The 144,179-nt window shown below is 35.8% G+C and overlaps 8 protein-coding genes and 1 pseudogene across 8 annotated transcripts in view; 2 read left to right on the top strand and 7 right to left on the bottom strand.

Annotated features, from left to right (window-relative positions):
- The first annotated feature begins 3,576 nt into the window (after positions 1-3,576).
- On the top strand, positions 3,577-3,695 carry LOC124917331 (annotated as a pseudogene).
- An 18,475-nt stretch (positions 3,696-22,170) lies between these two features.
- LOC124917325 (glutamic acid-rich protein-like) lies at positions 22,171-25,822 on the bottom strand. The gene is made up of 3 exons (XM_047457781.1): positions 25,748-25,822; positions 25,116-25,637; positions 22,171-22,224 (listed from the first exon to the last, which is right to left on the bottom strand). Exons 1-3 carry the CDS (start codon positions 25,820-25,822, stop codon positions 22,171-22,173), a joined length of 651 nt encoding a protein of 216 aa, XP_047313737.1.
- A 14,207-nt stretch (positions 25,823-40,029) lies between these two features.
- Positions 40,030-43,414, bottom strand: LOC124917320 (pentatricopeptide repeat-containing protein At5g64320, mitochondrial-like). The gene is made up of 2 exons (XM_047457776.1): positions 40,837-43,414; positions 40,030-40,385 (listed from the first exon to the last, which is right to left on the bottom strand). The coding sequence occupies exons 1-2, from the start codon at positions 42,996-42,998 to the stop codon at positions 40,370-40,372; spliced, it is 2,178 nt and encodes a 725-aa protein (XP_047313732.1). The 5' UTR covers positions 42,999-43,414; the 3' UTR covers positions 40,030-40,369.
- Positions 43,415-49,615: 6,201 nt separating this feature from the next.
- LOC124917326 (secreted RxLR effector protein 161-like) lies at positions 49,616-50,326 on the bottom strand. The gene has a single exon (XM_047457782.1). It carries the CDS (start codon positions 50,324-50,326, stop codon positions 49,616-49,618), a length of 711 nt encoding a protein of 236 aa, XP_047313738.1.
- Positions 50,327-61,702: 11,376 nt separating this feature from the next.
- Positions 61,703-66,728, bottom strand: LOC124917327 (U-box domain-containing protein 35-like). The gene is made up of 9 exons (XM_047457783.1): positions 66,452-66,728; positions 66,282-66,352; positions 65,260-65,381; positions 63,973-64,190; positions 63,825-63,879; positions 63,431-63,710; positions 63,188-63,289; positions 62,666-63,094; positions 61,703-62,571 (listed from the first exon to the last, which is right to left on the bottom strand). Exons 1-9 carry the CDS (start codon positions 66,606-66,608, stop codon positions 61,705-61,707), a joined length of 2,301 nt encoding a protein of 766 aa, XP_047313739.1. The 5' UTR covers positions 66,609-66,728; the 3' UTR covers positions 61,703-61,704.
- An 895-nt stretch (positions 66,729-67,623) lies between these two features.
- On the bottom strand, positions 67,624-70,185 carry LOC124917323 (4-coumarate--CoA ligase-like 1). The gene is made up of 6 exons (XM_047457778.1): positions 69,689-70,185; positions 68,941-69,525; positions 68,653-68,842; positions 68,417-68,562; positions 68,091-68,158; positions 67,624-67,977 (listed from the first exon to the last, which is right to left on the bottom strand). Exons 1-6 carry the CDS (start codon positions 70,088-70,090, stop codon positions 67,746-67,748), a joined length of 1,623 nt encoding a protein of 540 aa, XP_047313734.1. The 5' UTR covers positions 70,091-70,185; the 3' UTR covers positions 67,624-67,745.
- Positions 70,186-104,692: 34,507 nt separating this feature from the next.
- LOC124917328 lies at positions 104,693-105,810 on the bottom strand. Its single transcript, XM_047457784.1, has 2 exons — positions 105,563-105,810; positions 104,693-105,410 (listed from the first exon to the last, which is right to left on the bottom strand). Exons 1-2 carry the CDS (start codon positions 105,808-105,810, stop codon positions 104,693-104,695), a joined length of 966 nt encoding a protein of 321 aa, XP_047313740.1.
- Positions 105,811-133,138: 27,328 nt separating this feature from the next.
- Positions 133,139-133,738, top strand: LOC124917329 (uncharacterized mitochondrial protein AtMg00810-like). Its single transcript, XM_047457785.1, has 2 exons — positions 133,139-133,527; positions 133,657-133,738. Exons 1-2 carry the CDS (start codon positions 133,139-133,141, stop codon positions 133,736-133,738), a joined length of 471 nt encoding a protein of 156 aa, XP_047313741.1.
- Positions 133,739-141,632: 7,894 nt separating this feature from the next.
- Positions 141,633-144,179, bottom strand: part of LOC124917330 — a 7,477-nt gene continuing 4,930 nt past the window's right edge. Inside the window, exons 7-11 of the mRNA XM_047457787.1 lie at positions 143,570-144,179; positions 143,275-143,485; positions 143,124-143,196; positions 142,329-142,459; positions 141,633-141,976 (exon numbers count right to left, since the gene is read on the bottom strand). The exon at positions 143,570-144,179 is cut by the window's right edge and continues 1,072 nt beyond it. Of these exons, the coding sequence (XP_047313743.1) occupies positions 141,633-141,976; positions 142,329-142,459; positions 143,124-143,196; positions 143,275-143,485; positions 143,570-144,179 (1,369 nt within the window). The remainder of the gene's footprint in view (positions 141,977-142,328; positions 142,460-143,123; positions 143,197-143,274; positions 143,486-143,569) is intronic.

Raw genomic sequence — 144,179 nt, forward strand, 5'->3', positions numbered from 1 at the left:
AATTTTGAAATATTTATTTATCACAAATATTTATAATCTTTTATATTAATTAAATATATTTTTTATCTTTTATTTTTTTTAATTTTTATTAAATGAGTGCTAAAGATTAAATTTATAATATGATAAACTAATTATAAAAAAAATAAGATATTTATTTTATTATTATTATATAGAGAATTAATCACTCATCTATTCGTTATAAGTAAAATGAACGGTAGTTTAAAACAATTATAGAAAAATGCTACGGAAACGAAAATAAAATTACTAATCCGATGTGACCTCCATATGTGTAGGAGAGAGAAAAAGAAAAGAAAAAAAATAATGAAAAAAATTTAATTCATTTCTAATACGTTTTTGTCATTTCATCTCTCTCAACACTCTCCAACAAAAATCGTTTTCAAACTCAAACCCCTAGATCTATTCATTGTGTGAACACGATAATTTTTTTTGTTTTTTTATCTTGTATAGATAACGTTTTTTTCGGCTTTAATGTTCAGGAATGCAACATAGACAACGTCGAAGAAGGTAAAACATTACACAAATCGTCTATTGAACCCAAAAGATATCGAACAATGCCATGTTTTAGTTGAGAACATGGACTTGTAAAAACAACAATAAGACCATGTTCTTGTAATTTTTAATTTTAAAAAGAGGAGTGATAGAGAGAGGGAATTTGAGGAGGGAATGGGGGAGAGAATGATGTGTCACTACATCACTAGTTGGAAAAAGGATAAAATGTGATGAGAGAGAGAAGAGAGAGAAATTTCGTTATTTTTTTGGCTAATCAAATTACGCCACATCATTCCATCCCTCAAATTACATCCCTCAAATTCCATCTCCCAATCATTTCTCTTTTAAAAAATTGTATTTTTTTTCTAAAAATTTCATGTTTGGGAAGTGAAGTTAAAATCAAAATACACAATATGAAGTGATGTTGGTGATAGTTAAATTAATATGTATTTGAAGAACATTCTCATGTTTTTATAAGGCCGTGTTCTTTTAACTTTTCAAGTTTTTTTTTAAATTAATTTCATATTCATCTCCTTACAACTCCATGTTCAGCGCCTATGAACTCCATGTTAAACGCCTTTTTTAATTAAAAAAACTTAGTTTTTTTCAGACCAATTTCATGTTCAGCGCCTTATAACTTCATGTTTAGCGCATGTGAACTCAGTGTTTAACGCCTTTTTCTGTAAAAAAAACTTAGATTTTTTTCAAACCAATTGCATTTTCAACGCCTTACAACTCCATGTTTAACTCCTATGAACTCAATGTTCAGCGCCTACCAACGCCATGTTCTTTTAACTTTCCAGTTAAAAAAAAAATCTTTTTTTCTAAGCAATTTGATGGCCATATTTTTACAACCATGTTCTTTTAACTTTTCAGTTTAAAAAACCTTATATTTTCTACACAAGTTCATGTTCTTTTTGGAATGACATTTTCGCAGTAAAATTCCAATGTTGGAATGATCTTTTCCTCTGAAGAAGAACTTTGTGAATTATATTCATCATATGCCCAATTAATTTGATTTGGCATTTATAAAGTAGGGACCAAAATGATGAAAATGGTAAGCAAAAATACTCCATCATTATTTATGTCAAAAGTAAGTCCAATGAATGTTTTACAATCTAGACCTACAACTAAGACAAATTGAAAGCTAAAATTAAGGAGAATTTGTGATAACAAGCGTATGTCTTGAGCATAACCATACATTAAGTCCTAGGAAGACATGACATATTAGATCCTACAAAGTAATAGACACACATGCAAATAGGAGATTGCAATTAAACGATGAAGTTGGAATAACTTTGTCCAAAAGTTTTCAATCATTTGTAGTGGAAGCTACAGGGTATCATAACATATCTTTTGATGGGAGAACATGTAGAAATTTCATTATAAAAACTCGAAGGTTGAGGTTAGGGAGTGAGGATGCTGAAGTACTTAATAATTATTTCTTAAGAATGCAGAGTAGAAACTATAATTTTTCTACTTGCTTGATTTGGATGAGGAATCCCGAATTATAAACGTGTTTTGGGAAAATGGAAGGTGTAGGACTGCCTATGAGTATTTCTCTGATGTTATCACTTTTGATACAACCTATTTGACTAATCGTTATGACATGGCCTTTTCTCCATTTGTTGGGATCAATCATCATGGTCAATCTATTTTACTTGGTTGTGGCTTATTTTCAAGTGAAAATTCAGAGTCTTTCACTTAGTTGTTCATAACTTGGTTAACATGTAAATGTTTCGTTGAAAATAAAAACTTTTTTCGAAAGCGATGACTTATGCCCATCTTTCTTAGGGCGTTTAAAGAGCATGACTCTACCGCTTAGTTAAAAAAAGAGCCCATAGTCAAGTTAGTCAAAATCCATCACTATACTAATCTACAAATTCGGATCAATTCAAGCAGAAGAGGAGACGCTCAGATTGGACCAACCTTAAAGCTTTTGGATCTGATAGGAATAATAGAGAAGTAGGAAAACTTTGGCGATTCATAATGGGGTATAGCGAATATTTATGTTCCAGGACATAAAATATAAATAATGAAAGATGAGGAAGACGCTAGTCTTCTGTGACATAGCAGGAAAGGAACCAAAACCCGTTCAGTTGCTGAAAGAGATAAGCTTGATAAATGAGATTGAGTTTCACCATAAATATCCATTTTATAAAATAGATGAATAGAAAGGGCGGAGCCATTAAGCTGAAGGAAGAGCACTCGACCTTTATTTCAAACTAAAGCAAGAAAGAATCAAGTTTACTTTTCGAAAGAAGGGCCATCTTTTTTTACTAGTTTCTTAGTAAAGATGCGTTAACATTTCCCCAAATGCCATAATCACATAACAATATCGATCTTTGACAATTGCAATTGAGCATGTATTTCCTAAAGCTTGTCATCGTTTTTGTTTGTGGCATATCATGAAGAAACTTTCTATAAAATTAAGAAGTCATGAATACAAACTAATAAAGAAAAAGATGAAAAACATTGTATAAAACTCCATTACTATTCAACAATGCAAAGAGAATTAAAATAACATACAAAATATCATAAAAACATATCAATTTGAAATCTTTTTATAGTTGTTACAAAAAAAAACACAAAAAAAAAACGTGAAAACATACGATTTAAAATAAAACATGTTAATTTTGAATGTTTTAATTGTTTTTTGATGTTTTTACGAAAAAAACAAAAAATAAAAGCGTGAAAACGTACGATTTATAAAAACACGTTAATTTCGAACATTTAAATTTGGTTTTGATGTTTTTACAAAAAACAATATACAAAATATCATAAAATGGATCAATTTTAAGTTTTTTTAATGTTTTATGAAAAAAAATAGAAAATAAAAACGTGAGAATGTATGATTTTAAAAAAACGTTAATTTCGAACATATTGATTATTTTTTGATGTTTTTACGGAAAAAAAATAAAAGCGTGAAAATGGATCGATTTGAAAAAACGAGGTCGTAAAAGGCCTTCGGCTGTTTAAAACTCGTCCATTTCGAATTTCGTGAAAAAATAATTTGTTTTAATTGAATGATGATATATAAAATAAATACATTGTTCATCTTATAACGGGTGCGATCATAACATCACTAATACGCAAGATTCCAATAGAACTCCGCAGCTAAGCGTGATTGGACGAGAGTAGTACTAGGATGGGTTAACCCCTCGAAAGTCCTCGTGTCACACTATGTTGGGTCAAATTATTTTGACTAAGGGTCAAATTACTTTGACTATCGTAATTTTGATGATGATTTTGTATAAAACATAAACTAAGTCATCTAATTGTTTTTGGTGCAGGTGTATCGAAAACATGATATATTATACTAAGTATGAATGGGGTTCATTAGACTTATTGGCTATTAGACGCATTGAGTTAGACATGCAGTCTAACAAACGTAGTTAGACGTGCAGTCTAACAGACGTTGTTAGACGTGTAGTCTAATGGATACGTAGTTAGACGTGCAGTCTAACATATACATAATTAGACGTGCAATCTAACAAATACGTAGTTAGACGTGCAGTCTAACAGATACGTAGTTATACGTGCAGTCTAATAGATACGTAGTTAGACGTGTAGTCTAATAGATACGTAGTTAGACGTGTAGTCTAATAAACGTAGTTAGACGTGCAGTCTAACAGACGTAGTTAGACATGCAGTCTAACGGATACATAGTTAGACGTGCAAGTCTAACAGGCGTAGTTAGACGTGTCGTCTAATAGATGATAGTTAGATGTGTAGTCTAACTCCTTCAGATTAGTCTGAAGGGAAACGTAGTTAGACGTGCAGTCTAACAGACGAAGTTAGACGTGTAGTCTAACAGATACGTAGTTAGACGTGCAAGTCTAACAAGCATAGTTAGACGTGTTGTCTAATTAATGAGAGTTAGACGTGCAGTCTAAATCCTTCAGATTAGTCTGAAGGGAAACGTAGTTAGACGTGCAGTCTAACATACGTAGTTAGACGTGCAGTTTAACGGATACGTAGTTAGACGTGCATATCTAACAGACGTAGTTAGACGTGTCGTCTAACAGATGAGAGTTAGACGTGTAGTCTAACTCCTTCAAATTAGTCTGAAGGGAAGCATAGCTTATATATTAATAATTTATCCAAATAATTAACATCAAATAAAATAAACTCCTTCAGTTCTATTTCAGCCATAATTTATAACTAATTAATGAAAATATTGTAGAATTGGATTATAAGCATGTCCACACCAACAAAAAGAATGAGTTTCATTTTACAAAATTTTAGAAAAATTGTTAGGTGGTACAAGTAAATTCATAAACAATGGATACTTTATTTTTATTATTATTATTATTAACTTTATTATTTTTTTTGTCATATTGTAACTTTAATGTTATATTGTTGGTTCTTCAATATCTACTTTATTTTGGTATTTTGAATGTGTAGAACCACGAAATCCTTATCAGATGATGATTTCAATCGTGTTTATTAATCTTTGTTATTTAATTTGGATAAGTTTTGATTGAATCGATACTATGAATAAGAGTTTTGTTTGATATTTATAGTCTCAAATTGGTAGGACTTTTAAATGATATTTATAGTTATAAATTTTGAGAAATTAGAACTTCTGATTCATCGTGTTGTGTCTAATTACGATCTTTACAACCTTAAAAAAAATGTAGTAAATTTTTTTGTCCAATTATCGATATTCATTCCACTTATTATTTCATCTTATATTTTTTTTTATGTTTACAACTTAGACTAATTATTATAATATCTGTTGATATTATAATCTCTAAGAATAACACAAAAGAATCCATTTGAATGGTAGATTTAAGTAGCGTGGACAACTACAAGAATTTAGTGGTTTATTAAGATGGAAAAAATATAAGATTTAATTTTTCTTTTTTGATTTTCATTTTTTGTGTTAACTTACATATTCGTGCAAACGCACGGACTTTTTGCTAGGTTATATATAATATTGTTTTATAATCCTTTAATATGAGTTTGTAAATTTGTATCTTATTTTTAAATTTGATGAAAAAATATGTGTTAATTTTTGTATATATATATATTTTTCATGAGTGTAATTAAAACTCATAAATAATAAAGTTTATATCTACATCTTTAGCTAAATCATGTTTAATATAGAGGGTCAAATAATCGACATAAAAATTATCATATTTTTTATTGCAAAATTCTGTCTATATTTTCTTCATTGCTGAAAATGTTCCTTCAATTGTAGAAGTAAAAATAGGTAATATTAAAACAAGATAATCAATCTAGTTCATTTAATTATATTATTTGTCCTAAAGGTTAATAATTAATTTACTGAATTGCATAACTCTTTTGATGGTAAACATTTAATAATTAGAAAATTTTATTATGTGAATAATTAATTTATTCAAAAATATATTGATTATTTGTCATCTCTTATTATTAATGTTTGATTATCATAACAAAATATTATTGTCTAAAAAAATAATATTAATGTTGCATTAGGTATTTTGAGATTGAATAAATCACTATTTGAATTTAGTTTTTACTTAAATTTATAAATGTGAGCAACCATTTTATTGGATGTTATGAGCGATTAAAAGGCAATAAATTTTATGATGTAAAGATAGTTTTTTTAGACGCGGCAATAATTTTTTTTAGGATATTGAGTTTGAGGGAAAAAATGATTGTCTTTGAAGATAATTTAGATTTAATAATTTCTATTGAGGAAGACCTTGTTCATATCCCAAGTTCATTTAGCATTGATATGGATTTTATTCTTATTGATGATCAAGTTCAAAATTAAGAGCAACAATATATTTGATCAAGAAATTATTCACTATAAAGGAGAACTGATATATCGAATGACTATATAGTTTTTCTTTACAAGAATGATGTTAGTGGTGGCATAATGGAAGATTGCGCTATAAGATTCCAACATGTTATGAAGGATACTAATTTTGAAAAATGAATTCGTACAATGAACGAAAAGTATAAGTCAATGCATGACAATAAAATTTGGGGAACTTGTCACATTACCAAAAGAAAAAAAAATATGTTGGTTGTAAATGAATTTTTTAAACTAATTGAAATTTAAAGGGTAATATTGACAAATATAAGATTTGTTTTGTAGCAAAAGATTATTCTCGAAAGAAATTATTTAACTTTAAAGAGAGACATTTTAATTATCTAGTTTTATTGAAGGACTTTTTAAATACAATCATGAGACTTGTTTCATATTTTGATATGGAGCTTCACCAAATTGATGTTAAGACAACATTTTCAATGGATACATTGAAAAAATAGTCTATATGGTGCAATCATAAAACTTTATGTCGGGAGACCCAATTTATATGGTTTGCATATTAAAATAAAAAAAATTTATGGACTTAAACAAACATTTAGTGAGTGGTACCATAAATTTCACGAAATAATTCTCTTATTTGGTTTTTGAGATGAATTTAATTATTGATTGTGTGTATCAAAAGTTTAGTTGGAGTAAACACATTTTATAATTTTATATGTGGATGGAATTTTGTTTACCATAAAATTTTTTGACATTAAGTAGCCAAAAAGTTATGAGATACTTGAAAATAACTAAAAATTAAATGCTCACGTATAGAAGGTGAGATAGTCTTGAGATCATTAATTATTCTAACTCGATCTTGTGGAATGCCAAGACAATATGAAATCCACTTCGGGTTACATTTTCATGCGAGTTGAAGTTATTTCTTGTGTCAAACAAACACTTACGACTTCATCCACTATGGCAATGAAATTTATGAAATTTTATGATGCGTCAAATTAGATGATATTGATGAAGAAAATAAATTGTCATTGGTCTGTATACACAGGACGGGGATTGACGACCCTCTGAATTATTTTCTAATAATAAATCAGTTATATTATATTTTAACAATAACAACAATAACATGAGCTTGATGAAGTCAAGTATATTGACATGAAGTTCCTTGTTGTAAAACAAATGATAGAGAGTGGGCAAATTTTGTTAAAATATTTAGGTAATATATGTACAAACTCTATGATAGTGGAACACTTGACAAAGAGTTTTACGTCTAGTGTCTTTCATGAGCATACTACTCATATGGTTGTCATAGAGATCGGTCATCTATATTTTAAGCGAGTTTGTAGTTTGATTGTCTTCTAGTTTAGTTGATTTATAGATGTTTATGAAGTTTTATTTTAATAAGAAATTTAGTATTATATAGTTTATTACACTTTGTATAATTATGTTTAAAGTATGATCTCAATAAAGTCAAATATGACTAGTTAAAATTGACATAAAAAGATCACCGTGCATGATATGCTTTTTAGTCCTACATTGATATAATTAATTGATAATTTTTTATACAATATATGATTGTGATGAGACAAAGTTTTAAGTGCATTAAGATTGACACATTTATTTTTGTACATAAATGACTTAAGGGAGATTTATGAAATTTATGGGTTATTTGTATAATAAGTAATTGAGTAGATGTCATCTATTATATAAGCCAAAATAATGTAATCTAATGTGAAACCAAATTTATGGTTTATGAGTATATTTTTTATAAATATAAAGTGAGTATACCATAAGTGATATTTCTAATTTTATGAAGTGTTAAATTAGAAATAACAAAATCAAATTAACTAACATTGTATTGATTATTTTGTAACGGTAATGGTCCCAAAATTAAAATACAGTCATTTTTTCTCTACTTCCTCCTCGTCAATAAAGAGAGAAAGTTAATTGATGTACTCATTAATTGGGAAATTTGACGAAATGACCCTGATAATGGGTCAAATTCGAAAAATAACCCACGCTTAATAAACTTTGCGAAAATGACACTTTTGGCCTGCGAAATGTCCGTTTTCCCCCCGAGACACCCCTTACCGCTCATTACCGTGTATTACATAATGCGCGTATTGTGTAATACGTGTATAATGAAATACGCATATTACATAATATGCGCATTATGTAATATACGTATTTCATAATGCGTTTTTTACATTGTACGTGTATTTGTAATATGTGTATAATGAAATATGCATATTACATAACACGCATAAAATGTAAAATGCGTATTTAATAGTATATGAAGCTTAATTGCCCTCATTTAAAAAAAAAGTGTTTCAAATCACGACTATCTTTCTCCAACTCTAAAAACCATATCCCTCCCTCCCGCTCCCTTTGCTACAACCACGACTAGCAACTGAAGATCATGACCACGACCTCTCTGTTCATTCAAGATTAGCAACTGAAGACCCACGACTCTTCGTTCTCAAATGGGTATGTTTATTTTATGTTATTTGATTTGATGATTACTTAGTTAGTGATTATGAACACTATGTTATAGTATAAATGGGTTATATTCTTAGTTATTGATTCGATAACTCCTAAATTTAAATGAATATGCGAATAATATATTATGAACAAAGACAGATTTCACTCACACGTATTGTTGCTCACTCAGGCGTATTGTTGTTCACGCGTATTGCTCATTAAGGAGGAGATTCCTACTAGGTTTCATGGAAATACAATGTGGCAAGAATCGCCCACAAGTTTACTTTAATGGACATATTGGATATGGGGCTTCTATCCATTAGATCTATTGCAGCAAACTTACGGGAAAGTTGCTGCATTGGATTTCCATGAAATTACTAGAAGGAAACTCCTCCTCAGTTATGGTTGACGCCATCTTCAAAAACCAACAATAGAAGTAAGTAAGAACATTACAATATGCGTATAATTTTCAATTGCAGCTCAAGTAATTGTTTACTTTGATGGAGAGTGGAAAATTACGGATGGTTTTCTCAGTTTGTTCTAAAGTCAACTAGAGGTTTGAATGTTCCTCTAAATTATACATATGGCGAATTAGTTGATATGATCTATTCTACTACTAATCTTAATATATCTATATATGATTTATTGCTTCAAACTAAGTATAATACTCCGGTATGGATGTCAAAATTTCTTATATAAATAATATCAAACGAGATATGGATATGAACTTCTTTTTACATGAAGCAATGTAAATCCACTACACATTGCACTATGTGTATCTTTAGTAGAGAATTCACTACCTAGAAACACAATAAACCCAACTCAAGAAAGTGTAGTGGCTCAAGAAATTGATGATCCTGACGTATACCCGAAGTTTCAGTAGAAGGAGGTTGTCTTTGAAACTCAAAATATCATAGAAGAAGACCCATGTTTACGTCTGAATGAGGGGGTTGGTGATTGGGTTGCTAGTAACTCATGTTTGCGTCTGAATGAGGGGGTTGATGATTGGGTTCCTAGCACCCAACCAAGCAGTGCTTGGGTTTCTAGTACCAAACCAAGTAGTGCTTGGGTTGCTAGTACCAAACCAAGTAGTGCTTGGGTTGCTAGTTCCCAACCAAGCTGTAGTGATTAGGTTGCTAGTAACATATCAAGAAGTGAAAATCTGATACATAAGGCATTAACTTGCGAAATCAGATTGACAGTACGTTGTTTGAGAATAAAAAAGAGCTTCAATTGAGGTTACATAAATATACGATGGTTAATCATTTTGAATTCAAGGTGGAGAAGTCAAAAAAAGAACTTTGGTATGTGAAATGTTTGGATCAGAATTGCAAGTGGAGATTGCGTGCTGTGAAAGAAAAATCCTCGGAGATGTTTGAGATTTGGAAATTTGTAAAAGATCATACATGTTCAATTGTGAAGAGGTATGAGAATGAAAGGCAAGCACCATCGTGGATTATGAGGGAATGCATGAAGAGCAAGTACATGGACCATCACCATGACCACATGCCTAAGAAAATAATGGAAGACATGCAGAGAAGTTATAGAATAAAGATGTATAATAAGACTTGGAGGTCCAAGGAAAAGGCTCTAATGGTGGTGTGAGGAACTATAGAGGATTCCTGGTAAATTTCTATCATACCTGTACATGTTGAAGATGAATAATCTGGGTACCATAACAGACATCCATACGGATGAGCTTGGCCATTTCAGGTATATGTCCGTGTCCCTAAGCGTCTCAATTAGGAGTTTAATAAGTTGTTGTCGTCCTGTATTGTGCATTCAGTTTTCTTAAGCACATGGTTGGAGGTCAACTATTTGTGGCTATAACATTGGATGCAAACGAGCAATTATATCCTGTTGCTTTTGGCATTGTTGATTCAAATAATAATAACTCATGTACATATTTTATGCAAAAACTAAGAGAAGTTATTGAGTTAGTCTCGAATCTCGTCTTTGTATCCGATAGACACCCAATAATTGTCAATTCCTTGTGCTTAGTTTTTCCAGAAGCATGTCACGGTGCATGCACATACCACATTAAGATGAATATTATGGTCAAATTTAAAACTAATCACTGCCACACAGAGTTTGATTTGGCTTCTCGTACATATACCGTCCTGAAATTAATGATGTTGAATAATTGTTTTGTATTAAATATGTGTTAATTTTTGTAGATTTTGATGCAACATAATGTTTTAAGTGTACTTCAGACAGTGTCTTGAAAAACACTTATAATCCACATCAAATTGTGGCTCTTAGTGTTGAAAGGTTGGATTGAAATGACTTCAGCATGGCTATTCAAATTATAGTGTTAATTTTTGTACTGTCAAGAACTATAGAAGTGACATGCTTTACACATATGTATCTTAGTTTCTGTCAAGAACTATAAAAGTGACATGACAATATGCATGAGTTATTGTAATATGTGTAACTCATGCATATGACAATATGCGTGAGTTTTTGTAATATGTGTATTACAACAATAACTCATGTATTGCATCAATAACTCACACATATTACAACAATATTTCATGCATATGACAATATGCGTGAGTTATTGTAATATGTGTTTTATAATAATAACTCGCGCATATTGTAATATGCATGAGTTATTGTTGTAATACCCGTATTACATCAATAACTCATGCATATTACAATAATAACTCACGTATATGACAATATGCGTAATTTATTGTAATATGCGTATTACAACAATAACTCATGTGTGTTATCATATTCGTGAGTTATTGTTGTAATACACGTATTACAATAACTCACACATATTACAATAACTTACGCGTATTGTAATATTCGTGAGTTATTGTTGTAATATGCGTATCATCAACTCACATAAATTACAATAACCCTCAGTTCTATACTAACCCTATGTTACATTAACTCACGCATATTACAATAACCCTTCATTCTATAATATTTTCACACATCATTACCAGCTCCAACAAACCTTGATATCAAGATTTCGTATCGAATAGTTCGTTGGTAGCTGGTAATGATGTATAAAAGTCTTATAGAACATAAAAATGACATTTAAAGAAGATCTCACGTGTATTTTAATAACTCACACATATTGCAATAACTCACGCATATTTCCTCTCTATAATATTTTCACACATTTGAACCAAGTCCAACAAACCATGACATCAAACCTTGATTTTGTATCGTATGGTCCGTTGGGAGCTAATCCAAATGTGTAAAAGTCTTATAGATCGTAAAAAGAAGAATATATTGTTTCAATAATTTTAAAACTTTACCTCTCTATAAGACTTTTACACATCTGTACTAGCTCCAACAAACCTTGATATCAAGATGTCGTCTTGAATGGTTTGTTGGGAGCTGGTCCAGATGTGTAGAAGTTTTATAGAGAATTCATTTTGAACCTCCATTCTCAAACTTTTCCTTCATATATAAAAGTATAAAGGACATAAAAAGAAGTGTTTCAATAATGTGAATATACTTTTTCAATAATGTCAATATATTGTTTCAATCATTACAACAACTCACGCGTATTATAACAACACACGCTTATTATAGCAACTCATGCGTATTACAACAACTCAGAAGACTATCACATACAAGAATAAGAATTCATGGGTCTATAATTTGGTTGAACTACATGACTGTCCATTTTTGTCTAAAAAATCATGTTATCTGATACCACATCTTCTAGACCAAGTTTAGTAGTCATGTACTCTATATACATTAATACAAATACACCACAGTCCCCACTTGATTTTTCTTTTGGGACTTTTGGGTGTGGGATTCTATGAAATGTGAAACTGTCCTTAGTCATTTTAGGATAGTTGGCAATTTCCACTTCAGACATTGCTTGTTTAAGAAAGTACGGAAGCATTTCACAGAGGGGTTGCATGAATTGAGCAAATTTTTCGCCCTTGAAAATTGATTTATCACAATCATACACGCCAATTCGTCATTCTCTATGTCGCACCACACATAGTACCAGTGCACAAAATCGAGGTTGAGTGGGACAAAAATGTCATCAACCGTGCTCCACATTAGCATATGTCTTTCCTTTGCGCCCCAATAGTACTCCATAAAGTTTATATCAAAAGAAAAGTCTTTTGGATCATCATCAAACTTTTTATATTGTGCTGACAACATATTAGTTAGATGAACATCCGCGATTGTTAAATCCTTAGTGTAAGTCTTAGGGTAAATGGGTGCTCTTTTTCTTAGTAGAAAACATGCAGCATTGATCTCCTGCACAATATGCGTGAATTATACAATAAGAATGATGGCACAATACACGTGAATTATATAAAAAGCGTGAATACTCTATAATGAAGAATACCTCATCAATGAGCCACTTAGATTTCCTTAGCATTGTATAGAAGAACTTATAGCGTGTAGAGCTAGTATTGACATCCACCATTTTAAATTTATTTTTTTTCGGCAACTTTTTCAGCAGTTCTGAATCAAATTTCACCAAAGGATCGACCTTGATTGGATTTTTGACCCTCATTTTTTTTCCAGAAGGGCCAGTGTAGGGAGTAAGTAGTCTCGACCTCAACCTCTTTCTCTTTTATTGGACTGCAGCAGTATCCTTTACTTCCACCACATCCTCCTCCCCTTTATGCTTGTCCTTCTTCTCCAAATCCTTCTTCTTGTCCTCCTTCTCTTCCACCTTGTTTTCCTTCTTCTTTTCCACCTTCTCCACAAACATATCCTCCTTCTCCTTATCTACCTTCTTCTCCACCATCTTCTTATCAAAATCCTTCTACTCCACCTTCTCCACAAACACATCATCCTCCTCATTGTCTTCCTTCTTCTCCACCTTCTTCTGAACATTCTTCTTGTCCACCTTTTTTTTCTTGTCCACCTTTTTCTTGTTCACCTTCTTCTTGTCCTCCTTATCTGCAAACACATCATCATCCTTCAGCACCACATCCTCAATCTTCTCATTCACCCGATCCTCTTCAATCTTCTAATTCACCACATCTTCCTCAATCTTCTCATTCACATTTTCCACATCTTCCTCAATATTCTCATTCACCTTTTCCACATCATCAATCTTATTCAACAGATCCTCAATCTTGCCCTGCACATTGGAATAAATTAGACAAAATGCATAAACCAATACAAAAAGCATGAATGTGAATTTTGTTAGGTCAAATTATTTTGATTAAATATTGAAATAATTTACCCTCTGATATTTTGATGATGAAATAACTTTTGAGTGTTGATACAGGTGTATTGAGACAATACGTTATTAAACTTGGATCTAATGAGGGTCACTAGACCAATTTTGATTTTCATTTGCATAAAATTAGACGCACAGTCAAACTCATCGGAGTTAGACGTGTAGTCTAATAGATGTAAAGAATTAGACGGAAGTCTAATGAATACACGGAATTAGACGTAAGTCTAATAGAATTAGACGTACAGTCTAACTCGTCGGAGTTAGACGTGTAGTCTAATAGATGTAAAGAATTAGACGGATGGTCTAATAAATACACGGAATTAGACGTAAGTCTAATAGAATTAAACGTACAGTCTAACTCATCGGAGTTAGACGTGTCGTCTAATAGATGTAAAGAATTAGACGGAAGGTCTAATGAATACACGGAATTAGACGTAAGTCAAATAGAATTAGACGTACAGTCTAACTTATCGGAGTTAGACGTGTAGTCTAATAGATGTAAAGAATTAGACGGATGGTCTAATGAATACACGGAATTAGACGTAAGTCTAATATATTTGTAATTAGACGTACAGTCTAAATCATCGGAGTTAGACGTGTAGTCTAATATTTTTTTGTAATTAGACGGGCAGTCTAATTGATATGAAAGTTAGACGTGAGTCTAACTCCTTCAGACAAGTCTGAGGTAGAACCAGAATTAGACGTGCCAGTCTAACTCAGCGGAGTTAGACGTGCCAGTCTAATGGTTACTGAATAATTAGACGGGTTGTCTAATTAGTGAAAGTTAGACGTGCGTCTAACTCCTTCAGACAAGTCTGAGGTAGAACAGGAATTAGACGTGCAGTCTAACTTAGTGGAGTTAGATGTGCCAGTCTAATGGTTACTGAATAATTAAACGGGTAGTCTAATTAGTGAAAGTTAGACGTGCGTCTAACTCCTTCAGACAAGTCTGAGGTAGAACTAGAATTAGACGTGCAGTCTAACTCAGTGGAGTTAGACGTGTCAGTCTAATGGTTATTGAATAATTAGATGGGTAGTCTAATTAGTGAAAGTTAGACGTGCGTCTAACTCCTTCAGACACGTCTGAGGTAGAACCGGAATTAGACGTGTAGTCTAACTTAGTGGAGTTAGACGTGCCCGTCTAATGGTTATTGAATAATTAGACGGGTAGTCTAATTGATATGAAAGTTAGACGTGCGTCTAACTCCTTCAGACAAGTCTGAGGTAGAACCAGAATTAGACGTGCAGTCTAACTCAGTGGAGTTAGATGTGCCCGTCTAATGGTTATTGAATAATTAAACGGGTAGTCTAATTGATATTAAAGTTAGACGTGAGTCTAACTCCTTCAGACAAGTCTGAGGTAGAACCGGAATTAGACGTGTAGTCTAACTCAGTGGAGTTAGACGTACCGGTCTAATGGTTATTGTAATTAGACACGAGTCTAATTCTATTAGACCAGGCGGTCTAATAGACGTTTTCTGTTAAAAGGAGATGACTTATTTCATTAGACAGATTTTCACAATCCGTCTAACTGAAATACGTCTAATGCTCAGTTTAAGCAGTACGCTTGAATCTAGCATTTCTCCTACCCACGTGCTATAGTTGTATCCTACTCCTGCTCCATTTTCCAGTGAAGATTAGTACAACAGCTATATGCATCCAATCAAGGAATGCCACGTAAGAGAATTTTCCTCACATTACCCGTTTTACAGGTACATCCCTGATGGAATATTCGACGCACTACCAGTTCTATACGGCCACGATCCTTGTGCTTAAAACCTGCTGTGTACAATGGAGGCTTTCCAATGGAAGAGTGCCACGTATCATTCTTGAAGATTCGACCGTTAGCTCCTGCTATGTATTTAACCAATCTTAAGGACAACGGATGAAGGACTGGATCTTACCTTGAACTTTTGCCTTACACTAACGAACAAGCAGTCTGATTTTGCAGAGAGAGAAACTACTCAATCATCTTGCTTACTGAACTTATTCTGTGAAGCTTCTTTTTGATTGTACTCTGTGTGAATCGAGAGAGAGAGCTAGAATCAAAACACCTTTAGCTGAGTGATATTCTTCATCTTGTAATTGAACAGAAAGTGTTCAGTTCAATAGTGAGCTAAGTGTGTGTGTAAACTGTATTTGATTCTTATCATCTTATAGTGAATCATTTCGGTGGTTGGAAGAAGGGGTGACGTAGGAGAGTTTCTCCGAACATCTATAAACAAACTGTTGTGTTCTTCATTTCTGTCATCTTTTCATATTTCATCTTGTGCTTCAAACCCAAGTAAACAATTCCGCCTTAAATCTGTTTCAAGTGTTTACACAAGTTTACGTAGAATAGAAAGTGAATTAAATCCCTAACAGGATTTCTTTCAAACTGTTTTTCATAAGTCTTCATCCTTAGTCAGACCCCCGTCTCTATCGATAAAGCCGATCCTATCAATTGGTATCAGAGCCATGTTTCTATTCTCAAGCCTTTCCTGAAATATGTCGAACATACCCAAAGATGCCAGTGCTACAGCCATTCCAACCTTCTCTCGTGAAAACTACATTGTTTGGAAGAAAAGAGTTCGTGCTCATCTCTCTTCTCTCCATGATGAGATGTGGAGTGTTGTCACAGAAGGTCCTATCAAGATTGATAAGTTGAAGGCCGACTGGACTGCTGATGAAAAGAGGCAGAATAACCTCAACAACATGGCTCTTGATGTTCTATACAGATCTCTCAATGACAGTATGTTCAACTACATCATCGAATGTGACATTGCTAAAGAGGTCTTGGACAGACTCACTCAACTGTGTGAGGGCACTGAGCAAACCAAGGAAAACAAGATCATGGTTGCTACTCAACAGTTCGACAGCTTCAAAATGCGTCCTGGTGAAACAATGAACGATTTAGACACTAGATTCAGCAAGATCGTCTCCTCTCTATCCATCCTAGGCAAGACTTATAGCAACCGGGAGCTTGCTATCAAAGTCATGCGTGCTCTTCCAAGAGAATGGGACATAAAGACTATGGCGATAAGAGAATCCAAAGATCTTAACAAGATCTCTATCTTTGATCTCTTTGCTAACCTGAAGGCCTATGAGTTCGAGCTGAACTGTAGGATGGAAGAAGATCAACCCACGTTCGTTATTATTGCCAAGGCGTTGGTGATTACTGAAGAGCCACCAACTGCTCCGGACGTGAAGATAGCAGCTCAACAGTTGAGCAGCGATGCCATGTCTTTCTTTGTGAAGAAGTTTGGCGACTTCATGAAAAAGAGAAACTCTAACTCAAACTCTTCAAATTCTAATGATAATAGAAAATCTAAAGCTAATGTTACCTGTTTTAACTGTGGTATTAAAGGTCATTATGCATCGGAATGTCGGAAGCCAAAGCGTGAAGACGCAAAGGATGATGGAAAATAGCTGAAGGCTCTTATGGCTGGTGATAGAAAGAACAGAGGAAGCAGTCGTGGCTCGTACTTCTCATCCAGTGAAAGTGATGAAGAAGACGTGGCTTGCTTCATGGCCAGAGAAGATGAAGAAGGAACTCAGGAGACTGAGGTATTTGATTTCGCTTCCGAAAGGTTTTCAAGGGAACAACTGGTAGCTGCACTAGATGACATGATCATCGAGTACAGAAAACTAGCAGAATCTCTAAATAAAACTAAATCTTCATCAGATTTAAATGAACCAAATCTGTCTAAAGAGAAAGAGTCACATGTTTTTGAAAAGAAGATGAAGAGATCTCATCTGAGAATGAGATGCTCAAGAAACAGATTCAAACTCTTTTATCTGAAAACAAAAGGCTTAACTACATTGTCTGTGCATGGACAAGGTCTGGTGATGCTGTCAAATATCAGATCAGCATGTTGAAACCTGCTGGATCTAGATCCGGATTGGGATTTGATAGAAATGATCCTAACCTGTCCTGCAAAAAGTCAAAGCCAAATGACAAACTTAAGCCAATAAGTTTTGTCAAAGGAAGTATGACTGACATTGAATCTGATCCTATTCATGAAGAAGTTGCTTTCAAAAATGAAATAGATTATGTTCCACCAACTTTTAGCTGGCTCAAGAATAAGCTAGAAAAAGCTAATAAGTCTGGTAATTTAAAACCTGACTTTAAGTCAAGGAGTTTTAAAAGAAAATCTTCTTCAAAAGTCAAAGGATCAGTGGCTAGCAGGAAGTCATCTGCTAAGTCAAAATCTTATGCATTAATTACAACACAAAATGGGAAGTCCATTAGAATAACTCAAATATGGATTCCTAAGGAACTAATTGATTGAGGGCCCAATTAAGTATGGGTACCAAAATGTGTAAATAGTTTATTTTGTAGGTGATGCAGGAGGATAACAGGAAGGAAGCTAGAAGAGTACTCCTCTAAGTACACAGCTTGAAAGATCAACCATGGCACTTGCCATTCTGGAAGAATACATGTTTTTATCTGTTAAAAATGTTTTTGGTCTTCGGACCACAAAAAGTGTTTATAAAACTCTAATGTCCATATTCATTATGAGAAGAAAAATTTCTGTGGAATTAAAGATATTCTCTAGACGAATATCCTTAATCAGTCCAACTAGACAAGGGTGTCTAAAAGAAATAGTATGTACTTAGACGTATTTTTGCTCACAATCCATACATCTAAGTCTATATGTTGAAGTTTTATACCTACGCAATTAGACGGACACGTCTAATAGACGTTAGACGTTTTTACGTCTTGAGCAAAAGGATGCTCACGTCTAATAAACACACGTCTAACACGTGGTGTTTATGCGGAATTAGATGTACACGTCTAATAAACATTAGACGAATTTGTTATAAACACGGAATTAGACGTATGCGTCTAATACACTCATCGGTCTAATAGACGCTGTGTTATATTGGATTTGTGGAGTAAGAAAAACGTCTAACTACGTGCCGATTAGACTGATCAAGGACCGTTGTCCCACGCCGAGAGCTATCTGATTTTCCCGCTCAACATATCGAACAATCATCTCTTAATAACATGAAGACACATGTCTATCAAGTTAGAGAAAATGACTGATATACCCTCATTTTTAATGATGATTTCTTGAAAAAGGACGTCTAACATTTATTAATGGGCCATACCCCTAGAATAAACGGTTACTCTGTATTTCTCTCTTTCATCTATATAAGGACATTTCTGCATGATTTTGAAAACTTTTAATCTCTCGAAATTTCTAAGAACCATAGCTTTTTTGCATTTCTCTCACTAAATCTCTCTGAAATATCTTGTCGATTCACATTCTATCAAAAATGGTGAAGAAAATCACTCTCGGTCATTGTACTTTGTAGGTGGACTTTCCATCGGTGTATTCTTTTGATCAACCGGAGGTGGTGAAGATGTTCTAAACCCTAGAATATTTTGGGTTAAGGAAGTATCTTGGCAGACCGTTCATCTTCTATGAAGACGAAGTTCGCGAGTTCTTCAAGACGGCAATTATGGTGGATGATTCCATCGTAGGAACCGTCAACAGAACGGAGATTTCTTTTGACGAAGCAGTATATGCAGAGTTCTTTGAACTTCCTATGGAGGGTCATCTGTTCGATTTGGTGCTCTCTTCAGAAATCATGGAGGAAATGAAGACAACTTTCTCTGCATACGGCTTTAAGATCCATGTGAATGGATACAAGAAGGTATTCAAACCACAATTCATTCTTCTAAACGACGTGGTGGCAAAGGCGTTGCAAGGGAAGGCTGGTTCCTTCCATCTCTATAGTCAAGACCGTTTTGACTATATGTGTGCCATTTCGAAAAGGATCCAGGTAAACTGGGCTCATACCCTTTTTCAGAATCTGTGTTACTCTATCAGCCAGACGAACAAGGAGAGTATAACGTATGCGGCTCAACTGAGCCACTTGTTGAAGCACTTGGGGGTTCCTGTTGGTGATCCGACGCAGATGAACTCTCCAAGAGTTTTTACTGCTCTTACGGTGGCTAGCACTCTAACGAGGTTGAAGAGCAACCTTGAATCTGCATCTGGTGCTTCTAGTTACCAGACCGGTGGAAAGCCTTCCACCCGATCAAAGCCTTCTACTTCTGTTCTGTCAACAGGGACAAAGAGAACCAAAACTGTGATCGAATCGGAGGCTAGTTCCTCCAGTATGAAAAGCCCAAATCAGAAGGACTCAGAATCTGTTGATTCAAGGGTAAAGCAAGGTCTAGGCGTACTTGTTGTAACCTCGATGTCATCGTTATCCACTCCCTCAACCTATTTGAGGAAACCTTCGAGGTCTTATGCCTCAAAGGAGAAGAAGACAAAGGCGCCATGCGCGTCTAAATCTGCTAAGGTAATGTCTTCTAAATCTTTGGCTGATGTGCCAAAATTTGATGTTCCCGTAGTGGAACAAGCTGAATCTGTTTTCTCTCCTTTGAGAGAATCTGTTGAAGGGCCTGCTGTTGAGTCAGCCGGTCCAAATGATGAAACTGTTGACAGGGCTGAGTCTCCTGTTATGCAATATAATCATGTAGTCGCCGGTGCTACAGAGTCGTCGCAACCAGAACAAGGTACTGTTCTTACCCTTGTTGATGGTGAACCCAATATTCCTGCTCCCAAAGATTCCTTGGTGGTCGGAAAAATTGTTTGTAGAGAGCTTCCTGCTGAGCTCTGTATGAAACCTCAATCTGCCTTCGAACTGTTGCGGTCCAGAAAAGGGACAAGAGGAATTGTGATTGGTGAACCTAGACCAGCTCCAAAACGCGTAGAGGTTGTTGGAAAAGGAAAATCCATTGCAACTCAAGCTCCTGAGAAGGTATCTGAAGCAAGAGGTATCGTTGATCTTATTCTGGATCAAGTTAAAGCTCTTTCTGCTGAGAAATTGGAAATCTATTATTCCTGGTCCATGGAGAGGCTGTCCTCCAAGTTCATAGACTCTCTGTCTAACGCTGCCATAACAAAAGAATGGAAGAAGAGGGTGGCAAACGAAAAGAAAGTCTTGAAATAGGCTAGAACTTCAGATGTGGGTGAAGCTCTGAATAAAAGAGAACTGGTGGAAGCTTGTATTCTTGGAAAAGCTCTCTTTCCAATTTATAAAGCAAGGAAAGCTAACTTCAACCCTGATGCAAAAGGAGCTGATGTTGAAGCAAAAGTATTGAAAAAGTTGAATGATATCCTGGAAAGTTATGTCACTGCTGCTTCTAGACACATTCATGGCGCCGATTGCTCTGGCGTAGAACCTCTCAACGGAGAAGAAGCTATGGACATTCAAGACGCTGATAATGATGCTGATGAACTAGATGCTGCTCTCCTGATTGAATTCGGGAATCTTTCTGCCGAAGAGAGACGCATTCTAGATCATCCTGTCCAAGAACTTCCGAATGAAGAAAAAGGAGATGTGAATGTTCAAGAGCCTGAACGAGCTCTTGAGACAAATAATGAAGAAGTCATCATAGAAGACGTGACTGAGGAGGCTTTGAAAGCTCCTATTGAAGATGAAGTGATTTTAACCCCTGTTGCGACAGAGGTTGTTCAAGAAAAACTGGCCGAGGTCACTCAGCCAGAAACTGCAAGAACTGAGGGGGAACCCTCCAAAGAGAAATACAATGAAGAAGGGAGTTCCTCATCTGAGGAGGAACAGGAACAACAACCAACATTTGTGAAGCCCCGCTTATTTCCCGATGGCGTTGTGGGAAGTGTTCACGAAAACATCAACATTCCCCGTCACTACTCTGTAAAATTGCTTGAAAGATTTGAGAGAGCAGAAAAAGAAATTGAAGAAGAAAAACTAGACAAAGCTGCTAAGAATGCTGAAATGAATCAACCGGAGCAATCCTTGCAGGTTCATACAAACTTTGAGCCTATTCAAAGTATGGCAGTAGAATCTGAAGAAGTGTCGTCTCACGAAGAGTCATCCGCTGGAGGAAATAAAGTGCTAAGATCTATGAGGTCTATGCTCTCCTAAATTCAGAAGACTATGTGTCAGACAATGAATTCAAGGGAATAAGAAAGGGAGAACTTTCACAATATTTTCAAGGTCCTCAATGTACTGGATAACACCTTGAAGAAGAACACATATGAGACTCATATCGCGAACGTGAACTTCTCAAAGTTTAAAAAACAACTTGTCAATCGTCAAACCGAGTTATTTGATATTGAAATGCAAATCAACGATGAACGCCACAAGGAAACTTTGGAAGAATTCAGTTTGGTGAAGAATCAGATGGTTGAAATCCAGGGTTGCATGAGAAGGAATGACAATGAACGCCAAGAATTTGCTGACTCCATTGCTAGAAGATTTCAAGCAAAGGAGGATGCAAGGGGCAGTGCTGAAGGTGCTCTACCTAGACCAGTTCAAGGTGAGTATAGCAGAAGGAATGATGGTGTGTCAACCGAGACAAGATCCAGGCGAGCTCCAAATTCTGATGACAATCCTAGGCCAACCAAAAGAGGTGGTGGTCGAAGTGGTGCTGAGCGTGGAGGTCGAAGTGGTGGTGACCGGAGCAGGCTAACCAATGCCGATCAAGGTGGACGTGCCAGTGAAGGTGAACGTGGTGGAAGATCAAATGCAGGCGACCGTGGTGGTCGCGGCTATCCTTCTTTCTTCAACATGCCTCCAAGCCAAGAGATGAGTCCAACCGATCCTCGAGTTAAAAGGGAAGAACAATGATCTCTCTTCTTTTACTCTATTTTAACTTTATTGAACTTGGTTTCTTGATGGTTTCTCGAATACTGGTTTTTGGGTAAATGATATAAGTGAACAAGGTGTTTGTTTATTTATTTGATGAATGCATGTTTTGATATAGGTATGCATGTCTGCAATTTCTTCATCAAAAATGGGGAAATTGTTGGGTCAAATTATTTTGATTAAATATTGAAATAATTTACCCTCTAATGATATTTTGATGATGAAATAACTTTTGAGTGTTGATACAGGTGTATTGAGACAATACGTTATTAGACTTGGATCTAATGAAGGTCACTAGACCGATTTTGATTTTCATTTGAATAAAATTAGACGCACAGTCTAACTCATCAGAGTTAGACGTGTAGTCTAATAGATGTAAAGAATTAGACGCAAGTCTAATGAATACACAGAATTAGACGTAAGTCTAATAGAATTAGACGTACAGTCTAACTCAACGGAGTTAGACGTGTAGTCTAATAGATGTAAAGAATTAGACGGATGGTCTAATGAATACACGGAATTAGACGTAAGTCTAATAGAATTAGACGTACAGTCTAACTCATCGGAGTTAGACGTGTAGTCTAATAGATGTAAAGAATTAGACGGATGGTCTAATGAATACACGAAATTAGACGTAAGTCTAATATATTCGGAATTAGACGTACAGTCTAACTCATCGGAGTTAGACGTGTAGTCTAATACTTTTTTGTAATTAGACGGGCAGTCTAATTGATATGAAAGTTAGACGTGAGTCTAACTCCTTCAGACAAGTCTGAGGTAGAACCGGAATTAGACGTGCCAGTCTAACTCAGCGGAGTTAGACGTGCCAGTCTAATGGTTACTGAATAATTAGACGGGTAGTCTAATTAGTGAAAGTTAGACGTGCGTCTAACTCCTTCAGACAAGTCTGAGGTAGAACCGGAATTAGACATGCAGTCTAACTTAGTGGAGTTAGACGTGCCAGTTTAATGGTTACTGAATAATTAGACGGGTAGTCTAATTAGTGAAAGTTAGACGTGCGTCTAACTCCTTTAGACAAGTCTGAGGTAGAACTGGAATTAGACGTGCAGTCTAACTCAGTGGAGTTAGACGTGCCAGTCTAATGGTTATTGAATAATTAGACGGGTAGTCTAATTAGTGAAAGTTAGACGTGCGTCTAACTCCTTCAGACAAGTCTGAGGTAGAACCGGAATTAGACGTGTAGTCTAACTCAGTGGAGTTAGACGTGCCCGTCTAATGGTTATTGAATAATTAGACGGGTAGTCTAATTGATATGAAAGTTAGACGTGTGTCTAACTCCTTCAGACAAGTCTGAGGTAGAACCGGAATTAGACGTGCAGTCTAACTGAGTGGAGTTAGACGTGCCCGTCAAATGGTTATTGAATAATTAGACGGGTAGTCTAATTGATATGAAAGTTAGATGTGAGTCTAACTCCTTCAGAAAAGTCTGAGGTAGAACCGGAATTAGACGTGTAGTCTAACTCAGTGGAGTTAGACGTACCGGTCTAATGGTTATTGTAATTAGACGTGAGTCTAATTCTATTAGACCAGGCGGTCTAATAGACGTTTTTCTGTTAAAAGGAGATGACTTATTTCATTAGACAGATTTTCACAATCCGTCTAACTAAAATACGTCTAATGCTCAGTTTAAGCAGTATGCTTGAATCTAGAATTTCTCCTACCCATGTGCTATAGCTGTACCCTACTCCTGCTCCACTTTCCAGTGGATATTAGTACAACAACTATATGCATCCAATCAAGGAATGCCACGTAAGAAAATTTTCCTCACATTACCCGTTTTGCAGGTACATCCCTGATGGACTATTCTGTGCACTACCAGTTCTGTACGTCCATGATCCTTGTGCTCAGAACCTGCTGTGTACAATGGAGGCTTTCCAATGGAAGAGTGCCACGTATAATTCTTGAAGATTCGACCGTTAGCTCCTGCATTGTATTAAACCAATCTTAAGGACAACGGACGAAGGACTGGATCTTACCTTAAACTTTTGCCTTACACGAACGAACAAGCAGTCTGATTTTGCAGAGAGAGAAACTACTCAATCATCTTTCTTACTGAACTTATTCTGTGAAGCTTCTTTCTGATTGTACTGTGTGTGAATCGAGAGAGAGAGCTAGAATCAAAACACCTTTAGCTGAGTGATATTCTTCATCTTGTAATTGAACAGAAAGTGTTATGTTCAATAGTGAGCTAAGTGTGTATGTAAACTGTACTTGATTCTTATCATCTTATAGTGAATCCTTCCGGTGGTTGGAAGAAGGGGTGACGTAGGAGAGTTTCTCCGAACATCCATAAACAAACTGTTGTATTCTTCATTTCTGTCATCTTTTCATATTTCATCTTGTGCTTCAAACCCAAGTAAATAATTCCGCCTTGAATCTGTTTCAAGTGTTTACACAAGTTTGCGTAGAATAGAAAGCTAATTAAATCCCTAACAGGATTTCTTTCAAACTGTTTTTCATAAGCCTTCATCCTTAGCCAGACCCCCGTCTCTATCGATAAAGTCGATCCTATCAAATTTTACATACCTCATCCTTCTCCACAAATAGATCCACATCCTTGTCTTTGTTAATCTTCTTATTCACCACATCTTCCTCAATCTTCTCATTCACCTTCTCCACATCCTCAATCTTCTTCACCAGATCTTCAATCAACACATTCACCTTCGTTAAATCTTCCTCATTCACAAGCTCCTCATCCTTATCCTCCAACACATTCACCTCCTCCAAATCTTCCTCATTCACTAGATCCTCATCCTTCTCCTCAAACACATTCACCTTCTCTACATATTCCTCCTTCACCAGATCCTCATCCTTCTCCTCCAACACATTCACCTTCTCCACATCTTCTTCATTCACAAGATCCTCATCCTTCTCCTCCAATAGATCATCATCCTTGTCTTCCTCATTCAGCTTCTCCACATCCTCATCATTGTCTTCCTCAATCTTCTTTTTGTCATCCTCATCCTTCTCCACCACCACATCCAAGATCTCCACCATCTTCTTATTTTCATTCTTCTTCTTCTTTTCCACTTTCACGTTCTTTTTCTTCTTCTCGACAACACATCCACATCTTCATCCTCAATCTTGTCATGCACATTAGAAAAAATTAGACAAAAGCTTGAACCTATATAAATAACGTGAAATTGAATTGTATATACCTCATCCTTGTCTTCCCCCTTGTCTTCCTCCTTCACCTCAACATTCTCATCCTTCTTCTCCTTCTTTTCCTTCATCTCCTTCAATCTTCTCCTGCTCTATTTTTCCTCTAGTGTGGCTAATAATATTTCAAACTGTTCTTGTAGTTTGTTCAACATCTCTTTTATGAGATTTATTTTAGTTTTTAGTTTATTTAACTCCTTCGTCAGTTAATCCAATCTACATCCATCCTGGGGAGTTGTTGATGTTGGAGTCATTTGAGGGTCATCATCATCCTGGGGATCTGTTGATGTTGGAGTCATTTGAGAGCCATCATCATCTACTTGAGTCCTGGTAGCGCTCTCAATAGAATGAGAGGTGATAGGGTTGGGGTAGGGATGCAGGTTCTTCTCCTCGTGGAAGGTTTGGCAAGAACAAAATGAGATGTGTTAGGGTGAGTAATTTGTCTTCTCTTCCTCATGGAAGGTTTGGAAGGAACTACATCTTCAATATCTTCATGTTTTCTCTTTCTGGAATCAAATTCAAATTATGAATCATACAAATTACCTCCCGTATCTTCAAACTCCTCCCCACTATATAAGATCTTCTCCTCTTCAGACACTTCCATCCTTTGATAACCTTTCCTTATATGGTAGTGTGAAGATCAAAGGTGGTACTCTTCCTGCTGGATTTGTACTATATTATCCTTGGGTAGACAAGGCTCATGCGCTTGCAGCATCCTCTAGGCAAGTTTAGGGGAAAACGTTTTCATAACCTCATAGGTCCACATTTTGGAAGGCTAGTGCGAACCCAAATACGGTATAAGAAATATCGACCTTCTTGTCTTCCTTCTTCCCCATAGATTTCTTCTTATCCAGATATACTGACCTGAAGTGTTCCAGGTCCTGTTCAAAACCTTCAACCCCAACTTTCATGCATTTTCTTTATCAAAGCAGGACACATATTTTGAGTGAAGGTCTCATGTTCTAACAACTTTTAAAATATTTTACCACCAAAGGTGGACATTCTTCAACTTGATTGAAAATGGTTTCCACCAAAAGGAATCTCCCAAATTTGAGGTATGTGACCAAGGTATACTCCTTCATCCCAAAGAATAGCTCCTCTCCATTCACGAGGAACTTCATCTGTTTAAAATTTGAGTTGTTATTCCTGAGGAGTATTTGATGAGTTATCGTTCCTAAGAACCGCAGTGACGGGCTCCTTTGAATAAAACTTGGAACTGGGTTTGCTCTACCCTTTCCATTATATCCATTGTAGCAAACTTAGTGACAATGTTTGACAGATTGGCTTTCCATGATACCCTAGAAGCAAACTCAGGAATTATGGTTGACTCCATCTTCAGAAAAGGAACAACAAGTAGTAAAAAATAAACAATATAGGAGTGAGCATAACAACTCAAGTAAGAAACATCAGACAATACGCGTACATTGGATAAACCATAACCAACTTAAGTAAGAAACATCAGACAATACGTAGACAATTCAATATAGACATGATAGGATCGGTGTAATCGATAGAGACGGGGGTCTGGCTATTGATGACGGCTTCGGATAAACGACTTGATAGAAATCATGTTAGGGATTTAAATCACATTCTATTCTTCACAAACCCTTGCAAACTCTTAAACGATTCAAGTGCGGAAACGTTTACTCAAGTTTGAAACTAAGAACTAAAGAATGAGAAGATGACAGAATGTAAATGACACAGCAGTTTGTTTATGGATGTTCGGAACAAAACTCTCCTACGTCACCCCTTCTTCCAACCACCGGAAGGATTCACTATACGTTTCTTAGAATCAAATACAGTTGCATGACTAGCTCACTGTTGAACAGAACTGACTCTGTTCAACTTAAAGTATATTGAAGAATATCACTCAACTAGACAATACTTTGATTCTAACACTCTCTTGATGCACACACAGTAAAAGCAAGAAAGTAGTTCGTTCGATTATAAGTTCAGAAGTTCGTTCGTATGCGTATTTCTTAGTGTCATCGATCGACTCTTCTTCCGTTGTCCTTGAACATCTTTAAATAGAGAGCATGAACCAATGGTCGAATCTTCTATAATTACATGTGGCGAACTTCCATTGGGACGCCTCCATAGTACACAGGTACAGCAAACTCTAAGCACAAGGATCGTGGTCTTACCAATCTGGTAGTGCGCCAAATATTCTTCTAGGATATTCCAACAAGAAACAAGTAATGGGAAGAATATTTGCATGACATTAGTTAATTGGTTGCAACTGGTTGTCGTACTGATGTGCACTAAAAAGTGGAGCAAGAGTAGCATACAGCTAGTTGATCGTGGGTAGACGGATGCTAGCTTCAAGCAACTGCTTAAGCATGGCATTAGACGTTATTCACTTAGACTAACAAGTCTAATGAAATTAGACGCCCCCGTCTAATAGCAGGATCCATTAGACCACCTGGTCTAATGGGATTAGACGACACGTCTAATTACGGTTCCCTTCAGACTAATCTGAAGGAGTTAGACTGCACGTCTAACTTTCATCTCTGTTAGACGGAACGTCTAAAAACGCATCAGTTAGACTGCACTCCTAACTACGTATCCGTTAGACTGTACGTCTAACTACGTATCCGTTAGAATGCATGTCTAACTACGTATCTGTTAGACTGCACGTATAACTACGTATCTGTTAGACTGTACATCTCACTATGTATCCCTTCAGACTAATCTGAAGGAGTTAGACTACACGTCTAACTTTCATCTTTGTTAGACGGAACGTCTAACTACGTATCCCTTCAGACTAATCTGAAGGAGTTAGACTGCGCATCTAACTCTCATCTGTTAGACATCACGTCTAACTACGTATCTGTTAGACTTCACGTCTAACTACGTATCTGTTAGACTTCACGTCTAACCACGTATCTATTAGACTGCACGTCTAACTACGTATCTGTTAGACTGCACGTCTAACTACGTATCTGTTAGACAACACGTCTAACTACGTATCTGTTAGACTACACATATAACTACGTATCTGTTAGACTGCACGTCTAACTACGTATCTGTTAGACTACACGTCTAACTACGTATCTGTTAGACTACACGTCTAACTACGTATCTGTTAGACTACACGTCTAACTACGTATCTGTTAGACTACACGTCTAACTACGTATCTGTTAGACTACACGTTTAACTACGTATCTGTTAGACTGCACATCTAACTCAATACGTCTAATAGTTAATTAGTCTAATGAACCTCATTCAGACTTAGTCTAATATAGTATATTTTCGATACACCTGTACCAAAAACAATTAGATGGATTAGTTTAAGTTTTATACCAACTCATCATCAAAATTCCATTAGTCAAAGTACATTGACCCTTAGTCAAAATAATTTGACCCAACAATTTCCCCCTTTTTGATGATGATGTTAAAACTTTGTACAATTTAAGAGATAAACATCCATCCAATAGAAGAAAGAGTCAAATTTGTTCATCAGTCTTACAGAAATAAGTTCCAAAAACCAATATTCAGAAACCAAGTTTAAATAACCAAGTTCAAAACTAATAGAAGATAATTTAGGAGAAAAGAGATTATTGATCTTCCCTTTTCACGAGTGGGTCGATTGGGTAGCGAGATCCTTGACAGCTGAATTCTTCACTAGTTAGAAGGTTTCGATACGGAGGGAGAGAACGACCACCACGTCCATTTCCACCACTTCTGCCACCACGATCACCTCCACTGCTTCTATCAACACGAACACCGCTACGACCACCGCCTCTTTTGATTGGCCTATCGTTATCATCACCGGTTGGCTTTTGCTTTGATCTGGTTCCTGTTGAAACACCACCACCTCTTCTGTCCCTATTGTCATCGCCTTGAGTAATGAGATTCTTATCTTTCTCGGTAGCAGCTTTAGCATCTTCTTCAGCCTGAATCTTCCTTACAAAGGAATCAGCCTATTCTAACCGCTCAGCATCATCTCTGCTCATATTGCCTTGAATTTCCACCATCTGATTTCGAAGCAAGCTAATTCCATCCATAACTTCATTATGGAGTTCAACGGCATTCTCTCTTTCACAGTCGATCAACTCGCTTTGTCGTCTGAAGAAGTTCTTTTCAAATTTGGTGTATGTCTTGTTGAGGGTATTAATCTTGTACGTGTTCCTCTTCAGTATCTGCTCCATCTCATTATGGGTTTTAAGAAGATCGGCAAATTCCTTCTTGTTTGCTTTTTGAGTCTTCATAATCTTTACCATATTGAATTCCATTACAGCCATATTCTTCTAAAGAGTTTTCATTAATGCTTTCATGGACTTCATAAGCTTTGTACCACCAGCAGATGATCCTTCATTAGATGAAATCTCTTGAGAATCTGCTAGAGCGGTCTGAATTGGACTGATATGGGTATGAACTTGCATGGATTGCTCGGGTCCATCCTTCTCTAAATCACTTTCAAACTTTCCTTGTTCTTCATCATCAACAAAATTTTCACGTACTTTGTGAACCAGGCCGGGCGACCCGTCTGAATGATGAGGAAGGTTGACAATATCATCATGAATATTCGCAGCATTGATATCAGGAAACGATCGAGGCCTGGGTGATCCTGGAATAAAACATTGAGACAACGGAAGCCCTTTTGATGATTCATCATTTTTAGCTTGTTCCCCCTCACATGAGGAACTCTTCTCTGATTCCTTGTCTTTTGAGGGTTCCCCCTCAGATCTAGCTTCATTAGGCTGACTTACTTCAGCCTCCTTTTCTGGAAATGCCTCTACTTCGAGAATAGGGGACTCCAACACTTCCTCTTCCTGGGTAATAAGAGCTTGAGCGGGTTCCTTAACAACTTCTTCTTTTTCAATAATGGGATTGGATTGAATGGGTTCCACACTTTTCTCAATTCTGGGTTGAGCCATTAGACGTTTTTCTTCAGCCAAAAAACTTCCCAATTCTACAAGAAGAGCAGCAGCTTGCTCATCTTCAGCAACATCACGATCATCGGACAGATCCATAAGTTCATCTTCATTTGAGGAATTTCCAAATGGACTAGCCCTTGAGCAATTTGCTCCATGAACGTACCTAACAACGGTAGAAATGTAATCTTGCATAATTTTGTCTAGTCTTTTTAGAGCTTTCTCCTCTACCTTAGCATTCCTCTCAAGAGGATTGAAATTGGCTCTTCTGGCTTAAAGAATCAGAAAGAGAGCTCTTCCTCTCAAATTTGCTTCAACTAGCTCTTTTCTCTTAAGAGCTTCATAAAATTCTGATGTCTTAGCCCATTTCAGGACTCTCTTTTCAGTACTAACTAGCTTCAACCATTAAATGCTTATGCCTTTACCCTTGATGACCTCATCATACTTAATAGACATTTTGTTCAAGACCCAAGTATCAAAGATCTCGATCTTTTTAGCAGCATATATATTGGGCGCCTAATCCATAATAAGGTTGACAATGCAGGTTGTTTCAGAAACCTCCTCATTAGAATCGGTTGCAACACCCTTCCCTTTTCTAATAACCTCAACAGGCTTTGGAGTAGGCCTTGGTTCCCTAAACGTGATTCCAGTAGCCTTTCTTGTAGAAGGCATTAACTCATGAGCAGAAAGGGGTCTAGCAAAGAGTCCTGGCGTGGGTTCTAACTGAACAAGCTTTCCAATCACTAAGGACTTTGTTGGGACAGGATTGGAAATATGGAGTTCTTCGACTGGCATAGAAAGGGCCTTTTCAGATGCATCACCAGTAGCAATGGTAAGAACTGCACGTTGATCTAGTTCAAAAGACACTGTAGCATCAGCAGCTACAAGATCGAATTGACGGACAAGAGACGAAGTCATGTTAAGATTATCAATGTTTGGACCAAATGGCTCAACAGTTGGCCCGACAGCAGGTTCCACAACAGGAACAAAAACAGATTTATCTTGTTCCATCATAGGAACATTAAATTTAGCCACTTCGGCCTGAGATTGCGATGGGGTTACCTTAGACGATACTTTCACAGACTTAGACGCCCTGGGCGCCTTTGATTTATCTCCTCTTGAAGCGAAAGACTTAGCAGGTTTTCTTAACTAACTCGCGGCTAGAGACAGGGGAGACTTTGGAATAGCAGCAAGTTCGACTGGACCTTACTTAACTCGGGAATCGACTATTCCAAAGTCCTTATTCGAAGAGCTTTTCAGACTAGTGGAACTAGCCTCTGATTCATTGATTGTTCTCGTTCTCTTAGCTCCTGTCGAAAGAATAGAAGTCGTTGGTTGCTTGGAATGAGTAACAGACCTTCCTCATGTTTGTTGGCTTGATACTCCAGACAACGATTCCTTGTTGTTCTTCATTCGGACAATGGTGTTGGCAACAATGAACACGTTATACACTCGGGTAGAGTTGATCGGCTCAGAATCCCCCATAGGGATTCTCAAATGTTTCAGCAGACGGCTAAGTTGAGCAGTAAAACTCACACTTTCCTTGTTCTCTTGATTAATCATTGCGCACAGGTTTATGAACAAGGTGGAGGACCAGTTGACCTGAATCCCTTTAGAAATAGCCGTCATATAATCAAAACGATCTTGAGTATAAAGATGGAAAGAACCCGCCTTCCCTTGAAGCGCTTTAGAAACCACATCATTCAACAAAATAAAGTGGGGTTTGAGAACTTTCTTACTCCCGTTTAATCGAATCTCCGAGTCGTCGGCTGAGAAAACCGTCTTCATTTCTTCCGTGACTTCAGATGGCAGAGAAAGGTTGAATGTGTGCCCCTTCGATGGAAGTTCGAAGAACTCATTGAAAGATATTTCATTATCATTCACCGTTGCAGTAATGGAATCGCCGTCCATCGTCGCCAATTTGAAAAACTCCTTGACTTCTTTTTGGTGGAATATGAACAGCCCTCCGAGGTACTTTCCGAGACCGGAATATTCAATGGATCTGAACATGTCGACCACATCTTGCTGATCGAACGTATAGACGGAAGGGAAATCGACCTGCAAAGTACAATGACCAAGTGTGATTCTCTTGTTGCCCATTTTGAAAGAATACGAACAGACACAAGATGAACAAGGGTTTCTTAGATAGAAAATAGAACAAATCTAGGGTTTTTAAGAGATTTTAAGAGAGAAAAAGCTTTTTCAATCTCATGCAGAATGTCCTTATATAGACTCCCAAGAGTCGCATGAGAAAACTGTCATATTTTCCTAGGGGTAGGACCCATTCATTAAAATTCGACATCCTTTCCAAATAGTCATCATTATTATAAGGGTATATTAGTCATTCACTCTTAACTTGAAAGATACGTGTCTTCATGTTATTCGGAGATGACTATGTTTATGTTTGAGCGGGAAAAATTAGACATCATAGCACGTGGGACAGTTGTCCTTGATTAGTCTAATACACACGTAGTTAGACGTTTTTCTTACTACACAAATCTATGAAAATTAAACGTTTATTAGACGCATGGGTCTATTAGACGCAAAGGTCTAATTACGTGTCTCATAAGCGTCTAACGTCTATTAGACGTCGACGTCTAATTACGCATGAACATCACGTATTAGACGTGTGTTTAGTTAGACGTGAGCATCCACTTGCTCTTGTCATAAAAAAGTATAACGTCTATTAGACGTATACGTCTAACTGCGCAGGTTAGTAACCAAGACACATAGACTTAGATGCATAGAGTGTGAGTAAAAATACATCTAAGTACATGCTATTTCTCTTAGATGACCTCGTCTAATAGATCGATTAAGGCATTTTGTCTGCGTGTGTCCTTATTTTCATAATAAATTTTCCCTCTTATTTTGTGCAAGAACAAAATGAATAAACAAATGTTTTGAGGTCCTTAAGACCAAAAAATATTTTTTAAACATAAAAACACTTAGTCCTCTAGAATGGAAAGTGCCATTGTTGGCTCCTAAAATGTATACTCAGAAGAGTATGTTCCATGCTTCCTTCCTGCAGCTCTCCTGTATCACCTACACAAGAAAATATTTACAAACTTTGGTACTCACATTCAATTGGGTCCTCGATCAATCAATCCCTTAGGAATCCATATTTGAGATATTTTGATGGATTTTCCATTTTGTGTTGTGATTAATGCGTATGATTATGACTTAGCAGACATATTCCTGCTAGCCACTAATCCTTTAGCTTTTGAAGATGATTTTCTTTTAAAACTCATTGATTTTGAGTCAGGTTTTAGATTGCTAGACTTTCTGGCTGCATTTAACTTATTTTTCAGCCAGCTAACAGTCGGCGGAACATAAGTTATTTCATTCTTCAACGCTACCTCTTCATGAATCGGATTAGATTCAGTATCAGTCACACTCCCTTTGACAAAACTTATTGGCTTAAGCTTGTCAGTTGTTGAGTTTGACTTTTTGCAGGACTGGTTTGGATCATTGCTATCAAATCCTAAACCAGATCTAGATCCAGTAGGTTTCAACAGACTAATCTGATATTTGACAACTTCTCTAGACCTCGTCCAAGCACTAACAACATAGTTTAACCTTTTGTTTTCAGAAAAAAGAGTTTGAATATTTTCCTTGAGCATCTCATTCTCGGATGAGATCTCTATTACTTTCTTTTCAAAAACATTTGATTCTTGAGTTTGAGATAAAATCGGTTGAGACACCTTAGATGAAGATTTTGTTTCATTTAGGGATTCTGCTAGCTTTCTGTACTCTATGACCATGTCATCTAGTGCAGCTACTAGTTGTTCCCTTGAAAACTTTTCAGAGGAGAAGTCAAATACCTCGGTTTCATGGATATCTTCTTCTTCTCTTTCCATGAAGCAAGCCACCTCGTCTTCATCATTATCGTTGGATGAGAAGTAAGAATCGCGATGGTTTCGTCTGTTCTTCCCGTCCCCTGCCATAAGAGCCTTTAGTTCATTTTCATTGTCATTTTTCTTCTCTTCACACTTAGGCTTCCGACATTCTGATTGGTAATGACCTAAAATGCCATAGTTATAACACTTAACATTAGCTTTGGATTTCTTATTATCATTAGAATTTGAAGAGCTTGAGTTAGAGTTGTTCTTCTTTATGAAGTCGCCAAACTTATTCACAAAGAGAGACATAGCATAGATGCTAAGCTGCTGAGCTGTTGTTTGCACATCAGGAGCGGCAAGAAGATCTTCAGCGCTCACCAACGATTTGGCAATGATAATGGATGTGGATTGATCTTCTTCAATCCTTGAGTTCAACTCAAACTCATAGGCCTTGAGATCAGCAAACAAATCAAATAGCAAGATCTTGTTGAGGTCTTTGGATTCCCTCATGGCCATCGTCTTTATGTCCCACTCCCTTGGAAGAGCATGCATGACCTTGATAGCAATATCCCTATTGCTATAGGTCTTGCCGAGAATAGATAGAGTGGAGATAACTTGGCTGAACCTTGTGTCAAACTCGTTCATCCTTTCTCCAGGACGCATTTTTAAGTTGTCGAACTGTTGAGTGTCAACCATAATCTTATTCTCCTTTGTTTGCTCATTGCCCTCACACAGTTGGGTAAGTCTGTCTCAGGTCTCCTTGACAGTATCATACTCGATGATGTAGTTGAACATACTGTCATTAAGAGATCTGTACAAGACATCTAAAGCCATGTTGTTGAGATTGTTCTTTCTCTTGTCTTCACTGGTCCATTTGGATTTCTCCTTATCGATCTTGATGGGACCATCTGTGATAACACTCCACATATCGTCATGAAGAGAAGAAAGATGAGCACGAACTCTCTTTTTCCACACGATATAGTTTTCTCTTGAGAATGTGGGGATTGCGGTAGCACTAGCATTTTTGGTTATGGTTGACATTCTTAGTGAAAGCTTGAGAATATAAACAGAGCTCTGATACCAATTGATAGGATCGATGTAATCGATAGAGATGGGGGTATGGCTATTGATGACGGCTTCGGATAAACGACTTGATAGAAATCATGTTAGGGATTTAAATCACTTTCTATTCTTCACAAACCCTTGCAAACTCTTGAACAATTTAAGTGCGGAAATGTTTGCTCAAGTTTGAAGCTAAGAACCAAAGAATGAGAAGATGACAGAATGTAAATGACACAACAGTTTGTTTATGGATGTTCGGAGCAAAACTCTCTTACGTCACCCCTTCTTCCAACCACCGGAAGGATTCACTATACGTTTCTTAAAATTTAATACAGTTGCACAACTAGCTCACTGTTGAACAAAACATACTCTGTTCAACTTACAGTATATTGAAGAATATCATTAAGCTAGACAATACTTTGATTATAACACTATCTTGATGTACACACAGTAAAAGCAAGAAAGCAGTTCGTTCGATTGTAAGTTCAGCAGTTCGTTCGTATGCGTATTTCTTAGTGTCAGCGATCGACTCTTCTTCCGTTGTCCTTGAAGATCTTTAAATAGAGAGCAGGCACCAACGGTCGAATCTTCTATAATGACACGTGACGAACTTCTATTGGAACGCCTCCATAGTACACAAGTACACGGATACGTCTGTTAGACTGCACGTCTAACTACGTATCCGTTAGACTACACGTCTAACTACGTATCTGTTAGACTGCACGTCTCACTATGTATCCCTTCAGACTAATCTGAAGGAGTTAGACTACACGTCTAACTTTCATCTTTGTTAGACGGTACGTCTAACTACGTATCCCTTTAGACTAATTTGAAGGAGTTAGACTGCACGTCTAACTCTCATCTGTTAGACGTCACGTCTAACTACGTATCTATTAGACGACACGTCTAACTACGCATCTGTTAGACTACACGTCTAACTACGTATTCGTTAGACTGCACGTCTAACTACGTATTTGTTAGACTGCATATCTAACTACGTATCTGTTAGACTGCACGTCTAACTACGTATCTGTTAGATTGCACGTCTAAATACGTATCCCTTCAGACTAATCTGAAGGAGTTAGACTGCACGTCTAACTTTCATCTCTGTTAGACGGCACGTCTAACTACGTATCCCTTCATACTAATCTAAAGGAGTTAGACTGCATGTCTAACTCTCATCTATTAGACGGCACGTCTAACTACGTATATGTTAGATTGTACGTCTAACTACGTATCTGTTAGACTGCACGTCTAACGACGTATCTGTTAGATTGCACGTCTAACTACGTATCTGTTAGACTGCACGTCTAACTACGTATCTGTTAGACTGCATGTTTAACTACGTATCTGTTAGACTACACGTCTAACTACGTATATGTTAGACTACACGTCTAACTATGTATCTATTAAATTGCACGTCTAACTACGTACATGTTAGACTACACGTCTAACTACGTATCTGTTAGACTGCACGTCTAACTCAATACGTCTAATAGCCAATCAGTCTAATGAACCTCGTTCAGACTTAGTCTAATATAGCATGTTTTCGATACACCTGCACCAAAAACAATTAGACGGCTTAGTTTAAGTTTTATATCAACTCATCATCAAAATTCCATTAGTCAAAGTACTTTGACCCTTAGTCAAAATAATTTAACCCAACAAAACATATGTACAATGCTCGTGAAGTAGCAATACGCGGATATTATATTATATAAATCCTAAACCATGCATGCATGCAGAATAAGAATATTACAATCCACTATGTAATACGCATGAGTGAGGAACATTGGATAAGCAACATCAAAATATACACACATAAACCCTAAAAGCTAAGGATTATCCATCAATATACACATACATTAGAGTATTACACATAAACGCCTGAATAATTAGAACATTACACATAAATCCTAAACTCACCTGAGTATAGGAACGACGAGACAGATGAACGATGATGAGAGTTGAGCGATGATGATGTTGAACTGATGTTGAACGAAATTGAACTGATGTTGAAGGAAGTTGGAGAGTCGTGGAAATTGGAGAGTAGAGTCGTGGGTTGGAGAGAGAAAGTCGTGAGTTGAAACGTTTTTTTTTTTAAATGAGGGCAAATTAAGTTTTATATACTATGAAATACGCGTTTTACATTATACGCGTATTATGTAATATGTGTATTTCATTATACGCATATTACATGTAAAACACATGTATAATGTAAAACGCGCATTATGAAATACGCATATTACATAATACGCATATTATATAATATGCATATTTCATTATACGCGTATTACATAATACGCGCATTATGTAATACGTGGTAATGAGCGGTAATGGGGCATATCGGGAGCAAGACGGCCATTTTGCATGCTGAAAGTGTTATTTTGCAAATTTTATCAAGTGTGGGTCGTTTTTTGAATTTGACCCATTATCAGGATCATTTCGTCAAAATTACCCATTAATTGAAATAATCATTCCATATTTAAGAAAGAAAATATTGAAAGATTATCAATTCCGTATTAATTTAATTTTTCATAATTTAAATTATTATCAGTTTAGAAAATTCTAACCCAATTAAGTTTATTTTTTTTAATCCTTGTATGGAATAAATGAAAGAAAAATTGTTATGAACACTTGAATTTGAAATCATTCTACTAGGTACATTTCTCAATGACTAAGAACTTTTAATCAACCCAAGATATCAACTAGCAATCATAATTTTTTAGGTATTAATGTCTCATCCCATGCATAGTAGCTCGTTCTCAATTGTTTTGATACATTGTTCCATTTCCAGATCCCACTTTGAGTAATAACACTTGAATCTCATTCCATAACTCTTCATCGATTCTAGTTTTGGATCCAAAGATTATTTAATTTCTTTCCTTCTAAATTCCGTAGACACAAGCTGCAATTAAACATTTGTATAAAAATCCATTCTTTAACATTGTTCCAATACTTAGGAGAATAGTTGATCCTCATAGTGTAAGAACATTTGTCTCCTTTCATTCTAGACTGAGATATTATAGTTACAAATTGTGGATGCAGCTTAAGAGGGTCTTCATCAAGCCAAGGATCTTGCCAAAATCAAGTGTCTTTTCCATTACCAATTTTAAATTCTACCAGCTTCCGACACACACTTCCCTCATTGAATATATTCCTGATGAACTAAACGTCTTTGTAGTCATTGAATGTCCATATGTTACATCTCTTAATGAAGTTGGAATGGATTCAATAACTCAAATGAAATCTATTTTCTTTGCAATTGCTCAAAAGTGTTTGATTCGCTACACTTTATTCGATTCTTCACTTGTAAATCTTTTCCTAAGCAAGTAATGTTTCTGAGTTATAATATTCCACCTGTCAATCAATTTCACTTCCAAGAATTATCCATGTGTAATTTATTTTGGCTGTCAATCAGAAGTGAATGCAAACATACATGCATAACCATGAATAAAAACTTATTTTCATGTTTATTTTCTTCTTTTAATAAGATGGGTATAGTGTGCAGGGAGCATCTTTTGCGGAGGTCATACAAATGACTGATATCTTTGAGGGTAATGTAATCCGGTTTGTCAGAAGACTGGATGAGTTTCAGAAATCAGGTTCAAACTTATCTTTTTGGCTCCCTTCAGTTGTTTTTATCTGAATTGTTTGAAGAATATGGTTGAGTTCAATTTGGGATACTAACTCACTCAAAGCTGCAATTCTCTCAATAAATAGGCTGATAGATGATGTTGTTTGAATCCAGATTCATCTTATTGTTTTGATGAACCAACAAATCTCTACACTGATTTGGATTTCTAATTTTCTGTTGCACATGAATGTTTTGGATTCTTCTAAACAGTTATGTTTTGAATATAAAAATATTCTGTACATATTTTACTTCACATATCATCCGAGCCATTTGTATACATTAATATGTTTGTTTGATTAGGCTTATTCCGTCTAATTCACTATGTAATTTTTTCTCCATGGTCATAAATACAAATTTTAATCATAACATTCATTTGACATTGGAATTTCTTCTTCAAGATTATTTGATTGATTGTGTTCTTAAAAGAAAATTAATATTGCATATAAATTTTTAGAAGAGAAAATACCTTTTTAAAATTGTACATAACTGATGGCATTGATACATGTTCAAACCTATGATAGTATATAAAACTATAACTGATGGCTTGATACCAAATTGTATGATACATGTTCAAACCTTTGATATGATAATCATCCCTATTTCTCATTCTCTCGGATTGCTTTTTTTAAATAAACATTATGTCTAATATTACTCTCTATTTTTCTGATATTACTCTCCTAACTAATTTAAAAAATTTATAAAAGTTGATCAATAATTCATAAAAAAAAAACAGGGTAGAGATAGGAGGAATGATCAAATTCTGAACGAAGAAACAACTTTTGTTAGAAATTTTTTTTAATTTAACCATAATCAAACATTAATTCATCATTCATTAAAATACTAAAAAATTATCATCATATATTAATTCTGCTAGCCCAAACAATATATTAGAAACCTACATGAGCTAGATGGACCGCATGCTCAGAGTAATTATGGCGGCAAGAATGATGATAAGTGAATTGGAAAGAACAATATCACGTTACTCTTCTCAATCTCGCTGGTTAACAATCCGCATGGATCATCATCGTCGATGTAAAATAAGCCAACAATTTTATCTTCTGGGCAACAGTGGTTCGCCCTTGTGAGGTCTTAATCACTCAGATTACCATCTGATAGCGTTTTCTACTGTGAAAGACTCCCGGGATAAAGCAGACTTGATTGCTCTTGAAGCAAACAATGATCTTTCCTTCAGCTATAAACCACTACTAGCATAGCACGTTCCTGCAATTTTTTAAAGTGAAGAAGAAGCTTATAATAATATATATTATATATACAACAAACAGTACTATCATCATCAAGAAGAAGTGAAATCATCATTATTGGTTCCATTTGGAAGATGATTTGATCATAAATAAATGTACTGAGTCTCTTTACACTTCTCCTCTGTTTGCTTTGAATTAGATTCTCAGCAGAAAGAATTCATTTATGAATGTGTATGGTGTACATTGAAAGCATCTAAATTGAAAGGTGGGTTTCATAAATTCTATTGAATTGGATATATAAGGAAGAATATCAACTATCATAATAAATAGAAGAATATATATAAAGACTTCTACAAAAATAGCATTTGAAGAAGTTGGAAGAACTCAGACAAAGAGTTTTCAATAACCAATTCAAAAGCCTTAGCAACCATTTTTAGATCAGAAATAGCAATTCGGACTACAAAACTTACTTGCATTCTTTTACAAAATTCTTCACCAATATAAACCATGTAACATCGTTTGGTATAAACCCATTATTCACGCCTCTACAAAGAATTACACGAGCTTCTTCCAACATCCCTAACTTACAATGACAACTTATCAATGTGTTGTAAGTGATAGCATCCGGAGATATTCCTTCTGACCTTAACTTATCAAGCAAATTCATAGCTTCTTCAATACGTCCCATAATGCATAATCCATTAATTAAGGTATTATAAGTAGCAATATCCGGTGTCAATCCTCGATGCACCATATCCCTCAAAAACTCGAGCGCACTTTGTACATTTGAAGTCCTACAAAACCCGTTAATCAAAATGTTGCAAGAAACAACACTCAACTTCATTCCCTTTCCAATCATTTCCTCAAAGAATCCCATCGCCTTATCAACCGCTCCGTCGTTACAAAGTGCCCTAATAACTCCATTACAAGTGATTTCGTCGAGTGGGCATCCTCTAAATAGCATGTCATTTACAAGCTTAAGTGCATCTTCCGTTAAACCATTCCTTAAGAAACCGTTAATCATTGTGTTGTACGTTATCGTGTTCGCGATAACCCCATCTAGAACCATATCGCGAAACATTATCGAGGCTTCTTCCAATCGATCGACTCTGCACAATCCGAATATCAATGAGTTATACGTGAATACATTCGGTTTGCATCCTTTGTTTGACATGTTGTTTAGCATTTGTAAAGCCTCATCGATCTTACTGTGTTTGCACAAAGAGGAAATCAAGCAATTATATCCAACTTCATTAAGGGATATCCCCTTGAATGACATCTCTTCCATTATATAACCAACTTCCTTTAATTTCCCCCTCTTGCAAAAGGAATCAATCAAAATTGTATAAGTATAAACATTAGGCTCACAACCCTTTGATTCCATCTCTTTGACCATATCACAAGCCAAACTTAAAGAACCCATTTTGCAATAACCATGGACAAGCATAGTGTAAGTGTAGACATTCGCCTCACAACCATTTCTAGGGATATCATCGTTCATGACAGCTGTCGCCTCGTCAAGCCTCCCATCGCTAACATATCCAGAGATCAACGTGTTGAACAAGACTATACATGGATTAGGTACTTTCTCCAATAAGGCACACGCTTGGTCTACTCTCTTCATCTTGCATAAACCGCGCATCAAAACCTCGTAGGTTATCTGATTTGGAGAGAACCCTCTTGTGATCATACGATCAACCATTCTCGCGGCCTCTGGCACTCTGTTGCTCCTGCAGAGTCCAAGGATTACGTCATTGAATGTCTCAACATCGGGAGTGCATCCCATTAGGAACATCTCTTCTAGAAGTTTGGAAGACTCGTTTACTCTATTGGACTTAGAGAGCGCGTGTATTAGGGTTTGGTAAATAACCGAATTGGGTACACAACCGTATTTCATCATGTCCTTTTGGAGCGAACAAGCTGTATCTACGTCGTTAATGGAGCACAAAGCTTTCATTACTAAACCGAAAGAATAGACATTAGGAGATATACCCTTATTCAACATCTGATAAAACACATTTGGGGCAACTTCAGGACAATTTCCTTCCACAAGTATATGCAAAACAACATTGTAGGATTTAAAAGTTGGTTCACAAGAGAATGAAGTCATCATATCTAAAAGAACCCTAGTGGCTTGCCCAGGCAAACCAGCTCTACCATAATGCTTCATAATCATGATAAAGATGGATTCCTTAAAAGTTATATCTTCTTCCTTCATTATCAACAATAACTTATCTATCATCTTAAATTCCATGGCAACTCCAAGTTTATCAATCAATGAGTAGTATACATCAAATGAATGGCAATAACCCTTTTGTTTACCAGCCCAATGAAATATCTCCATAGAAGTTGGGACGTCAATTGGGAGTTCAAGTAACTTGCACAGACGAAACGGGGTAATCCATGGAAGCGATTTTCGGAGCTCTTCGAGATCAAAAGGCTTGAGCAATCTTTCCCAATTGGTTTCCAAATCTGATTCATGGGTTTTACTGATATTTGGGGCACTGTCAGTGTAACTTACATCTCCAGAACTGTAAAAAGAAAATCCCAGGTTTCTGCTCATATGTTGTTGCATATGACCGACATGTTTCAATCTTTTTAGCATAACTGTAGATTTTCTGCTATCTCTCATTTGCTAAGATTTTGTTGATCATCTTGTTACAAGATAATCTCAACTCAGGCGAGATGTAACAATTGGTATCGGAACATACCAGAGGCCATGTGATTACTGTTCTGCACTAATTGCCTCTTCTACACAGAGAACCGAAGGAAAGAGAATACCAAACTGCTCTGCACTAAGTTCCTCTTCCACACAGCCTTGTAGTTAATGTTCTGCACTAATTTCCTCTTCCACAGAGAACTGAAGGAAAGAGAACACCCAACTGCTGTTAAAAGAAGTAACAAGTAGGGTTAAACTATAACTTCCTTAAGGATAATGGAAAGCAACTCTTGTGGAAGGGTATCGACGCTACAGATCCGATGGTCGCCGCCGCTGTCTTTGGAGTCACCGACCGGCAGTCTTGGGTTCTCTTCTTTCGATTTGAAGAAGAAGACGTCCTCTACCATTTTTTTTTTTTTTTAGGTTTATGTTTTTTATTTGATTTTTTTCTCTCAGGTTATTTACAAAATTAGAAAAGTCTGACTAGTTTTAGAACAATTTTTTTTAATAGCTTTTTCCGTATATTTATATTTTTATAGGAGTTAATAGTAGATTACAATTCAATTTTTATTTTTAAAAAAATTATAAATTTGTAATTTGGATTGAATAAATTAATTAGATAAATTGTAAATTAAAATTGCAAATACAATTGAGAAATTCTTTAATCACTAATTAAAAAAATAATAATAATTCTTACCAAATAAAATATTTACAAAAATATTGGAATTTGTGTATTGAGTTAAATGGATTCTTCTTTATTATAATCATATCAATTTCTTCACATTAATTACTTTTATCTCTATTTATATATACAATCATAATAGATTAATTAATCTACAACGTACTATTTTTTTATGCACCCAAAACATCACAATTATCCTGGTTTTTGTAAAATTTTATTTTATATTTAATAAACACTCTTTTTTACATTATAATTATAATTATAATTTTGAAAATAACTCCGAGTCAATGAATTATTTCATAAAATATTTCTATGCGAACTCTGTGCGGACTTAAAATAAATAATTAATTTAAAGACGATATTTTTTGAGTCGAATTACAAAATAATTAAATTCCGAATAATTTTAATAAGATTAAAAAAAATAGTACAAATGTTTGAATGGATAAAAATGGGCTAAATGAATTATATCTTTTAAGAAAGAAAAATATTGAGACAAGAGGCATCTTACCAAGTCGGCAAGAGGCCTCGTCCATGGGGAGGGGATCATCTCAAGGTCAACACGCCAGGCTTTGGCCTTGGTCCACGAACGCAGGCTTAACGACCACCTAGACATAACCAACCCTTGAACAATGCACTCCATTCCCTCTTCTTCTTCACCTATCTATTTTCTCTTCCTCGATGAGGATCAAATAGAGTCGACCAAGGCTTCTTTGGGAAAATAAATCTAATAAGTCATTAGACCAAATCAACCACTTGCACAATGCACTCCATTCCCTCTTCTTCTTCACCTATCTATTTTCTCTTCATCGATGAGGATCAAATAGAGTCGACCAAGGCTTCTTTGGGAAAATAAATCTAATGAATCATTAGACCAAATCAACCGAGACAAAATGTCAAATGATAAATGGGATGTGAGGATCAGGAGGCCATAGAGTGTAGTGTCTCCCAATGACTAAATCCTTTGATTCAACGCTGCAATAAAAGAAGACAAAAATGGCGAAACCCTACATCCGTCACCCAGGCTCAAGCCCACAAAAAGGCTCAATATAGAATTCCCATGTATCAAATGGGAAGTGTGGTAGCTAAACTTTCTAACCGAATAATCGATTGATGTCAAAAAAAGAAGACGAGATGTCATTCCCTTACAATGAAAATCATGATGACTAAAAACGACTCATGGGGGCTCATGTTTGATAGGTCCTTGTGAAAACAAAAGCATGGAATCAGAATCCTTCTCATATATCCGGTTAGAACATACAACCCGACTGTAAAACTCAAGTACTTGATCACCAATAATGAAGTCGTATGAAGAATGACTTTCGGGAATGAAACTCGCATATGAGAAGGGGCAAGAAATTGGATGTAATCGGAGATTCAAATTTGGTCATATACCAAGCAAATCTTGAATGACAAGTGAAACAAGAGAACCTAAAACCCTATCACAAATATTTAATGAGACTAATTGACAAGTTTGAACAAGTCACTTTCACTCTTGCCCCCAAGATTCCAAAATTGTTTTGTTCCTTGGTAACGATTGCCACCATGACCTAAATTTCCAAAGGCATCAATATCGAGCCTCTCAAAATCCGCCAAGATTTGAAGAGGGCATTTGTACGCGTTTAATTTGTCCCCCACGTCTTAAGAAATTGTTTTCTTCTTGTACACGAGGCTTTCTCTTTTCTTAAGCGTCTATCAATTTTAGAGTTCACCTAACGTCTTGTATTTTAGGGCGTGAAAGATCTAATCCTAAGAGTGATTTATCCATTCGATTGCTCTATCCTTAAGAGCGTTTTGTGCGATCGGAAGTTGGTCAATCTCATGCCTTACCTATCCTTTCGAGTGCTCCGTCCATGGAAGGGATGCATCAAAGGACTTAAATGGTAAACACGACCCGTGTACTTTTTAGAAAATAGTTTGTTCTATAAAAGCTATGTTATAGAACCCCGTGGCTTACATTTCTCTCGAATCTCACAAAAAGTAGATATGAGAACTATCCATATAGGATGTTGTCCTATCTGTTTGAGATGATGAACCAAAATGGAGTTCTATATCATAGATATTTCCATGTTTGGTCCATACATGTTCTAGATTAGTACGTGTTCAAAACGTAATAATTCAGTTGACTTTAAGAGTCGCCACTTTAGTTACTTCACAAAGAAATTTAAAAAAAAAAATAGAGTATTCACGGATTAAGGGTTCGGTGCTTGGTTACGCATGAGGAAAGGGTCGCAACAACTATGTCATATGTGCCTATCCCTTGGATAGTCTCTACTCCGATGTAGTTGGCCATTGTTTGTGAAGGTACATTACAAAATTACATTTTGAGTTCATAATTCTTGTATTTGTGAATGCACTAATCTTGTCTCTAATCCAGAAGGAGTAATTTTAGCTCTGATTAGATTTCAATAAAGGTTGTAAAGTGACCTAGTTCGGTGTTTTATTAATTAACAACGCCGATAAAAAAAATATCGCTAAAACTATCGCTATTACTCTCTTAAAAGTAGTTTAAAATAATATATATATATATATATATAATTTAAATGATTTTGAATCTTCAAACCAATCATGGAAAGAAATTGATTGTCATGATTTTATTTAATTTTAACCATAATCAACCAATTACCAAAATCACATCATTTTTAACTTTTCCATTATTAGTTACATTAAAACTAGTTACAAAAATATATTGTAATTAATTTCAAGAATTTTATTCAATGTTATGATATTCTTATACTTACTTTTATTTAATTTTAAACATATGAAACATATAGTACCGTGTATATTCTTTAAATTATTGTAATTCTATTTGAACTAGTATGGTATAAAAATTATATTGTAAATGATTTTAAACAATTTATTAAATTTCAATACTATGTAACATTTTTAGCAACTATTTTCATTCATGTGTTTCAAACTATGTTATAAATACATTAGTTGAAATAACATTTTTAGTTTATATAAGAAAACTAAAGCATCACCAACATATTTTGTAATTCAAAAGTGTAACACTCTTTGTTGCACATTTATTTGTTCCTATTGAAGAGTAGAAAATTACATGAAAATCAAAATATTAAAATTATTAGTTGCAAGTGATTGAGTGATGTAAAGAGTTTAATAAAAAAAAAAAGGTGATATTGCAATGTTTTAATTTTTAAAAAAAGAATTGTACTTTAATATTATAAAAAATGTAATATTTTATTACTTTTGCAACTATATAATTTAAAACTATATTACATTTTGAGTTGCAATATTTATAGTTGTAAAAGGGAGAGCAAATTATCAACTATTATTTTGGGAAGAATGTCAATTTTATCATTAAACTATAACGGAATATTCACGTATATTACTGAACTAATTTTTGTTCGTTTATATCACTGTAGTTGTACTTAATGTTCATCTATATCACTATTTAACAAAATCATTAAAGTTCGTTAAGTTTTTCGTTAAATGATAACAAATGTGATTGAAATGTCATTTTTAAAAAATTAATATATATATATATATATATATATATTATATTTTTATTTTTATTCATAATTTCTAAATAATAAAACTTTTATATTTTCATAGACATTAACCAAACAATATAGACATTTTGAGAGACTAACAATAATTTACTTTTTTTTTAATTAATATTTTTTCAATATTTATTTTTATTATCGGATTTTATTATTTAGAAATGTTAATAAAATTAAATATTAAAAATATATTAATTATAAAAAAGTGAATTATTGTTAAGGTTTCTCAAAACGTATAATTTATTTGATTAATGCCTTTGAAAATATAAATTAAGTTTATTATTTAGAAATAGTGAATAAAAATAAATATATAATATATATTAATTTTATAAAAATGATATGTCAATCACTAGTGTCATCATTTAACGAAAAACTTAACGGATTTGAATGTTTTTTGTGCAGCAGTGACATAAATGAACATTAAACTCAATTACAGTAATATGAACAAACAAAAATTAGTTCAGTAATGCATGAATATTCCGTTATACCGTTATAGTTAAATGATAAAATTGACACTTTTCCCTTATTATTTTCTTACTACTCTCCTTGTACCCTCTCACATGAGATGGGCAAAAACGTAATAAATAAAATAAAATAATTACAATTTTGTACCACCCCTATAAGTGAAGAATAGGAAGAAAATAATATTAGATGATCTGAATTGTGCAAAAGGGGTTGCACTCTAATTTTGCATTTTTTTAAAATCATTACACATCAATTATTTTCAAGTACTGTATTTTGCACTTATTTTTAAGGAATTTATTTTTCAATTCATTTTAGAATAGTTTCATTTAGTTGTAATATATTATGTAACTTGTAATAGTTATGAATTTGAATTTATTTTGGTTGCAATGTCAGAATTATTAAATTCCTTTCATTTTTATTTTCCTTTAAGCGGCTTCTTACCTAATGCAGTCTTCCTTTAGTACTTCATTATTATATTCATTATTATAGTGGGTACTCGATTGTTGAATTCAATTCAGATATTTTAAATCAAATTTGAGAATGAAAAAGATATTCATTCAGTTCTGAGGTGTAACTATACTAATATTAAAAAATATTTATATATTCTTTATTTATTGTGACAATAAAATTTACGTTCTTAAGTGTTAATGTGACATTTCACATCTCATCATTTACCTCATTTATATATATCTAATGACGCTTAATTTTGAAATGTTGGAGGTATACATCACGCTCTTTCTAAAATGATCTACATCATCCTAGATAATTTTATAAGTTAGATATATATATTTCTCTCTCTTCATTTATCTTTATTAATTAATTTTTTTATTTCCCTTACCATATATATATTTTCTCACTAATAATATAAAATATATATTTTTTCATCAATTCTATTAACTAAGTTTCATAATTATCTATGTCCGTTACTCTTTTATATATATATATATATATATATATATATTAATATTTTTTATTAATTGAATTTAACATTAATATTAATTATAAAAAATTGCAAAAATAATAAGAGTTTCAGTTATTATATTATATTTATTATAAAATTATTTTATTTATATTAATTCAGTTTAGCATTAAATATTAAATATAAAAATATATAAAAATAAAAAATTTCAATTATTATATTATAATTAATGAAAATATGTAAAAAAAAAAAATTCAGTTATCATATTATAATTATTAAAAATATGTAAAAATAAAAAATTTCAGTTATCATATTAGAATTATCTATTAATTAAATTTAGCAATAAATATTGATTATATCAACTAGCAATAAATATTGATTATATCAACGTATATAACTACAATTAAACCAATATATTACTCTATCTAAATATTTTATTCTTATAAATAATCTTAGATCAACGAGGTTCAATTGAAGAGAGAAGAGTGATATCTTCATATATAGAGTGTTATAACGGATGCAAGAACAATGATAATAATAGTAAAAGACAGAATGAAAGCGACACCCGATTTAACGTGGTATCCAGCAAAAGTGCTGACTAATCCACGGGCAGAGCCACTGAAAATATTCCACTATAATCGTTAACACGAATTACAGATACTGATAGTGCAAGAAAAAACTAACACACAAGGCCTTTATTTATAGGGCCAGGTCAAGACATTTTTCTTACTCACTTCCTATGTGGGACAAACACCAAAAAAGAATATTCTAGGCAAAGAAACCAACAAATCTCCACCTTGACTTGAATATTTCCCAGATAGCCAGATGCACCAGATGTACATTAAGTACCAGATGTGCCAGATGCATTACACTGAATGCCCAGATAAAAAACAGATGCATTACACCGAATGCCCAGATGTGACCTGCTCTACCTCAGGCCTTGCCCCTTCAAGGGCAATCAACAGCTTCTAACATTGAGCAAGTTCAAACAGTGTTGAAACTTGCTCTACGGAACTGGCTTGGTAAACATATCAGATGGATTGTCTGCAGTCCCCACTTTGTTTACCTTGATCCTCTTCTCACTTCTCAGAAAATGGTACCTCACATCAATGTGTTTTGTTCTTTCATGGTGAACTTGATCATTGGTTAAGCATATTGCACTCAAACTGTCGCAGTACACTGAAGCCTGATCGTGGTGTAGACCCAAGTCACTAACCAATCTTTTTAACCAGATTCCTTCCTTAGCAGTTTCTGTCAAGGCCATATATTCTGCCTCTGTAGTAGACAAGGTTACTGTCGGCTGCAGAGTAGCCTTCCAACTCACAACAGAACCACCAAGTGTGAATACATAACCGGTCATCGATCTTCTACTGTCTACATCTCCAGCATAGTCAGAATCTGAGTAACCAGATACTAGACACTGACTATCACCACCATAACTGAGACCAATATCAGATGTACCCCTGAGATAGCGGAAAATCCTCTTCACTGTTTGCCAGTGTTCCTTACCAGGGTCTCCCATGAACCTACTGACAACACTAACAGCATGTGCAAGATCCGGTCTAGTGCAGACCATAGCATACATCAAGCTTCTCACTGCACTAGCATAAGGAACATGTGACATGTATTCCTTCTCCTGAGATGATTTAGGTACAAATGCTACAGACAAATGTGCATTTGAAGCACTAGGAGTATCAATGGGCTTAGCAGTAGCCATTCCAAATCTCGATAGAACTTTCTGAATATATCCCTTCTATGACAAGAATAGCTTCTTATGACTTCTATCTCTGTAGATCTCCATTCCCAAAATTTTCTTAGCAGCACACAAATCCTTCATTTCGAATTCTATATTGAGTAGCCCCTTCAACTTTTGAATGTCAGACTTCTTCTCAGCAGCTAGCAACATATCATCTACATACAATACCAAATAGATGAAGGAACCATCTTTGAGCTTGTTGTAGTAGACACAATTGTCATACGGACTCCTTGAATAGCCAATCTCAAACATGTAGCTATCGAACCGCTTATACCACTGCTTCGGAGACTGTTTCAATCCATATAAGGACTTCTTCAACTTGCAAACATAGTCCTCTTTTCCAGGTTCCTGAAACCATCTGGCTGAGTCATGTATATCTCTTCTTCCAACTCTCCATGTAAGAAAGCTGTCTTCACGTCTAGCTGTTCGAGTTCCAGGTCCTGATGTGCAACTATAGCAAGTAGCACCCTGATGGAAGTATGTCTGACTACTGGTGAGAATATCTCATTATAGTCCACTCCCTCTTTCTGACTGAACCCTCTAGCAACTAACCTGGCTTTATACTTGACTCCCTCAGCTGGTGACAACCCTTCCTTCTTCTTGAACAACCATTTACAAGTGACAACATTTCTCTCTGGTGGTCTTCTAGCTAATTCCCAAGTCTGATTCTTTTGAAGTGACGCCATCTCATCTCCCATGGCAGCAAGCCATTGGACAGACTCAGTACCTGTAACAGCTTCCTTGTAGGTGGATGGCTCATGAGGATCCACTTCCTCTACAACCTGTAAAGCATAGGCAACCATGTCCTCATAGCCATACATTATAGGAGGTACTCCAAAATTAGCTCTTCTAGGGCGATTAAGAGCTAGATTATGATGTTCTACAGATGATGATGGAGCAACTGGAAAATCTGCCTCTGAAAGTGGTTGAGAAAAACTCTCATCTGCTTCACAACTAGCCTCAGTCTTTTCCTGCTCCACCTGTTTCTTGACACCACAATCTACCGGAATGGTGAACTTCACATTTGGGTTAACCATGGAATTTTCATCAAAGACAACATTCTTACTCAGAATAACCCTCCTCTCAGAAGGGGACCAGATCCTATATCCTTTCACACCATCCCCATAGCCTACAAATACTCCCTTCTTTGCTCTTGGCTCCAACTTCCCCTCATTGACATGATAGTAGACCGTGCAACCAAAAGTTCTCAAATTAGAGTAATCAGCAAGCTTCCCAGACCATAGTTCATAAGGAGTTTTCAAATTTATACATGTGTGAGGTCCACGGATAGTCAGGCTGTTGGGCTAGTAGCAAACTAACAGAATCAAGGCAGCATCCTCATCATCTATCTTAATATCAATATTACGCAGATCTAATAATATTGCATTTAATTGATCTAGATGGTCTCTAAGAGGTGTACCTTCCTGCATACGCAGACTGAACAGACGTTGCTTCAAAAGCAACTTGTTGGTTAAGCTCTTCTTCATGTATAAAGTCTCCAGCTTAGACCACAAACCAGCAGCGGTTTCCTCCTCAGCCACCTCAGTAATGATATCGTCTTCCAGAGCCAAGAGCAATGTCGAGTGTGTCTTCTCTTCCAAAGACTCCATATCAGCAGGTGGTGGGACAGGTGCAGGCTTCATCAAGGGAGCCCATAGGCCGTGTTGTTTCAACAATGCCCGAACCTTGATCTGCCACAGACTGAAGCTATTCCTCCCAGTAAACTTGTCGGCTTTCAAACTTTTACTTCCAACCATCGTTCTTGCCTGAGCAGATCTGAACAACCAAGCTCTGATACCAGTTTGTTATAACGGATGCAAGAACAATGATAATAATAGTAAAATACAGAATGAAAGCGACACCCGATTTAACGTGGTATCCAGCAAAAGTGCTGACTAATCCACGGGCAGAGCCACTGAAAATATTCCACTATAATCGTTAACACGAATTACAGATACTGATAGTGCAAGAAAAAACTAACACACAAGGCCTTTATTTATAGGGCCAGGTCAAGACATTTTTCTTACTCACTTCCTATGTGGGACAAACACCAAAAAAGAATATTCTAGGCAAAGAAACCAACACAGAGTATTTTATTTCGTGGATCTCCTTTTGTCGTGTGCTATCTCTATTCATAATCTTCTCAATTTCTCTATCAATATAATGTTTTCAATAATTGAATTTGCATTATGTTATGTTTCAACAATCCGTTTTCACTGATTTGTATTTTTTTTCCAGGAATTTGATCATTTCAGGCAGCTGCAAAAACATCATCGGCCTCCTTTTGTAGCTTCTAACTCTACAATCATTCACAAAATTCAGGTAATTTTTCTTTCCTAATTTATTTATCTTACTTATTTTCTCTCTCATAATATAATATCATCTCCAACCCACCAACAAACAACTCCATTATAGGTCACTCAACTGCATTTTAAGTTTTCCTACAAAATCTTTCTCCTCCAAACCCAAATATGCAGGGACATTTTTCACATACTCAAAAGATTTTCAAAACTTTCATTTCAGTCATTTTAGTTTGTTTTTAATTAATTTATATAACTTATTTATATTTTAATTTGTGTACATATTTTATTTATTTATATTTTAATTTATTTATATGCTTAATTCATGATAATTTTAATAAGGTTTGTTTTGTTGTATTTTTTTTTGTTTGTGAGATGTAATTTGTGTTTATGTAATAATGTTTAATTTATTTTATGTAATTGTATAAATAATTGAATGAGAATTTTAAAAGAATTAATAAGTTGTTGTAAAATTATGGGTTCAATTTGTAATTTTAGATAAATATATAGATAATATTGAAAAAATTAAAATTTATTATAAAAATGAATATTATGAGAATATTCTTTTGAGTTTGAGTTTTTGGGTTGGAGATAAATTACTGAGATGTTTACTGCATTTTAAGTATGAGAATATGTATTTAAATTAGAGATGTATAAATTTCTTTCATAATATATATATATATTTTTTCTTAATCTAATTATTAAGTATTTTTTTTCTAGTTACTGTATAAATTTTTATATACTTCACACTAATAATATAAAATATTTTTTTTATTAATATTTTTACATAAAGATATATAATATTACATCACATATTTATTTATATATATATATATAATAATAATATATATAATAATAATGTTTAATAGATAAATATGAAGGTTTATACACAAATTATTAACTCTATAAATTACTCACTTTCTAAATTAATTTCTTTATATATTTTACATCTCTTTCTTAATCTAATTATTAAATATTTTTTTCATACTTTCACTATATAAATATTTATATTTTTTCATACTAATAATATAAAATATTTTTTATATTAAAATATATAATATTACATAACATATTTATTTTTATATATAATAACAATATATATATAATAATGGATGAATATGAAAGTTTATACACAAATTCATTATGATTTCTATCTCATTTCATAATTTCTCTCTATTAATTAACTCTATGTAATTATTTACTTTCTAAATTAATTTCTTTATTTTATATTCAAGAATTTTTTCATTTCATAATTTATCTTTCTAATTAATTCTTAATATTACTCTTTTTTCTAATTTTTTTTCACTTTCATAATATATAAAAATTTAAAATTATATTAATATATATATATATATTAGGTAAGTTATGACTATTTATTTTAAATAGGTGGTTATATATAAATAAATATTTTAATAACAATATTAAATATTTCTCTCAACTAAAATCTATATATATTAATTTCGTATTTAATTTATATATATATATATATATATATGATAATTTTAATAAGATTTGTTTTGTTGTATTTTTTTATGAGATATAATTTGTGTTTATGTAATAATGTTTAATTTATTTTATGCAGTTGTATAAATAATTGAATGAGAATTTAAAAGTAATTAATAAGTTGTTATAAAATTATGAGTTTAATTTGTAATTTTAGATAAATATATAGATAATATTGAAAAAAATAAAATTTATCATAAAAATAAATATTCTAAGAATATTTTTTGAGTTTGAGTTTTTGGGTTGAGATAAATGACTGAGATGTTTACTGCATTTTAAGTATTTTAAGTATGAGTATAAATATCTTTCATAATATATATATTTCTCTTTCTTAATCTAATTATTAAGTATTTTTTTTATTTACTATATAAATTTTTATATTTTTTCACACTAATAATATAAAATATTGTTTTATTAATATTTTTTATATAAAGATATATAATATTACATAATATATTTATTTATATATATAATAATAATATATATAATAATTTTTAATAGATGAATATGAAGGTTTATACACAAATTATTTTTATCTCAATTCATAATTTCTCTTTCTTAATTAACTCTATAAATTACTCTACTTTTTAAATTATTTTTTTTTATATATTTTGACTCTCTTTTTTAATCTAATTATTAAGTATTTTTTTTCTTACTCTTACTATATAAATATTTATATTTTTTCACACTAATAATATAAAATATTTTTTATATTAAAATATATAATATTACATAACATATTTATTTATATATATATAATAACAATATATAATAATGTTTAATAGATGAATAGGAAGGTTTATACACAAATTCTTTATGATTTCTATCTCAATTCATTATTTTATATTCAAGAATTTTTTCATTTCATAATTTATCTTTCTAATTAATTCCTAATATTACTCCTTTTTCTAATTAAATTTTTTTTCACTTTCTACTTATCATAATATATAAAAATTTAAAATTATATATATATTAAGTAAGTTAAGACTATTTATTTTAAATAGGTGGTTATATATAAATAAATATTTTAAATAACAATATTAAATATTTCTCTCAACTAAAATCTATATATATTAATTTCGTACCTAATTTTTTTTATCTCTAATCTTTATATATATATATATATTTATTTATTTATTGCTTAAGAGAATTTTTTTAATTTGGTTGTTCAAGAAATCATTTATTTGTGAACAATATTATTTTTTTATATCACAGTTTTTATTATTTGGTAATTTTCTGTCTTTTTCTTAAATGTTATGGTGATCACTCTACTAAAGCGTGGTTTCATCTCCAAAATGACCGAGTGTGATGTAAACTTTTTAATAAAGTTCTATCTCTAAAATATTCTTATTTTTATCTTGATTCTGGTATATCTACACTATCTCACTTTATTAAAAATATAAAGGTTTAAAGAGAATTTGATTGAGCAAACTTATTTTTTCTTTAAATAATATTATTATTTTAGTTTGAATTGTTTTAAGAGAATTTTCTTAATTTGGTTGTTCAAGAAACTATTTATTTGGGACAATATATATTTTTTATATCACATCTTTTATTATTTAGTAATTTTCTGCATTTTTTTTAATGTTATTACATTGAACGAGTGTGATTTAAACTTTCAAACAAAGTTTTATCTCTAAAATATTTTTTTTTTGTCCTGACTCTTGTATATCAATACTATCTCACTTTATAAAAAATACAAAGGTCCAATTTATTTTTTCTTTAAATAATACTATTTTTTAGTTTGAATTTTTGTAAGAGAATTTTCTTAATTTGGTTGGTCAAGAAATTATTTATTTGTAGACAATATTTATTTATTACAGTTTTTTATTATTTGATAAATTTTCTGCATTTTTCTTGAATGTTATCAATACTGGTATTTACCCTACTACAACGTAGTTTCATCTTCACCGTGACCGAGTGTGATCTATCTCTAAAATATTTTTTTTTGTCTTGACTCTTGTATATCTACACTTTTTAACTTTATGAAAAATACAAATGTCTCAACAATTCTTTTACTAAATTTATTGAAACTGTTAGATAAAATCAGACCGGTTCAAATAAACCTAACTTAAATAAACTTTCCATGCAGGAACAAGGAACCGAACCGGAACCGGCTAAAGAAAACTAACCGGTCAGGCTAGTAAACCGACCAAGAGTATTCGGAACGTGACCGCACAAAGAAAGGATCGGCCAAAACTTAAAACCGGAATCATCAAACAGCCGATCATCCACAAGGCAGAGGAAAAACCGGAAGAAGTCCGGTTACATCACTCATACCAAAAGCCATTCGGTTAAGACAAATGGCCGACCAGAACAAGAAGACAATTCGGGTATCTGTTGAGAACGATACCAAAGGAACAGACTGAACACTTCCATATTCATGCAAGTCTGAGGAAAGACTGTAGACTGCAGAAGACAATACTACCGGATCTTTCCACTTCGGGATAAGTCAGAAAGGAAATCTTCCAAGTACAGACAACTGTCCAACAGACAATGCCTACATCAAGTAAAAGACAAACCCGGCAGGCTTGTCTTACATACCGGAAGAACAGACCGGCAGGTCTGAGACAGAATACCAGGTCTGAGGTTGACCATCAGGTCTGAGGAAACGACCGCAGGTCTGAATCTCTGAAACACTGAATCACTGCACCTCTGCTCAGCCAATCAGATTCAAGGCAGTGAAATATGACCGTTGGCATATTTCACCTATAAAAGGGGCAGTTGAAGAAGAGTAAATGCGGGACATACATTGGGATAACGAGCGCTAAGAGCATTTACTACAAGTGATAAGATTGTGCTGTTTTAGAAAGCCTAAGTGTTAAAAGTTAAAGTGTGTTTTACAATTTCGGTGTAAACTGTAAGAGTGTTATCGAGCAGGAAATAAGTCTCGATCGGTTTGTACTTGTATTCCTTAGTGAATATCCTTCTCGCAGTTTCGAGAGGAAGGGGTGACGTAGGAGTTTTATCTCCGAACATCCATAAAATCTGTCTTGTTATTTACTGTCTGCCGGTTTCATTACTTAACCGATCTATACCACTATAACCGACTTAATCCTATCCAAGCCGAATTTCCAGGTTACTAAAGCCGACCCATCAAACTTCAAACCTCCATTATACAATACCGTTTCTGCCTATCATACAAGCGTGCCGCTTCAACTTGAAAGCAAACCTCTTCCGCGCTTGAACCTAGTTCAAGGGTTTGTGACAGGTTGTGTAGTATTGAAACCCCGGTGTTAATCTCTAACTAGATTAACCACCACCCTTCGAGTGAGAACCGCTAACCGGTCCAACCCCCAGTCCTCTAGCGGCGATCTAGATCCTAACAGAAACTCATTGCAAAAAATTGATGCAGTCAACTTTAACAATTAAAAATAATTAATATACATATGATCGAAACATATTTTATATTATATAAACATATATATTATTTTTAAGTTAATATTATTATTAGAATTAAGTTACTATTAGTAGTGATATATTTTTTATTGAACAAAATATATTAATACTCACTTAATCTTTGATTATAAATATAGAATTTGTATCATTTAGTTAATCTTCTTTTTTACAAGATACTATTTAAGAATTTTTTTTTTATAATTTAGTGAAGGAGTTTTATTAATCTAAATTTTCTATGACCTACTTTCAAATTTTTTGGATTAGGTTGGTCTTAGAAAAAAAAGATTTTTTGAAAATTGGTTATAAATACTTATTTAAATGCTGAACTATAATATCAAACTATATCAATGATAGGTAAAATGTGTTATATACTATTATATCATTCATCCCGTATGAGTTTATCCCCTCTCTTATCTTCGAGTAAATTACTTCGTTTCTTTTGTGATGAAAAATTTTCTAACAAAAATTAGCCTTCTAAAAAAAAGATTCTAATTTTTTAATTATATTTAAAAATATATAAAAATAAAAAATATATTTAATAAAATATTTTAGAAATCTAATAAAATTCTCTTTTTTCAAACATTATTCAAAAGATAAAATAAATTTTAAGCCAATATAATTTATTTATATTTATTCATTTTTTAAGTTAAAATCGGGTATTGACTATGGAATTATGTTAGTTTTTTTTTATAAAATGAATTCTAATTTCGTTTTTTATGAAGTTCGTAAAATGAAGAGTAATGTTATCTTCATTTAATTATGAATTTGTTCTTATTATTGTATAACAATAATTCATAAAATAATATTTTTTTAAAAACAATCAACAAAATTATATAAAAATTCAAAGGATTCGCATAACACTTTGACACAAGAAATTAAGACAAAAATAAAATGTAACTAAAAATTAGAGTCAATAATCTCATATTTAAGAATTAAGAACCACCCAGTAAATCTACAAATGTCTGTATATTAAATTAGAGTTAAGAGATTTAATTTAATATAAGAAAAATAATAATATATACTTTATTTACCCTACATCAAAAAAAAAAGATTAATTATTTTTTTAGAGTGAGATTTAATTTTTTATGTTTTTGTTAATAGTACATTTTTATATGGGTATAATAACTTTTATAATTAAAATTACAAATTTATAAAATATTTTTTATTTAAAAAATTTATATAATGTAAAAAAACGATATGAAATGATATAACCTTTATTTATATAATAATAATAATAATGTAATTTTAAATTTTATCTTTCTTTTTCAATCAAATTTTCTCAATTTTTATTTTAAGTTTAAATAACTTAAATAAAAATAAATTATTTTTAAAATTATAGTTATAAACTCATAATATTATTTATTTATTTAATTATATATATATATATATTAAATTTAAATGTTATTATCTCATATAAAATAATATTTAATATAAAAAAATCAAAAAATTTATATGATTTAAAAAAATGACATAAGATAATATAACTTTTATTTGATTATATCTAAATTAAGTTTAAATATTTTCAAACATTTATTATATAATAATAATAATAATAATGTAATTTTAAATTTGATGTACCAAATTTGTATTTTTTTTATTTTTATCAAAATTTCTTAAATATTATTTTAGTTTAATTTATTTTTTTTTATTCATTTTTTGTTTTCTATCTTATAATTTAATTGTATTTTTTGATTTATTATGTAAATAAATATATAAATATATGAATTATATTTTTTCTTTTATTATTTTTCTTGAATTTGGAATTGAATAATAAATAGGTAGATAATGAATCTAAAATAAATATCATATCATTAAAAGTTAATTAGAAAATTACATTAATTTTGAAATTTTTATAACTTTATTTTATTTTTCTAAAAATATTTAGATTAACCTTTTAAAAGAACTTATTTTTTTTCAAATAGTTTGACAATGTAGTTTGTATTTTTTAAGCAAAACTTATTAGTTAATTTTTATTGTTTTATTTTTTTTATATAAAAAAGGGCCTAAAGATCATATTTTTTTTATAACTATGAAAATATATTATAATCTTTGATTTAAGATATTTAAAAATATATTTTTATTTTTTTTATAATAAAAACAATGCAAATATTTTCACATTTTATAGTTCGACAAATTATTCTAAGGATAAGAAGTAATTGTGAAGCTAAATTTTAGCTCCTAAAAGTTGAGTAATATAATATAATGGTTATTTAAATTTTATATTAATTTTTTTTATTAATTCAAAAATTTGTTTGATAAATATATTTATTTATTATAATATGTTAAATTATAATATTTTAGGTCAATAATAAAGTTTTTATATCTGAAATTGATCCAGATAATGAGGTGGACCGATTAAATATAAAAAAACGGATAAGCAAGAGAGAAAAGGCCAGAAAAAACTTGGATATATTCTTATGAATTACATTAGGAACTGGACCAATCTATCTTGAAAGGCTCTCATGTCACGCTAACCTTCTAAAATGTAAGGTCATAAAAATAGCTCATAGATAGTAAAAGTTGGGTCTCACATAATCGGAGCGACTCCATGTGCTCTCCTCTCCTTTAATTATGTAATTGTTATTTGTTTATTTTATTTATAAGATTTTTTTATTATATTGTTAAAAATTTTTTATTATTTATTAATGATTAATTTCCGTTAAATTTTTTGTTAAACATTTTCTATATCTATAATTTGTCATATTTAAAGGTATTATATGAGTCTTCTCTTAAAAGTTTAAAATAAGATCTATTTATCTTTTAAAGTACTTAATATTATAAAAATGAGAAGAAATATTTAAAATATAATTTATTAGTATAAAAAATTTTGTTAATAATATTCATGAATGGTGGTGTGATTTATATAATATTATAATTTTAACGTTATAATGTAATTAATTTACACTTATCTTTTATCTTATTCTAAATTGTAATCAACAATATTTATCTTTAAAAAATTGTTTATCAGGTATAAAATGACCCCTACAACGTAGGGAAATAACTCTAGTTTATTTAATTTTACCTACACAAAAATAAAATATTCTAATAACAAAAAATATTATTTATCCTTCATCACTTTTATCTTAATCTTTAATTAGCACAATATTATTTTTCTCTCATCAATTTTAATCTCCAATCCTTAATTTATTTTTCAACATTTACTCTATATTTTCTTCTTCAATTATAATGACAACAAAACTTGTTTATTTTTCAACATCTACAACCTACTTATATAGATAAATAATACTCTAAAAGAATTAAAATTTGTGTCTTCAATCTTACTTTGTAACTTCATTTTAATAAAAATATATAACTTTGCACTCTATCAAATAATGAGGTACCTGTCGAAGATCGAATACCCGACATATCGAAGATGAGAATATAAATAAAGATACTTGTTGGGTTCGGGTAATAAAATAAAAATTTGGTTCACAGACAGATACCCGTTGTCATCCCTACTTCATCACCCTAAAAAACAACTTATTTAATATCATATAAGCCCTTAAAGTAATTTTACTAGCATGCATTCCCAATCATCCCAAACTTGATCTTCAAACTTCAAAGGATCACCAAGTTGCTTGAGATATATATCTTGATAAACAAACATAGCCTTAAATATATATTTATATATCTTGGGGGCAAAAAAGAACATGGATATTTATACATTTGCCAAAACTAGTACAATGTCTTTATTACAACATACTCATCCTTCATTCTAACTCCAATGACTCCAATGAAAATTCCTTCCCTCCTTCAATTAAAATTGATATGCACACTTTTAAGTGTCAAGCCTGCAAAAGAATACAAAATTTGAAAATGAGAATCAAATACTCTTTTTGACCTTTACAACACATGATCATAATAATAAAAATGCCCCATTAGAAAACACTTATCATTCATATAATCAAATTCAATTGAAAGGGAAAAAATTATCAATAAATTCCTGAATTTGTCTAATCAATCCTAAGTTTAGTTTCAAAAGACTTGTGACGATTTATGTTTATGGATTCGTATCCACAGCCAAAATATCATCATCCAAATAGGTTTCAGGATCCAAGATTTTTGTATGTTTCAAAGATGTTTCCAAATACCTAAAAAAAAATTGTAAAAATAAAAAAAAAGAAGGGAATTTTCCAACTATACAAGATTATCTCCAGCCGAAGCATACGAAGAAGGGTTTGATCGAATCTGTGAGGTACGTGTTTCATAACCAGGTTGATTCATACTCGAGGCACTCATCGGACCAGTACCAGACCCACAACCAGACATCATCGTCCTCGTGGTCATCCTATTATATCCAGACATCGAATCCTCCTGCTCCTCAGCCAAAGCTCTCAACCTATTAACTTCAGGCAAAATAACGGTCTTCAAATCAGGCCTATCTCTCCTCCTCAATTCTGCGCACTTGAGAGACAATTTTGCAAAACTCAAGGCTTCTTCTACCGGCCAATCATTAATAGACTGATCAAGCATCTCAGCGAAAGTGCCTCTTTCAATAGACCTCTCAACATGATGGGTCAATCCCATAGGAGGTTTTGCGGTTATCAGCTGGAGAAGCATAATTCCAAGTGAGTAAATATCGGATTTCGTCCCAAGCATCCCCGTTTGTTGGTATTCAGGGTCTATGTAACAGAATGTTCCGGCGGTTGATGTCATGTGGTACTGTGTTACGCTGTCTGCAACTGACGGTGGGACCAAACGAGCTAAACCCACATCGCTTATTTTGCTTACGAAGTTTCGATCGAGGAGAATGTTTGCGGGTTTTAGGTCGCGATGGACAAGTGGCTCTGGTTTTGCTTGGTGGAGGAAAAGAAGTCCGGTGGCTATTTCAGCTGCTATGCGGAATCTCATTTGCCATGAAAGTGGGGGTGTTTTGTCGTTTCTGAGAAGGCGATCTTCTAAACTACCGTTTGCCATATATTCGTAGACTAGGCAACCATAGTCGGGGCAAGCACCGAGGAGGAGAACCATGTTTGGATGCCTTATGCAGCTCAACACTTCAACCTGCATGCATGCATGTTATTTGAATTTAATTAATCTTAAATATCTCATTGTCCCAACATCAATTCCCTTAAGATTAAATTGAGGATGAGCAAACCTCTTGCTGAAACTGCGATCTTCCTTGAGCTGCATCAGGACGAAGGACTTTTACAGCAACAGGAGTATGATCTAGGAAGCACTTGTACACGGGTCCATAACCTCCTTCTCCTACTTTCTGAGAATCGGAGAATTTACCAGTTGCAGCCTCAATTTCCTCTATTGTGTATTTGCGGTACCTGACATCGTTTTGGGCTAATGTATCTAACACTTTCTTCTTTTCCTCTGATTCTTTAAGGGCTTTTGTTTCTGCTTCCATTCTCTTCCGGGCTTCAAGTTCAGCAATCCTCTGTGCTGCTTCTGCAGCTTCCAGGGCTGCTCTAGTTTTTGCTCTCTCTTTCTCTGCAAGTGCAAGTGCAGCTTCCTCTGCTAACCGTGCCTCTTCTAGCCTTTGTTCCTCTTCCAGTTTCCATCGATGAAGTTCCTTGGCCTGTCAGATTATATTTTCATGTGGATGAGCTTGATGGAATTAATATTAGTTTCAAATGCAATGTTTTGTAGGAATATGAGTTTTTATTAATACCTTCTGTTTTGCGGAGAGTGCTTCTTTGCAGGCTGTACTGTACATGTCCATAGTCTGTTTCAGCTCTTGCCTAAGACGCCTCATCTCAGCTTCAACATCTTCCTAAAATTTTCAAAAAACTTTCAATTAGAGCAGACTCAGACTGTATATTAAGTTTTCTAAATATATATGCAAATTCCCATTTATCAATTAAGTAAGTAAATAAATGTTTTGCATTCCAATTAATTAAAGATAAGATTATACCATGTTCTGTGTGCCTGAATAAGGCATGCTAGTGTCTGACAAGCCTTGATTGGAAGCTAAATCAGATAACTTATACCCTGATGGAAGAGGCGAGCCAAAACTGTTTCTTTGGTCTGTGTCTGAGCTATATGAAAGCCGAGGGAGATTGATTGATTCTTGGCTCTCAAAGGACATTCCTGGTAGACGGTCCATGCTTGGCCTGCCACCAATAAATGATATGTCCGACGTAGGGAAGTCGTCATATGATTGGGTCGACATTCTGTTTCTGTCAAACGGAGATCTGCTATATATATATTTAATTAGGTTGCCACAAACAAACAAACAGTAATAATTTAGAGAGTAAAATCTTTTGGATTGCATGGAAACTTATAGAAGCGCGCCTATCACACTTCACCTGATCTCATCTTCGAAGGATTGTCTTGGAGCAAAGTGATTTCTCTCCGGTGCGCCTGAAAATGCAAGTAATAACAAAAAATGAAAACGCAAAAAAGATTTTGAAGAACCAAAAGAAAGAAAGAAGAATAAAATGAGAATGATCATACTTTTGCTTAAAAAGTTTTGTTGTGCATCTGAGGTAGTGGGAACCATGATGTTCTGACTGGACGAAGAAGGACGAGGGGGAGGATTGGGAACAGGAACAGTAGCTGATCGGACGGACGCGACCTTTGCTTTCGAGATGATGTACACCGTGCAGAACTCTGGCGCCGTCTTCGAAACCACGGTCGGAATATCACTCTTGAATCTGTCATCAAACGGACAATATTATTTTTTTAGATATTGGTTAGCCCTTTAATTTACTGATCGTTCACTTTTAGCCCTCAAACTAATTTTTGAAACAAATCGTCCTTCAATTTTTAAAAAGGTCACCAAGATCTCTTACATCATTTTTTTTTTTTTTTGTTAAACGGCTTATTTTTTAAAATATTAATTTCTTTATATATTATTTTTAATATTATTTTTTATATTTATATATATAATTATTTAATCGCTTATATATATTTTTATTATTATTTTTTATATTTATATAATTATTAAATTATTAAAATTTTTATATAATATATATAAATATTATTTTTTTTTATTTATATCTATATAAAACAAAAATTTAAAATAATTTATATAATATATATATATATATATTATCTTTACTCATTAATTTATATATAATATTTATATAATATATATTTTAAAAAATAATTTAAAGTTTAAAAGTAATTGAGTATATTATATATAGTTGGAATTTAACCTTCATATTATTTTTTAAAATATATATTATATAAATATATAAATATATATATATATATATAATTAATAATTAAAGATATATATATATTATTTTTAAACTTTATTTTATAGATATAGAAATATATATATATATATATAAATAATATATATATAAAAAAAGAGATTTAAAAATTATATAAATATAAAAATTAATGAATATATATATATATATATATAAATATAAGCGATTTAATAATTATATATATAAATATAAAAAATATAATTAAAGATAATGTATAAAAAATAATATTTTAAGCTTAAGCCATTATATTTATTTAAAAATTTGACGGAAATGATATTGGTGATTTTTTTAAAGTTGAAAGAGTGATTTGTTTTAAAAATTAATTTGAGGACTAAAAGTGAGCGATTGAAGTAATTAGAGGACCTCCTTAGTAATTTGCCCTTTATATTTTTAATTTGAAATATATTCATATTTATAAAAAATATTTTATAAATTATTATATGTTATTTATGTATATGTAAGTATAAACATTAGTTTTTATATTATCTAAAAGAAAAATGATATAGAGATGGCAGAGAAATACCTAACAAAAGAATTTTTGGAGGGTGCGCCCATAACCAACATACCAATAAAGTTTTGCTTCACGTACTCACATAGAGCTTTTGCAATGTCTATATCTTCTATTATAATCTCATTTGATTTGATCTGCCCACATTACAAAAATATATTAATAGTGAAAATTCAAAATATGAACATTGAAATAAATAAATAAAGTTTTCATGCAAAACAATATTATTCTAACTTTTAACTTTTTTTTGATTATAAATCTAGTATAAATTATATATATTTTATGAAAGGATAAACCCACTTATAAATTATATTTATTTTTTAAAGGATAAAATTATCTATAAATAAATTAAAAAATGTATTTTTATTCTATATTCAACTAACTAACTATATATATATATATATATATATATATATATATATATATATATATATATATATATATATATATATATATCAAAAAAAGTAAATTCTCAACAAGAAAAAAAAAATATTAAAGAACCATAGAAATAATCCACTTTGATAGTGGAGTAAAATGTTGTAAACTATATGAGAAATAAGGGCATTTAAATACTTAAAAGGCTTGGATTTTTTGAGAATTTAGACCTCATAAACTAGTACCATTTGATTAATTTGGATTTATTTTTGGATGTATTGCCTTTTTCTTTTATATATATCCTTGTTAATGTTTGTTATTTGGAACATCCAAGCATGCATATTAAAATAGATATTTTGTTCCTAATTGTGATCTATATATATATGTTGTCTCTCTTTCACATATTAATATTAATATGTTGGAAATTAGAAACAGTTAGGATTTAATAAATGTATTTGGTTTATTTTCCAGAAAAAAAACACAAGTTGTTTAACGCTTTCTTTTTTCTTCTCATCGGACAGACTTGCCATGGTAAGGAAGAAGAGGAACAAGCACACTTGGAGAGCGCAGTATAACGGAGAGTTGTATGCTGCTTTCGAGAAGGATGAATCACTTCCGAAAAGGAAGACATAAAAACAAGAAAAGGGATAGATGAAACTCACATCCTTGCGTGTACAAAAGGCTCGGTATGGCAAAAAGAGCTCCTTGGCTAGTTGGTTGTCACTTTGGGTAACTACACGTTCGTTCGAGAAACAAAGAAATTAATATAACTCATGAGTCATGAGATCGAGAAAAAGAGATAGATAGATAGAGAGATTATATATATATATACTTGTGGAAGAACGGTTTTTGACGTGAAGGAGTGTAATAGTTTGGCCGCGGGTAAGAACATGATCGATAGCCCATTTGAGGCCATATTGGCTTCCTTTATCCTTGTCAATTGCAACCGCTACATGCTGCTCGGTTCTGTTATTCATATTTCCGTTCATACTCCCAACTCTAGCTATGATCTTTTCTGTCTCAAACAAAACAAAACAAAATTCTCCCAACTCCTCCTTAACCTAACCAACCAACCAAAATGTTGGAAGGTTTCAAAGAGGGTATGGTTTTATCTTTCAGCTCCCTCAATCTCTCAATGCACTAATTTGTACCTATTAAACTTAATTAGATTTTTCATTCATAGAAGGAGGAGGATGGACGTCAAAAGAGATTCAACTTCATTCAACCTAATTCTCTCCTTCTCTCAATTATGATAAAGATAGAAGAGGTACGTAAGTAGAGAAGAATGAGAGGAGATCAGGAGAGGAGAGGAGAGAGAGAGACAAAGAGAGAAAGATGGGTTCTTCTCTATACTTAAATTTGTTAGATGAGTAACTAACTCTATATTTAAAACACTAATCCTCCTCCCTATCATTTGGGGATTAAATTAGCCCCACTATATAAACTTATGATAAATATTTAAAAATGGCTTCAAGACATCATCGATGCATTTATTTATTAGTAAAATAATTAGTTCAAACAAATATTCTTAACTTAGAGATATTTGGGTTATCAAAATCATTTGAACCCTCCCATTTTCTTCAAATTATAGTTTGTACCCTTAATCGCCCTCTACATCCTACACTCTAACCTAGTCATTACTTTGATAATATATATATTTGTGTCTAGCTATGAAATATATTAAAACATCATTTTGATGAAATTATTTAATTTGTATATAATATCCAAATTACCGTGTAATCTTTTGTTCATTTAGACATCGATGAGATCACTTTTGGATCATGACATGCATGACTTTTGTTTGACAAAACAACCAAACAGTCCATTTTAGGCAAAATATGGAATTATTTATTATTATTATTAATAATTTATTATTTGAGTCTCATGCACAGTCCATAAGTAGTTTTCTCACTTGACTGAGCATACTAGCTAGGAATCATACATACATTTATATTATTGAGTGAATAAGTCATAAATCTTAAAACAAGTACACTTGCTGAGCCTATTTTAATTACTTGAGCTCTCTTGTTGTAAATTAACATGTATCCACTAGCATGCAGGAGACGAGTGTTGTTATTTTTTAGGCATTTTGTAGACTGACAAGGCATGCAACAGGATTATTAAAATCAGTTTATCCGGTTAATCTTTTTAAGCATATCATCTTTAAGGATCCGTCTGAGTATTTTTCCTGATGCTGACCTAGGAATATTATCAACGAAGTGAACCACCCTCACTTTCTCGTAGGTTGATACATGAGCAGCCACATACTCGATCACATCCTCCTCTCTTGTCTCTTTGGCATTTAATTTCACCACCACACAAGCTGCTGGTATCTCCCCTGCTTCTTCATCTGGCAACCTATCAAAATGCGCGCCTTAAATTCTTTCTTATCTTCTTAAATCATGGTCTATATGTTTTAGGCTTTATTATTTGATCTAGGATTAGAATGCCTAAGAAAGAAAGAAGCTTACGGCACAACAGCGGCATCTTCAATGGATGGATGGGTTAGAAGGACAGCCTCTAAGTGAGCTGGTGCAACCTGCATGGAACGTGGTGTCATGTGAAGCACCGCCATAGAGTGATCGATGCAAACTATGCATTTGCATAGGGCTACCCTAAATTAGACTTATATAGAAGTTAAGTACTAACAATCACTTATTTGTTACAAAATATTAAAAAGTAAAAGCTGAATAGACCCTATAGATATCCAACAACATTTTGGGTGACTCGAGTGTGTACATTCTTTTGGTATAATAGAAATTCAAAATAAAATGTGTAAAGTGATATATTTATTTACTTGGAAGCCTTTGTATTTGATGAGCTCTTTAATGCGATCAACAATGAAGACATTTCCATCATCATCAATATACCCAATATCCCCTGTATGAAGCCATCCATTTTCATCTATGGTCTCAGCAGTTGCTTCTTCATTCCTATAGTATCCTGCGAATCCAATATATATTATTATGGAACCAAAATAGGCCTTAATTAAAGGTCAAACAAAAATACCCTTGGTACAGGGTACGTACGTACCTTGCATAACACACTTGCTTCTTACACATAGTTCACCATTGGTATTCTTGGTAAGGGAAGTACCTGTGGTGGGATTGACAAACTTCACCTGTAGATTTGGCAGGATAAATCCAACCGAACCCTTCTTTGCTTTAATGCCATCGATCCCATGCGTGAGTGTAATGCAGCTGTGCTCTGTCATTCCATAGGCCTGGCAATGGCATCATTATGTACATAACATTGCATGCATGCATGTCAACAACATATCTATATTTAATTAATTTAATTATAATTTCAAGAACAGCTCACTTCTTGGACTTCAATAAGAGGAAACCTTCGCTTAAACGAAGAGAGCACTTCTGGTGCTAGAGGAGCGGCTGCTGTCATGATAGATCGGAGCTTCACCAACTTCCCAACTTCCTCAAAAATCTGATTCTTGGCCATATCGGCGACAATGGCTGGCACCACGGGAGCAAAAGTCACGTCATGTTCAACCAAACACTTAAGAAAAGTGTCGGCTCTATACCTTCCCATTACCACAACTTTCCCTTTGTTCCTTATTGTTGCGCAACAAATTCCAGTCAAACCATAAATGTGGAAAAATGGCATTAACCCTAGAATAGTGATTTGCCCAATGAGTTGTTGATCGATGCCAAAGAGGGTGGAGCATAGATTGGCTACAAGGTTGCCATGGGTTAACATTACACCTTTGGCCATTCCTGTCGTCCCAGAGGAGAAAGGCAGGGCGCATAGGTCGTTCTGGTGGACTGGTTCTTGGTTCGATAGACACGCACTTCCGGTTCTATCAGATGCTTCAAGGAGTTCTTCCCAGTAAATCGTGTTTTCCACTCGTTGCTCCCCTAGAATGATGACCGGCATCTCCAAAGCTTTCACCTGTTCACTTTCAAGTATTTTATAATAAAAAGCAACTTTAGTTAATTAAAGTTTGTAGTGTGAAGATTTATAACTTAGTAATAAAGTTTGAAAATTTATATTCTCATCATGGTCATGACTCATGAGTTGGAGAAAAAGAAAAAAGAGAGTAGTAGTTTCTCGCCTTTTCATGGTGAGCGGCGTCTGTAACTATAAGCTTGGCATCTGCAACCTCCACTTGATTTTTAATCTCAGTTTCATGTGCTGAAGGATTGGCTCCAGAAAATACACCTCCCGCTTCCATAATTCCTAGCGCCACAATTGCATACTCAGGCACATTAGGAAGAACAACCACTACCACTTGGCCTTTCCTCAACCCCACTGATTTAAGGGCCTTGGTGAACCTCTTGGTTTCTCTCAAAACATCCCCATGAGTATAACTCTTTCCATTTTCGACATCCACAAATGCGACATTGTTTGCATATAGCTCCGACCCTTGAAGAACAAATTCCGGTAAGGTGAGATCAGACACTGGTACCGTCGGATAACAACTTGTGAAAATGTATTCTTCATTCTCTTGCGCCATGTTTATCTAATATTGATTCTTATGGTATGGAAAAATGATAATTTATATAAGGGAATTGGTGAATTCAATGCCTTCATGTTTTCAGCATGAGATAAGAGAGTAATTGATTGGTGGTTTACAAACAGAGAAATAAAGGAGAGTAGGGTGATGATAGGTATGAAGAAGAAGAAGATAGAACGATTTTGTCATGGTTTGACTTATGGGTAAAAGCTTGTTGAATCATCTTTATTGTGTTTTCATAATTTAATGTTTAAATGTATTAATATCTTTATAATTAAATTTTATATAACAATTATTGTGTTTTTTATTTTATTTTTTATTTTATATATATTTCAAATCTTACATTTATTCATAAAAGAATGGTATATTAGAAAAGACTAGGAATGATAAAAGATGGAAAATATATTGAAAAAAATTGTATGAAATGACATGTCATTTTGATTGGATGAAAATCAAAGAAAAGAGAAATTTTCATATTTTTTCAATACAATTAAAGGATAATAGATTTTTTCATATACTTTGTTGTCAATATATTTATGGTGATAAGTTGAAAAAATTGTTTAGAGATAAAAACTAATAATTTAAAAAAAAAAACCAGTTTAGAAAATTTCAATTCACAAATTTATAGATATTTTTATCAAATAAATATATTATATAGAAGATAATTTATCATTAAAAATAATTAAAAAAAACATCCAATTAAATATTTTAAAGGGACATTATTTAAGCTCCTTAATAAATCATTTTTCTCTCACAATCATCAAATGTGGGAAATTTGATGAAATGACTCTCAAAAGAGGATAAATTTTAAAAATAACTTAGCCCAATATTCTTTGCAAAATAACTAATTGTTTTTAATAAATTATCTTTTTTTTTTCCATTTGTTCCCCTACCTTTCTTCCTTTCAATTTCTCTCTTTGTTAGGATCGAGATCGCCAAAGGAGATTGTGGTCTCACAAAGGTGAACGCTTACACACACACCGATTGATAATAACCCTGTTAGAGGTTAATATCGATCTCTATTCTTCGCAAGTTGTTACAAACTCTTGAACCGAGTTCAAGTGCAAAAATGTTTGTTTCAACTTGAAGTAGAAGTGTTAGGATTTGTATCTCCCAAATCCGACCTGTTTGAAAACAATCTGTAAAAACACAAGAAAGAAGAACACAAGAACACACAGATTTATAGTGGTTCACTCAAATTGAGCTACATCCACTTCAGCCACCACCAGATTTACTATGAAGAAGAAGAAGGAATACAGAGTTTTTGCCTCTCACTTTATCTCTCTCGAATTCTGTCTCACAATGTAAACCCTTAATAGTCACATATTTATAGGGTAAACATTCAGGTAATAAACCTAAATAACTTTGGTCAGGCCCAAGCCCAAAACCAAAAAAAGAAAACCCAATAAACACTAATTAACAATTTAGAATTTATTATAAGTGTAGGCTTCATAAATCAACAATCTCCCACTTGGAGACTAACTTCATCATCTCTCGATCGGTAGTGGTTTTCCATTCGGTGTCTTAACGAAGAAGACCAACTGAAGTTGCACACAACTTCAGTTTCTCATTTGTCACAGCTTTCGTCAACATATCAGTTGGATTCTCTCTCCCGGGAATCTTCTCAAGAGCTAATACTCCATCTTCTAAAGCTGACCGGATGAAATGATAACGAACCTGTATATGCTTCGTCCTGTCATGATAAACAGAATTCTTTGCCAAATGAATGGCACTCTGACTGTCGCATCGCAACACACTTCCCTCGTAGTCTTGACCCAATTCTCGCAAAAAGGGTTGTAACCACATCATCTCCTTAGCAGCTTCTGTCACAGCAACATACTCTGCTTCACAACTAGAAAGAGCAACAATCTTCTGCAATTTTGATACCCAACTGATTGCAGTACCTCCCAGAGTATAAATGTACCCTGTTGTGCTCTTCCTACTATCAACATCACCACCATTGTCAGCATCAACATATCCTTCTAAACCCATATTAGACTTTCGAAAACACAAAGCGAGACCCATACTTCCTCTTAAGTATCGTAGTATCCACTTTACTGCTTCCAATGTTGTCTACCCGGGTTGCTCATGAACCTGCTAACAACTCCCACTGCATGTGCTATGTCTAGTCTTGTGCAAACTATCGCATACATAATACAACCAATGGCAGAGACATACAGAACAGTGGCCATGTAATTTTTCTCCTCCTCTGTTGAAGGCGACTGATCTTTAGATAGTCTGAAGTGACTAGCTAAGGGGGTAGTAACTAGTTTTGCATCATACAAGTTAAACCTGCTAAGAACTTTCTTCACATATTCTTCTTGTGAAATTTTGATAACTTTTTCATCCCTGAAAATTCTCATCCCAAGGATTTGTTTAGCAGCACCTAAATCCTTCATTGCAAACTTTTCAGACAACTCTTTCTTGAGTTTGTTAATCTCATACAAGCTTGCTCCAGCAATCAACATGTCATCAACGTAGAGGAGCAGAATAATGTACGATTTATCAAATCTCTTGATATAGCAACAATGATCAGCTTCACACCTTAGAAAATTGTTACTTTTCATGAAGCTATCGAACTTCTTGTACTATTGCCTTGGAGCCTGTTTCAAACCATACAAACTCTTCTGAAGCTTACACACAAGCTCATCTTTTCCTTTGATTTCAAATCCTTCTGGTTGTCGCATATAAATCTCTTCATCTAAATCACCATGAAGAAAAGCAGTTTTGACATTCATTTGTTGAAGATGAAGATCTTCTTTCACAACCAAACTCAAAATAGTTCTGATTGTCATCAATTTAACTACTGGAGAGAAAATTTTATTGTAGTCAATACTTTCTTTCTGTTGAAATCCTTTCACAACCAACCTTGCCTTGTACCTCATGGTTTTATCATATTCTTCTTTAATCCTGAAGATCCATTTGTTGTGAAGTGCTTTTTTTCCCTTTGGTAACTCAGTGAGCTCCCAAGTCTGATTCAACATTAAAGAATTTATCTCATCTTTCATAGCTGACTCCCACTTAATCGATTCATCAGATTGTATTGCTTCCTCATAACATTCAGGTTCACCTCTATCTGTCAACAAGATATAGTTCAGAGATGGAGACCACCTCTCAACTGGTTTTCGATTCCTTGATGATCTTCTCAACTGTATAACCGGTGTTTGCTGATTTACCTCTGGGGCCACGTTCTCAACGATTTCATCTTCAACAACACATTGTTCTTCTTCGACAACCGGTATATATTCAACTGAAAATTGTCTCAAATCGACTGTACCAGTCTCTTCCAACTTGGAATCACCATCTGATGTCTTCCCAACACAATCTTTGTAGAGAACCTGTTCATTGAAGATAACATTTCTGCTATGAATGATCTTCCGATTTTGATTATCCCAAAAACGATAACCAAACTCGATATCACCATAACCAATGAAAAAACATTTATTAGACTTTGGATCAAACTTGCTCCTATCACATTCATTAATATGAACATATGATAAACAACCAAACACTTTCAAATAAGAAAGATTTACCTTTTTATTGCTCCAAGCTTCTTCAGGAATTCTGAATTCAAGAGGAACAGAGGGTCCCCTGTTTATCAAATAGGCAGCAGTATTAATAGCTTCTGCCCAGAAGGTTTTAGGCAGCCCTGCATGCAATCTCATGCTTCTAGCACGCTCGTTCAATGTTCGATTCATTCGTTCAGCTACTCCATTCTCTTGAGGCGTTCGGGGAACAGTCTTCACCATACTGATCCCATTCACAGCACAATATTCTTTGAAATCTAAATTGATATATTCACCTCCATTGTCGAATCTCAAGCACTTAACTTTCTGATTTGTTTCATTTTCAACCAAAGCCTTCCACTTCTTGAAAATAGCAAATACTTTAGACTTGTGCTTCATAAAGTAAACCCATACTTTTCTTGTTGAATCATCTATAAAAGTCACATAGTAGTATGATCCGCCAATAGAAGAAACATGTGTAGGTCCCCACACATCAGTGTGTACCAACTCTAGTCTTTCTTTCTTGAGCTCCTTCCCAATCTTTAAGAAACTCACCCGTTTCTGTTTTCCAAGAATGCAGTTTTCACATAACTGATGTTCAACAGACTTCAGTTCTGGAATCTACCCATTCTTCAAAAGAATTTTCATCCCTTTTTCGCTCATATGGCCCAACCTGCAATGCCACAGCTCACTATTCTTCGACTCATCAACTACAGCAGCAACTGATTCTCTGCAAGTTGAAGTCGTGTATAACGTTCCGGTTTTGTGATCTCGAGCAACAATTATTGCTCCTTTAGTCACCTTCCACGCACCATTTCCACAACTGAAATTGTGACCTTCTTCATCAAGTTGTGTAACAGAGATCAAATTGCGCATTAAACCCGGAATGTGTCTCACCTTATTAATCTTCCAAACAGAACCATTTGTCATCTTCAATTTGACGTCCCCCATGCCAACAATATCTAGTGGCTCACCATCTCCGAGATAAACATTCCCACAATTTCCAGCCACATAATTCTCCATTAATTCTTTGTGGGCAGTGGTGTGGAAAGACGCTCCTGAGTCCAAAACCCATGAATCTATCGGGCTATCAACAGACAGAAGTAACACATCAGTGACAGATTCTGTAACAACGTTGGCTGCATTATTTTTATTATCACCATTTTTCTTCGGTGCTTTGCAGTTCCTCTTTAAATGACCCTGTTTACCACAATTCCAGCACTCAAATGTCCTCCCAGACTTGGACTGACTCCTCCTGCTCCTTGACATAGATATTCTCTTACCTCGGTTGAAAGTTCTGTCATTACCTCTTCCCCTGTTTTCCACATTCAGAGCAGAACCTTTAAATGTTTAACCATAATTAATTTTACGAACCTCTTCAGCAAGAATACGATCTCTAACTTCAACAAATTTTAGTTTAGCATTTCCAACTGAATTACTAATTGCTGCCCTCATAGGTTCCCAACTATTTGGTAGAGATGCTAACAAAATCAGGGCACTAACTTCATCCCCAAAATCAATCTCAACAGATAGCAATTGATTCACAATTGCATTGAATTCATTCAAATGAGTAGTGACAGAAGTACCATCAACCATTCTTAAGTAAAATAGTCTTTTCATTAAGTGTACCTTATTGTTAGTAGATGGTTTCTCATACATATCAGAAAGAGCTTTCATCAGACCCATGGTGGTTTTCTCCTTTGCTACATTGTGAGCAACTGTCTTGGCTAGCGTCAATCGGATAACTCCCAAAACCTGTCTATCAAGGAGTTTCCATTCAGCTTCATCCATCTTCTCTGGTTTCTCACTCAAAGGAACATGAAGCTTCTTTCCATAGAGATAATCTTCAATCTGCATTCTCCAGAAGACATAATCTGTCCCATCAAATCTTCCAATCCCATGTCCTATACCGTTCTCATTTGCCATTGTTTCAAATACTCAGATCTAGCCTAGCTGCTCTGATACCAGTTGTTAGGATTTGTATCTCCCAAATCCGACCTGCTTGAAAACAATCTGTAAAAACACAAGAAAGAAGAACACAAGAACACACAAATTTATAGTGGTTCACTCAAATTGAGCTACATCCACTTCAGCCACCACCAGATTTACTATGAAGAAGAAGAAGGAATACAGAGTTTTTGCCTCACACTTTATCTCTCTCGAATTCTGTCTCACAATGTAAACCCTTAATAATCACATATTTTTAGGGTAAACATTCAGGTAATAAACCTAAATAACTTTGGTCAGGCCCAAACCCAAAACCAAAAAAAGAAAACCCAATAAACTCTAATTAACAATGTAGAATTTATTACAAGTGTAGGCTCCATAACTCAACAAGAAGATGGTCGGTTTAGAAGATATTAAAGGAAAGAAAACACAACACAATATTTATGGATGTTCGGAGATAAACTCCTACGTCACCCCTTTTTCTCAAACCTTTGAGAAGAATATATATATTCACTAGAATATTTGATCTGTTTACAACACGTACACAGACTTAGTCAAACAACTAAGGCTTAATTACCACTTGTTTTCGACCTTTTAATAAACTCACTCTGTTGAACAGAAACAAATTCTGTCAACTTACAATGCTCACCACTCACACATAATAGGCAATATTGTGATACACTTGAGTTTCTAAAACACTCTTTGAGAACTTGTATGTTTCGAAAGCTTGAGCGATTTGATAGTAAAGATTCAAGATGTCGGAAAAAGCTTGTTGAAAGGCTTGGTCAAAGGTAAGGTACATAAGCAGATGACTTCTGTCTTCTTAAGTAAGCAAATATATCAACAAATATATTTTTGACTTTAATGGCTATGTCTGTTTCAAGAAACCACTGTTCTTCTCTTTGATTGGTTGAAGTCTAGAATAGTACAACATAGAAGACATTCTTTGATCTTGCCTGTACTTTGATTATAATAAGTTAAGATGACATTAATTGGATTATCATTTCCTAGGAGCATAAATCAAGGATAATTTGTCTTCTAATATTCTTGACAGTCTGAACTTTGTTGGCAGACACTACTATCAAAAGGTCTTCCTCAGACTTGCACCAAAATGGAAATAAAAAGGCTGAGGTAGTATAAAGCTGATTTCTGCAATTACCGAATATGTTTATAATAATGTTGAGATACATACTACCGGCTCCTCTTTAGAGAACTGATTAGGATACTACCGGGTGCACTTTGGAAAGAACCGATTGAGATATTACCGGTTATGCCTCTTTATAATGCCGATCTTGAGATACTACCGATTTCGAGATATTACTGGTTTTGAGATACTACTGGCTATACATAGACAAAAATGATATATAGATACTACCGGCTACGCTTAGATAAAGTCGATATAGAGATACTACCGGCTATGCATAGACAAAACCGATATGGAGATACTTCCAACTACACTTAGATAAAACTGATATGGAGATACTACCGACTAAGCTTAGATAAAACCGATACGGAGATACTACCGGCTACGCTTTAGATAATACCAAACATACTATCGGTTACGTCTTGACATAATATCAAACATACTACCAGTTACGCCTAGACATAATACTGGACATACTACCGGTTTTGATATATTACTGATTTTATATTGAGCCGATTATATGTCTGTATAATACCGATTCTGCAGCTGACCTAAAAGAAACCCGATCAACTTTACTTCTGATTTTCTGTAACCTGCATGAGATTTAACTTGATTAAGTTTTTTATTAATAGTTAAAACTAATAATTAATTACCTATTTTATCTAACAATTTCTCCCTTTTTGATTATTTAATTTAAATATTCAAAACCTTGTAATTTTGTAATCGTTGGATGCTTATGCTAGATTAATGTTTTATTTTTAATTTAACAATTTCTCCCTCTTTGATTGTTTAGAATAAATTATCAAAGCCAGTTAGATTTATCGAAAATAGTGATTTAGTTCCTTGCAATTTCTCCCTTTTTGATTGGTTTAACCTAAAACTATCAAAACTAACCATAAATAGCAGAATAATTATGTTAGGATCGGGATCGCCGATAGGGGACCGGGGTCCGGCTAAAGGTAGATTGCTTACACAACAACACACAACAACACACTGGTACTAATCTAGTTAAAGATTAGAACCGCTCTTAACACTACACAGATTGTCACAGACTCTTGAACCGAGTTCAAGGGAGGAAATGTCTGTTTCAATCTGAAGCAACTCACACAATTTAGTTTGGAAAGTATTAGGAGAAGTCGGTTAAGGTGGAGAGAAAGCCTGTTCGTTTGGATGAATAGTGTTTCGGTTCGGTTAGAGTAAGTAAGCCGAAAAATAAAATGAAGAATACAAGACAAATTTTTATGGATGTTCGGAGTTGAATCTCCTACGTCACCCCTTCTTCTCAAACAGTGAGAAGAATATTCACTAACTGGAATATTCAACAGACACACTCCGATCGAGTCTTATTTACTGCTCGTTGGTTACACCACTCACACAATGATGTAATACTTTTACACAAGGTAAATATACAAAGTTTCTCAAAGTTAGATTTCAAATCATTTCAAGGATTTCAATCAATATTCAGAGTCGCGTGTAAAATTCGTCTGGTTGTGAATCTATAGAAATCTTTGTGTTCTTCGTTGCCTTGGGCTTCTATTTATATGAGAAATATGACAACGGTCATATTTTTCTCTCTCCAGGGGATTGGTCATCTGAAGCCGTGCCGGTTCAGATAAGGTGGCGTGCAGGCCTTACCATTTTAGACACAAGGCAGACATGCACTAGGCAACTGCCTGTTTCAGGAGATTTATTGTGATCTTGGGTAAGGTCAGGTAATCATTATCCTGCCCCATGCATGGTTTCTTCTTTTACATATTCCAAAGGAATATTTTGTTTGTCTTAGCACGTTATCTTCAATATATTCATATCTTTTGAATAATCTGCCCGTTGAAGATGTACGTTCGCTCTTAGGATTTTCGATGGGTTGAATTAGCCGGACACTTTCGGTTTGTAACTCAATCGGTCCTGAACTTGAACCGTTCCAGATTTCTACACAAAGGTTGAACCTGTCCGGATTTCATCTCAAACCTGAGAATACTGAAGGTATTTATTAGCCGGAAATGAGGGCAATTAAATGAACGGAGCTTATTTAATCAACCAGACTCATTCATGACCGGAGCAGTTCATTTAATAATCGAAGCTTGACATCATTTAATCAACCGGAGCTCATTTATGAACCGAAGCTCATTTATGACCGAAACTCATTTATGACCTGCCATGCTTCATTAAGTGCTTGACCAAGCTGGTTTGACCGATCTCCATTTCTGAACCGAAGTCGGACTACTAGTCAATCTACCGATCCGATATCATCTGCCGAGCCGATCTCGCCTATAGGTAAATTTCGGATTTTGCTCAGCTTCCCTGAAATAGAAAAACTTTAAATATTATTTGCAGTCGGTGAGATTTTATCACTAGTCACCTGTGTGACAAGCAATAGTGTTTACCACTACACTACATCATATTTTTATTATATTTAAACCAATTAATATACTTGATACGACTTAGCGGTTTAACATATTTATTTGAACTTAATTTATCGATTCATTAAACTTTTCATAAGTTCTAACAATTATTTTCTAACAATTTCTCTCTTTTTGATTATTTAGAATAAATATTCAAAACTTGTAATCGTTGGGCGGTTTAAAATTAACTTACTTAATTTTTCTAACAATTTCTCCCTTCTTGATTATTTAGAATAAATATTCAAAATTTGTAATCGTTGGCCGGTTTAAAATTAACTTACTTAATTTTTCTAACAATTTCTCCCTTTTTGATTATTTAGAATAAATATTCAAAACTTGTAATCGTTGGCCGGTTTTAAAATTTAAATCAGTTTAGAAATTATTGTAATCTAACAATCCTAAAATATTTCTTAGAGAAGAAAACTTAGACTCGAGAAGTGGCTTTGTGAGGATGTTAGCCACTTCATGTTTGTTCCCTTCATGTGATGTGTCCGTCATCAGTCGGCTGTCTGGATGCAATGTTGTCTCTTCCAAGCTTTTGTCTTGATTTACCTCAATCCAGATCTTCTGCTACCGATTGCCGTGTTCCCCTGTTGCGGACCAATCAGATTGCAGCATTATTATTTTATTAATAAATCAATCTGGGTAGGAGACGGAGGGAGGGAGATCCGGAATCCGGGTTTCATTACGGGTTCACACCAGACGCCGTTAACGGCAGCGCCGGTTAACGGCAGCAATTAATATAATAATCATATGATACCCAGATAAGATATCTTCGCTCAGGGCACCGTGTCAGAGGGAAGGGTGAGATGCGATTGGAGCGAAGATTTCCACGCCCGTTGCCCTGTCCCTCATGTAAACCCCCCATACCCAGCCATGAGAAGACCATTTGATTTTCATGAAAATACACTTACACGTCTATGTAAAGACCAAAATGACCGGGATTTTATATTTCCGTTTATTAAATATTAATTTAATGTATTAAAAATCACATGCAGCGATCTAATATTCGCTTCAATTAATTCATTCTTATTATTTTTTTTATTAATTTTACATTTCCTTTTATTAAATATTAATTCAATTAATTAAAAATGACATGCAGGAGACGAACAAATATTCGCTTTAATTACTTCACTCTTATTTTTTTTTCGAGGAGACGATTGAAAGCGAAGATTTCTTCGTTTCAATTATTTTTAGCCTGACGTTAATGTAAACCCCCCAACCCACCCATGAAAAGACCGCTTGCCTGTCATGGAAATTCACATACCCTCATATGTAAAGACCAAAATTAACATTATTTTTCTATTTTCATTCTTTAAATATTAATTCAATTTATTAAAAATAACATGCAGCAACCGAACAAATCTTCGCTTCAATTACTTCACTATTTTTTTTTTATATTTATTTAATTTTTTTTTGCGGGGAGAGGCTCAGTAGCGAAGACTTATTCGCTTCAATTAATTGATTTTCATATAGAATACCCCTTCGCCCAGATTCAATTGAATGAATAGACGCCTTGTGAGAGAGAGAATATTTGTTCGCCAAGACCATGTTTCATGTAAAACGGATTGAACAGTCGTTTTTTCGAGAGAAGAATTATTTGCCCCTGTTCCAGGTGTCTTGTGAAATGGAATGAATAGTCGCTTTTCGAAAGAAGACATGTTCGCCCTGGTTCCATGAATATATACACCCTAATATGATTATTTTATAATCATTTCCGCCCGATTCATCTCTCTCTTCCTGCCTCCTTTCACGGCGATTCGCAACCGGCTCCCCGTCGACCAAACCAGAAGCAACATCTTCACGTCTCCACAATGGTACGTACTCCTGAATAGTAACTTTTCATATTTAGGATTATGAAACCACTAAACTAGATTATGTTATGTGATGTCGTTGTGTAGTTAATCTTTATGAAACCCTACTCTCAAAATGTCACGTTCAATGAAAATCCATCGTATTTAGGAAAACTTACCTAGTGCCAGGGTTTAGGATATTATTTCCATGAAACCCTAGTAAAAACTAACAAAGACCGTTTTTTTCATGCATGTGCAGGCAACCGCCACAGCATCCATTCCAAACTTTGGCAAAGACTGGATTTTATGCCCAAATCAATTAACAAGTGAAGAGATAGTACTATTCTTGACATATCTCCCTTTTTTTCCATATTGTTTAAGTTTTCATCCTGTTTATCTGAAATATTTATGATTGTTCTTAAACAGCACCTGATGCAACAATATGCTAACACATGTGGTGCCACAGTGACAATGAGGTGGAGAGACGATGTGACCCACGTCATAGCATCCACCGATTCTAATGGTGGATGCGGTCGCACTATCAAAGTATTGAAGGCAATATTGAACGGGAGTTGGGTCCTTACCATTGATTGTGAGACTCTGTTATTCTTAACACTTTACTCTTAACTCAATATTCATTTTCACATATATGAAACTAAAAACACCTATTGCTTTTGTACAGGGATAAAATCATCAATCAGATTTAACTGTTACGTGGACGAGGAACCGTACGAGGTGAATCGAGATAATCATGGGACTGTGGGCGGTCCAAGAGCTGGCAGAATGCGGTATTTGAACAATGTAAGTTTTGTCTTATTCCTACTCCTCCTCCATATGATAATCAATTCTCCATGATTACTAAAAATGTTTTGTATTTTCTTACAGCTGCCGAAACTGTTCGACAGTTACACCTTTATATTTGCAGGGAAATTCATCCCGACTTACAAACTGGATCTTATGGGGTTTGTAATTGCTGGAGGAGGTACGACTAAAGAAATGGAGAATCCATTTGTCGAGCCCGAGGACGACAAAACTATAGTTGTATACGACAAGTCTCGGCACGATGTTAATGAACTTGTTTGGGTATTTGAGGCAGAGAATCGTTTGACGACATATTTGGATGTATTTGGTGTTCCTCACACAAGCTTGCTTGAATCCATTGCTGCTTGTTATTTGCAGCCTTTGTTGTTGTAATAGACATGTGTTGGTTTGTTACTGAATATTTGAACATTTGGCATTCTTGCATTTGTTAATGTTATTTTTCATTTCAGATTTCTCTTTTTGTTCTTAGAATTGTATTTTTTTAAACAACATCATTATATTAAACGAAATCTTGAAACATGAAATAATGTATAACTTAAATTTTTATTCATTTATTAATACATAGCAATCTATGTCACTTAAGCGCCCGTAATGTGATAAATATAATTATATATGTTTTATAACAATTGTCAAAATAAAAATTTTAAAACAATTGTCAAAATAAGATTTTAAAGCAATCTTCGCTTTCTGATTGATTGATTTATTAATATTAATTCATAATAATTTTAGTCATTTAATTATTAAACTGAAATATTTTCTTTATCAAGTCACCTCACCGCCACCTAACACCTGCCACCTTTTCATTAAATGCTGCATGGAAGCAAGCCATGCTGCTGCTAATCTAGACAAAGTTTGTACTGTTTTCTCTCTCACCTGTACGACCATTTCTTCGCCGGAGTGATACTCCATTGTCTACTATCGACCTCTCCTTCGCCGGAGAGTTCATTATAATATCAATCCATCTTCCTAAAGTAAAATGGTATGTTTTTGAATGTCATCTACCTTCCTTACTTTTCGTCCCAGCCTTTTTTATGTTTTTTGAATACTCGACATGAAATGTTCTGTTCTTGTTGATTATCAGGAAGGAACACATATGAGCGAGAATGATATGAACGGGAATGATATTAATGATTTAAGGTATATTGTTTGACTTCCCTAATTTTTTCCGTTCATATGTAAGCGAAGATCTCTTCACTAAGAACATTTTTGATAATAGCTTATAAAGCGAAACTCTCTTCGCCTAATATTGCAATGTGATTAATGTTGAAGTGAAGCGCTCTTCGCTTATATTGCCTTCATTTTACAATCATCTACAAGTTTTGGTTAGCTGAAGCTTTATTTTCCACGTGTTCTCAAATTGTACAGCGAATCTGCTAGTTGTCGTCGTCAATTGAATTTCGATGGAAACGGCCAACCTTTGGAGGACATCGAAGCCAACTTAATTCCACATTTAGGTTGGGAATTTGAGAGTGAAGAAGAAAGCTACGTATTCTACTTAGCGTACGCTAAACTAATAGGATTTTGTATAAGGCGCAGTTCAAAACATGTTGACAACGATGGTAAAATACTGGATAGAGTTTTTTGTTGTAGTGCACAGGGTGAACGGGTAAAAGACAAACGTGATATCTATGTGAGACGTAGCCGTTCTTTGACGAGGTTCGGTTGTGAAGCTAAATTGAGGATAAAGAGGTCAGACAATGGAAAGATACAAGTGGTAAATTTTATTAGTGAGCATAGTCATCCTCTTGCAAGTCCAAAGAAAACTCACCTGTATAGATGCCATAGGAATATTTCGGCAGTTGCAGGCTTACATATCGAGATGGCCACTAACGTGGGAATTCCTCCTAAGTTATCACATGCTCTAATGTCTAAACAAATCGGTGGAAGGGAGAATCTAGGTTTTCTTCCTGAGGATTACAAAAATTACCTGCGAACGAAAAGAACCAGAGAGTGTAATTTTGGGGAAACAGGGGGTGTATTAGAGTATTTGCAGAAAAAACAATCAAATGATCCTGGTTTTTATAATGCTTTTCAACTTGATTCGGACGATTTGATAACGAATATTTTTTGGTGTTATTCCAACATGCGGTCCGATTATTCATACTTCGGAGACGTTGTCAGTTTTGACACCACCTACAAGAAGAATAAGGAAGGTCGTCCAGTTGCGCTTTTTGTAGGTGTGAATCATCACAAACAATCAATTATTTTTGGTGCAGCTCTATTATACGATGAAACGACGATGACTTTTGAATGGTTGTTTGAGACTTTCACCAAAGCTATGCGTGGTAAAAAACCAAAAACAATTCTTACAGATCAACACGCAGCCATGGCTAAGGCCTTGTCGTCTACATGGCCCGAAACAAATTATCGTCTATGTATTTGACACATATTTCAAAATGCAGCCATAAATCTTAGCTCCGTGTTCCATAATTTCAGAGAATTTTCGAAGGATTTTTCTTCGTGTATATATGATTTTGAAGAAGAGATAGAGTTTGTTGAAGCTTGGAATCAAATGTTGACAAACTACGGGCTTGAAAACAACGACTGGTTGAAACGCATGTTTAGCATTAGGCGAAAGTGGGCATTAGTCTATGAACGACAAATGTTTTGTGCTGATATGACGACAACACAGAGAAGTGAGAGTATGAACAGTTTGTTGAAAAGGTACTGCTCCTACAAACACAAGTTTTTAGAATTTTTCAAACACTTTGAAAGACTAATCAATGAAAGAAGATATGATGTGTTGAAGGCTGATTTCAAATCAATTACCAGCCAACCAAGTCTTAACTATCCAGTTTTGATCTTAAAGGATGCCTACAAAGTTTACACCCCAGAGGTATTTAAGTGCTTTGAACAACAATGGTTTATGTCGCATGATTGTGGTGTAGAAATGTTAGAGGATGTCGACACACACAGAAAATATAAGGTAACATCCCACACTAGGAGATGCTCTCATACAGTTACAGTTCATAAGAATGATGATAAGAATATCGAGTGTAGCTGCTGTAAATTTGAATTTGGAGGGATTTTGTGTGCTCACATCCTAAAGATTTTCACTACGATTGACGTGTTGAAGATTCCTCCTGCGTTGATATTGAAGAGGTAGACAAGAACAGCCAAAGATGGAATATTTGGAACTGATCCAATCGTGGACAGTAGTAATGTTGATCTGAGTGAGCTTCATAACATAAGATACAGAGATTTGTGTGGCTTGTCCATGCATTTATTTACCCAGGCAGCCGAAAGAGATGACACATATTAGCATGTCAAAGAAATTATGCTTAGCCAGTGTACGTTTGTGGATAAAAAATTACAAGAGAGTATAAATATGCAAACTCCACCAACCGGTGTATCATGTTCTGCCGAGGGTGCCCATGTTCAAGCGAAAGGAATCAAAACTAAGAAGCCAACAAAGTCTGGTAAGAGAAGGAAAGGTGGACTAGAGAAGAACTCAAGAAAAAGAAAATCAACAAGAATAACTAGCGAATCACAGATTCCGGTATGAATTTGCTGACTTAACTTCTTTACTAATAATTGGGTTATTATTATTAATTTATTAACATACTTTTAAATAAATTGATATACCTTTCCAGCCATCAAATGCAATGCCAACGACCACTCCCCAGTTCTCAACTCCTCAACAATGGGACGAAAGTTTCAGCATGGACGCCAATACTCCGTTCACTGTTCTTTTGTCATCTCAACTATCGAATTCCAGTTTCATGTGAAATCTGATATGTATTGTATGTATATTGGATTTGAAACCAAGAAGAAGGTAATGCATGCGATGTTTTATGTAATACCAAATGAATGACAACAATAATTAATACCTAAAAATAAAACACCTAAATCAATCGAATATTTATTCGCCCCCAGTCGACTCCTATTAAGTATATCTTTTAATTAGAAAATTGAGAATTTAGAACCTATAACTGAAGCGAATATTTATTCGCTTCAATGAAAACAAGTATTTGAGGCGAATATTTATTCTCTTCACATTTCTTTCATGAAATTGATATTTTTGTAGAATTTGGTATTCACATGTTAGGGTAAGTGTAATGACATGACAAGTAATCCGGCTTCTCATGGGAGGGGTGGGGGTTTTACAAGAACATTTATTTGAGGCGAATATTTATTCGCTACAAGAAAAAGTAGTATTTGAGGCGAATACTTATGCGCCTCATATTTCAACATGAAATTGCTGTTTTTGTGGAATTTGGTATTCACATGTTAGGGTAAGTGTAATCCGGCTTCTCATGGTTGGCGTGGGGGTTTTACATCAAAGTCAGATTGAAAATAACTTGAAGCTAATAATTCTTCGCTCGAATTAGATTACTTTAAATTAAAAGTTTCACATAATAATTATTCGCTACTACTCGACTCCTCACATATAAATTTCGATCATAATTTATGAAATAAACAAAAATTGTTTGAAGCGAATATTTGTGCGCTTCATGCTTCTTTCAATTATTTTATTCACTTAATACATAAATGAACAAGTATGCTGGTAAATAAATTTTCATTAAAAACAATCTGTATATATACATCTTCATTATTGTCAAAATGTGAATTGTAATGTTTTGAAAATTTAAATTACACAACATATTCATTATTGTACAAATGTATACATTTCCAAATTTATTGGCTAATCCATTTACTGCAGGAATTGTAGACCTTGCTCCTGGATTTGTTGAGCTCCGAGCCAATGACACTCCAACAATATTCCATCCTCAAGGTCTTTATTTGGTCCCTTACATTTTTATAACGCCGAAGCCACTTTTCCAACCCTTCACCTGACCTTCATACGTCTCCATGTGTCTCATACAAAAAATGCCGCAGTTCATGTAATTCCGGGAATCCTGCCATGACAATTTTAAACATGTCTTTTCCAAACTGCGATATTTTTCAGCAAGAACGGGGTCTACGGCGTTCATATATTGTTGCATGTAGTCATCCTGATACATCATTACAAACAACATGATGTAATGTAATTTAGTGCTACTAGAATTCAATCATTGAACATGTTGAAAATCATATTGTAGTGTCATACCAAGATTTGTGCATTCTTATATCTTCTTTCGAAGGGCGCCTGCATGGGTGACTCTCTGTTGTCAATAACTTGAAATTGCCTTTGTATGAAGTTATAGCAAACCAAGTAGAAATGTCTTTCATCAATGATTGGGAAAAACATCTGTGGTTAGAATTAAAACAAATTAGATTTCAACTGAGTTGTACATGCTATTATAAGATATCATAGCGAGAGATGTACTTACGAGGTTCACATCCAAGAGGTCCCTTTTCGAAATGTTGAAAGCCCGACCTTCACGACAGAACCTTTCATTGAATTGGTCTAGGTTAGTTATCCCACCTTAAGGAAAATATGTTTACAGCATAGTCTTTAATCTCACACGAATAACATAATTGATAAACAACAGTGCTAGTACAACTTACGGTGATCGCGGTTGTGAAAAAAATCTTATTGTAACGACGTTTTACATTTCTCCTACAAAGGTCGTTCAACATGTACGACCAAATGTCAATAATCATACTGTCTACCCAGGTTTTATCTGCCATTGTAAGCATGTCCCCGCGCGTCACGTGCAGACTTAGTTTATCCCCAAAAAATAACATTTCACTGCATAAAACAATGAAAACATGTTTTAGAATGGGCTACGAATTATATTTTTAATGGATAAGTAAGTATGTCCAGGAAACATTACCTTGGATCAAGTCCCGTAGCAAATATGAAACCCACAAAAATCTTCTGAATGTTTGTAATTTGTTTGACATCCTTAAACATTTTATTGAAATATGGGGTTTTCAAAACTGGAGGCAATTCCACTGCTTTAAGCCATTCATTCAATTGCATTTGTGGACGAGAAGAGGCAGTCTGAAGTGGCGGTGGTAGACTAGAGATGCATTCTTCCTGTTCAATTTTTACTATCGCCAAAGAAGGGGAGTTGTTGTTGGTTTCGGTGTTGATGACATCGGTTAACCAATCCGTTTTCAAATTTCGGGGGACTTTACTTCTAACATTTAATGCCTTTGATGGTCCAACTTCTTCTGTTTTTTGTATAATTTGGGTAGGAGGCAAGGCTGGGGTTGTTGGAGTGCTGGTGTTTGTGTTGGTTTCTGTTTTGTGAGGAATGGGGTGGGCTATGGGTTTGGCAGTTGGAGTGCTGGTGTTTGTGTGGGTTTCAGTTTTGGGAGGAATGGGGTGGGCTATGGCTTGGTCGGTTGGATTGGTTGTTGCTTTGGTGTTGGTTTCTGTTTTTGGAGGAATGGTGTTGGCTTTGGCTTGTGCCATTGGAGGGGTTGGGGTTGTGTTTAGAGGAATATGGTGGGCTTTGGCTTGTGCCATTGGAGGGGTTGGGGTTGTGTTTAAAGGAATATGGTGGGCTTTGGCTTGTGCCATTGGAGGGGTTTGGGTTTTGTTTAGAGGAATAGGGTTGGCTTTGGCTTATGCCATTTGAGGGGTTGGGGTTTTGTTTACAGGAATGGGGTGGGCTTTGGCTTGTGCCATTAGAGGGGTTGGTGTTGTGGTTAGAGGAATGGGGTTGGCTTTGGCTTGTGCCATTGGAGGGGTTGGGGTTGTGGTTTTGGTTTCTGTTTTGAGTGGAATGGGGTTCTTGTGGGATTGGTCCGTTGTAGTGAGGGTGGTCTGTGTGTTGTCTTGGGTGTTTAGAGGAAGGGTGTTGGCTTTTGCTTGGTGGTTGGCTTTGGTGTTTTTTTCGTTGTTGGGAGAAAGGGTGCTCTTGTTCGCCTGGGCTGTTGGAGTGGTGTTGGCTTTGGTGTTGGTTTCGTTGTTGGGAGGAAGGGTGCTCTTTTTGGGTTGGGCTGTTGGAGTGGTGTTGGCTTTGGTGTTGGCATGGGTGTTGGGAGGAAGGGTGCTCTTGTTGGCTGGGGCTGTTGGAGTGGTGTTGGGAGTAAGGGTGCTCTTGTTGGCGGGGGCTGTTGGAGTGGTGTTGGCTTTGGTGTTGGCATGGATGTTGGGAGGAAGGATGTCGACTTTCGCTTGGGTGGTGGTTTCTGTGTTGGGGTTAATGCCACTTCCTCTTGGCTGCTGATGTTTTGTTTTGTCCAAGCTCCGTTGTAACCCTTCCCTCAGGATTGAATGAGAGTTTAGTACAGTGGCCAATGGCTCAAATGCAGACTGTACAAGTTCCATGGCGTTTATCTGGTGGATCTCATTCAGATATTTAGCCCCTTGTGCCAATTCGTCTGCAGCGGCCGCAACCTTCCTCAAACATGATGCCAGGTTTTGTGGAATTGGAGCAGTAAGATTGTCATCCCCAGATTGTGGTGGTGTTGGCTCCACATTTTGTTGAATCGGTGGTTGCTCATTCGGAATGGCTATGCGAGCAACTACCCTATCATGTCCAAACCCCCCCTGTGCAGCCTCATACTCAACCCTTTCGTACATCTTCTTCTCGTCCCAGCATCCCAAGATAGGAAAATTCCTTGAGATCTGACTGTTTACCTTGAACTCAACCACACGGTCCAAGTAGCACAACTGATACATTAGCATAAACAAATATATGTTACGTTCAAATTCATGAAAAATTATGAAGGTTCAACCGACAGCAAATAGATTTCTACACTCACCAAAAGAAAAGTTAATGGTCCATGGAAATAGGATGTCTTTTTTTCTTTCCACTTATAAACACTGTCGACTAGTCCGTCTAACATGAACTTGTACCAGTTGTAGTCTTTGATTTTAGATACATCCTGGAGGGATTTCAGTACTTTGAATCTGTACATAAAAAAGGAGTGACTCAAACCAGTTAAAATAACATTGAAGTTCTAAATGAAATTACAGAATTAATGCTAGGTTATTTGGGTATACCTGCACTGTCCACAAAAAACTGGATACAACAAACACCACAAAGTCCATCTTGAAGTTACTGTCTCCTACTGTGTTCTGTAGAATTTTGTCAGGCATTTGGTAGGTTGAAGGAGCTCCACTGTTCTCGAATCCCCATCTCCTTCTCCACGCCGTGAGATGGTCCTTGTACACCTTGTCGTCCGTGTGATTTCCTAAACACTCTGCCACTTCTAATTCCCCTCTGGGTATGTTCAATACACATTGAACATCCTCTTCATCAATCTGCATCTCCTCTCCACTGTGTAGGACGATGCTCCTCCTTCTGGGATTGAATAGACTCACAATGCACTGTGAGAATTGAAGTGGGCATTTTGATATGCCAAGTGAAAGAAGGGAACCAAATCCTATCTCCCTCACAACCTGCTTCTGTTCTTCGGATAACCTGTTAATCAGGTTATGAAGGCCCGATGGAGAGGTTCTGCTCTTGAAATCAACATCAGGGTCACGAGTCCTTCTTCTTTTCTTCTTAACCTGGTTCTCAGTAAGTGCTTCATTAGCCGCGTCGGCCAGAATATCCAGTGGTGTCGTGGGCGTGCCTGATGCCTCGAGTTTTCTTTTCCTTTTTTGAACACTACATTAACATTAGCAAATTCGATGACATCCATAATCCCAAAATAGGCAAATTTGTACATTTTCTAACATTAGCGTAATTACCTTAGTGTGTTAACTTCCGTCGTGGATTCAGTATATGGAACTATTTGCATATCGGAATCCTGATTCTGAGATGATAGAGTTACATTTAGATTCAAACGAACTCAAATAAGAAAACGAAAAAGACCCACGCATGCAACCGTAAACACTTCTTACTATTTTTGCAGCAGCAGAAGATACTAACCGGAAGAGAAATGGATTCGTAGTCGAAAGGCCAGAGACAACAGCGCTAGGTCAATTAGTAGAATAACCTTGGTGTATGACGGCCGGAGTCGGGCTTGAGATATTTTAGTTTCTAAAGTGCTCTATTAGTGTGAATGTATTTTCATGAGGCCGTATCGGTTTTTACAAACATGAATAAGGAGTTTTTCATGAACTTCATATGAGTCGAACCGATATTCGCTCATGGAATGTGACATGTAATTCTGCATTATGAAAAGAAAACATACTAGAATAGGCGAGTATGTATTCGTGTCGAATGCCGGATTGTACGAATATATCTTCTCTTAGGACATGTATTACAAGATTCAACATTATTGAAAAAAATAAATTCCAAAAGGTGAGGAACTATTCGCTTTTACATGCGGAAGAAGCGAAGAAATCTTCGATCAGCAAATCTAACAAATCGTATACAATCTAAAGGATTGACATTTAATATAGAAACTTTCAAGCGAATGATTCTTCGTTTTCAAATTCATTAGAGTATTACATAAAAGTGGCACAAATACAATATTATGTAACTTAAAAGAGAAGGCGACTTCATCTTCGTTTTCAATCACATGGTTAAAAGTAATACACTAACAAACAAACGAAGAAATGTCCGTTCGATTTACTGATTAGATACTGTGTTATGAAGCGAACAACCAATCGATGGATCAATGTAAGGGGTTTACATGAACACATCAGTTGTTTTACATTATACGTTGAATTGATAATGACATCGAACTTGCAATCAAACAATCAAACATAACGACAATGATTCGATTTATGTAACTCCAGAATACACAAACTACATCATGTAAAATGTAACTTCAGAATATAATCAAACATAACTTCAGAATATAATTAATACACAAAAACAATTCATAATCCGTTTACATAAGTACTGCAAAGATTAACCAACAAAATAGCGGTTCAAAAATACAAATGAAGCTTAGTCTGATTCATCAGAGGATGACTCGTCAATCGGTCCTGTCATCGACACGATCTCATGTTCGATGACGGGTGGAATGTACAGCTGAATGGCTTCGTTCACAGCAGTGATCCATCGATTGGGGAGTGAAACCGTAAAAGAATTTTCTATTATTGATGCGTACTCTAGGTAAAGATGGTGAGGAGTAAGCATCAAGTCCTCCGGAGGATTGAGTCCATTCGAAGGGAGGGGATTCCGTAGGCCAAACTGTCTGTTTATGACAGTTGTGCAGTAGGAGGTAGTTCCCTCAAGGCCCAACACAATGATGAATGGAGAACCCCTCATCTCGTACATCATTACAGTAAAGAGATACCACAGAACAATGAACCTAATTGGGTGAATATCCGAAATAGAATTCGGAGGCACGATTCCATTGACCCTTTGCACTTGCAGATTGGCAAAGGAAGGGTAGGGAATTGAAGGACGGGGCAACCAATGCAACTTGTCTAACAACCAGAGGTAGAGAACCAAAGGTGATCCACGCCGGGAATAGTTATTTTCCTTTGGAACAAATTCGTTAAGACCAAGTAACGTCTCAGCAAGTACAAGGCTAGCCAGGTTTGGGTCGTTTCCCATCAGTGCAGGAACTACCTCCAGGATCCTATCCGAAGGCCGTCGTCCTGCAGCCGGACATAAAAAAAATGAGCCAGAACCACAAACATGATCAGTTTGCTTTGTGTGTGGTTGATGGTCCTCTCAGCTCCCTGGACACGCCAAATGTACCCGTCTATGTTTGTCATATTGAGAAATCCATCTTGGAGGGTAAACAAAAGAGCATCAAATATTGTACATCCATAGTAGCTGTGGCAAATTTCGAAGGCTCTATGAGGATCTTGATTGACAGGCAAAATCAAGAGTGCAAGACTACCACACCTAAGGATTGAAGCAAAGTCCTCTATCGTCGGGCATATGCGCATTTCCCCAATAACAAAAGAACGAGAGTCCGTATTCCATCTTCTTTGCATGCGGGCCATCAGTCCGTCGTGAACGTTTATTCGTAAAAGAGGTAGAATCTCATTTACATTATAGACACTAAAAGGGATAGGGTCATCGTTGATCAGACTTAAGTATCGCTCCAGCTGTTGATGCGATAAAACCAGCATGTCTTGGTCCATCTCTACACATCTATCTTATGAGTTTTACACTAAATGAAAGAAGGAAAGACACCGGTAGATAGAGATTTGGGAAGGAAAGAGTCAAAACAGAGAGAGAGGTGAGAGTGAGAGTGGAGTGTGAGAGTGAGAGTGAGGGTGTGAGAGTGATGATGTTTATCAGCAGTAGTTGAAGTAATAAATGATTTTTCATTCTTGAATTCACATCAATACATAAGTCCGGTAGGGGCATTACATGTTGTGAAGATATCTTCGTATTATAATTTTGAGTTCATGTAGTTACGAATATATCTTCGTCTAGGAATTTAAAAACATATATTGAAGAAGATATCTTCGTCTCTGATTTTCAAAATATGGATTGCACCAAAAAAAAAAGAAGATATCTTCGTTTAGGAATTTGAAAATTTATAGTTAAGAGGATATCTTCGTTTAGGAATTTGCAAACATATAGTGAAGAAGATATATTCGTCTCTGATTTTCAAAATATGGGTACAAGAAGACATAAGAATATATCTTCGTTTATAAACTTGAAAACATGTAGTTAAGAATATATCTTCGTTTAAGAATTTTAAAACATACAATTACGAAAATAACCTCGTTTATGATTTTAAAAATATGGGTACAAGAAGACATATCAAACATCAATACATTATAAGTTATAATTCCATATCAAACATCCATACATTAAAAATATGTCAATTGACCCGTGTAAACATAAGAATTACTGTACAAGTATAATTCCGTATAACACATACAAATCTCTAATATCTTGATCTAATTGCAGTCTTTAACTTAAACCTATTGACATTGTGCTCAGACATAAGAATTCTGTATAAATATTTTATCCTCAATGTACTCAAAACTTCTTCGGCCTTCAAAAGAACAAGAGAAAGTATAAGAACATCTAAAAGTGTTAAATGCCATAGACTAACAAATGGTATAACACTTACATTATTGTGGTTGATGTCAATAGCCCAATCCTTGAACGCTCCTTTATATGTTTCCATATGTCTCATTAAATATACACCACAATCTGTCTTGTTTGTTTGGTCTTGCCAAGCCAGGTTTGGGGCCGTTATCCTGTATTTCTTAACCTTTGCATCAATTCTTTGTATGCCTTGCATTTCCATGAAAGTCGAAAAACTATCGACTTGTTTCCTCAAATGGACATACTTGTCAAAAATTTTCATTCTAGGCGGACGACCGGAGTTGTCTAGTACATTGATTTGGGAGTCTTTAATATTCACACATACAAGAAAGAAATGTCCGGAAATGACGACAGGTAGAAAATATCTGTAAAAAGAACATAAACATTTATTATTTTATTGCATTCTCGTTACTTGGAATTGAGGGATATGTACATACCAGGTCAGCGAAGATGAGGTCTTCTTTTGTGACATGGTAGTTTCTCATGTCTTCTTCAAGGGCTTGGCAAAATAAGAGAGAATCATGCTGCAGACTAACCTGCAAAATAAGGGTGGAGACTCAAAGCAAAATAACATGGTAGTTTCTCATGTCATGAACATTGAAGGATACATAACACAAAATAAGAGAAGCACTTACATGTGAAATTGATGAAAAATAAATTATTCGTGGTTCATGCCTTGGCAACCTACGACATTTGAAGTGCACAATTATGGACCAAGCATCCACCACTTCGCTCGCAATTTCTTGACCTAGTTTCATTGTTTGAAAGAGACGACGGGTGATATTACCCGGTGAACCTTCGTACAGAACGTCACTGCAAAATAGATTCATTTAGAAGAACATAACTAACTAATTTCATATTTCAAATTTGTAAAAGCATGCGAAGTAACTTACAATGCAGGCAGGTCTTGATCAAACACAAAATCGGCTAATCTCTGTTCCTTGTTGGTTATTTTGTGGTCCAACATATCCGCAACCTCTTTCATGTAAGGGGATCGAAGGTGCACAGGAATTTTTGTGATCTTCCTCTTAGGATAGTCTCTAATGTTGATGCGTCCCCCCCATCATCTTCATCTTCATCTTCAAAAGATTCAACGGCCTTAGAAGCCTCAACCTGTTCCTTGCCTTCACCCTGATCATTTGGTGCAACAGCCTGAGGTTTGGGTTCCTCAACCTGTTCCTTCCCTTCAACCTGATCATTTGGTTCAACATGCTGAGCTTTGGGTCCTCAACCTGTTTCTTCCCTTCACCCTAATCATTTGGTTCAACATGCTGAGCTTTGGGTTCCTCAACCTGTTCCTTCCCTTCACCCTGATCATCGTCTTCAACAGTGGGTGTCTGAACTTTGTGTACCTCATCCGGTTCCTTCCATTCACCCTGATGATCAGTTGGTTCAACGTTGGATGAGTCAGCTTTGTTGGGCAGAACTGCATCCTCAGGTTCGTCCTGTTGAAAAGGGGGTGACTGATCTTCCTGTTCAACAAGGAGTGATTGATCTTCAATGTCCTGACATACCTCCTCCAGATCCTTCGGTTGAACAGGGAGTGACTGAGCTTCATTGTGCAGAACTGCATCATCGAGATCATTCGGTTCAACATGATCTGAGCTATTTTCTTGATCTTGCATAACTACATCCTCAAAATCATTCAGTTCAACCCGTGCTGATGGATTGTCTGCATTGTCCTCCACTACATTCTCACAGGGGTATTCAACAGGGGGACTATTGATTTTCAAGCCCGCACACTGTAGAGTGTCCCCAAGTGCCTCACTTGGAGGATCTTCCACACCTACACGAACCTCACCATCATTCACCACCTTCAAGTGTTTCATGAACCCTTCAGACTCTCTTAGGTTCAGGAAACCGGCCTCAAAAAAAGGCTTCGGATCAATGTTGCGTTTCTCCAACTCCCCTGATAGGTAATTAAGCTGTTGGGCTGTATCTTTAAAAGTTTGCAGGATTTTGGATATCAACATCTGTAGGTTATGAAAAACAGATTTCATTAGTCTTGAAAATAGGATAATATAGACAAATGTGAGTCAATTTCTTGTTTACACATACCTCATCATCGTCTTCTTTTACCTCAACCGAGTCAACTGGATTCTCAGGCTGTTTAGCTGCTAGGCGCGCCCTTGCCCGGCCAAGCCAAAAACCATCGGCACGAACTTCTAAGTTGGTAAACTCTAACACTGTGACGTCATCCCAACAAGAGATTATTGGAAATTTTCTTTCGTAAGGCAGACGTTCACCTTCCACAAAAACACCATCTAGGTAGCAAATCTGAAGTAAAGGAATGGGAAACATGTTAGTAAATATTTGATATCTATAAATCATGTACAAGAGAGGCACCATTACTTACCAATAAAAGGGTTATAGGTCCATCAAATCATGGATTTTTATCTTTACTTGCTTTTTTCTTTCCAACTTCTTACACTTTCAACCAATCGTTGTAGTGTGAAGTGGCACCAGTTCAGCTCCTTTATGTTATCAACATCCATTAAGGATTTGAGAATTTTGAACCTGAAATGAATAAAATACATGTGTCAGTAATCACAAATACAATTAGATATATAATAGGTTTGAATACATGTTTACCTTGCTCGTGAATTTTGAACTGGACATAAAAAACTTGAGACAACAAAGACAACGAAGTCGATTTTGAAATCGTTGTCTGCACTTGTGTTACTTAATATCTTGGGTATCATAGAAAGTGTTTCAGGAGCTTTTGAGTCTTCCCCGGTCCATCTGGTCTTCCAATCCCTCAAGAAATTAAAAAAATCAGGGTCCTTAGTCTTGTCCCCCCCAACGGACTCAACTACGTTCATTGCCCCTCTAGGGAGGTTCATCACGAGCTGTACGAGATCTTCATCGATAAGGATCTCCTCACTGTTGGCCAATACTAGAGAACTCTTATCCGGGTCAAAAGATTGGATTACATGTCTGGAAAAATGCGTCGGGCACTTGGAGACACCCATTGTAAGAAGAGAACCAAACCCGATTTGCTTCACGGCTTCCCTCTGTTCTACGCTCAATTTAGGAATCAGTTGAGCGAGGCCATGAGGTGATGATCTTGTTAGAAATGTCAGTTTACGTTTCTTGATGGTTTTGTTTTTTTTGGGAGATGGTGGTAACTCTTCATCGAATGGTGTAGTACACGGAGAAATACTAGTGGTTTCTAGGGGTGGTCCTGGTAACTCTTCATCGACTGGTGGAGTGGAGGTATGAATAACATTGGGTTTTTTTTAGGGGGAAAAGGTGGTGGTAAAATCTCATCAAAATGTGTAGTACCTGCAGCAATATCAGTAGCTTCGACAGCAACTGTGGAAACTGATTCAGCAGTCGATGACGACTTCGTATTCGTCTTCTAATTTCTCTTCCTCTTCCTTTCATATGTAACCAAGTTATTAAACCTCGAAGTCATTATTTTGGGTGGGATAGCATAAATCAGTATTCAACTAAATAAATGGAATAAACATGTGTAAAATGAGATGAAAATATATAAACACAATAAGATTAACCTACCTCTCTGGTTTATTGCTGGGATTGATGTTGGATGCAGGATTTGGGACAGTTTCGTTTTCGTTTATGCTCTTACAAACTGCCAAGACGACCTCTCGGGAGTTGATGGTATCCACTTCCATGCTGTTGCCTTGGTTCTCTGACATCTTCAGAAGAAATCCTTGTAGAATAAAAGAAATCTCTAGGGTTTCGACGTTGAGTGTTTGGATGATCGCCCGGAGATAGAGAGAGAAGAATATGAACAGTTGCTTATGAAAATGAAAATGATGGAGAGTGGGATTGTAGCGGGAAATTGAAATTATATCAACAAGTAATTGAAGCGAATAAATATTCGTTCTATATCGTATCTTCGTAAGAAAATTCATAAAATGAATTAAAAATAAAACTATTATTTGAAGCGAAGATTTATTCGCGGGATGTAAATGCACGGGTAAGTGAATTTATATCACAGACAAGCGGTCCTCTCATGGGAGAGAAGGGGGTTTTACATGAACGTCAGGCTAAAAATATATGAAACGAAGAAATATCCGCTTTCAATCGTCTCCTCGTAAAAAAAATAAAAAAATGAGAGTTAAATAATTAAAGCGAATATTTGTTCGTTTCATGCATGTCATTTTAAAGTAATTGAATTAATATTTAATAAACGGATATAAAAAAAAAATTAATTAGTATAGTACTTGAAGCGAAGATTTGTTCGGTTGCTTCATGTCATTTTTAATAAATTAAATTAATATTTAATAAACGGAAATATAAAATCCATGTAATTTTGGTCTTTACATACACGGGTAAGTGTATTCACATGGCAGGCAAACGGTCTTCTCAAGGGTGGGTTGGGGGGTTTACATGAGGTTTTATTAAAATTAATTTCAGCGAATATGTCTTCGCTCCTGAGCGTTTACCAACAAAAAAAATTAAATAAAAAAAATAAAAAATAAGAATGAATTAATTGAAGCGAATATTAGATCGCTGCATGTGATTTTTAATACATTAAATTAATATTTAATAAACGGAAATATAAAATCCCGGTCATTTTGGTCTTTACATAGACGTGTAAGTGTATTTTCATGAAAAGCAAATGGTCTTTTCATGGCTGGGTATGGGGGTTTACATGAGGGTCAGGGCAACGGGCGTGGAAATCTTCGCTCCAATCGCATCTCACCATTCCCTCTGACACGGTGCCCTGAGCGAAGATATCTTATCTGGGTATCATATGATTATTATATTAATTGATGCCGTTAACAGGCGCTGCCGTTAACGGCGTCTGGTGTGAACCCGTAATGAAACCCGGATTCCGGATCTCCCTCCCTCCGTCTCCTACCCAGATTGATTTATTAATAAAATAATAATGCTGCAATCTGATTGGTCCGCCACAGGGGAACACGGCAATCGGTAGCAGAAGATCTGGATTGCATTTGAGGGTCATTTGATCAAATTTCCCCTGGATGTTGGCAATAGATCGGGACAGGAAATCATTAATGGTAGTATGAAAATTTTATTTTTCTAGGGTTACGAACCCTAAAATTTACATTGTCTTAAAAATATTATGCAATTGTTTCAGCGTGTCCATTGTCTTCAAATCAGGTTCGAGAATTGTATTAAGAAGATTTTTGGATATAGTAAAGTATAATCAACCAAGCACTGTGACATCGATAGTAACTTGAATTTCGATATCCTCGTCCGCTTTAGAGAATTGCACAGGACCCTTCCGGACTGATGTGGTGGAGAGCACATATGGTTTGGCGGATATCTTAAACAACTAATAAAAACTAAGGTAATAATAGAAAAGTTCAATATACAATATCAAAGTATATATATATCATTTCACTTCATAAACTCACAAAATCTACATGCTAATAAAAGAAAAGAAGGTTTATATCTACCATTTCACTTCACAAGCTCACAAATTCTATAGGCTAGCTAATTAGAAGTTTAACATAGTTTATATGTATGTACCACTTGACTTCATAAACTCATGAGAATATAAGAACTCATTTAACCTGGTTCGCTAGCTTGCTCTGCTTCTAGAGCTAACCAAGTAGATATTCCCATAATATATTAATATTACAGTAAGCTCATTCATTCACCAGACCTTCCACACTACACTGAAAATCAGAATTTGAAAAACCAGTTAACAATGAATCCCTAATTAGACAGTTTATAGATGTTTCCAGACCATGAGAATATGGACAGTTAAGCTTGTCTTGAACCAGACAAATAGAGATCATTTTTGCAACTATCAAGCAGATTTTGAACAGTTGTTATATATATTTATATGATTGATTTCAAACTCCAATTACCCAAGGCTCCAAGTGAAGTGAAGTGAGATGCAGATTTAATAATAAAAAGTTTGGTTGATAGAGAAGAATCATGTTTAACTACGATAACCTAATTGATCCTCTTTCCCTAAAGGCTAAAAAAAGAACAAACAATACATGTTGGGGGGATTTATAGTTTTTTTAAGTTGTGAGAGATTTTGAAAGCTTGCATAATGAATAATATGAATCGAAAAGAGAAATTGAACCTGGAACATCATCCTTGAAAGAAATGGATGGAGGCATGGCAAGCCCTAATACTGCGCGCGCAAACATTGACAAACTGCAGCAAACAACGTAGAAAAAAGCGGTGATTACCCAAGGGATCAACATGAATCCGATGAAAAAAGTAACCGATCCACATAGCATCAAGGACAGGGACATCCCGAGAAGTAACGAAGCCATTCCGAACAGCGATAGAGGTGGCAACGAGGGAGGAGGTATCCTCCGCCGTACCATCCGACGAGGAGAAGGAGAAGGTTGAATGAGATTTAGAATCAGAGAATAGAGCTCGTTGAAAACCGTGGTAGTGTACTGTTCATTCTGCCTTGGCATCGTATATCTTTTTTTTTTTGAGGGGAGGATCTTCAAAATTAGGTAGAGAGTTGAGGAGTTGAAACAAGAAAGATGATCAGAGGCCAGTGGGATAAACGTGTAGAAAAGGTAAAGAATCATCAAACGCGTTTCTCAGTTAGTTAGTTAATTAGTTGGTTCAACTTTACGACATCAAATAACATTACAGACAGAAGATGCGGGATGCTGCTCATGTCCTGCTCAACTTTAGCTTCCTTTCTACTCTTCTTCTCTATGCACAGGTGGTATGAAAGTGGTTTCATTTAGAAATGGTAATGGGGTTGGATCTGTTCATTTCCGAGAATAACAATACCATTCTGTCCCGTTCTCTGCCACGATCGGGAACGGGATTTACTGCGGGGATCAAAACCGAATAATTATATTATTTATATTAATTAATAATAAAATAATATATAAAATAATATTAATAAAGAGTTAAACTCACCTCCAACATGAAAACATTTTCAAGATTCAATAGAGAATAATATATTTAGAAAGAGATAATAGAAGAGAAAAGGATGTAATTAAAATTATTATAAATCTTAAAAAGAGATAAATTTTAAGGATAAAAGCAAAGATAAAAAAGATAAAAGAGATTTTTTAAATAAAAAATAAAAATATAATATTTACATTAAATAATAATTTTATTAAGTAATATATTTTCAATAAAAAATATAATTATATTTTATCTGTTCGGTGCATATAAATATCATCTATGTCCCGAACTCCGGTCAACATATTTTGGGTTTTCTTGGATTCACTCCGATCCCCAACCAAAGTGGGAAAAAACTGTCAATCGGTTCGGATTGGTTTCAGCGTGGTGGTTTTAAATTACCTTTCTTAATTTGATGTAGATTGTTTTTTTTATAAAAAAAAATTATTTATCACATTATTTATTTATTTAATTATTAACTAAGATATTTTTACAAACTCACAAATATAATATTAATTTTTTTTAATTTAAAATCAATTGTAATTTTATTTTGTGTAGTGTTTTGAGTTTAGATTAAAATAAATATTTAACTTATTCAAATGCAATTTTAGATTTTATTTTGTGACGTGAGTTTGGTTACATTCAAAACATTGTTAACGATCTGTCCTCTTTGCATATTTTTAGATGTCTAGGTGGATTTATTTTTGGAGTTCTTACCAATCACCACGAACTATCTCAAACTTCCTGAGTTTTGATGGTTTATATGCATTTTAAAGAATATGAAGAACTTTAAATCTAGATTTAATTAAGTAGTCATTTCTTCAGCAAGTTATGCATGTGCAGGCTCTTCAGGAAAATCATAAATCCTCAACCCCTTGTTAAGCGCATTGAACTAAAAATTCACTAAAGAGAGATCTTTGGTCATTGGATGTTATTATTGTTAAGGAACGGTGGTTGTGATGATTAACAACATGAGGTTTCCCAAGAAGGAAATCAATGAAGGAGAATATGAATCCCTTATAAATTAGATATGTCAGCAGACGAGCAATGTTTTTACTCTCGTCCAATCCATAATATGCTCGCCCCTACCAAGTCAGCCCCGCCATCTAGACTGCCTCTTTCAGATTGGAACTCCTCCCTCCAAATACTCCCCCAAAAGGGGTCTCCATGTTAATCCGTTTTTTGAAGTAAGGTGGCTTTCATATATTTTTATATATTCAGACTCAAGCATCACCCGATAGTCCCAATTTGACCCAGTCATCACAACAAAGTTAGTGTTCTTTATACACTTTTTCTCAAGCCACTAACCATACCTTAGGAGAGCTTCCGATAGATTCACACCTCTGTCCATCTGGATTTGTTGTTTGCTTGTCAAATTGGTGCACAAATCACTCAACAGTTGGTTGCAAGTTGGACGTACATAAGTCTGAAAATAAGCTTCCAATTGGCCCGTTACGTTGCTCGCAATCATAAATGGGAATTCAATTATCTCTTGAGGATGAACATTATTTTCCTTATCACATGTAGCCTCGAAGTCTATGATAACAAAATATTGTAAATCATGGAACAAGTTATCATGGGAATAATTTTGAGAAAATATATTATATGGAGCATAATGAAGATGATTTTCTGCTGGGGAAGGGTAAAAGGTGTTTGAAATGCATATTGGCAATGCACCACATTACTAGCCTCAAAATGGACTGGTAACCATGAGTTGAATCCATTCATGGACGTTGTTTTGGGTTTCCCATTAAATTCATTTAATGAAGGTTCAATAGGTATACTGTTGATTCGATCTTTAGTTTCCAATTTATTGCTGTCATGGGTGGTTAAAACATCTTTTAACTCCGGAAATCTATCACTTGGGTGCACCTCCTCCTTGACCTGAAGGAATTACTTAACTATATTTCTTACTTTAAGTTTGTTTGGTCGATAGGCGTATCAAAAATTGAATGACCAAATTGCTCCAAAAGTGTTTTCTTGAGGTTCATCCATGTCAATGCCATTATCGAGTTACTTGTCTACACAAACAAACCATACCATGCTCTAGCGACTCTCAAGAAATGGATCTGTGGAATCTCCACCGTTCTCACATCTACAGTTTTTTTCCATACAAAAGAACTGTTCTACTGAAATCGGTCAGCCTTCCACATTCGTACCATCGAACTTGGGGAAATTTATTTTCATCAAACGGATCGATAGAACATAAGCTTTATTCATTGGTGGCGTATTTCGGGACAAATCTATTAACTACCTAAAAGACCAACTCCATCTCTATTTACCACTATGTGTAGTTGTTCTCAATCGAACCTATTTTGTTTTCCATCCATTTTCGCATTTCCTCAAACTTTCGAGGAATTGAAGTTAGTGGTGTACACAAGAAGTCATTATCCGACTGTTGTATGGTTTTGACCATCGTGAGTATCGTCGGCTCTAATACCAATTGATATATTTTTTAAAAGAAGATGAGAAGAGAAGATTGTTTCACCTCAACGACGAAGACTAGGGAGGGTTGAATAAGATTGGAAGATGAGAAAAGTATGAGCATATGCTCTTTCATTCAAAAAAATTACTTTATAAAATCATGTAAGGGAGTGACTTAGTATATATTTTCATTATACTCCCTTATGGTTACAGCTAAATGACAGTCGGCCTAACAGATTAGGGCCATAATTAAAAAAGTATTAAGTTCCGGGGTGACAATAGAAAGAGACAAAAGATAGACAAAAAAAGAAAAAAAAAGAAAAGGAAAACAAATAGTTTCTTCATTAGGTGTTAGGATCTAGGTAGCCGCTGGAGGACCGGGGTTGGACCGGTTAGCGGTTCTCACTCGAAGGGTGGTGGTTAATCCGGTTAGAAATTAACATCGGGGTTTCAATACTACACAAACTGTCACAAACCCTTGAACTAGGTTCAAGCGCGGAAGAGGTTTGCTTTCAGGTTGAAGCAGCACACTTGTATGATAGGTATAATCGGTTTCAGATGATGAAGGTTTGAAGTTTGATAGGTTGGTTTCGGTAATCTGGAGATTTGGCTTGGATAGGATTAGGTAGGTTGGAGCGGTACGGATCGGTTAGATAATGAGACCGGCAAACAGTAAATAACAAGACAGATTTTATGGATGTTCGGAGATAGAACTCCTACGTCACCCCTTCCTCTCGAAACCGCGAGAAGGATATTCACTAAGGAATACAAGTACAATCCGATCGAGACTTATTTCCTGCTCGATGATACCCTTACAATTTATACCGAAATTGTAAAACACACACTTTAACTTTAGCACTTAGGCTTTCTAGAACAACACAGTCTTCTCGCTTGTAAAATAAATGCTCTTAGAATTTCTTGTTGTCTTACTTGTCCCGCATTTACTCTTCTTCAACTGCCCTTTTTATAGGTGAAATATGCCAACGGTCATATTTCACTTCCTTGAATCTGATTGGCTGAGCAGAGGTGCAGCGGTTCAGTGATTTAGTGATTCAGACTTTGCGGTCATCTTTTCAGACCTGACGGTCAATCTCTGACCTGGCGGTCTGTTCTTCCGGTGTGTAAGACAAACCTGCTAGGTTTGTCTTTTACTCAATGTGGACACTGTGTGTTAGACAGTTGTCTGTACTTGGAGGATCTCCTTTCTGACTTATCCCGAAGTGGAAAGATCCTGTAGGACTGTCTTCTGCAACCTGCAGGCTTTCCTCAGACTTGTATGGATATGGAAGTGTTCAGTCTGTTCCTTTGGTATCATTCTCATCAGATACCCGAATTGTCTTCTTGTACTGGTCGGTCATTCGACTTAACCGGATGGCTTCCGGTGTGAGTGATATAACCGGACTTCTTCCGGTTATTCCTCTGCCTTGTGGCTGATCGGCTGTCTGATGTTTCCGGTTTTAAGTTTTGGCCGATCCTTTCTTTGTGCGGTCATGTTCCAAGTGTTCCTGGTCGGTTTAGTGACTTGACCGGCTAGTTTTCTTTAGCCGGTTCTTTTGTTTGACCTGTCTGGTTCCTTGTTCCTGCATGGAAGGTTTATCTAAGTTAGGTTTATGTGAACCGGTCTAATTTTATCTAACAATTTCTCCCTTTTTGATTATTTTATTTAAAATTATCAAAACAATGTAAGTTTGCAAACGTAGGCTGGTTCTCTCTTTGAACGGATTTTTGAAACTGACTTAGGAGAAGTTTTTAAAAAAAAATTTGGAAAAATTTTGAGAAAAATTTAGTCTTATCTTTTATCTTATTAATTTCTCCCTTTTTGATTATTTTATTTAAAATTATCAAAACAATGTAAGTTTGCAAACGTAGGCCGGTTTCAAAAATAACTTTATATATATGATAGATAACCGAAAATAATATATAGAAATACTAAGACAAGCATAGGTAAAAGAAAGAGAGCCCCTATTCCGAGTCCGAGAAGTCATAGCTGGCCTTCAGATTCTTGTTCCGCTTTTTCTTCACTGGTTGCGGTCGACTGGCCGATTCGGAGACTCGTTGTCTTGTGGGCCGCCGCTGTAGATGCACTTCATCCTCTTCTTCGACTTGAGTATCCTGATCCGGTATACTCTTAATAGCCGTGTCAGTGACCTCTTTTAGCAGATCGGCCACTTGAGCCTTCTTTGAGGATTCCCGTTTTCGCTTTGTCGGAACTGAAATGGAAGAGTCCGCCTTTTTCTTTTTGTTATCGGCTGCAAAGCTTTCTAACCTTTGTCTTTCTCTTTCTAACCGCTCAGCATCCTTCGCCGCTTGAGCGGCTACCGTCTTTGCAAATCCCGGGAACTGAGCCTCTGTCCTTCGAATTCGGTCGGCTTCTTCCTCTTCGGGAAGTCGTGGTGGATCCTTCGCATTTCTTGCTTCATTGTCCAACGCATCCTGGACTTCTTGAGCCGCTCGGGCATTTGCCTCTACAACCGCGTCATCCGCATTTATTTTAGCATTGAGTAGTTCGGCAACTTGTGCGGTGAGCGCCTTGAGCTCGGCCTCGAGACCCTCATTCTTCTTCTCAAGTTCGGAGACCCGTCCAAGTGTTGTGCCGACCAGGTCCTCAGTAACCTCCGTCAATCGTTGATCGGTCTCTCTTTGAAACCGTCGAAGTTTTCTTTTATCTCGGAGGTCGTATCTTCCAAAATCACGGTTCGCCTAAGGTGTTTGCTGCGCAGAACCGCTTCTTCCTGTTGATCATCTTCGATTTCTGAGAACCGGTCTTCTGTTCTTGACAAAAGTTGCCTTGTAGTGTTGGCGAACTTGAGTGCCGAGCGAACGGTTCTCTACATCTTTTCTTCTAGTGGGTTAACTGTCGAGTCTTCAAATTCTTGAAAGAGACTCTGGACCCATTCTTTTGTGACGCCCGGTTCGGAGACTTCCGGTTGTTTATGTGGAGACTGCCCGGTGAGAGGAGGGTCCGTCCTTTCATCGGTGTCATCTGTTGCCGGATTCGCCCTTGGAGGTGTCGGACCGTGAGCTGGACTCGTATCGATCCGGGGAGCTGTATAGTGCGGTAGTTCCCTTTGTCCGTACATCGTCTCCAGCCGGTCAATTTCTTTAATGAGTGCCCCTCTTGCTTTCTCAAGCCTTTCCAACACCAACGATGTTAAGGTGTCCTCCGATGCTACCTCTTCGAACCTTGCCGTGATCTTCTAGATCCGTATGGTTAGCTTCCGTAGCTGTGCTCGCGGTCTTAAGAGGCAGGTTCGGCCCAGGACCTCATGAATGGTTTCGGAATTTGTGAGGTCCATGACTATGTTCTCCACTTCCTTCAGCCTTTGGAAACATTCCTCGTCGGTGTAGCCCGGTAGGATGTGCCTATACCATTTGCCGAACCGGTGCTCGTGCCATTCCCGGTATATCTCGTCAATCTTACCAGCACGTCGTTCAATGACCTTTAGGGTTTTGAGCGCTATCCTATCGGCCTTTGCCTGTTCGTCTTCCTCTTCCTCTTCTTCACTGCTTTCCTTACCGCCTTTTTCACCGCCTTCTTCACCACCTTCTTCACCACCTTCTTCACCACCTTCGGTGGTCTCAGGATTTGCACCCGTACCGGCGTTGTCGGGACTTTGGCCCGACTGCTCTTCATCATCGGTCTTCTCAGATTCGGTTCTTTCAGATGTGGAAGCCGACTCTTCCTCCTCCGTTGGTTGTGGCGGTTCCGAGAAGACTATTTTCTCTTTCCCTTTGCTTTCGGCCTTTTCTTTAGCTGGGGCCGATTTCTTGCCGGTTGTCTTCTTTCGGCCACCTGTGGAACCGGGGGCCAGTTTCTTCCTTTCTAGGAATTGTTTGGCTCTGATTAGGCTTCTTGATGGGATGGTGACGCCGGGACCGATTTTGAGGTTATGGTGAAGGAATATTTTACCGAGAGGAACAGCGTATCCCCATGACCGGTTTGAGTCCGGTTTCACCATTTCCATCAAATTGTGGAACACTTCCTTTGCCCAGTTAACCTTTGTCCCTTCTATCAGGCCGACCAGCATCCTGATTTTGTCCTTGGTTAGGCTGCTGTAGTTTCCTCCCCTTGCTTGAACCGCCTTTGTGAAGATATCACAAATCGGTATATACTCCGGTCGCAACGTTGATTTGTTACCGGAAACTTTTATCGGCTCCTTAGTCGCCGAGAGTATTTGGCATGCTGCTTCGAACGTTTTGAGCTCTATGTCCGCCGTTGCATCTTGGCCGGCTGTTGGAAGGCGCAGGCTCTCCGCCACCGATTCCTCGGTTAGCTCTAATTCATTACCGCCTACAGTTGCGGTGATCTTGTCGTCAGAAATAGTTGCGGTGTTGAAAAATTCCTCAACCGCGTCTTTATATAGAACATGAGGACCGCCAAGAAAATACTCCAGACCGGCTCCGGCTACCCGGTCAATAACCTCTTTTGCCGCATGTGTGCCCTTCTGTCGGATTTCCTCGAAATCCACTTAAGTCAAGTGTTTAAACAAGACCGAGTCGCGCCCCATCTTAGAGAGTTGAGAGAGTTTGAAAAGTGTGAGAGCAGATAACCGCTTTGAGAGAATTTGAGAGCTTAGAGAGAGAAAGCTGTTTCGCGTGAGAATGAAAGGGAATGGCCGAGACCCCTTTTTATAGATGCGGTTTGGAAACCCAACTGTCCCATCAACAATGGGCGGGAGTTTTCCCTCCAAGCTGAAAGGGCGGCAAACCATGGGCGGGAAACCAACGGCGGTAAACGAATAGGCGCCAATCCGTGGGCGGGAGATTTAGGCGGGAGATTTCCCTCCAAAAATTTTGCTTTTGACATTGATGACGCAATCTTCTTTTTGAGACAAAATGATGCTGCGGTTTTCTAAAGATAACCGGTTATTTTGAGTAAGCCGAATTTTGCAATCTTTTGAGTTTAAGCGGTTTTCTTTTGAGATAGGAGCGCGGTTATTTTGACAATGTTAACCGGTTATTTAGATAGATATTCAAAGTGGTTAGATAACCCGGTCATTTAGACTTGAAATGAAGTTGTATTCAAGAAAGAATGCAGAAAGAAAAGTGAACGATAGATTGGTGTGAAATCAAACATACATAAGATGGAAAAATACAACTTATGTAAAAACCATTTTGGAGATCTTTTCTTCCACCGCATCCTTGTCAAGAATGCTTGAGGAGGAGGGCGGTGTGCCCGGTCCAAATTCTGGCCGGTATTTAAGAATCAGCTTACTGATGTGAGGTGCATAACTGAGACCTTTCTTGGTCAGCACCATGTTCTTCAGATTTTTAAAAAGGACCGATGACCAATTGATGGCCGTGTTGCTGTAGATATGTGTCATCATGTTGTAGGTATTCTTTGAGTACCGCTGATTTGGAGACTGACAGAGAATAGACCGAGTCACAATCTCAAGAAGGAGTTGAGCGTGACGACCGAGGCGGGTTTTCAACCCATAATTTTCCACTGGATCAATGGTTCTAGAGAGGAGTAGTGCGTAATAAAATGCCGTGCTTCCCTCCAGAGTTGGAAAGTCAGAAAACCCTTCTGTGGGCAGGTTGAGAAGGGAGGCAAATTCGGCTTCATCAAGCCAGAAGGTGTGGTCTCTTACCGTAGAGACGATGTAATTGCCCCTGATGCAGACACTTCTGAAGAATGCCTTGACATCCTCAATCAGTATGGGACCGGATTCTTCGAGGAAGGTTCGAAGGCCGGTATCAATAAGGGATTCAAACATGATTTTCTTTGCATGATTTCCGTCCCATTCTTCCATACATGAGTTGAAATCGACGCTCAAAAAGTTTCCTAGGGTTCTGCTTGGCATGTTTCTAAACTTTGATAGTAGAGAGAGAGAGGGAGTTTATGACTCGAGGTGTGTTGATTTCATTAGGAAAGCTCTCCTTCTATAGAACCGGTTTTGGAGGGAAAATGTTTGCATTGAATGACAGTTTTGTCTCTTTAGAGAAGAGAATCTTTATATTTCCAAGGTCATTGGGAAGAGTGTGCTTTTTGACTATTTGCGGTTCTCGAGGTAGGTATTAGTTGAGAAGTGACCAAGTTAGTTGGATATTGATTACTTGTGTTAGTTGGGAGTTACCTCATTAATTAAAGATCCCTTTATCATTAATGCACTAACATAAGGAAGAGTAAACAAAAGAGACCGAGGGAATCATAAATAAAACCGAGGAAAAACATAAGAAAAGCCAAAGTGATCATAATGATGTTGGATAAAGATACACCCGGTACATGAAGCAAAATGACCGGGTGCAGGAAGGAGTGACTCAGTGTGCGTGTGAGTTGACGACACCGGTAGGGTTGTTACGGCGGTTCCTTCTCCTCCAGGCCCTCTCAAACTGCTCATAAAAGGAGTCAGTTATCTCTTTGGTCAGCACTTGGGCTTGGTTCAGACCTTCTCTGGGACAGGTCGGAACACCAAGCTCCGCAAGAAGGCAACTTAGTTGGGGGATGAGGCCGACTGATCGGATGCCAACCATCCAGATGAGGACGTCAAACAGCACCCTGGACCAGTTCACCGGTGTACCGGTGACTATAGCCGCCATCATGTTGAAGGTCGAGGTACAGTAGGTATTTGTGACATCTTTTCCGAAGATGCTCCTACCGATCACATCATTGAGGAGCTGATATTCCGCCCTCAAGTGTGATTTAGTACCGTGATCGTCAACCGGTTCGGCAGACCGGGCAAGAGTGAGAGAGACCTCGGCCTTTATGTTAGCCGGTACGTCGAGATCTGTCAACCCTTGCTTTGGCAGGCTAAAGCACCGCGCAAAGTCCTTCTCGGTGAAGTCGAAGATGATACCTCCCACCTTAGATTGGATGTGGGTATCGAAATGGGGGGTACCCCCGAACACCCTAGCATTGTAGAAAAACTCCAGGATTGACTCCGGGTATATGGTATATTTATCGTCCAGAAAGTACTGAAGACCAATATCTTCCAAAGATTTGATCATTTTATATATGTCGCAATGCTCGGTGCTAGAGCATGATTGAAAATCAACCTGAAGAATGTTGGGAAACTGAGACATTTTTGCCTTAGTGAGAGGATGATCTTTTGTCTTGTGAGTGTTTTGGTGAATGTTTGCTTCACTTAAATACTAGTTTGGGAAGTATCCTATTGTCCAGGTATTAAATGAGAGGATATCTATTAACTGCAGGATAAAAGGTATTGCATGAAATAGGCATGTTTGCAGTCTAGGGTGTTGGTCATAGACCTGGACTGTGAAAGATATCATCAGATCTTCACGTCTTTTTAGGTGCGACCAGTTTACTTTGAAAGGGCAATGTTTCAGAACAGATATCTTTAAACACTGATAATTATTCCTCTTCTGTTTGAAATTCAAATAATCTAAGATAGCCTGCTTCCGAACCGGTCAGCTATCAGTTGTTCATCCCGATGCGGTTATTTGGTGCATGCACCAAGTGGCCGGTCGGTTTACTCTATCTGATAAGCTGGGCGGTTCTTCCACAGGTACCCTGAAAATTTGAAGTTCAACAGTTTAGGAAGAACTACCGGTTTTATCTGTCCGAACTGGTTTCCCTTTAAGCATCCTTAGGAAGGATCTGACTAATGTCGGTTAAACCGAGAGTAAGTCTGAATTGAGAGAACTTAGCTTCCTGTAGAGGCTTCGTGAAGATATCGGCTACTTGTTGATCAGTCGGTACGTATTCCAGCCGGATATGCTTCAGCGTGACATGTTCCCGGATGAAGTGATGCCTTATGTCAATATGCTTGGTTCTGGAGTGGAGAACCGGGTTGTAAGTGATTGCTATGGCACTTGTATTGTCACAGAAGATCGGGGACTCTTCGGCTGTGACACCGAAGTCCCTCAGCTGTTGTTGTATCCAAAGGAGTTGTGAGCAACAGCTTCCGGCCACAAGGTATTCAGCCTCTGCAGTGGATGTGGCCACTGAAGTCTGTTTCTTGTTATTCCATGAAACAAGCCGGTCACCTAGGAACTGACATGTTCCGCTGGTGCTTTTTCTGTCAATCTTACAACCTACATAGTCTGCATCCGAATAGCTCGTTAGATTAAAGGACGAGTCCTTTGGATACCATAGGCCGACATCAGGTGTCCCCTTTAGGTACTTCAATATTCTCTTTGCGGCTGTATAGTGGGATTGTTTTGGATTTGCTTGGAATCTCCCACACACACCGACTGCAAATAGAATGTCCGGTCTACTCGCTGTCAAGTATAGAAGAGAACCGATGATGCCCCGGTATGCGATCTGGTCTACCGATTGGCCCTCATCATCCCTGTCCAATTTAATCGATGAGCTCATTGGAGTAGCCGCTGAAGAGCATGTGTCCATTCCAAACTTCTTTAGAAGCTCCTTGGTATACTTAGGTTGGCTTATGAACGTTCCTTCTTTGAGTTGCTTAACCTGAAGACCTAGGAAGAAACTTAATTCTCCCATCATACTCATTTCAAACTTGTCAGTCATCATTTTTGAAAATTTATCTCATAGTTTAGGATCGGTTGAACCAAAAATGATATCATCTACATAGATTTGAACAAGTAGGATATGTTCCTTCTTTTCAAATTTAAACAACGTTTTATCCACCGACCCGATGGTGAAATCATGTTGTAACAAAAATGCGGTTAGTGTATCATACCAGGCTCTGGGTGCTTGCTTTAGACCGTATAAAACTTTATTTAACCGGTATACATGGTTTGGAAACGCAGCGCTTTTGAAACCGGGTGGTTGTTCAACATACACTTCTTCACGTAATTCACCGTTTAAAAATGCACTCTTAACATCCATTTGAAAAACCTTAAAGTTTTTGAAAGCAGCAAAGGCTAGAAAAATCCTGATGGCTTCAATCCTAGCTACAGGGGCAAATGATTCTTCAAAATCAATGCCTTCTTCCTGTTTGTAACATTGTGCCACTAATCTGGCTTTGTTCCTCGTGACCAAACCGTCCTCATTGAGTTTGTTTATAAATACCCATCTTGTTCCTATGACCGATTGATCTTTCGGTCTAGGAACTAGGTACCAGACTTTACTACTCTCGAACTGGTTTAGCTCTTCTTGCATTCCCAAGATCCAATCCGGATCTGACAATGCTTCATCTATTCTTTTCGGCTCAATCTGGGATATAAACACGGAATTGAAGTATTCCTCCAGAAGTTGACGCCTAGTTCGAACAGGTTCTGAAGGGTCACCTATAATTTGCTCAGGAGGATGTTTAGTGTTTCTTCTGAGATTCAGTTCAGGGATGTCTACCAAGTTACCGTTTACTTGATCAAGGCTAGACATGTCGGTAGGCTGAACAGGACTGTCAGACCGACCGACTTCCTCGGATTGGACCGAAGTGTCAACTTCCTGTTGTGGGACAGCTTGATCCGGCTGGGTTTCAATGTTACCCATTTGGTCATGGACAAACCGCCTGAAGACCGGAGTCTCATCTTCACTATCAGAGTGGATATTGTTGTTTTCCAATTTGTTGTGTAGATCAAAGCATGATGTAGTATTACTTTCAACCGATTCATCGAAAACAACGTGAAGTGTTTCCTCCATGGTTGAAGTTCTATTATTATACACTCTATATGCTTTACTCACTGCTGAGTAACCTAGCATGATCCCGGTATCGGTTTTTGCATCAAAAACAGAAAGTTGGTTTTTGCCATTTATATGTATATAACATTTACAACCGAAAATCTTGAGGTACTTAAGTTTGGGAACTCTGTTAAAATAAACCTCATACGGTGTTTTGTTGTGAAACTTGTTAATTAAAGACCGGTTTTGTGTATAACATGCAGTGTTGATAGCCTCAGCCCAAAATTTCTGAGCAATGCCGGAATCGGCTATCATGGACCGTGCGACTTCCTTGAGAGTCCGGTTTCTTCTCTCGGCCAGGCCATTTTGTTGAGGAGTCCTAGCACTAGACAACTCGTGTCTAATGCCGGATTCATCAAGATATACGGTTAATGTACTATTGGTAAATTCGGTACCTCGATCACTTCGAATACTATTAATGCGAGTTGATTTTTCATTTTGCAAGCGTTTAAGAAGTGTAATCAGGTTTGATGCGGTTTCACGTTTAGATGGTAAAAATATTACCCATGTAAATCTAGAATAATCATCAATAACTACCATGGTATAAAGCATACCTCCTAGGCTAACGACCTGAATCGGTCCAAATAAATTAATGTGAAGGAGATCTAAGCATCGACTAGATTGTATATTTCCTTTACTCTTAAAGGTTGACCTAGTTTGTTTACCCATTTGACATACTGAGCAAACCTTATCCTGGTTAAATACTATGTCAGGAATACCTTCAACTAGCTTTTTACCGCGAATGTAGTTCAAGGTTTTCATGTTCAGATGGTTTAGTCTCTTATGCCACAACCAGGTTTGATCAGTCTTAGCTATCATGCATATGGGGTATTCTACCTTAGTTTTCCAGTCTACCTTGTAGATATTACCTAACCTATTTTCGGTTAACAGTACAATACCTTGAGAGTTCTTAACTAAGCATGCATGTTTGAGAAATTCTACCGTGTATCCAGCATCACACATTTGACTAATGCTAAGCAGGTTAAAACGTAAGTTTTCAACTAAAAGTACATTATCAATAGTTAAGTTACCATGGACAATCTCACCCTTGCCCACAGTTCTACCTTTTGAGTTGTCATCGAAAGTGATTAGAGCACCGGTTTCTATTCTGATGTCGGTTAGCAAGTTGTTGTTCCCGGTCATATGCCTAGAGCAGCCGCTATCCAAGAACCATTCAGAGTTTCCTAGCCGTTTCTTTAGATCCTGCAAAATGTACATATTTACAACTATTTGGTACCCACATTTACTTGGGTCCACATGCGATTAGTCCCTTGGGTATCCAAACCTTGACAAATCGGACAGTCTTCGTTGCTAGGGTTTTAACCGTCCTTTTGGCACTCGGTCTTGTGTATCTAGGTTTATCTATAATGGTCTTAAATGGTGGTTATCTTTGGTTTGGTGATCTTCGGTTTGACCTATGCGGTTCAGGATTGGCTTTCATATATTTGAGAATTTCAGCTTTTCTTTTTACAGGATCAAGCCACTTTTCAGAGTCGGTTGGACCAACATAGTCGTATTTTAGCTTTTCTTCCCTATAATATACGGTCAACTCTTCTTCAGCGGTCCAGGAGCTTTTAAGGAATCTTATAAGGGGGAGGTTACTTCTTGTAAACCTTAGTTTCTCTACGGGTTTTTGGTCTTTGGAGCTATCCTCTGTGTATCCTAGGCCGAACTTGCAACGAGGATGTCTGTAATGACTACACATTTTCTTTACTATATCACTAGATCTCTTATATGCAGCCATCTTATATTGAAGTCGGGCATTTTCTTCCTCGGTTAGTTCTCTAGCCGGTTCACTAGATTGTTCGGTCTTAGGATCTAACTTGGTTTCTAAAATAAGGGTATCATCGGGTTTTACGACCTCCGGTTTGGTTATAATGGGTACCTCTGGTTTTGTCGGAATGGGTATTATAGGATCGGTTCTAATGTTTAGGTGCTTAGGCAACATGGCTAGTAGGTTCCTATATTCTTCTACCATGTCATTCAATGCATTGTATAGTTCATCTTTAGTAAATTCATCACAAGGAGAGTCAAATACCTGTTCCTCATTCGCCATGAGGCATGTGAGTTCATCATCACTGTCACTGTGAGCCCATAAACTTCCTCCATCATCGGCTATCAGTGCTTTCGGTACCTCACTTCCTTCACCGGTTTGTTGATAATTGTTCCGGTTGTCTTTGTTATCCGGTTTCCGAGTATCCCTCCTTGGTTTCCTGCATTCCCAGTTAAAATGACCCAAACAATTACAATTATAACATCTTACATTGGATTTATCGCCATAGTTGTAGTTTGTTGGTTGGCTCCTTTTCATGAACCTTCCAAACTTCTGTGCAAGCATAGCCATGGCATCCTCTGTGAACTGTTCGGCGGTTCTGATCGGTGCTGTTGCAGGAGCAACCGGTTCTATGGGTGTGATCAATGCTCTGGTTGAGGTTGAGGCCGAGACTTCTTCTTCAGTTCTAGACCTCATTTCAAACTCATATGACTTAAGATCTTCGAATACATCGTGTAGCTTCATCTTGTTTAGGCAGTTTGATTCCCTCATTACCATTGTCTTTATTTCCCACGCACTTGGAAGAGATCTCAATGCTTTCATGATAACCTCTTTGTTGTCATATCTCTTACCAAGAGTTGCTAGCTCATCTAGCACACCAGTGAACCGGTCACTGTATTCCTTCATTGTTTCTCCTGGTTTCATCTTCATGCTTTCAAACTTCTGGGTGGCTACCATTATCTTGTTCTCCTTTGTTCTTTCATTTGCCTCAAAGATCTAGATGGCCGTGTCCCATGTCTCCTTTCCGGTTTTGCAATCTCTGATCTTGCAATATGTATTTCTGTCCACACTGTTGGAGATCCGGTTTCTTACATGATTATCCAGGTTGTTTCTCCTTCTATCTTCAGCCGTCCATTCCTTTCTGTCCTTATCAATAATTATCGGTCCTTCGGCCAGAATGGACTCCATCTCATCGTCCAAGGTGATTAAGTGTAGATGCATCCGTGCCTTCCAGTTGGCAAAGTCATCACCTTCTAGCATTGGAGGCCTATCGAAAGACATGCTTGCTTGAGTATTGAAACTAACTGCTCTGATACCAATTGTTAGGATCTAGGTAGCCGCTGGAGGACCGGGGTTGGACCGGTTAGCGGTTCTCACTCGAAGGGTGGTGGTTAATCCGGTTAGAGATTAACACCGGGGTTTCAATACTACACAAACTGTTACAAACCCTTGAACTAGGTTCAAGCGCGGAAGAGGTTTGCTTTCAGGTTGAAGCAGCACACTTATATGATAGGTAGAATCGGTTTCAGATGATGAAGGTTTGAAGTTTTATGGGTTGGTTTCGGTAATCTGGAGATTCAGCTTGGATAGGATTAGGTAGGTTGGAGCGGTACGGATCGGTTAGATAATGAGACCGGCAGACAGTAAATAACAAGACAAATTTTATGGATGTTCGGAGATAGAACTCCTACGTCACCCCTTCCTCTCGAAACCGCGAGAAGGATATTCATTAAGGAATACAAGTACAATCCGATCGAGACTTATTTCCTGCTCGATGATACCCCTACAATTTACACCGAAATTGTAAAACACACACTTTAACTTTAGCACTTAGGCTTTCTAGAACAACACAGTCTTATCGCTTGTAAAATAAATGCTCTTAGAATTTCTTGTTGTCTTACTTGTCCCGCATTTACTCTTCTTCAACTGCCCCTTTTATAGGTGAAATATGCCAACGGTCATATTTCACTTCCTTGAATCTGATTGGCTGAGCAGAGGTGCAGCGGTTCAGTGATTCAATGATTCAGACTCTGCGGTCATCTTTTCAGACCTAACGGTCAATCTCAGACCTGGCGGTCTGTTCTTCCGGTGTGTAAGACAAACCTTCTAGGTTTGTCTTTTACTCAATGTGGACACTATCTGTTAGACAGTTGTCTGTACTTGGAAGATCTCCTTTCTGACTTATCCCGAAGTGGAAAGATCCTGTAGGACTGTCTTCTGCAACCTGCAGGCTTTCCTCAGACTTGTATGGATATGGAAGTGTTCAGTCTGTTCCTTTGGTATCATTCTCATCAGATACCCGAATTGTCTTCTTGTACTGGTCGGTCATTCGACTTAACCGGATGGCTTCCGGTGTGAGTGATATAACCGGACTTCTTCCGGTTATTCCTCTGCCTTGTGGCTGATCGGCTGTCAGATGTTTCCGGTTTTAAGCTTTGGCCGATCCTTTCTTTGTGCGGTCATGTTCCAAGTGTTCCTGGTCGGTTTAGTGACTTGACTGGCTAGTTTTCTTTAGCCGGTTCTTTTGTTTGACATGTCCGGTTCCTTGTTCCTACATGGAAGGTTTATCTAAGTTAGGTTTATGTGAACCGGTCTAATTTTATCTAACATTAGGTAACTGTGTTTCCTCCACGTGGTTGCTCATGGGCCTTTAGATTAGGATTTAAATTATCTCATGTAATAGTAGTCCTTCTATTTCGTCTCTAAAGATCACGGAGTGTTTGAAGACCTCGCCTCATTAAAGACTCTATCATCGAGAATTAAGGCCTCGATAACTTTAACTGGTATAAAAGGAAGTCAAGGTGAAAAGAGATCTGAAATCACAAGGAACCTTCATCTTCTCGAGAATATCTGTGCGAACAAAAAGGCTTTTCTTATCTACAATTGATTGTATATTTTAGGGTTTTTTATCCTAGAAAGTTCATTTCCTAAGTGATTGTGAGATTGATTTATGACGATTGTGAGTTGTTTGAAATCACACATATATTATTGAGATTGATTTCTACCCACTATAAGTGTTGATTCTAACTTATACTTTAGTTTGATTTCATAAAATTGAGTTCTCTATTTAATCTGTGTTTAGTTATTGTGTAAATGTTCATTCTTGGCTGAGATTGGTAGGAATTTTGTTTGCTTGAATGTATAAATTGTTAGTCTATTTGAATTATTTTTCATTGGTTTTATAGTAGAGAAGTATAAAAACTGAAGTTGGTGGTCGGGTTCGTTGATTCTGGGCTTAGTGTCACGGCCCATTAGTGTCACGACCTAATCCGGGGATGTCGAGACTCATTAAAGTCTGGCCTCATAGTGCGCTAATCTTCTTAGCCCAAGGGGGCCCAGTTGCCTAAGTAGGCCCAATAAATCTTCTAATTAAGAAAGAGATTAGAAGATATTCTAATTAAGGAAGAGATTACAAGATATATATTCTAATTAAGGAAGAGATTACAAGAGATATTCTAAATTAGGTATTGATATTCTAATTAAAGAAGAAATATCCTAAATTAGTGTAATTAAATTGTAATTGGATGACAATTACGAATTTAATACGTTGTAAATCCTATAAATACCTCAAAGGTATTTCATTGTAATTTTCAAGTATTCATTTTAATACAATTTTATTCTCAAAGCTTTGTTTCTCTCTCTCTAAGTGTTCTTGCATTTGAGTTCTTCTTATTTCTAAAAGGCTTACTAGCTTGAATCTACGTCGATCTAGCTTAGTGCCACACGGATCTAATTTTAGCCCGTGACAAGTGGTATCAAAGCAAGGTTGTGCTTCCGTATTCAAGCTGCAAGAGATGGATTCAGTTAATACCGTCACTAAGGTTTCAACTGTCTAAAATAAGGAAAAGGGATCCAAGAGGGTTAAGTCCGTTGAGAGAGGTGCTGCCATGGAAGCGCGGGTAACCCGACTTGAAGAAGGCATGAGCGAGCACCAAGAAACTTTCGAAGTGTTTAGCGCGGTGGCCGATAGAGTAACGGTGTTGGATGAGAAATGTGAAAAGTTGGAGAATGAGGTCATGGGGATCATTAACCGTTTGAATCGAAGCATTCATGACGACGTGCTGGAATTGGTTTAAGGAGAGATTAATGATATCCGACAGGAAATACATGAGATAATCCGAGGAGAATCCCATGCAATGATCGACGCTCTCTGAAGGGAAATGATGGGGAAGCTCGATGCGTTGGAAGGTCAGATTGGGTGGAATGGAGGGGAGCATAGAGGTGAGACACCTCATCAGATGGATGTTCCCAAGCCAACTTCATTCAAAGACTTGAGATGTGCAAGGTAAGTGGAGGACTTCCTTTGGAACATGGAGAGGTTGTTAGGATTGGGATTGCCGAAGGAGACTATGGGTCTCGCTAGAGTGAACGCTTACACAACACACCAGTTGTTACTAACCCTGTTCGAGGTTAATATCGGTCTCAATACTACGCAAGTTGTCACAAAATCTTGAACCGAGTTCAAGTGCGGAACTGTTCGTTTCAACTTGAAGTAACACAAGCACAGTTTAGACATCAACAAGAAGATATAAGGTAGAAGAGAAACACAACACATGATTTATGGATATTTGGAGATAAAACTCCTACGTCACCCCTTCTTCTCAAACGTTGAGAAGGATATTCACTTAGAATATTCAAACAGTTTACAGTACGTATGTCGAACACACGATGCTTATTTACTGATCGTTTTGACTTCTTACTACACTCATTTTGTTGAACAGAAACAGATTATGTCAACTTACAATACTTACTACTAACACAAAATAGATGAACTTGTAATACACGTGAAATTCTAACACACACTGATTTGAAATCTTGAGCAATATGTTAACGTGAGCAGGTTTGAAAGCTTGAACAAAATGTTATCGCATAAGGTCGTATCATTATCAAAACGTAGTTTATCCGGTTTAGTTGAGTCTTATTCAACGGATATATTTCCTTGATAGTACAAGTACACCGTCTATTGGTTTTGATTGGTTGAGGATCGTTGTGGTACATTCTTGGGATATCATCTGATCTTGTTTGATAATAAGTCAACATGGTCATTAAATGAGTTAATAATCTCCGAGGAGCAGATCATCATGCATATTTGTCTTCTAATGATTTGGATATCTGGGTAGTGTGAGGGATATCTGATTCAAAAAGGTTGTGTTGGACTTATACCAAAATAACAATCTGATCTTCTTTAGCAGGCTTCTGCTTCCCAAAAGGGTTTCATCAGACTTATATTAAAATGGTAATGGAACAGTCTAATCATGTGAATGCTCCCTTCTTTAATTATCGGAAATGTTCTATGTTGCACTAAAAAGGAAACTATCGGCTACTCTCAATATAAATCTTTCTTAGCATAAAACCGGTTCCGCCTCTTGGATTTGACCGATTAAACTACCGATCTTTTTACTTATCTACCCTTTTTGTAAATAACCGGTGAAGTTACCGTTGTGTGGATTTTACCGATTTCATGTCTTGTATAAAAGCCGAAGATTTTACCGAATAGATTACCGAAATAATTTACCGGATAAAGATTTTACCGAAATAATTATCGGTTCTGCTTTGAGAGTAACTAATTAGTTTTACCGATCTTACTGAGCGGTAAAACTGATTTCTTCTACCGAACCGATCATATATTCAATTTAAAAACCGATTACGCAGCCTTTGTGAAACCGAAGATATTACTAGTTAAACCGCTGGTCGGTTTACCGATTCTGCTTCATAACATATATCCGATATTTTTACCGGTCAGTTGACTAAGTTGTAAAACTGATTTCTTATTGTTGAGCCAATTACTATTGATTCTGGTTTTTGACCTATTGCCGATAATTTTACCGGACATCCTACAAATCAGTAAAACCTATTTCTTTCACCGAATCCGATCCATTACCAAAGATAAATTTGATTTGCATCGTCTTCATAATATCGGTTAACCGGACTGAGCGGTAGAACCAATTTGTAAAGTCGAAGAAGTAAATTGCCGGTTTCGGTTTTACCGATTCCTGCATTTTCGGTTTTGATAGAAGCTGAACCTCTTGGTTTCTTGGCTTTCTGGTTTCCTACACATATGATTTTTTGATTAAGTTCTTTAGATAATTAATTACTTACTAATTGACTATCTAATTTATCTAACAATTTCTCCCTTTTTGATTATTTCAATTAAATATTCAAAACTTTGTAATCGTTGGCCTCTTAAGTTATTTTAATTTCTAACAATTTCTCCCTCTTTAATACTATAGAATAAATTATCAAAGCCAGTTTATTTTTATGAAAAATGTTTCTTTCAATTTCATCCTTTTTGATTGTCTTAACTCTTAAGATTATCAAAACTAATATTTTAAAAACAGATTAATCATGATGAACTCCTATTTAATAGATATAATATAAGGAGTTAGAAAATAATAAACCAGATTATATCGGTTTAAAAACTTAGAAAGTAACGACATAGTGAGTAAAAGATAAATAAAAGGTTTAGATTTAGTATATCCCTCTTTTCATTTTTCAGATCGGTTGTGAGAGGTTTTCTGCCATCCATCTGTTCATGAAGCCCAGAGCCGATTGACCAGGAATGTTTGTTTCAACATTTATTTCACATTGATGATCATTGTCAACTGAGCTCCCACCACCTCTACGTAATCTTCGGTTTAACAGAGCACTACGTGGAACAACCTCTAGCGGGGGAACTTCCGGTTGAGGCTAGGATGTGGCACATTTGCCCCTTCGAATCAAAAATATTTCATCATCTTCTTCCTCATCATCTGGTTTTTTAGTCTCCGGTATTTCAGTTTTTGGTTGTGCATTCACTGGTGTTTCAAATTCCGCTGCCACAGACTTTTGGTTCTTTTTCGTTTAACCGCTCCAGGCTTCTTAGAGGTAGGTGGTTGCACGGCTGTTTCTTTATTAATATCCTCCTGGATTTTTCGTGCAGCTTCTTCATTGGCCCTTTCAACGGTCTTTGCATTCTCGTCTTCCTCTTCTTGAATTCGACGGGCAGTCTCTTCATGATCCCTCAACTTTTCAGCATCGACAGCACTATGAGACTTAACCAGTTCATGGAATTGTGATGACATAAGTTCAACGGATGAAAGAGTCTTAGAGACAATAGGCTGTATCCGGCCTACTTCCTCCCATACTTGTGCCAATTTTTGATCGTCGGACCTTGATGAAGATGCGTGCTCTCTGAGTGCTTCGGTTACTCGGGCTTCCATGGATGCTTGTCATGGGGCTAGAGCCTTTTGGATCGACTGCTCAATGTTCATCCTTAGGAATTCTTTAGAAGAGGATCGGGATGAGACAAGAGCGTGGGATTGTATAAGAAGTGCCCCATGAGAACTCACATGAAGAGATATTTCCGTGCAAGTCAGTTTTTTAATGTTGTTCTCTTGTCTTGTTGTGGTCAGAGGACTTACCCAATGGAGATTTGGCAGTTTCATTTCCAGTAAGTGATGGGTTGGAATTTGTTGTATCCTTCCCTTATTCATCTTTGGATTCATTATCGTTTGATCCATGTTTTTCCTCCAATTCGATTCGACGTTGTTCGGCTATCTCTTTTTGCCCACTCCAAGGTATAAAGAGTCTTCTTTAGCACACGAACCTTGGACATCATATTTATCGAATAGCTCTCATTTTTCGGATGGGGTCCATGTAGTCTTAGATGATTGACCCTTTTCCAAAGTTGGCTTTACGATTCCAACAATTTTTGAGTCTCACCCTAGATAGTGTGCTCTTCTTCAACCAGTACATATTTTGGTTTTCCTACAGCCGTGACAGGAATTCCTTCAAACTTGGAGATAGTGGCAAGAATGTCATCCATAATGGCCTTAAGCAGTTCAATAACATGTATATCCACTCTTGTTGTATCGTCGTTTTGATTAAGATCCACTTCTCGTTGCTAGACGATTGGCAACAACACTTTCCTTCTAGCATTTTCTTCAACCATATTGCTTTTTGCCAATGCTTCGGGTACTGATGTGGTATTTGTTAAAGAGAATATCACTTGTTCTATTTCCAGGAGAGCAGACCACTTGTTCTCTTTTAGGACTTTAGGGAGAATCTCGCTGAAACTCACCTCTAGCCTTGCGTTCGCCCACGCATAGAACAAGTCAATAGACTCACTCACTTTGTCTTCAACTTCCTTAAGAATGTGGTTAACAATTTTCTTAGCCTCATCATCGTCTTTCTGAGAATTTGGTATGTCATTAACGATTGGAACGATAGGGTAATTTCCGGTTTCGGTCAGGATTTTCTCCTAATTTCCTTCTTTTAGTTGACCGGTACGAGCTATTTCAGGATGGCCGGTTTCAGGCATTTTGAACTGATCGGTTTTTTGCGGAGATAATCGATCGGTTTTGTTAGCAGTCTCTTGATCAGTTTCGGCCATCTACCCAGCCTCATCAATAATATATGTCCAGTCGGTTTCAGCTATCCAACCGGTTTCAACCACAACTTGGTGTATACTATCCGATACCACCTGTTGAGCTTTTAAGACCACAAACCCAATCGGTAATACAGGAGTGTCTCTCTATGCAGCAGCAGTAACATTAACAGTAGGCAAAGTTTAAATATTTACCTCAGGTTGACGTATCTCTTGTGCTGAGGAAGTCCCATCGGTTTTCTTTCGTCTAGTCACGACCCAGCTACCAATGCTAGCGGTAGATTCAACAGCATCCCTAAGTCTTTGAAGCGATTCCATTCGATCGGCTGGTTTAGGAAGCCTTGACCCGACATCAGTTTCTTCGCTAACAGCCCCTTCGATAGCCAGTCGTCTGACTGTTATTTCGGAAACAGACCCTTTAGCCTTGCTCGCCCTAACAAAATATCTCCCTGTACAAGCGGAGTTTAGGATCTTGCTATGAGGAAGATGGGTACCTGGACAGGTATGAATGTTTAGATGAGTGAGGATCTTCCCAATTTGCAACGCATAGCCTAGACTCCTAGTGGACTCAGGAGTGATCATTTCACATAGAATACCGAAGAGAATGCGCCCCTAGTTGATTCGGTCGCCTCTCACAACAACACCCATCATGTCGAACTTTGACCGAGTGATGCTGTCAAAGTTTCTCCCTTTTGCCTGAAGCGCCTTGGACGTGATGTCGCATAAAACCCTATATTCGCACTTTATGGATTTCTTCTGTTGGGTCAAATTATTTTGACTAAGTGTTGAAATAATTTGACTATTGGGATTTTGAAGATGAAATGATTTATGTGTTTTGATGCAAGTGTATCGAAATCATATTTCATGAGACTTGGCTCTAATGAGGCTCATTAGAACAATTTTGGCATTAGATGCAAAGAATTAGACGTGTAGTCTAACTCAGTGGAGTTAGATGTGCAGTCTAATAAATGCACGGAATTAGACGTGTAGTCTAACTCGTGGAGTTAGATGTGCAGTCTAATGTATACGGAATTAGACGTGCAGTCTAACTCGTGGAGTTAGACGTGCAGTCTAACTCGTGGAGTTAGACGTGCAGTCTAATGTATACGGAATTAGACGTGCAGTCTAATGTATACGGAATTAGACATGTAGTCTAACTCGTGGAGTTAGACGTGCAGTCTAATGTATACAAAATTAGACATGCAGTCTAACTCGTGGAGTTAGACGTGCAGTCTAATGTATATGGAATTAGACGTGAAGTCTAATATATTGTGAAGGTTAGACGTGAGTGTAACTCCTTCAGACAAGTCTGAAGTAGAACCGGAATTAGACGTGTAGTCTAACTTAGTGGAGTTAGACGTGCAGTCTAATGATTAGTAAATGATTAGACGTGTAGTCTAATCAGTGAAAGTTAGACGTAAGTCTAACTCCTTTAGACAAGTCTGAAGTAGAACCGGAATTAGACGTGCAGCCAAACTCAGTGGATTAGACGTGTAGTCTAATGGTTTGTAACAATTAGACATGTAGTCTAATTGGTCAAAGTTAGACGTAAGTTGAACTCCTTCAGATTAGTCTGAAGTGATTGTAATTAGACGTAAGTCTAATCACATTAGACCATGCGGTCTAATGGATTCTGCTCTTAGACGGGGATGTTTGACTTTATTAGACGAAGTCGTCTAACTGAAATATTGTCAGAATGGTCTGTGCTCGGAAGACTATTTTTGGTTTTGATGGTCCTCTTAGCTCTCTCCTTTGCTTTCTTCTAGATGAACCCGGTAAGAGCTTTCACCTTCCTTCCAAAATCTTAAACAACCAGAAGGTTGTTGATTACGTTCTAAGGGTGAAGACGCTCAAGTCCAAGAAAAGAAAAAAGAGATATCTCCAATCATCCTCTAACCGCAGTCTTAGAGATCTCCTAGGTTGAAGATCATCCTTTCCAGTGAAAAGACTAGGAAGAAGAAGAAGAAGATTAGAATGGAAATTATATTCATTTAAGATGAATTTTTTTCTTGATATCTTGATGATGCTTTTTTTGTGAACGTATTTAGGCTATTTTGAACAATGTTTTGTGTGTTTCTTCTGAAAAACACTCATATATGGGTATTTCTGAATATGATATTTTGTATGTTATATTTGCATGTAAACAGATGTTTATTTATATGATGAATGCACATTTTGGTACATTTTTGTAGGTTTTCAATTTCTTCATAAAAAAGGAGGAAATTGTTGGGTCAAATTATTTTGACTAAGTGTTGAAATAATATGACTATTGGGATTTTGATGATGAAATGATTTATGCGTTTTGATGCAGGTGTATCGAAATCATATTTCATGAGACTTGGCTCTAATGAGATGCAAAGAATTAGACGTGCAGTCTAACTCAGCGGAGTTAGATGTGTAGTCTAATGAATGCACAGAATTAGACATGTAGTCTAACTCGTGGAGTTAGACGTGTAGTCTAACTCGTGGAGTTAGACGTGCAGTCTAATGTATACAGAATTAGACGTGCAGTCTAACTCGTGGAGTTAGACGTGCAGTCTAATGTATACGTAATTAGACGTGCAGTCTAACTCGTGGAGTTAGACGTGTAGTCTAATGTATACGGAATTAGACGTGCAGTCTAATGTATTGTGAAGGTTAGACGTGAGTCTAAGTCCTTCAGACAAGTTTGAAGTAGAACCGGAATTAAACGTGTAGTCTAACTTAGTGGAGTTAGACGTGCAGTCTAATGGTTAGTGAATGATTAGACGTGTAGTCTAATCAGTGAAATTTAGACGTAAGTCTAACTCCTTCAGACAAGTCTGAAGTAGAACCGGAATTAGACGTGCAGTCTAACTCAGTGGAGTTAGACGTGCAGTCTAATGGTTTATAACAATTAGACGTGTAGTCTAATTGGTGAAAGTTAGACGTAAGTCTAACTCCTTCAGATTAGTCTGAAGTGATTGTAATTAGACATAAGTCTAATCCCATTAGACCATGCGGTCTAATGGATTCTGCTCTTAGACGAGGATGTTTGACTTCATTAGACAAGGTCGTCTAACTGAAATACGTCTAATGCTTAGCTTAAGCAATGTGCTTGAAGCTAGCACCCGCCTACCCACGTGCTATAGTTGTACCCTACTCCTGCTCCACTTTCTAGTGAAGATTAGTACAACAGCTATATGCAACCAATCAATGAATGCCACATAAGAGAATTTCCCTCATATTACTTGTTTTGCAGGTACATCTCTGATGGAATATTCGGCACACTACCAGTGGTGTACGGCCACGATCTTTGTGCTTAGAACCTGCTGTGTACAATGGAGGCTTTCCAATGGAAGACTGCCACATATCATTCTAAAAGATTCGACCGTTAGTCTCTGTCCGGTATTTATCAGATCCTAAGGACAACGGACGAAGCACTAGTTTTCACAATCTACCTAACTGAACGAACAAACAATCTTGCTTGCTGATATTTCAGAGAGAGAAATCCACCCTTTCAATATTGATCTTGTGAAGCTGCTTTCCTGATTGTACTGTGTGTGAATCAAGAGAGAGAGCTAGAATCAAAAATACCTTTAGCTGAGTGATATTCTTCATCTTGTAAATTGAACAGTGTGTGTTCTGTTCAATAGTGAGCTAAGTGTGTGCAAACTGTATTTGATTCTAATCATTTTATAGTGAATCCTTCCGTTGGTTGGAAGAAGAGGTGACGTAGGAGAGTTTCTCCGAATATCCATAAACAAACGGCTGTGTTCTTTCATTTCTATCATCTTTTCATTCTTCATCTTGAGCTTCAAACCCAAGTAAACAATTCCTCCTTGAATTTGTTTCAAGTGTTTACAAAAGTTTGCGTAGAATTGAAAGCGAATTAAATCCTTATCAAGATTTCTTTCAAACCGTTTTTCATAAGCCTTCATCAATACCCAGACCCCTGTCTCTATCAATAAAGCCGATCCTATCATCTTCTTTCCATTGAACTGCACTGGCAAATCAGTGTCGGAAAGTATCATCTAAAGCTGGGAGGTCGAGATACGAGACAATGCCTTAGAGAAGTCTCGGCCCCTCGTTGGAAGTTGTAAGATCTCGGCGAATAGACTCTCAGAGATAGTTAACTCTACTTCGCTTACTTTTGCCTTGATTGCACCGTCCACTAGTTTTGTTGTGTCGAAGAACTCGCGAACACCCTCTTGATAGTATATCGTCGGTCCATCAAAAAAGTGTCGCAGTCCAAACTTCTCGATAGATTCAATTAAGTCTCGTATTTCGATCGATCATGTATGCCTGATGCATTCAAAATCAACCTGCACAATGTTATTGAACAACGCATTATCTCTTCCCATGATAAAGTTCTAGTTTTAGCAAAGAAGAAGGGGAATACGATTTCTAGGGAGAAGGCATAACCCAATATATAAATTAGGGTTCGAAGATCGTGTATTCCTTCCAAATATATAATATATGTTTCCGGTTAAAAGGATTTATTTCCAAACGGGGTAATGAACTGTAACCTTTTGACATGTGACCCCATGTCCCCCCCCCCCCCAAATAGGCAATGTTGGCGCCTTGTTTTGAAAATTCATCTTTTTTTGAGGTAATAAAAGTAACTGTTTGAGCTTTAACTATTATCATTAAATCATGTATTAAATGCAGTTTATTAAATAACTATTTTTAAACATGTCTATTTAAAACTTTTAATGACATATAATTAATACATATATTAAATGCAACTTGATAACATCAATAACATCATGCCGATTTAACCAAAGTAACCGGTTTTTGGACAAAATAACCGGTTTTTCATGAGAACTTAGACTAGAATATAAAACGTTTGAACACCCTAATTTCTATCCATTCTAACTTTTGCTGCCTCTATCATATGGATCCAGCTTACGACATTTTCTTTGGTCAGAATGTTGGATGGTCTGATGAAGGTTTCGGTCCGAGATTGGCGTTAAGGGAAAGAAGTAGGCTGCTAATCTAAGGAATGTAACCGATCATTGGTCGAGGAGATGAGATCATTTTCTTCAGATTGTCGAAAATTATCTTCGACCAGTTTATAAGAATTCCTTCTATTATGGCAACCATCATCTCAAAAATTCTTTGGAAATAGTAGTTAGTTGATTCCTTGGAAAGAATGCTTTTGCCAATGATTTCACTAAGGATCTGATATTCAATGTGTAGGAGCGATTTTGCTCCATAAGTTTCGACTGGATTTTCAGAATGGGAGAGATGATGACGCATCTCATTTATGAATTCATTAGAGAATGAGAAGTTAGAGAGGCCTTCGGTTGGTAGCTCGCAACTTCATGCGAGATCCATCTCACTGAAGACAAATTCCTGACCTCGAGCTATGGAAATGATTAAGTACTCATGGATTATCTTGGCATTCTTGAAAATTTCAAGAATGATTTCATTGTTTATGGTAGATAGGTTTTCAAGAAAAGGCATTAGACAGATTGTTTCAATAGATCTGAACATTGAATAGACTACCATATCTTTACAGGATAAGACTGATTCGAAATATACTAGAATGGTGTTGTTTAAGATTATGAGATTCATCTTTTGAGAGTAGTCTTTTGTTTGAGATAATTGTTCAAAGATTTACAGTTATTTGGTTTTTATAACATTGGTATTATATAGAGAGAGGAGGGGGGGTTTGCCCATTGGAATATATCCTTGAAGTTGTTGGATAGGAAGGGATTGTATCTAAGATTCCGGATGGTCAAAGAAGGAAAATATTCATTTCATTTCAAAGAAAATGACATTTTAGTGAAATGTTAGTCCTCCACTTTGAACAATGATAAATATAGGTCTTCACGTTGTTTGAGGAATGATTGTTTTGTTTTCATAAGGAATATGTTCAGACGAATACTAATAAACGCAGGCTAGCTGTCCCATCTTGAAAGAGAAATGAGACTACCAACATTTCCATGTAAGAAATCGGTCGACTGTCCATAAAGTCGGTATTATTGCGATCAATTATTTAATCTTGAAGAAAAACCGCTTCCACTTATAGCCAGAAATCTTACTGGGCAATAATTGTTCAATTAGAAATAAGCGATCGTTTTACCGATTTTACTTAAGCAGTTCGGTTTTACATTTATTTCCAGTATAATGATTTTACTAGTTTCAATAGGAGGTAGCCATCCGGTTTTATCTGTCTGAGGTCTTTTTCCTTATAGATTTATGAACATAAAATATGAATGTAAGTGTCCGATCGGTTTTTGAAAAATACCAAAATTTGAAGAAGCTGACCGATTTTATAAAAATATTGAAATCATGATTTTTCTACTAAAATGACATGTTTGAGAAGCGAGAGCTTCTCCCTGAGATCATGCCTAGTTTTTCATGAATGCAAAGATAAAAATATTTTTTTTGTGAGAATGTTTCTCTCTAAATGCATGCCGGTATTTTAAGGAATAATTTGGTTACTATCAGCAAGACCCAAAATAGTTCTGAAATATGAAAACTTAGCTTCGTGTAGTGGTTTAGTGAAGATATCGGCCACTTGTTGCTCAGTTGAAATATATTCTAGACAAATATGTTTCTGTTGTACATGTTCTCGGATAAAGTGGTGTCGGATATCAATGTGCTTTGTTCTTGAATGCAACACAGGATTGTATGTGATCGCAATTTCGCTTGTATTGTCACAGAATATTGGAGACTCCTCAGCTATTATGCCAAAGTCCCTTAATTATTGTTGGATCTAGAGGAGTTGAGCACAGCAACTATCGGCTGCAAGGTACTCAGTTTCCGCTGTTGAAGTTCCAACGGATGTCTACTTTTTGCCATACAAGGAAACAAGCCGGTCCCCCAAGAACTGACATGTCCCGCTGGTGCTCTTTCTATAAATTTTGCAACTTGCATAGTCTATATCATAATAACTTGTTAAATTGAAACTGGAATCCTTCGGATACCACAGTCCCACATCTTGAGTTCACTTAAGATATTTCAATATTCTTTTAGCAGTAGTGTAATGAGACTGTTTTGGATTAGCCTAAAATCTTCCGCATACTCCAACTGTAAATAAGATATCAGGTCGGCTTACTGTTAGGTAGAGAAGTGATTCAATGATTCCACGATATATTGTGATGTCAACACTTTGACAATCTTCATCCTTGTCTAATTTGATCGAGGAGCTCATTGGGGTTGAGGCAGCGGAACAGTTTTCCATACCAAACTTCTTTAGTAATTATTTCGTGTACTTGGCCTGATTTATGAATGTTCCTCCTTCAATCTGTCAAACTTGAAGACCTAAGAAAAAATTCAATTTTCCCATCATACTCATTTCGAACTTGTCAGTCATCATTTTAGAGAATTTATCATATAACTTTGGATTCGTTGAACCGAAAATGATATCATCTACATAAATCTGTACAAGTATTATGTGCTAATTTTTCTCAAAATTGAATAACGTTTTGTATACAGATCCTATAGTAAAATCATGATTAAACAAAATTTTCGTTAGAGTATCGTACCATGCTCTAGGAGCTTGTTTAAGACCATAAAGTTCCTTGTACAATTTATAAACATGACTAATTAGAGCAGGATTTTTGAAACCAAGAGGCTGTTCAACGTATACCCCATCACTTAATTCACCATTCAGGAAAGTACTTTTGACATCCATTTGAAAAACTTTGAAATTTTTGAATGCAATAAATACTAAAAAGATTCTAATGGCCTTTAGTCTGGAAACAAGAGCAAATGATTCTTCAAAATCAATGTCTTCTTCCTGTTTGTATCCTTGGGCCACTAAACTAGCCTTATTCCTCGTAACCAAACCGTTCTCATTGAGTTTATTTCGAAATACCCATCTAGTTCTAATGACAGATTGATTAGCTGGTCTTGGGACTAGATGTCGGACTTTATTTCTCTCAAAATGGTTTAGTTCCTCTTGCATTGCTAAAATCCAATTAGGATCCAACAATGCTTCATCCACCTTTTCGGTTCAATTAGTGAGATAAATGCAGAATTTGCATATTCTTCTAACAGTTGATGCCTAGTTCTAATGGGTGTAGACGGGTTACCTATAATTAGCTCAGGAGGATGATCTTTATTCCATTTAAAGTTCGGTCTTGAAATGCTTTTAACTGACCGGTTATTTGATCAAGGTTAAACAGACTGGTAGGCTGAGTGTTAGGCCGACCGGTTTCCTCAGCAGTTTCTGAAGTGTCAACTTACTACTGTAAAGCAGATTGATCTTGTTGATCCTCAGCGTTATTAACCGTTTGCGCATAAACAAATCTTCTATAGACCAGAACCTCATCTTCACTATTTATTTTTTCCAATCTGCTAGATAAATCAATGGGTGATGAAGTATTATTTTCAACAGATTCGTCAAATACAACATGAGATGATTCTTCAACCGTACGAGTCCTATTATTGTATACTCTATATACTTTACTAACTTCAGAATAACATATCATGATACCAAAATCTGATTTAGCGTCGAAAGCATTCAGATAATTTTTGTCGTTGTTATGGATGTAACACTTACAGCCATAGATCCTAAAATAACGGATGTTAGGAACTTTGTCATGGTATACTTCAAAAGGCGTTTTTTTAATGCGTTTGTTCATCATAGAATAATTTTAAGTATAACATGCAGTATTGATAGCTTCTGCCCAAATCTTTTGAGAAACACCCAAATCGGCTATCATGGATCTTACAGCTTCCTTGAGGGTTCGGTTTCTCCTTTCAACTAGTCCATTTTGTTGAGGAGTGTTTGCACTAGACAACTCGTTTCTAATACTAGATTCCTCAAGATATGATGTTAATGTTCTATTAATGAATTCGGTGCCTCTATCACTCCTAATCTTATTGACACATACATATTTTTCATTTTGTACTCTTCTAAGCATCTTAATCAGATTTTGGAGTAGCTTGATTTTTAGAGACTAAGAAAATGACCCAGGTATATCAAGAGTAATCATCAATAATTACCATAGTATAATTCATGTCTCCTAGACTGGTTACCTTAATAGGTCCCTAAAGATCCATGTGAAGAAGTTCTAAGCATCTGCTAGATTGAATGTTTCTCTTACTTTTAAAGGTTGATTTAATTTGTTTTCCCATTTGACAAACAGAACACACTTTACCTTTTAAAAACTTCGTATTAGGAATTCCTTGAACTAGTTACTTAGTGCAAATGTAGTTGATTGTCTTAAAGTTTAAGTGATTTAATCTTTTCTGCCACAACAAGTTTTGATCATTCTTAGCAATCATGCATACAGATTTAGGACATTTAACTTTCCAGTCTACTTTGTAAATATTTCATATTCGATGCCCTGTTAATAGAGTACTACCCTATTGATTCTTAACTAAGCATGATTGTTTATGAAATTCGACCGTGTATCCTATATCACACATTTGACTAATAATAAGCAGGTTAAAATATAGATTAAGTAATACATCATTTATAGTTAAGTTACCATGGACAATCTTACCCCTGTCCACAACCTTGTCAATAAGATCTGTACATGTCAATAAGACCATGACAAAGTTTCTAATATCCGGTATTTTAGGATCTTTAGTTGTAAGTGTTACATCCACAACAATGGCAAAAATTATTTGACCTCCTTTAACACTAAATCAGATGTTGGTATCATGTTAGGTTATTCCGAAGTGAGTAAAGCATATAGAGTTTATAACAATAGGACTCTTACTATTGAAGAATTATCTCATGTTGTATTTGACGAATCTGTTGAAAGTAATACTTCATCATCCATTGATTTATCTAACAGATTGGAAAACTTAAATATTCAATCTGACAGTAAAAATGAGGTTCCGGTTTACCGAAGATTTGTTTATAACCAGACGGTTAATGATGCTGAAGTTCAACAAGATCAAGCTGCTTCACAGTAGGAAGTTGACACCTCAAAAACTGCTGAGTAAACTGGTCGGTCTGACGCTGTTCAACCTACCGGTCTTTCTAACCTTGATCAAATAATCATTCGATCAGAATGAATTTCAGGACCGAACCTTAAATGGAACAAAGATCATCCTCTTGAGCTAATTATAGGTAACCCCTCTGCACCCATCAGAACTAGGCATCAACTGTTAGAAGAATATGAAAACTCTGCATTTATCTCACAGATTGAACCGAAAAGGTGGATGAAGCATTACTGGATCCTAATTGGATCCTAGCAATGCAAGAGGAACTAAACCAGTTTGAGAGAAACAAAGTCTGGCATCTAGTTTAAGACCAGCTAATAAATCTATCATTATAACTACATGGGTCTTTTGAAATAAACTCAATGAAAACGGTTTGGTAACAAGGCTAGACTATTGGCCCAAGGATACAAACAGGAAGAATGCATTGATTTTGAAGAATCATTTGCTCATGTTGCCAGATTAGAGGCCATTAGAATCTTTCTTGCATTTGCTGCATTCAAAAATTTCAAAATTTTTCAAATGGATGTCAAAAGTGCTTTTCTTAACGGAGAATTAAGTGAAGAAGTATACGTTGAACAACCCACTGGATTTAAAAATCCTGATTTAATTAGTCATTTTTATAGATTGGACAAAGCACATTATGGTCTTAAACAAGCTCCTAGAGCATGGTACGATACACTAACAAATTTTTTATTTAATCATGATTTTACTATAGGATTTGTTAACAAAACGTTATTCAAGTTTGAGAAAAATAAGCACATATTACTTGTACAGATCTATGTAGATGATATCATTTTTTATTCAACCAATCCAAAACTATGTGATAAATTTTCTAAAATGATGACTGACAAGTTCGAAATTAGTATGATGGGAGAATTGAATTTCTTCTTAGGTCTTCAGGTTCGACATATTGAAGGAGGAACATTCATAAATCAGGCCAAGTACACGAAAGAATTATTAAAGAAATTTGGAATGAAAAGCTATTCCGCTGACTTAACCCCGATGAGATCCTCGATCAAACTAGAAAAGGATGAAGATGGTAAAAGTGTTGACATCACAGCATATCGTGGAATCATTGGATCTCTTTTATACATAACAGCAAGTCAACCGGACATTCTATTTGCAGTTGGAGTATGCGGAAGATTTCAGGCTAATCCAAAACAGGCTCATTACACCGCTGCTAAAATAATATTAAAATATCTTAAGGAAACTCAAGATTTGGGACTGTGGTATCCGAAGGATTCCAGTTTTAACTTAACGAGCTACTCTGATGCAGACTATGTAGGTTGCAAAGTTTATAGGATGAGAACCAACGGGACATGTTAGCTCTCAGATGACCGGCTTGTTTCCTTGTACAGCAAGAAGCAGACATCCGTTGCAACTTCAACTGCTGAAGCTGAGTACCTTGCAGCTGGCAGTTTCTATGCTCAACTCCTCTAGCTCCAACAACAATTAAGAGATTTCGGCATTACAGCTGAGGAATCTCCGATTTTCTATGACAACATAAGCGCCATTGCGATCACATACAATCCCGTGTTGTATTGAATAACGAAGCACATCGATATCCGACACCATTTTATCCGAGAACATGTACAGCAAAAACACATTCGGCTAGAATATGTTTCAATCGAGCAACAAGTGGCCGATATCTTCACTAAACTACTACAAGAAGCTAAGTTTTCATATTTCAGAACCATTCTGGGTCTTGCTGATAGTAGCCAAATTATTCCTTAAAATACCTGCATGCATTTAGGGCGAAACCTCCTCACAAAAATAACATTTTTCTCTTTGCATTCATGAAAATCGGGCATGATTCCAGGGAGTAGCCTTTGCTTCTCAAACATGTCATTTTAGTGGAAAAACCATGAGTTCGATACTTTCATAAAACCGATCAGCTTCTTCAAATTTCGGTATTTTTCAAAAACCGATCGGACATTCACATTTATTTCTTATGTTCATAAATTTATAAGGAAAAAGATCTCAGACAGATAAAACTGGATGGTTGCCTCCTATTGAAACCAGTAAAATTATTCTACCGGAAAGAAATGTAAAAACCAAACTGCTTAATTAAATCGGTAAACCGATCGGTTATTTCTGATTGAACAATTACCGCCTAGTAAGATTGACGGCTATAAGCGAAAGCGGTTTTTCTTCAGAATAATATAATCGATTGCATTAATACCGACTTTATAGATAGCTGACCAGTTCTCTACATGGATATTTTGGTGGTCTCATTTATCTTTCAAAATGGGACAGCCAGCTAGCGTTTATAAGTATTTGTCTGAACATATTCCTTATTAAAAAAGAAAAATAATCATTCCTCAAACAACGTGAAGACCTGTGTCTATCATTGTTCAAAGTGGAGGACTGACATTTCACTAAATTATCATATTCTTAGAAATGAAATAAATATGTTCTCTTTTTTACCATCCAAAATCTTAGATTAAATCCCTTTCTATCCATCAATATCAAAGATATATTCCAATGGGCAAACCCCCCCCTTCTTCCCTCTATATAATATCGATATCATTAAAACCAAAAACTAAAAATCTTTGAAAAACTCTCTCTCAAACAAAAGACTACTCTCAAAAAGATGAATTCTACTCTCTCAAACAACACCCTTCTAGTAGACTTCGAATTAGTCTTATCCTGTGAATACATGGTAGTCTCATTAATGTTCAGATCTCTTGAAGCAACCGGTCTAAGACCTTTTCTTGAAGACCGATTTACCATAAGCAACGAAATCATTCTTGAATTCTTCAAGAATGCCAAGATAATCCATGAGGACTTTATCATTTCCACTGTTCGAGGTCAGGAATTCGTCTTCAATGAGATGGATCTCGCACGAAGCTGCGAGCTACCAACCGAAGGCTTTTCTGACCTCTCATTCTCTAATAAAGTCATCAATGAGATGCGTCATCATCTCTCTCATTATGGAAATCCAGTCGAAACGTATGGAGCTAAAGCGCTCCTACATATTGAATATCAGGTCCTTAGTGAGATCATTGGCAAAAACATTCTTGCCAAGGAATCAACCAAGTACTATTCCCAAAGAATTTTGAGATGATGGTTGCTATCATAGAAGGAAATCCTATAAACTGGTCGAAGATATTCTTCGACAATCTAAATAAAATAATCTCTTCGGACAAGATGATGATCGGATATACCCCCAGCTACGTGGTCTATTCTTTGATATCGACATTTATCTCGGTCGTGGAACTACCCTTCACCCATCCCAACTTTTCACAAAGGAAAGAGTGCAGGCGCATATCGACCGAGTGGAGAGAGCAAGAATCAGAAAATAACTGAATCTTGGATTTTCAAGCCAACATTATTAGACCAATGTCTATCAAACATTCTTATTTGGAAAGAAAAATGATTGTTTTGTTTCATGAATCGGTTGTGCAATGTCTTTTAATCTCTTCCTTCCACAAAGTATTAATGAAAATCCGGCTTTATTAGAATGATCTATTAAAATAAGGACTTTGATCTTTCTATATGATCCTCTCACAATGTTTTCACAAAAACCGAGCGTTCTCTCAGGGAGAAGCAGCCGCTTCTCATAAAACCGATCGGTTCGGTTTTTAGCCCAGAAAATTGATCGGCCTCTTTGACCGGTCAGTTACTCCTTATGAAACTTTTGGAAATATTCTCTAAAAAGGTGTTTCACAAGATCTATTAGTGTTCAATGTTCAAAAGGTATGTTCTCGAATAACGTAAAAAGTCATGTCTTTTCAATGACCATCATAACGGCTAGATCGGTTCTTCCTTCACCTATTTAAACTAAGGAAATAGGTGAAGAACAACTCACAACAAATTTATCTATATCTTAAAGTCGAAAATCCATCCTCCAAAATGAGTCTAGCATCCACTCGTACCTCTCTCATTGTCGACTTCGAATCAGTTCTGACTCTCGACGATGATGAAGTTCGCGAAATTATGTTTGAACCTATGGCCAGTTCTGGTCTGAGGAAATTCCTTGAAGGATCCCGAAGGATCCTTGAAGAAGAAGTCGTCGAATTTTTTACAAATGCCAGAATCATCAATGACTCAATTGTATCAAGGGTAAGAGGTGAATCTATCACGATCGGAGAAGTAGATTTCGGTCAATTTTTCGAGCTACCAACCGAATGCTTTTCCGATTTCCCACCATATCCAGAAAATTTTATCCATGATATGGCATTTCTCTTCTCAATCTCTCCGATTCTGGTGGAAACACATGGACTCAAATCCAGACTATGCCATCACATCCAGATCCTTAGTGACATAGTTGGCAGAAGTATCCTGGCAAAAGAATCCACCCACTTCTACACCAAAAAGATTTTCGAAATGATTATTTCCATAGTCTGTGGCACCCCGATCAACTGGTCTCAAGTCATTTTCGAGAACCTAAAGAAAATGATTTCCTCTCCTCGACCGATGATCGGTTACATTCCTCAGATTAGTAGCCTTCTTCTTTCCTTCAACGCCAAACTCGGACCGGGAAATTTCGTCCGACCATCCAATATTCTTGCCAAAGAAAAAGACGAAAGCTGGATCAATAGGATAGAGGCAGCGGAAATAAGAAGGGATGGAATCTAGAGTGTTCAAACATTTGAAACTATTCTAGTCTAAGTCCTCATGAAAAACCGGTTATTTTGTCCAAAAATCAGTTACTTGTGTTAAATCGGCATGATGTTATTAATGTTATTAAGTTGCATTTGATATATGTATTGAATATTAATTAAATGATATGTCATTAAATGTTTGAAATCGTCATGCCCAAAAATGGTTATTTAATAAATTACATTTAATACATGTTTTAAGATTAACTATCAAGGATCAAACGGTTACTTTTAATTTTACCCCGAGAAAAGACCCATTTTCAAATAAGGCGCCATTTTTGCCGATTTTGGGGGGAACGTGGGGTCACACGTCAAAGGGTGACGATTCATTACCCAGTTTGGAAAACAATCTTTTAACTAGCATCATATATTATATATTTGGAAGGAATACACGATCTCAGGATTGAATTTTATTTTGCAAACCCTAATATAAATTTTGCTCTACCTTCTCTCTAGAAATTGTATCCTCCTTCTTCTTCGCTAAACCTAGAATTTTATCATGGGAAGAGATAATATGTTGTTCAACCACATTGTGCAATTTGATTTTGAATGCATCAAGCATGCAAGATCGATCGAGATGCGGGAGTTAATCGAATCCATTGAGAAGTCTGGACTGCGATATTTCCTTGACGGACCGGCGATATACTATTAGGAGGCCATTTGTGAGTTCTTCGACACAGCAAAAATAATGGACGGCGCTATCAAGGCAATGGTCAAGGAGGTAGAGATCACTATCTCTGAGAGCTTATTCGCCGAAGTCCTAAAACTTCTGATGAAAGGCCGAGACTTCTCAAAGGCACTATCTCGTACCTCAACCTCCCAGCTTCATATGATACTCTCTAACACTGATTTTCCGTTGTAGTTCAACGAGAAGAAGAAATCCTTGAAGTGCGAGTACAGAGTTCTATGCGAAATCACCTCTAAGACGCTTCAGGCAAAAGGGAGAAACTTTGACAGTTTAACCTGATCAATGTTCGATGTGATGGGTGCTATCGTGAGAGGCGACCGAATCAGCTGGGGGTGCATTCTCTTCAATACGCTATACGAAATGGTCACTCCTAAGTCCACCAGGAGTCTTGGATATACGATGCAGATCGACAAGATCCTCACTCATCTGAACATTCCTATCGGGCAAGGTACCCCTCTTCCTCACATCAAAATCTTAAACTCTGCTAGTTTAGGGAGATACTTTGTTAGAGACAGCAAGGCAAAAGGCTCCATGTCCGAGGTACCTGTGAGAAAACTGGTTGTCGAAGGCGCCGCTAGCGAAGAAACTAATACCAGTTTTAAACTCCCCAAACTAGCTGATCGAACGGCATCATTTCAAAAAATTCAGAAGGCCGTCGAATCTACCGCTAGCTTTTGTAGCCCCATGACTAAACGAAAGAAAACCGGTGGGATTTCTTCAGCACAAGAGATATGTCAACTAGGGGTAAATATTCCAACTTCTCCTAATACTAATATCATTGTTGTTGTTCAGAAGTACATCTCTGTACTACTGATTGGTCTTGCGGTTTTAGAAGCTCAATTGGTGGTATGGGATATTATACACCAAGTTGTGGTTGAAACCGATCAGATGGCTAAAACCGATCGGCTAAATGTTGTTGTTGAGACCTATCGGATAGCTGAAACCGACCAGACATATTTTGTTGATGAAGCTGGAGAGATATTCGACACCGATCAAGAGAATGCTAACAAATCCGATCGGTCATCTCCACCAAAAACCGACCAAATTCCTGAAACCGTTCATCTAGAAATGGATGCTATCGGTCAAACAGATGAAGGAAATCAGGAAAAGATCCAGACCAAAACTAAGGTTGATCCGATTTTGAATGAGAAGACAGTCGGAACGGTTGTCCCAATTATTGATGAAATACCGGATCCTCGCAAAGATGATGAAGAGGCTGAGAAGATCGTTAACTTTATTCTTGAGGAGGTTGAAGAAAAGGCGTGTGAAACTATCGATCTATTCTATGCGTGGGAAAACGCAAGGCTGGAAGTAAGCTTCAGCGAGGTACTTCCCGAGGTTCCAGAAGAGAAGAAATGGTCTTCTCTTCTGTCCTTAGAACAGGTGATATTCTCTCTAACAAAAACCACATCAGTACCTAAAGCCCTGACAAGGAGCAAGTTGGTCGAAGCAAATGCAAAAAGGAAAGTATTGTTGCCAATTGTTGAGCAACGGGAAGATGATCTCAATCTAAACGGAGCTACGACAAGTGTGGAAAAGATTGTTGTTATACTGCTAAAGGTTGTCATGGAGGACCTCCTTGTCACTATATCCAAGTTTGAAGAAATACCCATAACGGTTGAGGAAATACCGAAATCTGCACCTATTGAAGAAGGGCCTATTATTCAATGTATAACCCAAACTACTGAAATCGTTAAACCATCGTTTGTGAAGGGTCAATCATCTAAGCCTACCTGGATAGCCTCCGAGGAACGAGAATTGTTTGACAAATATGATGTTAAAGGTCCGTGTGTTAAAGAAAAATATCTTAGAATTGGAAAACATGATTATGAAGAAATAACTGAAAGACTAAAAATCACTTCAGCTAACGAACTAGACTCGAGCTTAATGGGATCAACCGATGACGAATCGAATGATGAGGATGGAAAGGATACAGCTAATTCCAACCCATCACTTACCGAAAAAGATATTGTCAAATCGTCATCGGGTTAAGTCCTCTGACCACAACAACAAGACAAGAGATAACAGCGCTGAAAGACCGGCTTGCACGGAAATATCTCTTCATGTCATTTCTCACGGGGTATTTCCTATTCAATCACTAATCTCAATCGACCTTTATTCTCGTGACCTCACGTTCCTTTGTTACTGACTCTTATCTCTCGACAAACCACATATCAATCACACTTTAACAGGTCTTTTATCCTTAAGAAAACAAATTACAAATTTAATTGACATTTAGCATCGTGACTTCACACTTTGATTAATCAAATATTTGATTCATATTTTTAAGCACTTTCTATTATTACCGGACTATTATACATCGGCAAACCACATCTTCATCATACTTGGTTAAAGAGTTGTATTTGTTTTGTTAGGTTGCAAGTTCGAAACATACATATATTATTTTTATTTTATTTTTAATCTTTTAAGTTTATGGGCGGGTCAACCCACAATCCGACCCAATTATTCATTTACTCTCACATATATATATCCAAACTAATCAATGTTCTCGACCCGACAATCCAGACACTTTAAAATTAAACATTATTATTATACATAGATTAACTAGTTATAAAAATGAACTTAGATTGTTAAAAATGTTTCACGTTAATCAAATTTAGTGTTGAATTTAAAATATAAAGTTTTATTAGTCTAGTTAATTAAATGGTTGTACTTATTTTGTTAGGTTGCAAGTTCAATATATATATATATATATATATAATTTTATTTTATTTTTAAACGTTTTAAGTTTATGGGTGGGTCAACCTATAATCCGACCCAAATATTCATTACTCTCACATATATATCCAAATTAATCACAACTCTCGACCCGGCAATTCGAACACTTTAAAATTAAGCATTATTATTAATATTATTATTATTATTATTATATATTATTTAATTAAAAAGTTAAACTTATATTGTTAAGAATGTCTCACGTTCATCAAATTTATTTTGCATTTAAAATATAAAGTCATATTAACATAATTGGTTAAATGGTTGTACTTCTTCCCTAAGAAAACAAATCACCAATCTCAATTAACATTTAGCGTCGTGACCTCACATTTTGGTTAATCAAATATTTGATTCATATTTTTTAACCATTTAAAATTGTTACCGGCCTATTATTCATCGACAAACCACATTTCAATTACACATTGTTAAAGGGTTATACTTGTTTTGTTAGGTCACAAGTTTGAAACATATATATAACATTTTTTATTTTATTTTAACCGTTTTAAGTTTATGGGCGGGTCAACCCACAATCCGACCCAAGTATCCATTATTTTCACATATATATCCAAATTAACCACAACTCTTGAACCAACAATCCGGACACTTTGAAATTAAGCATTATTATATATATATATAGTTAGTTAAAAAGTTAAACTTATATTGTTAAAAATGTCTAACGTTCATTATTTGTGTTGAATTTAAAATATAAAGTTTTATTAGTCTAGTTGGTTAAATGATTATACTTGTTCATATTTTGGTATCGTGACCTCAATTAACATTTAGTATCGTGACTTCACACTTTAATCAATCAAATATTTGATTCATATTTTTTAATCACTTTAAATTGTTACCGACCTATTACGACAAACCACATCTTAATCATACTTGGTTAAAAAGTTATACTTGTGTTGTTATGTTATAAGTTCGAAACATACTTATAACATTTTTTATTTTATTTTTAGATCAACCCATAATCTGACTCAAGTATACATTTACTCACACACATATATACATACATATATATATTGACCCGACAATCCGAACACTTTAAAATTAAACATTATTATTATATATATATATATATATATATATATATATATATATATATATATATATATATATATATATATATATATATATATATATATATATATATATATATAAATTACAACAAAATTATATGCACAGCTAGTAAATTTTATCAATAACTACAACAAATGCATAGAGGAGTAAGTAAAATGAATAAAGGATCTATAAATCTATACATGTAGTATAAAAGGGAAACAAAAGGATCGATGATTTGTTGTTAATAATGATGATAATCTGGCCTCTGAATCTGGCCCATCAAAATTCGGTTGCTGGTGACTTTGAAGCCAAGTAGAGCCGGATCTATTTGTCTGCCTTTCTTTCCTTTCTTTTTCCCACCTTGACCAATTACTGCTTTCCCTTCAGCAGCCTCTAAACCAACTTCTCCATGCAGCTTGTTATTATGATTAGCATTGCTCTTCAACATCTCACTAAATGATGCAGAATCACCATCAGTATAAGATGATGTCCTTCTAAATCCTACATCCTTCCTAGAACAAGAAGGATTTCCTGATTCTGATGCCTTATTTCTTCTTCTTTCTACTACGTACTCAATTCTTCCACCTGAGGACAAAATCATCCTTCAATATTTTTTTAACACTTTACTGACTCCGATAAACATCATCATTCAATATCTAAAATCATTTTCTATTTTAACTTTGGGATTATCCAATTGGATTGTGATGGTGACAAATACCTACCTCCATTTTTTTCTTTTTCGAATTGACCTGGTTTTATGCTTTAGTGTAACTTGTGGACAAATTAAATGCTACTTATAAGGCTGCCATCAATAACACTTATTCGGTTATTCCACAGCCTAACAGATTTTAAAATTTGAAACGTGAAAGCAAGTGAGAAAGAAGAGGTTGTGTAGTTGATAAATGAAAAACCTCCTAGAAGAACAAACAATTGATACCTTCAAAAGAAGGTGCGTGATTGGAGGCAAACTCAGACAAACTTCCAACAGATGATGAGGAGACCCTGGAGACTGCTGGACGTCGTAGAAGAAGATTCTCCAATCCTCCTTTACTCGTTTCAGCTGGTATCCTGCATTCATTAGACAGATATGGTTATGAGGGTACACATACATATTTAGGGTGCTTTTGGGAAAACTAAATTTAATTCTTGAACAAAAAAAATGTTCAATAACCCAAATGAAAATGTTTTAATTTTGAAGTATTTGATATATAAGTTGATTTGAACAAATACGGAACTGATGTTGAAAAAGTCTCAGACTAATTTACCCTTATAGTGGCGAAATTTGATTAATTTTCGAGGTTAAAATAGTCTTTTGGAATTATATTAGAGTTAATTCATCTATAGTTCCTGAATTAAGCCAAATATGTTAGCTTCATGTTTCTAGCTTAATTTGAGCTGAATCTAAATAACTAAGTGATTTGAAATCATAATTATCAAATTAATTTAATTCAAATAAACACTTAATAATTTAGATTAAGTGATAAGTTGTGTTATCAAACACCACTTTTGTTTTTCTTGAATGAACTGAATGCAGACAATAAAGTTGTAGTTGAAAGAACCCAGTCAATTCAGAATGTTCAATTGTAAAGATTGCAGCAAATTTATCTATACAATAATTCTAACACTGACAAATTTATAACTTCTAGTTTTGACGATCTTTTGTAGCTTTATATTATGATAATGATTATATTCCTGTATCAAAACACTTTAATTGTAAAACATCTATTCTTACCGATCCTTAGTAACCTCTTCTGTGAAAGAGTGAGATGAAGTCGTCAGGTCATTGTAAAAGTCTGCATTACTACCTAGAAAATGTTTCAACTGTCACCACAAATTGACCCAAATGCAAAATTCTTAAAGAATAAATGAACTTTAAGAATTACCAGAAAATACTAATGAGTTATGCCTGCTAATGATGTTAACTGCCTTTTCACAGTGATTTTTAGTAGGTAACCCAGCTTGTAAAGCAATACCATGATAAATCTCTGAAGCAGGGCTGGCCTCACTTTTAAATCCTTGTTTCTTGATATCCACATCATCAAAGTCTCTTTCAGATGATGAAAGGCCTACCATATCCAGATTTGTGTAAATTGCCTGCAATATCCGAGAATCAGTTACCTTCAACTAGAACATGAATGTAAACAAACTTTCAGCACTTTCCAAAGTATATAATCTAACCTTGTCATCAGCAACAGAAACATTTGATGCTCCAGCTAAATCAGAACCACAAGAACTTATTTTGCTAGAGAAAGCTCTTTTTTCATATTGTTTCATAGTGCTCAACTCTGATTGGTCAATTGCTTGGTGGCTGACCTTCTTTTGACCAAGCAATTCCATGAGTAAGCTCTTTGAACCATCATCATTTGTTCCTGTTGATATCCAAGACCTCGGATCTTCAGAGTTCCGGTTACTTTCTCTCTCCCTGTTCTGCCACTCTGTATTAAAATGAAATTGTTGAAAGTGGAGTCCTATCCTGTCATTTCCTACTCTAGCGTTGTTGTCTAACCCTCGGTTCTCATGAGAAGTGTGAAACTCATCTCTGAGTTGCATTCCTTGGGAGAACCCAGCTGAGTGAACCGAAGAATGCCTTTGTGCATATTTTCCTTGAAGATCTAGATGTTCAGTTCGTGCCAATGCATTTTCCACATAAGCATTTAACCGAGGGTCATATTGACCTTGATGTACACGATCTCGGAGGGAAAGATCGTATTCAGTGTGACTCATTTGTTGCCGCTGAAAATATTCCAATGGACCATTGTGTGTGGCAGCAGAATTCCTAGGAAATTGG

This window comes from Impatiens glandulifera, unplaced genomic scaffold (assembly GCF_907164915.1).
Source record: "Impatiens glandulifera unplaced genomic scaffold, dImpGla2.1, whole genome shotgun sequence".
In the NCBI taxonomy this organism is placed as follows: Eukaryota; Viridiplantae; Streptophyta; class Magnoliopsida; order Ericales; family Balsaminaceae; genus Impatiens; species Impatiens glandulifera.

Bases quoted from the DNA above. Each gene is read 5' to 3' on its own strand.
- LOC124917327 (XM_047457783.1), bottom strand. From the start codon at position 66,608: ATGAACGGAAATATGAATAACAGAACCGAGCAGCATGTAGCGGTTGCA. The intron at 65,382-66,281 runs GTGAGTTTCATC...TAATGTGGGCAG, and splicing joins CCTTTTGTACACGCAAGGAT to ATCAAATCAAATGAGATTAT. The intron at 63,880-63,972 runs GTATGATCATTC...TTGCATTTTCAG, and splicing joins ACAAAACTTTTTAAGCAAAA to GCGCACCGGAGAGAAATCAC.
- LOC124917328 (XM_047457784.1), bottom strand. From the start codon at position 105,810: ATGTACGGACAAAGGGAACTACCGCACTATACAGCTCCCCGGATCGAT. The intron at 105,411-105,562 runs GTAGAGAACCGT...TGATTTTGGAAG, and splicing joins AACCCACTAGAAGAAAAGAT to ATACGACCTCCGAGATAAAA.
- LOC124917329 (XM_047457785.1), top strand. From the start codon at position 133,139: ATGACTGACAAGTTCGAAATTAGTATGATGGGAGAATTGAATTTCTTC. The intron at 133,528-133,656 runs GTATCCGAAGGA...TTCCTTGTACAG, and splicing joins ACTCAAGATTTGGGACTGTG to CAAGAAGCAGACATCCGTTG.
- LOC124917325 (XM_047457781.1), bottom strand. From the start codon at position 25,822: ATGAAGGAAAAGAAGGAGAAGAAGGATGAGAATGTTGAGGTGAAGGAG. The intron at 25,638-25,747 runs GTATATACAATT...GTTGTCGAGAAG, and splicing joins AGGGGGAAGACAAGGATGAG to AAGAAAAAGAACGTGAAAGT. The intron at 22,225-25,115 runs GTATGTAAAATT...GAACTGGTCTAG, and splicing joins TATTTGTGGAGAAGGATGAG to GTAGAGCACCTTCAGCACTG.
- LOC124917323 (XM_047457778.1), bottom strand. From the start codon at position 70,090: ATGGCGCAAGAGAATGAAGAATACATTTTCACAAGTTGTTATCCGACG. The intron at 68,563-68,652 runs GTACGTACGTAC...TTGGATTCGCAG, and splicing joins AAGCAAGTGTGTTATGCAAG to GATACTATAGGAATGAAGAA. The intron at 67,978-68,090 runs GTAAGCTTCTTT...GCATTTTGATAG, and splicing joins GAAGATGCCGCTGTTGTGCC to GTTGCCAGATGAAGAAGCAG.
- LOC124917326 (XM_047457782.1), bottom strand. From the start codon at position 50,326: ATGGCTACTGCTAAGCCCATTGATACTCCTAGTGCTTCAAATGCACAT.
- LOC124917320 (XM_047457776.1), bottom strand. From the start codon at position 42,998: ATGAGAGATAGCAGAAAATCTACAGTTATGCTAAAAAGATTGAAACAT.